The sequence below is a fragment of the Dryas octopetala genome, chromosome 3, assembly GCF_963921425.1.
Source record: "Dryas octopetala chromosome 3, drDryOcto1.1, whole genome shotgun sequence".
NCBI classification, from domain to species: domain Eukaryota; kingdom Viridiplantae; phylum Streptophyta; class Magnoliopsida; order Rosales; family Rosaceae; genus Dryas; species Dryas octopetala.
Window position 1 is genome coordinate 9,525,757 of NC_141368.1, and position 140,637 is coordinate 9,666,393.

A 140,637-nucleotide genomic window follows, 5' to 3' on the forward strand; every position below is an offset into this window, starting at 1 on the left:
AATGTGATCTTTGAATAATGCTCTAAAATATGGACGGTTCCGATCATTAAAATTCGTTGCTGGGTAGTTAGGTAAGCGGAGAATTTCTCGCTCTATAGTGAGTGGGTGATCATTACTGATATCATATTATGCACAAAAATTCTGTCTTAACAATCATTAGTACATTTTTATAGATTAGTCATTTCTCTCTCAATTCTATTTTTTTTTCCCTTTCAGATTCATAGATTTGCTAACCTGAGAAGATTGTTCAAAGCTAATAAAGTCCAATTCTGTTTTTTCTTTCTGACAGATTCTTAGTTTTGCTAACCTGAGATGATTGTTCAGAGCTAATAAAGTCCAAAGCATTTTGCGAATTGTTAAGAGGGGCAGATTTTAACAAGGGGAAGATCATACATATAACAGAACATGAAACATCTTCTGCAAAAGTTACACAAGGTCCAACATCATCGCATACACAGTTTCAAAAGAACAGTAAAACCAGTCTCAAACCCATGATGTTCCTATACAATGTTAACTGCCTATCAATCTAAGGATGTTCCTTTGCACGGTCAGGGCTCAGCTTCTCCCTTTCACTTTCTTTAGACTGACTCTTTGATCCAAAGATGAACCCTTTCTTTGCACTGTCAGGGCTCAGCTTCTCCCTTTCACTTTCTTTAGACGGACTCTTTGATCCAAAGATGAACCCTTTCATAGAACTCTCTGCAGACTGTATCGCCTTCTTAATCTGCCATCATAAATTTGTGCCATTAGACATTAGTCTTCAAAACAGTTACCATACAACCAATGACAATCACTAATTACCAATGAAGAAATAACAAAGTTTTTTAAACAATCAATGACAGTCTAGCAGGCAAGGTACTTATCCACAACCGGGTAAAAGTTCCCTCTGAAAATGCTTTCCATGATGTGTAAGACATGATAACACTTGTATACCTATCAAAAAGAACATTTTTCCAGCCCTGTTCTTGCTGTTGTTTCTTTTCTCTAACTTTAACCTTCTACAATCTTCTCACAACCTCGATCTTTCTGTGACCAAATAATTGACATTATATCCTAGCATTCTCACTAAGTAGTAAGAGGTGCCTCTTTTCTGCTTCTAGTTCTAACTCCACAAATTTGCCACTTTTCCTTCAGCATTATTTAGTTCTTCTAATTTCATGAACAAGTCATTCCTAACTGATTGATATTGATACTCTACATTCAAGGAGGGATAAAGTTGCTTGATATTCTAGAATACAGGGTCCAAGAGCACTCCTAATTCCTTCCTAAACCATATTTGTCTAGCTTTGAACCATAGTGCCTACCTCACGAACAATCAAATCTAGATGATCAAATACCAAAACATTTCTGAAAATCAATCTTCATTTTTCTTTATAAGCCCTTCAATGTAAGCATACTGCAATAAAATTAAAACATGTTTGCTATATAGTAGTAACTATACAACTATACAAGCGGCACATTGCACACACACACACAGTTACATTAACATTTTCTTGATGAGATATGACATCCTAAGAAAATACAAACTAGCCAGAAAAACAAACACACGAACAGCAACAAGAAGAAGAACAACATTGATTCAAAAACGAAAACCAGATACCCAATTAGTCCAATTGCATAACCCAGATTCACACCACTATTAGCAAGCAACTCAACATCGAATCCCCAATATTCTGAACTGGAAGAGGAAAAAATCTAAAAACAAACTAGAAATATTCAAGAGTAGGAACTCATAACAGATACAAAAGGCAATTACCACAAAACCCACAACAAAGATTAGGAACACATGGCATCTGAGAAATGAAATTGTTTGAATGCAAACAAAGAGAAAGGATTGTAAACCCAAGATTATTAATTATTCATTTTCCCCCTATCATTTCTCAACAAGATCCAATAGTAATTTTAGAAGAAGAAATACTGTGAAAAACACATACAGGGTCGAGAACATTGGGCTCAGAGCCATAATCAGCGGTTAAGAGAAAATAGGCAGCAGTAACAGTAGCCACCATAGTTGTCCTCCTCACCAACTTATCGATTTGTGGGTTCATGATGATTCTCTTCCTTTTTCACTTGGCTTCTCTAAAAAGAAAGGGTTTTTAGAATACGGACTTGGACAATTTGTTATTTTAGACAAAGAAAGGGTTTTTCATTTTTGGAAAGGGAAGCAACGAGAAAGAGAGTAGAAGGCATGGAAGCCGGAAGGAAATGGGTTTTATAATTTGTTTGTTTGCATAAGTTCGGAAGTTCCTTTAATAAATTAGTTAATTAGATATATATACCTCAACTATACATCACTTATCAACTGGGTACCTCTGGTTCAAAAACTTTCATTCGGGTACCTCAACTTCAATATTTTGTCAACTTAGTATCTCCGTTAGTCTGACCGTTAGGAAGACCGTTAAATGCCTACATGGCGCTGACGTGGCACACGCAGACCCACCACTAAATGTTGACTTGTCTTTAAAAAAAAAGCCACATATATAAAAATTAATAAAAAAATAAAAAAACCATTAAAATTATATAAAATTGAAAAAAAAATAAAAAGCCAACCCCCACCTAGCACCCTCCTTCCCCTTCATCCTCCACCCTTCCCCCACCCAGGCCACCCCCTCCACCTTCCCCGCCTCTCCCCCCCAAACCCAGGCCACCCCCCCACCTCCCCCGCCCTTCCCCCCCAAACCCAAGCCACCCCCTCCACCTCCCTCGCCCCTCCCCCCCAAACCTAACCCCCTGGCCCGTCGCACCCCCCTCCCACCTAACCCAACAACACCTCCAAAGCCATGAGTGAGCCAATTGAGCCCTCAACGTCGTCGTTTTTGTCTTCACCGAAAGACAAAGACCCACCCACCTTGCTGATTCACCCATGGCGCGAGCCCTTCGAGCATGGGCTGCTGCCCATCCCCAAGCTCATCTTCATTGACCCGACGCAAACCCTAATTCTGCTGAAGCAGAAGCTGATCGAGCAGTGCCCGAGTCACCGGGTCAGCTCGGCCGCGATCTCCGAGGCCTTCCAGATCTCCGCCGATCACGCCAGGCTCGTCCTCGACACCCTGTCCTCGGTCATTCATTCCGAGTCCGACCTGCTCGTCTGGACCAAGCCCGATGCGTTAGACGAGGTCGGAGCCGATGTGCATGATCTGGTTTTGTTCCTCTACATTCAGTCGTACAAGAAGTTGTTGCCCTGGACGCATAAGGACTCGGCTGCCGTCGCCGATGTTTGGCCTTCGACGTCTGCTTTCAATGGAGGAGAGTTTCTGGGTTCTAAGCTTCTTTCTGGCTGTACAGGGGAGGCGGAGGGAGGCGGTGGGGATGCTGAGTTCTGACTTTCTGGGCTATTTTTTTTTTTAAATCAAATTATTTTTTAATATTTTATATCATTTTCAAAGTTTTATTAATTTTTTTTTATTTTTGGTATACGTGGCTATTTTTTAATATTTAATGGTGGGGTCCGCGTGTGCCACGTCAGCGCCACGTATGCAGATAACGATCAGACTAACGGAGGTACTTAGTTGACGAAATATTGAAGTTGTTGTAGCCTAATAAAAGTTTTTAAACCAGAGGTACCCAATTGATAAGTGATGTATAGTTGAGGTATATATATGTAATTAACCCTTAATAAATCTATTTTTGTTCTTTTAAAAAAACAAAAAAAAAGAATTTCCCAAAATATTAGAAGATGATTGTTTTTATTTTTTTATTTTTTTCTTCAAAATGAGACTTTTACTAGATCAAAGTAAAATTACAAAAACAATACAAAGACCCAACAAAAGGCCCAATAGTACATAAGGCCCAAAATTAAACAATCAAAAAAACTCTAATCGTAAACCATAAGCATTAGCCACCGCTGCATGACTTACGCTGCTACTAATGAGCATGAAGGCAATAGCCGAATGCCGGTTGAAGGATCTAACAAGACAATCCCCACAAAACTTCAAAAGCAATCAAAACGGCCTAGAAAAGCAGAACCAAACATCAAAAAGAAAAACCCCAAAATCGAACACCACAACATCAAAGAGAAACTGCAGCCACCGCTCGAGGAACACAACCAAGAAGAACCGGATGGAGGAAGGTGGTGGTGCGCGCACCCGAGTTAAAACTCTACACACCTTCCAATTGATCCATGATAACACACGTTTAGGAGGAGTCTCTGTAGATGCCCAATCAAGATGCAGAGTCATAAAAGGAGGGAGTAAGAAAGCGGAGGAAGACATAGATGGAGAGAAGATAGAGCATGAGGGAAAATATGAGGCATATGAGAAGGGAACAAGAAGAGATCGGATGAGGAACAAAGCAGATCTAGGGTTAGGGCTTTGATGGGGTTTTGGAAAAGAATTGGAAGAACATTGGATGAGAAAGGAGAAACAAAGAAGGGGAAGTGGCACAAGCCCGGATATGAGATGTAGCTCAAGGAAGAAACACCTATTTCGGGTGGGATGGTGCCACCGACTCTCAAAAGGGAGGAGAGAGAATAGAGCACTCAAAAGGGGCATATAAATGACTCAAATAGAAGGTGACTGTTATATCCATTTTCTAGTTTCTTCTCACATTACTCTCTTTTATTTGAATTTATGAAATGACAAGTATAACGTAATACAAAAAGTCATAAAATTCACCCAAAAAAAAAAAAAAAAAACAAGAATGGACATAAACTCACCTTGATCCCAGCCCTTGCTTGCCACCTTGTCACCACCTTCGTCGTTGACGGTCAAACCCCACACAGCTAACGCCTCTCTCTCTCTCTCTCTCTCTTCCTCCCTCCGCACTCCCTCCCTGTCGAACAGAAAAGGAGACCAATTTTGGCCTCCATATCAAAGGTAGCTAAATTCTAATAAGTTCGACGACATCCCTTTTTGTTTGGTAAGGCCATCAACCTTCCTTTTCGATCGACAAGAAAGGAGTGCGAAAAGAGAGAGAGAGAGAGAGAGAGAGAGTATCATCTGTGTGGGGTTAGACCATCGGCAACAAGGGTGGTTACTGGCTGCAGAAGGGGTATGGTCGGGTTTTTGGGGTTTTAATTCTTTCATGGTGATGACCGTTGGCGTGTGTAGTGAGAAATTGTTTAAAAATTAAAGTGAAATGAAAGTATAGTTAGTAAGGGATATGAGATGAGAAGAAAATGAGTGTGTATATAGCAACCATCTATCATAAACTACCCTTTGGTTTGTAGTATATTACTAAGCTGCCTGAGAGACTATGCAATTGCACTTTTATCTCAATGATGGGTCTTGTGTTCAATCAAATTAAAGTGGGATGCAAGAGTAGTGAGTAAGAGGTGTTCATTGAAAAATTTGAGGGTGTGTAGAATTGAAGCACTCCAAGTTTAAATGAGACACATGTACAAAATAGTTTACAATTTAGAAAACATATATATATTTGTCTATTTTTAAGTGTTTGAGAAACAAATTTTGTCAAATGATCAAGTGCTTATAATGAGAAATGCGCAATCAATTATTTTTTTTTTTTTGATAAAGGAAGAGATGAAAGCAATAAAGCCCAAAATTGAGTAACCCTAACTAAATCGTCAAATAGAAGTTGCGCACAACATGAAGGAGGAGCGTCCAAATGATAGAAACCTAAATCAAATGAAGATGATTGTATGCCTTCGGGGACATCCGATAAAATTAGAATGTACGTTAAATGAATGTGGAAATACGTGCCATTACTATTTATACTACACCGAACAACAATTTACAAGAGTTAGGTATGTTACTATGTTTGGCAAGTGAAATAAATTTTATCAGGAAATTTTCCTATTAACGTCTTATTCGTTTTTGGCCCAAAAAAAAAAAAACGTCTTATTTGTTAACATGGGCAGTCATAACCCGGATTAAGGCTAAGGCTTAAGCTTACACTGACAACCAAACACACCCCAAAATCTCTCTTCTTTGTTCTTGGCTTCTTGCAATCCAATAGCAATAACTGTCTACTACGAAGCCAACAGTCCCTCAAATCACTCTGAACTTGAGGACTCTGACAAAGAGCATCAATGGAAGAACCAAAGCCAACCCAGTCCACACCCGCCCAAGTCCCAGACCCTCCAAGCTCAGTCGAAGCTCTCCCTCCACAACCTCCCTCTTCTCTTCCTCCTAAGACCAAGAAGAGACCCCTTGACAGTCATGTCCATATCTCCAACTCCACCTACTTCAAGATTCGTGCCGTCCTCAAAGATATTCGTCCTCATTTTCTGGAGGTACAATTCAGACCCATTTGCTAAAGTTTGCATCTTGATCTGAGTTTGTTGTAGCTTTTGAAGTACATCTTCGCCTGAATTTTGTTTTTTTGTTTTTTGTTTTTCATTTCACAATTTGCATTGTCACAAAGATTTCTTTTTAGATGGTAAATGTATAATCTTTGTCATCATGATTTCTTGTCTTTTGTTTTTTTGGGTGCACTTAGCATCTCTGCTTAGCAAAATTTGTCTAAATAATGATTTTGATGAAAATGGCTGGTCCAGAAACTTGGTAAAATAGTACCATTCTGTGCTGTTGTTTTTTTTCCTTTTCCTTTTCCTTTTTTTTTTTTTTTTGAGGTTTGTCTCTTTCTCAGTTCTTGGTTGCTGAACATTTATTGTTTGGACTAATAGTAGTCAATTAGTCATTCTTAGAATTATAAAGTGAAGAATGAAGACAAGAGATTTATGGTTTTAAGTGAATTGAGGTGTTTCTAATTTGCATTACATGAAACTCTCAATAGTAGTGTTTATTTGCTCTCAATTCCGATTGTGTTTGACTCTTTTAGGCTGCAGATGAAGTGTACGTCATGCATTTTGTGTAATCAATATGTCATGGGTAGAATTTAGGCCTTGTTTGATGCATAGGATTGGATTAGATAGATTAAATGGCTAGATTTATGTGTATTTAAGGAAGAAACTTCTAACTTGAAGGAAGAAGATGGGAAGAAGATGAATTAGTCATAAGGGGGAACTTATCCCTTCCAATCCCCACAAAAATGGTGGATTAGTGAGGATAAGTTCCCCCTTAGGCTAATCCATCTCCTCCCCATCTTCTTCCTTCAAGTTAGAAGAAAACCTCCATCTTCTTCCTTAAATATGCATGAATCTAGCCAATCCAATCTTATGCATCAAAGAAGACCTTAGGAGATTATGGCTACTGTAAAGTGCATTAGGTCTTCTAGAAACTACAGGGGATATGCCAATGGGTGGTAACTTGGTTTCTAAATTATGATCTATCAAGATTGTGGATGTACTGTCAATTAGTTTCTCTCCATATTGGTGCTTTGAACTGCTTCTTTTGTTTCGTAATTATATCAAGTATGGAGGGCTTGAAATATTTTTCTGTTATTTTGAAGGTTCTCCGGACCCCTGACTTTCGAAAGTGCAAAGCAGCCAACGAAATTCAAGAACGTAAGCTCATCAAGACTTTATTTTTTGGTTTTTATTAATTTTTCACACGGTGACATATAGTTATCCCTTGCTACAATAAAGCTTACCTGATTATTCATGTGATTACTTGATTTATTAATTCTTCATGTATATGAATCTGATTATATAGAGTTTGATCCTTGAAAGCCAGCTTGTCATAGTTTTCTTGTTGGCCACCCAAGTTTAGAATATCGCTAGCATAGCATTCAGATGGACTTTTGCTTCTTTACGAGGAGCCATCTGTCTTTCACATCTTCTTCAATTCACGCATGGTTTTTCCCTAAGATTCTTGAGCTCCATGTATGCTTTTGTCCCAGTTTTTAGATCCCTTGGACACTTTAGAATCCAAGGTTTTGCTGATGGAGCCAATTGTATGAGATGTTGCTTGTCACTTGTCATATGACAGACAAGGAGAATGTAACTTTTATGAATTCATGAGATGTGCTTATGATCTTGTTGTTGCAAATTGCAGAGGTGAAGCTTCTGATGGAACTGTACAAACAGATGGCAGCAGAAGCAGTTTCTGCACCGAGATGTAAAGATGTGCCAGAAGGCCAGGCTTTATCAAGTGAAAAGCCTCAAGATACTAGGGTATTTGCAAAACCGACAGAAAATAAGTTTCCATCAGGCATATCATCCGAGAAGCAGCGGGGTGAAGATGGTCAAATTGAAGGGACATATGTTGTTGGAGGATCAGCTTTTGGCTGGAATTTCATCACATTTTCAGGCAAGGAACCAGTCTACTCTGGAGTATCAAAGGAGTCATTTCGAGCACAAGCAGCAAAGTAACTATTCTATAATCCTACAGCACTATGGTATGGTTGAAATAGATTACCAAGGGCTATAAAATGCTTTCTCGGATACTTGCCATCTCATTGTTTCTTGAATGGTAGTTACACATTGACTGTTGGTGCTAGAAGAAATTCCTGAAGCCTACCCCTTGTATTAGGATAAAGGGGTTTTCATTGATTATTTGATCAATTGCAATGGGTATAATACTTCCATTAGAATGAGATGTTAGTACCCCCCTTGTTCTTCAAAACGGTTCAGTGAAGATGTTGTAATATTCCAATTAATCAGTTTGGTATGTCATAAATTCCAATTAATACCTCCCTTGCCTTTTACTGTATTCCTCTTGAGAATAAGAATGAAATTTGAGTTCAGTAATTCAGTCCCAGAAAAGAAGGGTTGTTTGAGAAAAAAGTGTCTTGCATCAGTATGCGGTACTGTCAATTATGGTACAGCACTAACACTATATTTTTTGATTTAAGAGAAAAAAGTGAGTGATAAAAAAGTTAGGATAATAGTGTTTCGTGATTACTTCACTTATAATCTGAGGGAAGCTTAGATACTTGGATTGTTTTGAGAGTGCCCTTTTCCCTGATAGGTAGCCTAATGCCTTGATGTGTGTATTCTAAAAACTTTCCCCCTAGTCTCTCCTCTAGTATATACTAGTGCCATTATGGGGTTGTGGTCTTCCTCTCTACCTTTTTCTACTATTTCAGGCATAAATTCTTCTCAATCTCTGGCTATTGTTGACATTTCTTACAATTATGATATTATCCATAAATTTAAAACTCATGGACAATAATTGATTAATAAAATAATATTTGTGGCCGATTAAACATGGATATAAAGGTATAAGGATATTTTTTTAAAGAGGGTTTCCTCATTAAGAATAAAATAAAAAATCAGAGAAACACATAACAACCAAACGCAACAAAAGCCTAACAAAACGGCAACACAGACATCAAACAAACTGGAAGAAGAGAACAAGAGCCCCAAAGAAGAGAACAAGAGCCCCAAAGAAACAGAGCCCAACCGAGCAAACCCAGGAGGGCAAGGGAGGCCCAATCAAGGAGTATGGGGGTTGAATGTTGATCTGCTGCTCTGTTTCCCTTAAAATCATTGGAGATTCTGCAGGTAAACATAAATTTCTCTCTCTCAGTCCCAAAATCCATTTCTTAATTTTCACAGATTTTGCATAAACATATAACACCACAGCCATTGAACTCAAATTGAACACAAAACCATAAAATATATATATTTGTGGAGTCCATAAAGTAATAGCCTTTGTGTAGTAAATGTATTAATGTTATCATTATAAATATTATACTGCAGAAATGTCTAAAATAAAGCTAGCTAGAATCTCACGGAAAACAGTTGATTGGATAAGTCCCCATCAATGATTCTTACAAGTAACAGTACAAATCGAGTTCCTAGTACTTGAATAATCTATTTATAATATATGTAGTCCAGCAGTCCAATACTCCAAAACTCCCAAGATGATTGGCCATGGCAACTCTGCACTCTTCAGCTTAAGATGGAGGAGCTACACATAAAACATACAAGTAAATTAACAAGCACCCGTAAGTTTGGAAAACACAATTAATTGTAGCTAGAAACATAGTGATCATGATGCTGATGATGATCATGAGCTACACATATATTGCATATATTGCATGCATGAATTTTGTAGAGAGAGAGAGAGAGAGAGAGAGAGAGAGATTACCACTAGCTCATCTATTAAGCATCCGTTAATTTCCGCCTGATCAAAGCTACCCTCACATAAATCCAATCATTTACAACATTCAAGAAGTTCAAGTAGGTGTACCTCCATGACCTGATGAATATCAAACTGCCACAAACCCCCCAAAATCCAACAACAAACCCAACCCCCATACTGATGTAAAATCCCCGCGTTATGAGCTCGTCCTCATCTTCTTGGTTGTGAAAGACAGTTTGATCTGGACCTGTTTGCTTTGGAGCACACATCTTTTGAAGTGGAAGTCCACAGAGTTGAGGATTTCCAGCATAAACAGAGGGGTCAAAGCCTTGGAGCTGAGTCCCTGTTGGAATTTCACCAGACAAGTTGTTATATGACAAATCCAAGGAACTAAGACGATCAATCCGAGAAAGGGTTGTAGGAATTGTGCCATCTATCTGGTTTCTTGACAAATCAAGAGAATCTAATGACTGCAACTTTCCAATCTCTAGAGGTATTTGACCTTTTAAATGGTTTCTCGACAGGTTTAAAGAAACCAACCCAACAAGATGAGTGATTTCACTTGGAACCTCCCCGGTTAATCTATTGCTTGAGAGATCGACTCTCTTCACAAGCCCCAGAGTATTTTTGTATGCGTACATTCTTCCTTTCCATATGAAGGTTGCGTCATCCTCGTAATTATCAAATGGACTTGTTGCATCATCCTCATTATTGTCAATTGGACTAATTGGGTACTTGTAGTTTCCATCAATAGATCTTGTATAAGAATGTGTGATGGTTGGAGTTGAATTTCCTTTTTGAGCCAAAGTGGTCAAATTGTTGAGGCATTTGGGTATACTTCCAGAGATGTTGTTCACAGACAAATCCAAGATTTGAATGCGTGTTAAATGGCATAACTGTGAAGGCAAGCTTCCACTGAAGTGATTCGATTGAAGCAGAAGGATAACCAAATTTGGTAGGCTTGCTCCTAACCATTCAGGTATTGCTCTTGAGAATTCATTTTCTCCAAGATCAATAACTTTCAAGCTTGTGCAACTCTTCAGTGATGATGGCAACTCCCCAACAAATCTGTTGCTTCTCAATTTCAATGTTTCAATCCGAATGAGTGAGCCTATTGTGGTAGGAATTTTTCCGGACAAATCATTGTTACTCAAATCAAGCATGACAAGGTTTTCCAAAGGTGTCCAGCAATCCGGAAGTTCTCCAGAAACATGGTTTCTTGAGAGATTAAGAAAGGTTAAACTCCCAGCTTCACTTGCACACAAGAATGAAATCGACCCTGAAATTTTATTATTGGAGAGATCCAAATATGATGTTTTTGACAGAATTGAGGGAATTGGACCTTCGAATTGGTTTGCACTCAAACGTACTTCAGGGAAATCATCAAACTCCAATGTTGTATTTGCAAGTGTTCCTCTAATTTGGTTGTGAGAGAGATTCATAAAGAACAGTTTACTACACAAACCCCAAAACCAACTTGGAAGGAAATCAGAAATTCCAGCATCAGAAATATCAAGGTAAAAAGAATTTTTCTGAGTTCGAAGCCATTTTGGGAAATATGGACCCATCTTGCAAGACCCCAATATTATGTAATTCAATTGAAAAGGAGGAACCCAATCAGAATGGACATTAAAAACCAGTGAGTTAGAGGATAAGTCCAAGACCTGTAGTTTGGAGAGTTTTGAGAAATGAGTTTCTGAAATAACTCCTTTCAAAGAATTCATACCAAGAGAGAGAGCCTCCAGCTTGGACAATTGTCCAATACTTTCAGGTACTATTCCGCTTAATTGATTTCCAGAGAGAATTAATTAATTGGGTCAAGGATGACATTTGCCCAATGCTTTCAGGTATTCTTCCGCTTAATCGATTTTCGGATAGATCTAATTGTTTCAGCGATGACATTTGCCCAATACTTTCAAGTATTCTTCCGCTTATTTGATTTCCAGAAAGAGATAACCCTTTCAAAGATGACATTTGCCCAATACATTTTGGTATTATCCCACTCAACTCATTTTTAGAGAGCGATAACACTTCCAACGATGACATTTGCTCAATGCTTTCTGGTATTCTTCCGGTTAATCGATTTCCAGAGAGAAATATTTGTTTCAACGATGAATTAGGACATGCAGACAATATTTGAACAAACTGGGAAAATTGTCCGCTCAGATTGCTGCTCAAAATTCTCAACGACTCCAAACTACATAACTTGGCAAAAGAAGGCGGGATGCCTCCTTCAAGTTTGTTGTTAGAGAGATCAAGATGTACAAGAGAGCTCATGTTTTGAAAAACATCTGGAATTGAACCACTTAATTTGGTGGATGAGAGGTCAAGACCAACAAGGCTGGTGTTGTAGTTGCACAACCATTTGAATATTGAACAAGTGACATGAGCGTAATTGTAAGAGAGATCAACATGAGCAAGATATTGAGAATAATTTATGTGATAAAGGGTGGAAAAGATTGGAGGAGGAAGATCACAAGCCCCTAATGTCAAGTTTGTAAGATTAGGGAGCTTGCTTATTGTTTGCAGCCAATCAGAAACATTAATCAGCTTGACAAAACTTAGGTCCAAGTATTTTAAAGAAGAAAGATGGGGGAGCCAATTGAGGTTTGGTACATTACTGAAGTCATTGTAGCTGAGATTGAGATATTGCAAGTGGTCAAGGTTTCCAAGCTGATATGGAATTTGACCACCAAAAATAGCATAAGAGAGATCCAGGTACCTTAAATTGCTGAGAGAACCAATGAGGTCTGGAATTTGGGTCCAATTGAAGTTATTATACCTGAGGTCCAAATATTTCAAATGCTGCAACTCAAACAGTTTAGGACTGATCATACCTTGCAAATATTGCTCTCCAAGATCAAGTTTGATAACATGGCCAGTTCGGTTGCTACAAAAGACTCCTTTCCATTTGCAACAATCTTGTTTCTGGGCTTCTGTTCCCCATGAAGAGAGTTGATTGTTGAAATCCAAGAGGCCTTGTTTGAATGCAAGTAGTGCTTGCCTTTCCCGCTCTCTGCACCCGATCAGGTTAGCGTCGCCATGGCCAACTCCTGAAGTGAATGAGAATTCAAGCTGGGATAGAGAAGGGTTGATTTGTAGGAGTAGCAAAACCACCATGATTAATATTGGATAAACAAGTTTGAGGCGCCTTTCGTCCATCTTAATAATTAAAATCAAGATTAAGACGATCGAAGGAGCAGAGTTAAGCACAGTAAACAATGTGATTAAGATGAAGGTAGATAGCTAGCTAGCACAACCAAAACATTCATGCAGCAGTGCAAGTATCTATGGTTGTTTGAGTTCTCAGAATGCAAGCATGCATTAGCTATTTATATGCATCACTTTGGTTATCATTAATTGGAACGTTTCCTAGCTAGGCATTTATCGAAGTATAATGTGGGGTGCTGACCTCCTGTTCCACTTTTCTTGAATTTTGGACTAGTACGTACTGAAAATTTCTAATGCACCAAACATATATGGTGTTAGTCTTTACCAAATGTACTTTTCATGCATGTCATACCTATTCTTTCTAATAGACCAAAAATGAACATGATTAGCCTTTTCCAAAGACATTAAGATACTCAAGTTTTGGATACCAAGTAATGTGCCAATGATATATATATCTACATGCTCATATTTGGTTTTGGTTTCACTTCTTTTCTCTTTTTTTTTGGCCAAGGGTTTCACTTCTTTTAATTTTTCATGTTACACCGTCCTTTTTGGGAAGTGATATATGTATCATGTACATCCACTTAGTATCTAAAGTTTGGAATTTATTGTGGTTATATTTTTCTTTATGATCAGTAGGTGCATTTATCTATATATACATTAAAATACTATTATTGATTAGGAAAACTCTTTTTCGTAACGTAAAAAATATCAATATACAGTAATATATGTTTATAATTCTCTAACATTTTCCACTAAAACAACATTTTTGACAAGGCAAATATCTAGCATTTGCTAGTGAACCTTGTAAACATAGGATGAAAGTTCCTTCAAAATTGTGATGCATGCATGTTTTGGTCGAAAGACGAATTGAAAAAGTCCTTGTCTGCCTTATGTGGAGGGCTCAATTATGATAAGTTGATGTTGAAAATTCTACTAAGAAAACTTACAAAAGTACGTACGTGATAGTCTGATAGATAGTGAGCCTACCTGTTTACAATTGATGCTGATGAAAACTAATTAACTTTTCATGTTTAATTCTTAACCAAACTTTACTTCACGACTTGAATTTTCATATCATGGTTCCATTATTCCATAACAGAATGTTTATCCGCCTACCCAATTGCTTCATATAATGCATTAAGCGACGACTTGACTTTAAAAAAAATACAAAAAAAAAAGTCTTACTCGTAATTAATGACGGTAATACTACCTCCAACAAAATAAATAGACAGGCCTGCTCTATTAATGCTCCGTTTTAGAGTACACGAAACAAAAGAGGAGTTCTCTTAATATTATCCAAAATAAATATTCAAATTTGTGGAAGCTAGGCACATTAAACTTTTAAAATGTATAATTGATTAAAAATCATATTTTTGAGAAGTCAAATATCTTGCACTTTTTAGTGAACCGCACTGGAAAGTTCCTTTTAAAGTTGAGACATATATATACACTCTTAACTTAAGTGAAGACCCAATTAACTCATGGTGGACGCTAACTATCACATATTTATAGTACGTGACTTTTGTGTTCAGATTTCCCATGGTGACCCTACCATAATGTTAGTCTCATTTCCCACCCAATATTTCATAATTTGAGTATTGACTTGACTAATTAATTATTCTCGGTAGTTTTATGGAGGAGTGCAAATTACACGTAATGACAGTTATTTGCACTACCGTATTCAAATGTAAGAAGCTTCAGTGCAGATAACGCTTTCTAATCTTGGAATCAATTTAGAAATTAACAAGATGTATTCATGCACCCAAAAAATCAGGACTTGTTAGACAATTAGGGTAGAGTGCAGTCTCACAATAGTCCAAGTGTCTATTGCTTAATTCTTTCTTGGGATTGAATTATTTTAGCTGAAATTTGGAAAATGATGACGAAAATGTAATGAACAAGACATGGACGTAAATAAAACGTTTCTACAATAAACATACACTTAGAGGAAAAATAGAGAAAAAAATAAATTGAACTGTTGAAGTGTTAGGCGATCGATTAGTTAGAGAACACAGCTCTCACAACTCACATAGTTCATTTGTTTAAGCATAAAATTGGAAGGAAGTATCTATTTAATATAAGTATACACTATACATATTGTCTCAAAGGTGCACAAGCTAAAAATCATGAAGGTAATTAAGCAACCCATATTAATTGTAAAATATAAATTACAAAAACCAAATTAACATCAGGAATATGATGTTCATAATACAAGAAAAAAAATGAATGCTAGCTAAATTACATTTCGAACAGAGTTGCCTTCCAGATGACATCAACATTCATGAATATGGGCATGGATTATTGTAGTAACTATTAATTAACTAATTAATTACCTTATGTCTATGAATTAGTATCCTTTAATTTTCGCCATATCAAAGCTACGTACCCTCACGTAAAACTAGTCATTTAAAACATGGGTTTTTTTAGATATAACACCTTTTGGATACCCCATTTTAGAGTAGGCTCAGTAGGTAAATAAATGTGTGTGAGATTTTTTTTTTTCACCTCATCTAATGGCTTAGGAATGAATTTGTGGATATTTAAAAAAGATGTCATTGCTCCAATTTGAGCAATATTTAAAGATCCATGATTTGAGGCATTTATTACTTCTAATTTTGAATATTTTTATTGATGAAATTTTATGATTCATGCATCCAATTCAAAAAAATTTGTTATCAATTATGAACATCAACATATAAACACTAAAATAAAATAAAAATAAACACCCAATATGCATATAATATACCTATAATATAGATAAAAAATGAATACAACAAGCCTCCACTTTGGGTAAAAAAAGAGAGAGAAATGTCTAATAAAAATATAACAAATCCAACACAATATAAACATAGCATTAAGATATATAAATACAAATACCAATATCTTGGACTCAGGTATATAAAACAAAAGAATAAAAAGAAAAAGATACATATCGCTCAGGTCAAGAAAAATGGAAGAACAAAATGGAAATAAATAATAATAAGAAGATACCTTTGGTTCAGAATTTTAGATAGTTAACACGACTATCTAAAAGTCAGACTTAAATCCCCCCAAATCCAACCTCTTTTTGAGGTATATATACCAATGGTTTCATCACTTCTTACTCAGGTAGAAACATGTGGAAGAAAAATAAAAACCATGCACAATCATGGAGGGCTTAGTGTTGAAAAAAGAGAAGCAAATTGAAGAAAAAGATGGGAGGAAAAAGAAGAAGATCGAAGATTGATGATGAAGAAGGATAGAAGATGAAGAAAAATCAAAGAAAAAGAAGATCAGAGAAGAAGAAAATAAAAGAAGAAAAAGAAGATCGAAGAAACCACAAACACAACCAAAACAAAATAACACGTTACTTACCTGTAAGTAAGGACGAATGAAAACTTGAAAAACATTGCAAAAAACGTCGTGTGAAACTTTTAAAATTGTTAACCTAAAGAACAGGTGAGGATGAAATCCATGTGGACAACGTAAATAATGTTTGTAAAGCTTCGAACGTTCATGCAAAACATAAATGGCAATTAATTACCATGTCTAATAAATAATAAAACCTTGAAATAAGGCATATTAAAACACACTAATTTGGAAAATGTATAGAACTTTGAAATTTGAAAACGAAAATCAGAAATAGAAAATCTTAATATTCAACTTCATAAATTAATAACAATTAATTACAAATTTTTTTGGCAAAAATTCAATATAGCCATTTCACTATATAGGCTATTTCAACTGGGTTCATGAACAAATTAATATTTCAAATTAATATTAATAATTAATATTCAGTTTTGTAGGTAATGTTAATCAATAATCAAATAAAAAAATGAAGCTTAGCAAGTATAAAGAATACACGTAAAAGTGATGAGAGCCCCACTTTAATTATTAAGTGGATTCAAGTCAATACGTTATGAAATATTTGGGTGGAAACAGTCAAACACCAACCATTGTGGAGGTAGCTAGGTCCCACCATGAATAGTCTAATTACAAAAATATGACACATTCCACCATGAGGCAATTGGATCTTCATGTCTTGCACATTAGGCTGTATGTCCCAATTAAGTTCAGTGTGGTTCACTAAAAAAATGCAAGTTATAGATTTCTCTTTTCAAAAATCTGGTTTTAATTGATAAGTTATATATTTTATAGTTTAATGTACTTTTCACAAATACACATAAATTTATTTTAGTATATTAACTTAGAGTTACATTCATTCATTTATAACTTTTGAGTTTATAATTAATAAATACGTGAAATAAGTAAAAACAAATACAAGAGAGAATCAAAGTCCCCTATATATCACCCAAATAGATGACTAATTAAAACTCCTTAAACAATAAGCAAGCGAAAAACTTGAATAATTGGCTAACATATTAACTATATATATTGCATGTATGCAAATGAATCAGGTACACTCGATCACCATATTTGCATGCTTTTGGTACAAGACTACATAGACACTGCAACATTAATGCTAGCTGCTGGTAACTAATTAGGGATACATAATGACATAGCTAGATGCATCATACATGCATGGTAACCTTACATAATATTGATGAAAGAGAAGTTCCAATCAAATTTAAGTACCGAATTAATTAAGATAATCAAAAGTCAAAGGCCTGAACACATGAGCAGCCTCTTTCTCCATGAACTCCATCTGCCGCTTCCAAATGTGCATGTACACAACCCAGTCCCTGTTCCCGGCCGGACTCGGCATTGGCATCACGTACCCGCAGTTGCCGCCCCACGGGAAATGGTACGACCCGAACACCGGTGGGCCCCACCCGAAATCCACCTCAGAGACTGGGAACCGTTGTCCGGACGACACCACGAAGGCAAGGCCCTCCTCGCAGTAAATCTTGGCCACCGCGGGCACCGGCCGGTGGGCCTCCACCCAATCTATCAACCCTAAGAAATGCTCCTTCGTCACCGCATCTTCCAAAAACTCATGCACCTCATCCGCCACCCAATTCAATGGCTTCTCAATTAAGTCTTCAATTTTTTTACTGCCAAATGGAATAGACAACACATTTCCAAAGTAATTTGCCATTAATGTCTCTTTTTGGTCCTTATTATTATTTTCACCATCGCTTAGTCTTTTGCGACCATCGACCACAATTCCCATTTTGCATTGTTTGTTCACATTGCTAGTGGTACCACATTTTGCAACCATTTTCCACAAAAAGGCACAAAATGACTCGAGCTTGGTCCTTTTGGTGGTATCACTGCACCCATTGGAGGCAAGTTGCTGGAGCTTGTGGAGTTGGTCGGATGCGACATGGTACATGCGGTTAATCATGTGATCATCATCATGATGGCCTTCATGATGATGATTGTGTTTGGGGGTTGGTGGCAGAGTTGTGATGGGGATGTACATGTCGTTGAGGGAGGGGTGGATGTGGCCGGGACGCCGAGGGTTGAGCAGAGAACGACGGAAAGATGGGAGGAGAGTGAGTGGTGTTTTCGAGTGGGCCAGCTTCGCCCATGAGACCAGAAACATGTTGGCCGAGTAGGCATCGGCTATGCGATGGTCGAACGTGCATGCCACCACCATGCCTCCACACTTGAACTCAGTTGCCTGCAGTTTAAGTTGTAAATTATAAATTTCATATTAGTGTTAAGATGATGACATGTTTCAAAAACTAGAGATCGAGACAATATAATTATGACTAACAAGTTATATATAATAATTGATGTAACATATAAATTTTATATGTTACATAATATATGTCATATTTTAATATGATAAAAAGATATGATGATGCTATTAATTAGTTTGGTTACTCTATAAAGTAAGTGGCCAAAAAAAAAAATTACTCTATAAAGTGTAAACTAAAGGCTCTGGAATGATCTCTACCTATCTTTTGTTAACCTAAATTTTGAAATAACATCATTATGAATATGAACATAAGATTAGCACAAAAAATTTAGGTATGAAAATGGGTCAAGTATATTTCTAGTCAACATTTTGTGCATTTTATATAATTTTTGTAGTAAATAAAGTTACTGAATGACATATAACCATATTTAACAGTGAAAAATCTATATCCGAAAATTAAGATGAATCCATTAACATCAAAGAGTCAAAAAGTATATAACTCTTAGATGTGAATGATGGACCTGTAATTGCATCTATATATGGCATGCAGTACTGAGAATATAGTACATGCATGATATATATGACATGGTGAGATGATGAGCTATATATAGAGATCGACAGACCTGGACGGCCAGCACCCCATGCTTCTTGTTGGGCACCAATTTTCCCTCTATGCTCTGATCAGGGTTGTAGAGGTTGAGGTCCTTGAGCTCAACATCTGCAAAGACCTCAACAAAATCAACCCCACGGTTGTTGCACAGAATCTCAGGCTCCCCAACAGAGTTCTGCACCACCTCACCCGAGAAGGCATAAAAGGACACAAGGGCTTGGGCCATGGCCTTCTTCAGAACCCCAACCTGGGCCCAAAAGCCCATGTTCGGCTGCTGCTGATCATTCTTGTAGCAAAAGAAGACCCCAACATCCAATGGAGGCAGAAGCAGGTCGAGGTTGGAGAGTGGCAGCCAATGCTGCTGCAGTGGCAGAGTTGCAGCCACCACCTCTTGCTTCCTTGTAGTCACCTTGAACTCTCCTGCAACCATCTTTGATTTAACTTATTTTTTTTCTTTAATTCTAATTAATATTCAGTTTAATTTTTACTACAACAACAAGATAGCCAAGAGGCAATAATTGTGAGTGATGAAATTAATGTGTGGTTGTTGCAGGTTTGTGAACGGAAGAGGCAGTGGATTTATAAGCAGAAGTTGGAGAGTGAAATGATGTAATACTCAACAACCCCCCAAATTTTACTAACTTTTTAGGAGGTAAAAAGAGGGAAAAGATTTGGTGCCAATGCTTGTGCCTTAATTTTTGTCTCAAATCTATGTGGCAAAATTAATTAGTAAACATCGCTACTTAATTTTTTAATGATTATACACATCTTATTTATTTACAAGATCAAATTAAAATTACTCTTATTAAAATACCATCTTACCCATCACAAATTTGATGTTAGTAATTCTTACTTTTATTAAGATTTATTATTTATATTATCGGTTTATTATCTATAACTACTCCATACAATTAATTTGTTGGTTGAAGAAAGTGAAACGTTGTTCATCTCTGTCAAAAAAAAAAAAAAAACTGCAAACATTGAAGTGAGGAGGCTATCTATTCAAGTCTGAGTCTTCATACTCCAACCTCCCTTTTCTCTCCAAGAGTCCAAAAAACATGCTTCTTCTATCAATCAATCAATTTTTTTTTTCTCTCCAAGAATTCCTAAGACAATGATCAACGTCTGAAGCACCAGCACACAGCACACCTTTACCAAGCCCAAATCTTCCAACCTTTGAATGATATCAAAACCATTAAAATTGCTTCTGCCAAATAAATTGCTCATATTAAACCTCTCTATAGTCTATTGGGTCGTTGTTCAATCAAATCAATCTATTGGGTTGTTCAATCAAATCAACCCCCATTGCTCATATTAAAACCATTACAATTGCTTCTGCCAAATAAATTGCTCATATTAAACCTCTCTATAGTCTATTGGGTTGTTCAATCAAATCATTCTATTGGGTTGTTCAATCAAATCAACCTCCATTGCTCATATTAAACCCCTCTACTGAAGTGATAATAAAGACTTACATTCCAAATAATGATGAGTTGTATTTAAGGCACAATTGAGGTAAATACCCTAGCACTTCTCAAAAAACAAAAGGGCAATGCTAGGATGCCTCAATTTTGTGCCTCAAATTTGTGCCTCAAATTTGTGCCTCAATTACATGGAATGCCATGTCAATTAAATTTTTTTTAAGTTAAATATATATCATTATTCATTTATTACATTAATTTTTATAAATACTATTTTAACCTTTCTTATAAATTTAAAAAATTTCAAATTTCAAATTATAAAATAAATATATAAATAAAATACACCATGTGTTCCCTCTTCATATCAACATAACCACCATCCACCATTCTTCCCCTTCCTCCACCATATATCATCATTCCTTCCTCCACACTCCCTCCCCCAGTTCTTACCAGCCCTTTTCTTCTCTTTCTTCCCAACCGGCCTTTTCTTCTCTTTCTTGTCTTCTCTCTCTCTCTCTCTCTCTCTCTCTCTCTCTCTCTCTCTCTCTCTCTCTCTCTCTCTCTCTCTCTCTCTCTCTCTCTCTCTCTCTCTCTCTCTCTCTCTCTCCCTCTCTATCTCTTGAATTCATTGTAATTTGATCAAGATTATCAGGTGGGCTCTCGAAGAATTCATTGTAATTTCTTATGATGAATGAAGTCATTATAATAATTGAGCAAATTAATAGAGTAATGGGTCTCTTGTGTTTGGATCCAGAAATTCATTCTCTTTCTCTCTCTAACCCAACACCTCACTTCTACCCAATCTTTTTTTCCCCTCCCTGCAATTACGTACATTCAAGATATGGTTAAATTGCAATTAACACGAAAACATCAACAAAACAAATGAAAAAATCAATTAAACAAAGTAAATAAGACATGATATAAAAATATGAAATAAGCAAAATGAAAAGTAAAAATCTAAGGAATTGAAAGAAAAGATAAAATTAGAAGGGTTGGGGAGAAGAAATTGAAAGAGAAAATTGGGTAAGAAAAATTTTGCCACATCAGATTGAGGTAGAGATTGAGGCACAAAAATTGAGGCCCCAAATCTTTTCCCAAAACAAAAAGGGCTGGAGGCTTTTGGTGAAGCAAGCTAGCTAGAAAAAATGGTACAGTAAAATCCCTATAAATTAATATTATGGAGAAAAAAAATAAATTGAAGTGTTAGGCGATCGATTAGGTGGAGAACACAACTTTCACAACTCACACAGTTCATTTGTTTAAGCATAAAATTGGAAGGAGTATCTATTTAATATAAGTATACACTATACATATTGTCTCAAGGTGCACAAGCTAGCTAAAAATCATGAAGGTAATTAAGCAACCCATATTCATTGAAAAATGTAAATTACAAAAACCAAATTAACATCAGGAATATGATGTTCATAATACAAGAAAAAAAATGAATGCTAGCTAGCATACATTTCGAACAGAGTTACCTTCCAGAAACATATGACATTAACATTCATGAATATGGACATGGATTATTGTAATTACTATTAATTAACTAATTACCTTTTGTTTAAGAAGTATCCTTTAATTTTCGCCAGATCAAAGCTACCCTCACATATGTAAAACCCGTCACTTAAAACATTCAAGAAGTTGAAGTATGTGTATCTGCATGAGCTGTTGAATATCAAAGTCCCACAAACCCCCCAAAATCCAAATGCAAAACCAACCCGCATACTGATCGATGTAAAAGCCTTTAGTTATAAGCTCATCCTTATTTTCTTGATTCCCTAACACACCTTGTTCTGGACATGCAATTTTCTCTTGATCGAGACACATGCTTTGAAGTGGAAGGACGATTTTTGTATAGAGACTTAATTAGAAATTAGACGACTTCAATTATCAAACTACAATAAGAAATGGATTCCACAAGTTATACTTAATTATATTTAAGATGAAATATACCTTAACGAAAGATGCCTATATATATATATATATACTACTTATGCATTAATTAATTGTTTGTTATATATATTCTCTATACTTGCGTTGGATGTTAAATGAATAAATCAATACATACGATTAGTGACAGTTTTGTAGGTAATGTTAATCAATAATCAAATAAAAAAATGAAGCTTAGTTACTTAATGCAAGTGTAAAGAATACACGTAAAAGTGATGAGTGTGAATCACTCATTCACTCCCCACTTTAATTATTAAGTGGATTCAAGTCAATACGTTATGAAATATTTGGGTGGAAGTTAACACCAACCATTGTGGAGATAGGTCCCACTTTAGGCTGCATGTCCCAATTAAGTTCAGTGCGGTTCACTAAAAAAATGCAAGATACTGTATAGATTTGTCTTTTCAAAAATATGGTTTTAAACTTTTAATTGATAAATTATATATTTTATAATTTAATGTACTTTTCCCAAATACACATAAATTTATTTTAGTTTAATTCGCAAACCAAAAATAAAATTACTTTAATAAATGTCCATAAAAAGTTCCAGTAATGCGTATACAGTAATATTAAATAGCTCGTGCATGCATATGCTTGTACATTCAGAGAAGTCAGACAACCATACTTGCAGTGCTGAATGCATCTATATATACTATATATATGTTTGGTTGTGCCAGCTTCTCCTTTAATTATCCCGACATTACTGCTATTAATTGTGCTTCTAGTTCTTCGATCGATCCATCTTAATCTTGAGTTCAATTAATTATTAATATGGGGGAAAGCTGCCTCAAACTTGTTTATGAAATATTAATTATGGTGCTTTTGCTACATATCAGCCCTTCCTTATGCATAATTGGATTCAACAAAGGGGATGCTGCTAATTAACATGAAGATGATGATGATGTAGGGCAGACGCTCAAATCACCTTAAATTTCCGCACAGGCAGATTTATGATTGATGATTTGCTATAATTAACTGCCTTCACCATATACATATGCGTGTAGTTGCAGACCGAAGCTGATTGTACCAAAATTTTTAAGTACTCTTGGCCATTTCTTTAAGAGCTATCCTAATTAAGCAGAGAAGAAGTTGAGTCTAATTAGCTAGCTATCATCTTATCATAGCAGTGCCGAGCTTATGAATGGGGAACCAGCTTTGCTGTAGACATAGCTTTGTTGTGGGTTCTCTGTGTTCATTAGTTTCTTAACTGATTAGTTATGTAGCAAACAAGCTTCGATTGAGTGATGCATGTTAGATTAATAAAAATAAGGTAACAGCAGGGCCGGTCTTCAGTATCTAAGCCCCTAACTTATGCAATCTTGGTTATCTATTGGGGAGTGTGAATAACACTACCCTATTTCTTAGTCTAATATATCTTTAAGCCTTACCAACTCACTAGCCTCTTGTCTAGTGGTGTTCCTTTCCACTTTGTTGGAAGACCAAGTTCGATTTTGTTCGTTGTTCAAACCAAACAATGGCAGGATGTACAAAAGGGGACAGAGTAGCTCTCCTACTGAGAATGATGGGAGCTAGGGTGATCCCCTTGCTGAAATGCTGATCGAGAATGATTGACTACACTCACCCAGTCATCGGACGTGATAGCAAGGACTCTAACATTGCCATTGGCCCTAGCAGACTCATGTGATGTGGGTAATTCAGCAAGAAAGGAGCTAGTTGATGACCAATCTAGAAGCTCTTGTCCACAGAACTCTCCCACGCGAACAGCAACACGAGGATAACTTTCAGTCACTACATATCCGGCCAGGACAAAGAACATCAGTTGAAGTGGTTCATCCTTTTTTATGATATACATGTCATCAGTATACGTTGCGGGCTTGAGACGCTCAGAGATTGCTTCCAACATTTTTTCATCCATACTTTGAAACCATGGCACCTAGGATTGAATACGATATTTAAGAAAAACAATGAAAAGATTAGAAATCCAATCAGTAGATTATTCATTATACTTATATACGTACTAGCTAGGATGGATGAGAATTCAAGTCTTAACTTTTATGGCAGACTACTAAATTAAAATGATACTAATTTCTTGATAGACAGAGGAACTTACTGTCTTTAGCATATTCAACTGGAAAGTAGTCAAAACTTCTGACTGAGAATTGGGTGGAAGGGTGATCTCCTTGCTGAAATGTGACCTGAACTTGGATGCTACACTCTTCAAGTCGTCAGCCATGAGAATAAGGAGGTAATCATTGTTGGTGACATAAGCAGAATCAATCGCTAAGGGTAATCTGGCGGGAAAGGAGGTATTTGATACAGATACCCACTCTAGAAGTTCTGCTCCATAGAATTCTCCGTGGTATAAAAGGTCACGACCTGGAATATTTCTTCTTTCAACGCCTAGATCTCCCTCAACAATGAATAACATCTTGTCAAGTGGTTCCCCATCTCTAGAAAGATATTCCCGCCCATTAGTCATATATCTTTTGGGTTTAAGATGCTGACAGATTGCTTTCAACACTTCTTCATCGATAGTTTGAAGCATTGGCACCTGTAAATGATGAAAAAAGGAAATCTAATAGGTACATATATCGAGATATATAACTTTGAAATTACAGTAGGATGGAACATGCATCAGAATAAATTCTTGTTATTATGGCCAGGCTACTAAGGTAACAATGGTTTTAAATTTGATATGTCATCCAGCTACTTTAACTTCTTGATAGACAGAGTAACTTACTTTCTTTAGCCGAGTCACCGGCAAATGACTTTTGATATAGCTTTGAAGTTCCTCAGGAAGAATAGAGAGGCTATTATCCACGTCAACATCCCTATTTTCTTCAAGTTCCTGACGTATCCTTTCCATGATCTCGTTTTTTCTTCCAGTTGGGATGCCAGATTTGAATAACCACAAGTCTAACTCTCTACCTTTCTTTTCCACCTCCTGTTTAATTCTCCTCTTGTGGCTGCCAAACGAGAATTTATTAACTACATTCACCCAGTCGATGGACGTGAGAACAAGGACTCTGACATCACCATTGGCCCTAGCAGACTCGAACGCTGTGGGTAATTCGGCAGGAAAGGAGGTAGTTGATGGCCAATCTAGAAGTTCTTGTCCACGGAATTCTCCTATACGAACAACAAAATGAGGATAACCTTCAGTGACTACATATCCGGCCAGGACGAAGAACATCAGTTGAAGTGGTTCGTCCTTTTTTATGATATACATCCCATCAGTATAGTTCACAGGCTTCAGACGCTCACAGATTGCTTTCAACAGTTCCTCATCCACAGCTTGAAACATTGACACCTAGGATTGAATACAAATTAAGAAAAGCAATGAGAAAATAATAATCCAATTAGAAACATCATTACACATACTAGCTATGAGGGATGGGAATTAATCATCATACGAGAAGAATTAATTGTTAAGGCCAGACTACTTAAAATGATAGGTTGGGATGTGTCCTCCAGATAGTAATTTCTTGATAGACAGAGGAACTTACTGTCTTTAGCATATTCAACTGGAAAGTAGTCAAAACTTCTGACTGAGAATCAGAAGGAAGGGTGATCTCCTTGCTGAAATGGGACCTGGATTTTGATACTACACTCTTCAAGTCCTCAGCCATGAGAAAAAGCATGAAATCATTGTTGGTGACATAAGAAGAATCAATCGCTAAGGGTAATGTGGCGGGAAATGAGGTATTTGATACTGATACCCACTCTAGAAGTTCTGTTCCATAGCAGTCTCCGTGGTATAAAAGGTCACGACCTGGAATATTTCTTCTTTCAACACCTAGATCTCCCTCAACGATGAATATCATCTTTTCAAGTGGTTCCCCATCTCTAGAAAGATATTCCCGCCCAGTAATCTCATATCTTATGGGTTTAAGATGCTCACAGATTGCTTTCAATACTTCTTCATCAATATTTTGAAGCATTGGCACCTGTAAATGACAAGAGAAAGGAAATCTAGTAGGTACACATTTCGATATATATAACTTTGAAGATGGAACATGAATGAAAAGGAAATTCTTCATATTATGGCCAGGCTATCAAAGTAATCATAGTCTTAAATTGGGTGTCTTCCAGTTACTTAAATATCTTGATAGACAGAGAAACTTACTTTCCTTAGCCGAGCCAACGGCATCCAACTTTTGATATAGCTTTGAAGTTCCTCGGGAAGAATAGAGAGGATATTCTCCACATCAACATTCCTCTTTTCTGCAAGTTCCTGCCGTACCCTTTCCATGATCTCGTCTTTTCTTCTACTAGGGATGCCATATTTAGATAACCACAAGTCTAACTCCCGACCTTTCTTGTCCACCGCCCTTTTAACTCTCCTCTTGTGTCTATTCGACTCTAATATTGCAGCATCCGTCTGCATATACATCTATTCCACAACAAGTAGAGCTTCAGTCGATGATTAATCCTAAAATATAGAAGGGTCTATAATTGTTATAATTTGAGAATTTATAGTTTTCGCATGTCTACATCCCATCTTATGTATTGAGCCAAATGTTTCAATCAACCTAATAACTGAGATTGATAATGCAATCTATGAATCTAATCACATCAAACAAATAAAAGACTATGAAAATCAGAAGGGGTTTCAAGATATTGACCATCAGGTATATATGACGACCAAGAGTTTAGTATACATTTGATGGTATTAAACACAGATTGAATATAGCATCAGGGCATTATTAACTCTAAATCTAATGTACTAAACATATTATGGGCAGGAATGCATGGTCAAGCTTTATGATATGATGGACAACAGAAAATGAATTTTCATGGAGATCAAAGTCTTCCCAGTTTTCCTTTTAAGCTGTGATTAGCAAGTAATGGTCGGTCCTAATCAGATGGAAACCAGCCACTAACATAAATACTACTCAACTTAGAGAAAAAATATATACTAGTCTCATCTTTAAGCTTGAAGAATATATATATATATATATATATATATATATATATATAAAGAATCAGTACCAACCTGCAAGTTTCCAATGAGATATAAGAATAGTAGCAAGCCTATTATAGAAATTAAAGTCGCAAAGAGGTTTTCCCATGTATTGGTACTAGTCTGGAGGTTTGAACCAAGAGAACTGCAAAAATGAAATGGAGAAATATATACTTTAAGATACAAATGTAAAATACTATAAATTCAATGTGCTCAAAATAAGAGAAACTAGAACCAATTTCTCTAGGTTAAAAGCATTAATAGGGCTTAGGAGTTAAAGACCATATCTACTTATAAAGTTATAAGTAGGCCTCAAGATAAGAAAACAGAGCCCACACAAACTTAATAAGATTAATATACTTATTGATGACTTTATTTGTGTAATATAAAGTATTTTATATGTTCATTTTTAACAAACCCTATTAGCTGTGGATTTGAATTTTTGTTTTCTTCTAACTGAGGTGCAAGATTGAAAGATCAATGGGTTATGGGGACAATATGTACAAACCTCAGATTTCGCAGGCCCCACCAAAAACAGTTCGAGAACTTTTTTGGATAATCAGTTGACCCCAGTATACCAGACTGAAGGACATCAAGAAAAATACCAAAATCGAACAGCTTTGCATCTGGTGGATCTATCGGGCACAAGTCATTTAGAAATGTTGTATTTCTCAATGTATTGGGATCATGACAGTCAAAAGTACTAGGTTTGCATCCATTTTCATTTTGACAGGCATGTTGCCAACAACTTGTGATTCTTTGGACAGCAAAAAAGTACCAACAGGCTCCAAGTATCTAAAGGACCAACAAATTAGTTAGACCGGATTTCTGAATGGTATGAGAAAAATGTAGCTTCACTTACGATTCCACAAAATTAAATAACATTATAGGTACTCATGAAAAGAAAGCTTCGAAATGTACTATTAGATGACATGGTAAAATTTTGGCAGATGTGAGATGATTTTCCTCACAACATTAGGTTCTCATGGTTACCAGGTAACTCCTACTGGCTCAGAGTACCTTAATCTATTAAACAGGCATGAGGAGAGAAAGAAATTCGGTGGCACACATTGTTTCTGCAAGCAGAAAGTCAAATTCAAGGATATAAAGTTTGCGCCTAGCTTCTATTCTTATTGTTGTCATGAATGATCATTTTTCATCATGTCTATGTTTGCCATTCATCAAGAGGTTGAGTCAGTTAAGAACCTAAACTTTTATTAAGAAATCCAACCAAACAGTGGTACCTCAACATTTATTAAAAGGAAAAATTACAGAGTATTGAAACTTACATGACTGGCAAGGATGTACATAAAGAAATTGAGTACACCTTTAACCCATGTTGCAATGTCTTCTTTGGAAGACTTTCTAGGTTCCTTACATAACAGGTAGATGCGAAGAACCCGTGGAACATATTGCACCAGAACAAGAAAGTTCAGAAGCTTCCTTGTATTCAAAGATCTTGTACCCCTCATTTTTGGAAAGAAAATGAGGATTACTACCTGGACACATTTCACAGTATTTATACCGACAGTTGAATCTAATCATATAACGTGAGACAAAATATAGAATAAGTAAGAAATCATCCTGTCCAAATTTCAAATATATCATATCACATTTCATTTAGACAATAGCATGCAACGGTATTGGCCAAGTGGCAACTTGCAGCCACTATATATATAGTTTTTTTATGCTTTTATGGTGAAATTCATATCCTAACCAGGAAAATTTCTCCTTCCATTAGATGTTGGCAAAATATAGAGATTGGAGAAAACAATTAACTACAGAAAAGGCTTCTCTTACCTGTGGAAGGGGAAGAACTGCTAAAACATCGATTAGGATGTATGACTTCCACATCTTCTTGGCTATGCTTGGCAAGATATTCCTTAAGTTAGATAATATGGAGGAGCAACTTCCGGAACGAAATGCGTTGATTAAAGTTGAAAATTTCTTAGTTTTATAAACTTGAAAAATAATATTCACTATGTAACAGATATCTGTGACTGATCGGAAGACAGGAGCTGCTATCTTCAAGTTTCTATCCAACCTCATGCACTTTTTATCATCATTGATCATAGGGATGTAGAGAAACAGAGGATCAAGTAGTACAGCAAACAGACATGATATTATAAATATCATATTCCATTTTGGGAGGAAAGGTCCCTTAGGATCAACAATTTCCTTCATCGTTGGCCATCTCTTACTTGAATTACTGGCCAACACATAACAAACATAAAATTGTTCCTAGCTGATGGATCATAGATACAAGACAACAGTTCAAGACTCATTGAAGATATGGCAAGACTAGTCACTAGTACTAATCCTATGTGACGCTAATGCAGCTGGTTTCACACCAAAACAGTACTCACTAGGAGACATATTAATTTAATAAAACTAAACTTCTAGAGGACATGGTGTGCCCGCATTTTTCTACTTGATACGTGTGCACTAATATATCATGTTCCTTGTTTTATATCATGGTGCAAAGAATGGAGTAATGAGCTTACAAAGGAGACGGAAGCATTAAGTTCGATAATGTAAATATTTTTCATTGCAAAACATGTGAAATTTGCATTAATGCAGTCTAAAATGGAGATAATTATAAATTTGGCTGTAGCTATATTGCAGGACCAATGATATTAAGGTTGTGTTTGGCTCGAGATTTCTCAAAGTGCCAAAGAACTTCAATGTGAAGGGAATTTTAAAAGATGATTCAGTTGGTTAATCTATCTGATAGACAAGATCAAATTTTGAGTTAGTACAAAGAAAATATACTAATTAAAGCCAAAATTGCAGTGTTACAGAGTGGAACTGCAGCAATGACACCTACTAAAACAAGGCAAATATTATACTGGAGTTGAAAATAGAATGCTCTAATCCGCATTGTTTCAAACGCCTGCTATGCACACAAGAGTTCAATAGATTGAATTCAGCTCCTGCTGAATTTCCAAACACAAGTGCTTAATTTACAGTATTGGAGTTGAAGAAACTAACTAACCTTGCAGCTTTCTCTTTCCAGTTCTCCACAACTACAGCTACTTGGGAGGTACTAGCCATAACTGAATCTTGCTGAATTCTGGAAATTTGCAAGGAAATGGCTTTGAAACACCAAATTTGAGACCTCAAGTTTAAGTTTTGGTTTTTTGGTCAGAAACTGAAGTCAAGTTTTAGTTTTAGATTCAGTAGGAAACCGAACTCAAAAGACAAGAATTAATAAAATTAAAGTGTTGTGGACCAATCAGCTGCAAAGAAAGGAGAAGTAGGCCACCACAACATGTGTTTCACTCACATACAGTCAATAAGGAAGTCAACAGGTTCTCACATCACTTCACTAGCTGTGGATAAAATTTCCGGAATCGGATTTTACTGCACAAGAACTTGAGAAAGAAACAAACAATTACCATGAACTTGAGAATGAAAAAATTTGATCCGATCTGATTCGATAATCTGACAGATTATTGATAATTCAATCCATTTTTGAGTGATTACTTTATCCATTAAATTTACAAATTGTAATTGATTAATTTCTCCTTCTTTTAAATTCTTTATTTCATTAGGCTCTCTAATATCTTCCATATATGTCTCTATTTGTATATTAAAATCTTCTTTTTCAGAAAGTTTATTATCTTTTATTTCTTCAAAATCAACCTTCTCTAATATTTTAACTCTCTGTTTAAGATCTTTTAACTCTGTTTTTACCTCATTAATTTCTGTTTTTAAATCATTAAAAGTTGGTTCTGTTGGGTGTTTAGAACTTTAGAATTATAAATTATATCTGTTGTTTTTTTAAAATCATAAAATTGTTGAGGTTGAGTTATTAAATTTTTAGGTTTATTATCTAATTTATTTAATTGAATTAATTTTTCTAGCTATTGCAATTCTTTTCTCATCTCTATCTTCAATTTTATCTATAAGTTCGATCTAGCTAACATTAAATTTTCTTCATTTGTTAAAGCACTTATTTTTAACTTATTAAAATTACATTCACAACTTTCATTCTCACTTTGCTCTTACGATCGATTCTTTTCTTTTCAGAAGAATATATATCATCTAGTTGTGCAGTTGTGCTATCATGTTTTCATTTTCCTCATAGATGCATCTGAACTAATCAATTCTTTATATAACTTATTTTTTATGTTTTCATCTATATTAAGTTCATTAATCTTTTACTTTAATTTGCATTTACTTTTATAATGCCCTGGTTTTCCACAATTATAACAAACAGGATTTTTTCCACTTTCATTACTGGGTTTATTTGATTTATAAGTTTTCCTAGAAGGTTTCTTTTCTTTATTTTTAGAATAAGATTTCTTCTCATAAGTTTTTTTATGAAAATTTCTTCTCATAGGTTGTATTGTATTTGGCCTAAAAAAAAAAAAGGTTGTAATGTATTATATAAGAAGTCAGACAACCATAACCTGTAGTGCATGCATATATTGATCACAGTACCTCAAGAAGAAAGAAATGAGTTGAGGAAAAGAAAAGCTCTGACTATATTGATAGACTGTGATTACAGAATGAAAAATATCTAAAAGATTATTACAAAGCTTTATAGCACAATCAGACGAAAAGGAAACCAACTTACTGATTATAATAGACTAATTACAATCTAACTAAAAGGTGCCACATGTCATCTTGCTACTGGCCATCAAGTAACTAAATTGTTTAACAAATAAGAACCACTAAGCTATTGACACCTGGACACCAACATCACTTAATATCCCCCCTCAACCTCAGCGAGGGGACCAAGCCTGAGGTTGCAACAATGCTTAAGATGCAAAGGACTGTGAAGACCTTTGGTAAGGATATCAGCAGTATTTTCTGCAGTAGAGACATATTCCAAATCCAAATATCTACACTGTACCCGTTCTCTAACATAATGAAAATCTGTATCAAGATGCTTAATCCGAGAATGAAAAACTGGATTTGACCCCAATGCAAGAGCAGACATATTATCACATCTAATAAGAGGAGGATAAGGAAGGACTATATGCATATCCTTAAGAACATTCCTGAGCCATGACAAATCAGACACTGTATTAGCCAAGGCTCTATATTCTGCTTCAGTAGAACTCCTAGCCACTGTGCCTTGCTTCTTAGATTGACAGGAAACAGGATTACCAGCAAGGTAGACTATATAGCCAATGGTAGATCGTTTGTCATTAATGTCACCTCCCCAATCAGAATCACTGTAGGCAGTCAAAGCCATGTGACCAGAGTGATAGTGAAGGCCATGAGTAAGGGTACCCTGCACATATCTTAAAATCTTTTTAACAGCTTCATAGTGAGTTTCTGTAGGTTTAGCCATGAATTGACACACAGTATTAGTGGCATAGGCAATGTCTGACCTGGTGAAAGTAAGGTATTGAAGTGCACCTACTAAACTCCTATAAAGAATAGGATCAGAAAGAGGATCCCCTTCATCTTTAGCCAGCTGCAGATGAGGCTTACAAGGAGAATTGCATGGTTTGCAATTGGCCAAACCAGCTTTGACAAGCAGATCTCGAGCATATTTTTCTTGACAAACAAAGATCCCACCATTCCCTTTATATTTAATCTGCAAACCAAGGAAATAAGTCAATTTACCAAGATCTTTCATATCAAAGGCTTTGCTCAACTCATCAATCACATGCTGAACTTCCTTAGAGTGTGAACCAGTGATGATAATATCATCAACATAAAGCAGCAAAAGAACTACACCAACAGCAGAATTCTTGACAAACAAGCTAGGATCTGAATGAGACGAAACAAAGCCAAGAGAAGGAAGAAAACCAGTGAACTTCTCATTCCATGCTCGAGGAGCCTGCTTTAACCCATAAAGAGATTTCTGAAGCAAACAAACATAATCTGAATGAATAGTATCCTCAAATCCCTGGGGCTGTTTCATATAAACCTCTTCTTTTAAGTCCCCATGAAGAAAAGCATTCTTCATATCAAGTTGTCTTAATTCCCACTGGAATTGACTGGCTAGGGCAAGAACCAATCTGACTGTAGAATGCCTGACCACAGGACTGAATGTTTCTTCATAGTCCAATCCTAACTCTTAACTAAATCCTTGTGCCACCAATCTAGCTTTATACCTAGAAAGAGTGCCATCTGCACTAAAACTTGTTGGTTCAGTCAACTGTTGGATATCCGACACACAAGTTAAACCAGAAAAGAAAGCAAATTCATCAAAGGTGTTGGTGTTCATAACTGCACTAAAACACTGAAATTCATTGAAGTCCTTTTTCTGAACCACTCCAGCTTTAGATCTTGTAAGCATACCATGCGCATTGGTGCCATTCAACTGAGCAGTAATGGAAAGAGGGACGACTGAAGAAGCTTCAAGAATATCTGCTGGAGCACTGTTATGGACATGCAACACTTCATGTGCTGTTTGTGGAGAAGTAGCAAGGGAACTATGAGAAGATGTATCAGACATAGGATGTGATTCAGATATCACAGGAGATGCAAGAGGAATATAAATATTAGGAGAAGATGCATCAGACATAGACTGTGTTGCAGAGAGCCTTGGAGATGCAATAGGAACATGAAGTGGAAGAATACAAGGACTGACATCATGGGAAGTAGAGGAAAAGGAAGAAGAAGGAAGATGAGACAACACTTCGGAGAAAGGAAATACAGATTCATCATGAATCACATGTCTAGACAGAAACAACCGACCACTTGAAATGTGAAAACACACTGCCCCTTTATAGCCTAATGCATATCCCAGAAATACACACTCATCACTTTTAGGCTGAAGCTTGTTGCTAGCATATGGTTTAAGAAAAGGATAACAAGCAGTACCAAAAATTTTAAAATGTTTAATATCTGGTAGATGATGAAATAATTTGGCATAAGGTGAAACCATATGAAGTGGTTGGCAAGGCATTCTATTAATAAGCAAAGCTGCGTGAGAACAAGCATGATACCAGAATTTTTGAGGAAGCTTAGCAGCATGTAAAAGTGTAATGGCTGTTTCAACAAGATGTCTATTCTTCCTTTCAGCTATCCCATTTTGTTGGGGTGTGTATGGACAAGAAAAATAATGAATAATACCCTTTGAGGCTAAAAAGGAAGAAAAAGATTTACTGGTAAATTCTCCCCCACCATCAGATTGAAAAATTTTAATACTGATATTGAACTGATTTGCAACGAATGATGTGAATTTGACAAAGATGGAAAACACATCTGATTTATTGACCATAGGGTACAACCACACAAAGCGAGTACATTCATCCACAAACAACACATAGTATCTATACCCCTCCAAAGATACAGTATGAGAAGGACCCCAGACATCACTGTGAATTTTCTGAAAAGGAATAACAAATTGATTAACATGAGGGCTGAAAGGCAACCTAGACATTTTTCCACCTAAGCATGACTTACACAAATGAGATGGACTATCTGGAACAACGGAAATGCAAGTGTCAGACAACATTTTATTGATTATCTCATTTGTAGCATGACCTAACCTATTATGCCAAACAGAAGTCTTAACAAGATGACCGACAAAAGCTACAGGAGAAGAGACTGGAGAAACATGTTGATGACTTGGAATTGTCTTTGGAATGGGATATAGACCTTTGCTACTCCTTCCTCTGAACAGCTCCTTTAGTGTTGCATTGTCCTGCATCCAAATAGCATGCTCATCAAATGAAACATTACAGTTATTGTCTTGGCACAATTTATGAACAGATAAAAGATTGGCAGCAATTCTAGGAACATGCAAAATAGTGCTGAGACTAAGGCAAGAAGATAAAGAGCCAAAACCAATATGCTTGACTCCCAAGCCTTCATCACTGCCAACTGTAATTTTCTCACCAGAATCAAATGGTTCAGCAACAGTGAGATTGTTGAGATCAGTTGTCATATGATGTGTAGCTCCAGTGTCAGCAACCCAAACATCTTCAGAGGCAAAACCAACATTGGCTTGAGCAGTGAGAGCATTTAGTGTCGGAGGTGGAGCTGAACCTTGATAAGCATAGTTAGATCTGTTATAACAGTCCAATGCCACATGTCCCTTTCGACCACAAATTTGACATTCCACTATAGAATTTTGATTCTGAGAAGTTTTATCTCTGTCAAAACAATTGACAGCAGTATGCTCTCTTTTAGAACATATCTGACATTCAGGAACTTGTCTACCCCCATTCCAGTTTCCTCCATAGAATTAGAGCATTCAACCCAAAACCAATTGGCAATGGGTGGAGATGCCCATGACTTATAAGCACATATACTAATTAAACTCTAGTTTTCCGATGTGGGACATTGCTCCACATTACTCTCAACACGTCCCCGCATGTGTGGCAAGATTTTTGAGCCTTACACGTGAACAAATTGTATTGGGTGACGTAGGAGCACGTGTGGCCGTTGGGCCTTACACGCGGATAACCAAGCTCTGATACCATGATCACAGTACCTCAAGAAGAAAGAAATGAGTTGAGGAAAAGAAAAGCTCTGATTATATTGATAGGCTGTGATTACATAATGAAAAATATCTAAAAGACTATTACAAAGCTTTATAGCACAACTAGACGAAAAGGAAACCAACTTACTGATTATAACAGACTAATTACAATCTAACTAAAAGGTGCCACATGTCATCTTGCTACTGGCCATCAAGTAACTAAATTGTTTAACAAATAAGAACCACTAAGCTATTGACACCTGGACACCAACATCACTTAATATATATAGCTTCATCTTAATTATTACATTACTACTGTGATTAATGGTCATCCGGCCTTTGATGTTTTGTCACCTAGGTCCAGTCGTGCGTCCAAGTCTTTTTGTAGGCATTGTGCCATTGGGAAGTCTCACAAACTCCCTTTTTTATCCAATAAAATTAATTGATGCTTCTGTGCATTCTGATGTAAGGATGTCTCCTACTCTCTATAAATATTATATGCTATTTATTGATAAATATAGTCGATTTAATTTCTTGGATATATCCTATGCGTGCTAAATATGAAGTTTTTACTCAGTTTTGGAATTTTTATTTTTAGTTCACAATTTATTTAATTGTTCTATTAAGTCTTTTCAAAGGAATGGTGGCTGGTACTGAGTTTGTTAATAAAGCTTTTATTGAGTTTGTGATAATCTTGGTATTCTACGTCGCTTGTCTTGTCCACACCCTAACCAATCTAATGTGTAAGAGTATTATTGGACGATGTGTTTATATTAGTAGGGTATAGTATAAATAATATTCACTCATATTATAATACATAGACTGGTTATACCACGTGTCAATATATCAGTTATACAGAATAATTTCTCCTGCTGTGCATGGGTATCTGCGGGGATGGGTTTGTGGGGCTATGGGTTTTTTAAGTAGTTTAATTTTTAGTTTTCAATATTTTAAAAATACTTTAATGAAATTTTTTATTGTTTTGTTTCCACGTGGCATACAAGTCATAAAAAAAATTCATGTCAGCAATGTCCATATAGCACTTAACACCAGCTTTGACGGATTTCTTGATGGAAGTCAATTTTGCAAAGTTTTCGGGAGTTCGTGGACGCGCTTGAAATTTTTAGGATTTCATAGACTCACCTGAAATTGACGTCATAGTTAGTAGCCAAATATATAATTGAGCCAAAAAAAAAAATGCTAGAGCATACATTTTGAACAGAGTTGCCTTCCAGAAACAAATGACATTAATATTCATGAATGGGCATGGATTTTTGTAGTAACTATTAATTAATTAAGTAATTACCATTTATCTATGAAGTATCCTTTAATTTTCGCCAGATCAAAGCTACCTTCACGTAAAACCAGTCATTTAGTTAATTAGAGATACCTCGATTTTAAAACATGCTTTCAGTACAAGACTACATATACACTGCAACAATGCTAGCTGCTGGTAACTAAAGGATACATAATGACATAGCTAGATGCATCATACATGCATGATAACCTTACCTAATTAATATTGATGAAAGAAAAGTTCAATCAAATTTAAGTAGCTAATTAATTAAGATAATCAAAAGTCAAAGGCCTGAACACATGAGCAGCCTCTTTCTCCAAGAACTCCATTTGCCGCTTCCAAATGTGCATGTACACAACCCAGTCCCCGTTCCCGTCCGGACTCGGCATTGGCATCACGTACCCGCAGTTGCCGCCCCACGGGAAATGGTACGAGCCGAACACCGGTGCGCCCCACCCGAAATCCACCTCGGAAACCGGGAACCGTTGTCCGGATGACACCACAAAGGCAAGGCCCTCCTCGACGTAAATCTTGGCCACCGCGGGCACCGGCCGGTGGGCCTCCACCCAATCTATCAACCCTAAGAAATGCTCTTTCGTCACTGCATCTTCCAAAAACTCATGCACCTCATCCGCCACCCAATTCAGAGGCTTCTCAATTAAGTCTTCGATTTTTTTCTCGCCAAATGGAATAGATAACACATTTCCAAAGTAATTCGCCATTAATGTCTCTTTTTGCATCTTATTATTATTTTCACCATCGGTTAGTCTTTTGCGACCATCGACCACAATTCCCATTTTGCATTGTTTGTTGACATTGCTAGTGGTACCACATTTGGCAACCATTTTCCACAAAAAGGCACAAAATGACTCTAGCTTGGTCCTTTTGGTGGTACCACTGCACCCATTGGAGGCAAGTTGCTGGAGCTTGTAGAGTTGGTCGGATGCGACATGGTATATGCGGCTGATCATGAGATCATCATCATCATGGTCTTCATGATGATGATTGTGTTTGAGTGGTGGTGGCAAAGCTGTGATGGGGATGTACATGTCGTTGAGGGAGGGGTGGATGTCGCCGGGACGCCGAGGGTTGAGCATAGAACGGCGGAAAGATGGGAGGAGAGTGAGTGGTGTTTTTGAGTGGGCCAGCTTCGCCCATGAGACTAGAAACATGTTGGCCGAGTAGGCATCAGCTATGCGATGGTCGAACGTGCATGCCACCACCATGCCTCCACACTTGAACTCAGTTGCCTGCAGTTTAATTTGTAAATTATAAATTTTATATTAGTATTAAGATGATGATATGTTTCAAGAACTAGAGATCGAGACAATATAATTATGACTAACGAGTTATAATAATTGATGTAACAAGTAAATTTTATCTGCTACATAATATGTCATATATATATATATATATTCTAATATAATAAGATATGATGATGTTGTTGGTTTAATTACTCTATAAAGTAAGTGGCCAAAAAAAAAATTACTCTATAAAGTATAAACTAAAGGCTCTGGAATATTCTCTAAGTACCTATCTTTTGTTAACCTAAATTTTGAAATAACATCATTATGAATATAAACATAAGATTAGCACAAAAAAATTATGTATGAAAATGGGTCAAGTACATTTCTAGTTAACATTTTGTGCATTCTATATATAGATAATTGGATAAAAACCCATGCTTGTTGATTTTGGATTCAACCACTGTTTTTTTTGTTATCAATTTAGGCCATCTTTTAATTTGTTACGTTGGATTTCTATTTTTGCTATATTTTATTTATTTATTTTGAATGCCCATTTTGCCTTTTAGTTGACAAATGACTAGTTTTAATATTGTGTCAATCAATTCCTTATATATATATTAAGCAATCTTTAATTATGATTTTCATACTAATTACCTTCCATTTTAAGTTGATTTCATATATAAACATAAATCATATATAATATGTACCAATATATGAAGAATAATAATAATATATCTCTAAAATAAGTCAGAAAATAAGAATATACCATAAAATGGAAGAAAAATGAAGAAGAATAAGTACATACATCTGGCTTAGGTTAAAAAGATCGATATATGTTTGACTTAGGTTGAAAAATGAAGAAGGAATAATATATTGATCTCTAACCTACTCCTAAGGTTTATAAACACAAACCATAATATGTACTAAGATAAGAAGAAGAAGAATAATAAGATACCTCTAACTCATGTATTTAAAAAAAAAAAACCTCTAGCTCATGTAAAAAAATTAAGAAAAATGATACCTTTGGCTCAGGTTGAAAAAATAAAAGCGATACCTTTGGCTCAGGTTGAAAAAATATGAAAAAATGATATATATCGATCTTTAACATACTCCTAAGGTTTATAAACACAAATCATAATATGTACTAAGATAAGATGAAGAATAATAAGATACCTCTAACTCATGTATTAAAAAAGAAAACCTCTAGTTAATGTAAAAAAAAGAAAAACGATACCTTTGGCTCAGGTTGAAAAAATTTCAAAAAATGATATATTTTCAAGTTAGGTTAAAAAAAGAAAAAGAAATAGAATGATGAAGAAAAATAAAGACAAGAAGCATATTATGAAGAATATAGAACAAGAGGAAGATGATGAAAATAATTTTATTTACCTTCTCCTCATAATATTATTGAAAGAAGAAGAATAAGAATATATGAAGAAGATCAATAAGAAGATTGAACAAGAAGATCGAACAAGAAGAACATTAAAGAAGAAGAAAATCGAAGAAAAAAAAAATATGAAAGAAGAAAAAAATCAAAGAAAAAAAAAACCAAAAGTTTATTTACCTTTCACCAATTAAGGAGCTTCGTAGTTCACCAAGAACACCCGAAAACGTGAGATAATGAAAACCCAACTCGAATGAAATGTAATCAATATTCATAATAACAAATTAATTACCAATTACATGATATACGAAATCAACTTAAAATGGAGTGTACTTATTAGCTAGGAAAATCATAATTAAAGATTGTTTAATATAAGGAATTAATTGACACAACATTAAAACTAGTTATTTGTCAATTAAAGGGCAAAATAGGCATTCAAATTTTTTTTAAAAAAATACAGTAAAAATAAAAAACCAACGTGTAAGGTAAAATATATAGGGCCTAATTTGATAACCCAAAAAAGATGAATTTAATCCAAAGTCAACCATTGTATTTAGGTTTTTGTCCAATTATCTCTTCTATATAACCTCTGTAGTCAATATATAGGGACATATACCTATATTTAATAGTAAAAAATCTATATCCGGCCATTTTTAGTAGTGGAAAGATGAATCCATGCATTAACATCAGTCAAAAAGTTACTCTTAGATGTGAATGATGGACCTGTAATTGCATCTATATATGGCATGCAGTACTGAGAAGATAGAACATGATATATATGACATGGTGAGATGATGAGCTATATATAGAGATCGACAGACCTGGACGGCAAGCACCCCATGCGTCTTGTTGGGCACCAATTTTCCCTCTATGCTCTGATCAGGGTTGTAGAGGTTGAGGTCCTTGAGCTCAACATCTGCAAAGGCCTCAACAAAATCAACCCCACGGTTGTTGCACAAAATCTCAGGCTCCCCAAGAGAGTTCTGCACCACCTCACCCGAGAAGGCATAAAAGGACACCAGGGCTTGGGCCATGGCCTTCTTCAGAACCCCAACCTGGGCCCAAAAGCCCATGTTCGGCTGCTGCTGATCATTCTTGTAGCAAAAGAAGACCCCAATATCCAATGGAGGCAGAAGCAGGTCGAGGTTGGAAAGTGGCAGCCAATGCTGCTGCAGTGGCAGAGCTGCAGCCACCACCTCTTGCTTCCTTGTAGTCACCGTGAACTCTCCTGCAACCATCTTTGATTAACTTTTTTGTTTTTCTTTAATTCTAATTAATATTCAGTTTAATTTTTACTACAACAAGAAGATAGCCAAGAGGCAATAGTTGTGAGTGATGAAATTAATGTGTGGTTGTTGCAGGTTTGTGAACAGAAGAGGCAGTGGATTTATAAGCAGAAGTTGGAGAGTGAAATGATGTAATACTCAACAACCCCCCAAATTTTACTAACTTTTTAGGAGGAGAAAAACAAAAAGGGCTGGAGGTTCAACATCAATATATATATGTATATATATACTGAACTATCATGAACATGTTATACATCCAATATAAATATAATATAATTAAATCTTGGTACTCCCTGTCCGGGAGTTGTAGTTGTTTAGGTTTTTCTTTTGGGTTTCGGCCTCCCTTGTACCAAAAAAAAAATATATATAATATAATTAAAAAGTATAAACATGGTAAGCCTCCACTTGAAGTAAAAACAAAAAGAGAGAGAGAGAATCCAATAAAAATGTAACAAAATTAACACAAACATTTACATAGAAAAACCTACTCCTAAGGTATATAATTAAACACAAGTCATATATAATATGTACCAATATATGAAGAATAATAATAATATATCTCTAAAATAGGTCAGAAAAAAAAATATATATATATATATATACCATAAAAATGGAAGAAAAATGAAGAAGAATAAGTACATACCTCTGGCTTAGGTTAAAAGAGATATATATATATATATGTTTGACTTAGGTTGAAAAATGAAGAAGGAATAATATATATATCGATCTCTAACCTACTCCTAAGGTTTATAAACACAAATCATAATATGTAATAAAACAAGAAGAAGAATAGTAAGATACCTCTAACTCATGTATTAAAAAAAAAAACCTCTAGCTCATGTAAAAAATAAAAAAAAAACGATACCTTTGGCTTAGGTTGAAAAATGATATATTTTCAACTTAGGTTAAAAAAAGGAAAACAAATTAAGACAAGAAGCATATTATGAAGAATATATATAGACGAAGTGGAAGATGATGAAAATAATTTTATTTACCTTGTCCTCAGAATATTATTGAAAGAAGAAGATTAAGAATATATGAAGAAGATCAATAAGAAGATTGAACAAGAAGAAGAAGAAGAAAATCGAAGAAAAAAAATCAAAGAAATAAAAACATAAATAACTAATTAAAAAGGCAAACTAGAATCATATATACTGTTTGCATAAATAACTAATTAAAAACATAATTACTGTTTGCATAATATAGAGAATTGACTTAAAAGGAAAGATAATTATTACGAAAATCATATATAATTAATAGGGAATTAACTTAAAAGAGAAGGTAATTGTTATCAAAATCATAATTAATGGTTGCTTAATATAAGAACATCAAAGAAGAAGAAGAAGAAGAAAATTGAAGAAAAAATATGGAAGAAGAAAAAAAATTAAAACATAAATAAGTAATAAAAAAGGCAAACTAGATTTTATTTACCTTAGAGAAAGGAGCTTCGTGGTTCACCAAGAACAGCTGCAAGAACACATCAAACTATGAGAATCACAAATGCACAACTAAAATACAGCTAAATCCATTCAATATAAGAAATTAATTATTGTTTGCATAATATAGGGAATTGACTTAAAAGGAAAGGTAATTATTACAAAAATCATATATAATTAATAATGAATTAACTTAAAAAGAGAAGGTAATTGTTATGAAAATCATAATTAATGGTTGCTTAATATAAGAAATTAATTGACACACTATTACATATTGTCATTTGTCAACTAAAGGGCAAAATAGGCATTCAAAATAAATAAATAAAAATATAGGAAAAAAAGAAATCCAACATGTCAATATAAAATATGGCCTAATTTGATAACAAAAAACCGGTGGGTTTAATCCAAAGTCAACGGCGGTATTTGGGTTTTTGTCCAATTTGCTCTAGAAAAAATGGTACTTTGTTTTCTTCTTTTGTTTTATATACCTGAGTCCAAAGTATTGGTATTTTAATTTATATATCTTAGTGCTATATATGTTTGTATTGTGTTAGATTTATTATATTTTTATTAGATATTTCTCTCTTCTTTTTTTTATCCAAAGTGGAGACTTACTGTGTTTATTTTTTAATCTATATTATAGGTATATTATATGATATTGGGTGTTTATATTTTTTGTATTTCAGTGTTTATATGTTGATGTTCATAATTGGTAACAAATTAATTTTTTTTTGAATTGGATGCATGAATCATGAAATTTGATCAATAAAAATATTCAAAATTAGGAGTAATAAATGCCTCAAATCATGCTTCTTTAAATGTTTTTTAAATTGGAGCAATAGCATTTTTTGTAAATATTCACAAATTTATGTCTAACCTATTATCTGACATGGAAAAAAAAAAAAAGGTCCATTGACTTTAGGTACCAAATTATAATGTTTTTTCATTTCAACTACTAAAACATTTATGTCATTTCACTTTAGGTACTAAATTTCAGTTTAGGTACCAACTTTAAAAAACATAGTTATATCAAACTGTGACTGTTTAACAGTCATAACTTTTTTATTGATTTGTTATTTTTTCAATATTTGTAAGGCTTAAACTTTAATATTAGTCTTTGGGTTATAGGACTTCATCCCCCAAACCTAAATCAAAAATATGAAACCCTTAAAAATTTGGATTTTTTATAAATTTTAAATAGTCACAACTGTGACCGTTCGACAATTACAATTATAATTGTTCGACAGTCACAACTGTATAACAAACTGATTTGTGACCTAATCCAAAATGTTTTACTCTTGGTTAGTACCTAAACTAAAAAAAATTAGTGTCTTGCTGCTTTATTAAAAAACTATTGATATTTGGTATTTAATCCTAATTTTCTAAAAAAAAAACTTCACACGTATTTATTTACTCACCGGAGTTACTCTAAATGTTTTAAAGATCCTCTGTCCCTAAAATGCATGTCCTTTATGTGTCCCCTAGCTCAATTTAATCATAAGCATTTTTATTTGCATCCCTGTACGTAGACCAAAACCCAAAAGTTGTTACTGATGCAAACACACAGAAATTAAGATTTAGAGAAGCACAGATTTAGTGATGTTTGAATCATGTTTCCTTTACGTGTGGGTTTTTTTCTAATTGATTAAATCATGGCTTGGATGAAGTCCTGGTTGAGCCGCCGGAGGGTATTGCATGCAGTAGGTGGTTTCTCACTTGAAGCCATGAAGGACATCATTTGATTAAAAGTGGGGGATTTCCATGGCGGTGGTGAGATGCGTAGGAAGAGGTATTGGGTCAAATGGGTTTGCATCGATGATATTGCTGGTGGTGGTGGCGGCGCCGATACTGCTAATAGCCTCATTAGATAGGAGTGGGATGGATTGATCGGTGGATTTTGCTGGCTGGGTTTATTCGAGTAATGTCGGAAAAGACAGAGAAGAAGATAGTCCAATCTATTTTATGAGCAGTAATTTAGAGTTTTTAATTGTATATATACTACTATGTAAGTTTTCAATATGTGGCAACAGATAAATGGGTTAGCAAACATGAAGTAACCAGTTAGGTAAAAAGGATCAAAAACTTAAAAAAAAAAAAAAAAAAAAAAAAAAAAAAAAAAAAAAAAAACAAACAAACAAACAAACAAACAAACAAACAAGAATAATAAAAAAGAGAAAAAAAAAATCACATAAATTTCATGGGAAATGATATCACCTTAGAAAGCCAAACTTGTGGTGGTAATTGTACTAGTTTCTATTGTACCCATGTTAGTTGTAGGAAAAGCCAATGAACCATCTTCACCGTTTGATCTCTCTCCTAATCCCTCTCATGATAACTCCCCCTCTAGACTTCCTCATAATCATAAGCATCTCCATTCCTAATCATCCCCCCAATATCAAATACAACTTAAGAAACACATGTTGCATTGGGACTTGCCTTGATCGATGAGTATTGTGAGGAGTGTTTGATCACCTATAGTATTTAATTTGTTTTAATAATAGTATTTGGGACTGGGTCTCAAACGCTTCCTCTTCCATTTCTATCCTGCTTTGTTGTCGTAGTTTATTTCCTTTCATTGCTGCTTTTTGGGTACAGGTTGTTCTTTCATTTTGTTTGTCACTCACTCCTTTATTATTTCAAACATCCTATCTGTCAAGAGTTAGTCGGGAATGTTTGATTCAAATTCAAATTCAAATTCCACCATCAAATGAACAAACATTGAGTAAAGACGTCAGAAAAAACATGTGGGCTTGAGAAAAGAAAGAAGGCGAAAGTCCTATAGTAATTTGGTTTCTTAATTTAAAATTTAAGTAAAGATAATAATACAATATCTATTTATAAATATGAGCAAAGCCCACTAATGATTGGCGGCTACAAAAGGGGTGGCAATTTGGAACTTTAGTGCATATTGCTCAATTGCCACCAATTTTTGTTAAAATAGAGGCATTTTAGTCCCTATTGCTAATTGCCACCCCTTTTATAGCCGCCAATCATTAGTGGGCTTTGGTCATATTTTTTGTAGTGTTAGAAAATTATGATTAAATATCAAATCTCAATAATTTTTTGGTATAGCATGAAGACCATATAATTTTTCAATTGAATTACCAAATTTAAATGTAGTTTTTTAGATTAGGTCACAAATATGTTGGCCCCTTTGATTTGAGCTTTTTCCATTTGACATTTTTATCCTTTGGCTCACATATGATGAGTGTTAGTTAAAATTTATAAGGTTTTGACAAAATTGCCCTTGAGACTTTTATATTATCTTGAAAATTTGCTAATGTAGTCTCAACTTCACATTTAGTTGTGACTGTACGACACTCACAACTTCAAATTTAGTTGTGACTGAATGACAATCACATCTAAGTTGTGAGACAGTCACAGTTAAGTTGTGACTTAATTGAATTTTTTTTAAATAAATTATACTACAATATAGTATAAATAGGGATCAAAAAAATGCTTTTACTCAAAATAATATATAATATAGTGGTGTGAGTTGTCTCTTTCAATTTACCAAGGCAGTCACAGTTAAGTTGTGACTGAATTGATTTTTTTTTTAATACAATATAGTATAAATTAATGTAATATTTGTGATGTAATATTATTTTTATTTTTTTTATTGTAGTGGCATGTGATGTAATATATGTAAATTCTAATACCTTTTACTTTATTAATTTGTTTGACTTTTCAATTAGTACCTAATCTAAAATGTTATTTAATTTTTGTATCTAAACTAAAAAGTTATTGAAATTTAGTAGTTAAAATCAATAGACCTATATCTATTTGGTTTGTGAAAAATAGGATAAAATTAGTACAAGGGCATATTGGGGTAATACAATATATTATTTAAATTAGAAATGTTAACATGTATTAGATTTTAGGTCCATTGATTTTAACTACTAAATTTCAATAATTTTTTAATTTAGGTATCAAAATTAAATATTATTTTAGATTAAGTACTAATTAAAAAGTCAAACAAAATAATAAAGTAAAAGGTATTAGAATTTACAAATATTACATCACATGCCACTATAATAAAAAAAATAAAAATAATATTACATCACAAATATTACATTAATTTATATTATATTATATTAAAATAAAATAAAATCAATCCAGTCACAACTTAACTGTGACTGTCTTGGTAAATTGAAGGAAACAACTCACATCACTATACTATGTATTATTTTGAGCAAAAGTATTGTTTTGACCTCTATTTATACTATATTGTAGTATAATTTCTCTAAAAAAAACTTCAATTAAGTCACAACTTAATTATGACTGTCTCACAACTTAGATGTGACTGTCGTTAAATCACAACTAAATTTGAAGTTATGAGTGTCGTACAGTCACAACTAAATGTGAAATTGAGACTATATTAGCAAATTTTCAAGATAATATAAAAGCCTCAAAGGCAATTTTGTCAAAACCTTATAAATTTTAACTAACACACATCATATGTGGGCCAAAAGACAAAAATGTCAAATAGAAAAGGTTCAAATCAAAGGGCCAACATGTTTGTGACATAATCTAAAAAACTACATTTAAATTTGGTAGTTCAATTGAAATATTATATGGTTTTCATGCTATACCAAAAAATTATTAAGATTTGATATTTAATCCTAATTTTATATTAGATTTTCTGACGTAGCAATTAATAAAAGGACCTTAATATGAATTAAAAAAAATTTCTTATGAATTTTAAAACACCTCCGGCCTATGCGTAAAAAATGTTGTCTAAAAAGTCCTAAGCCTAATTTTCTCTTAAAATAATCTATGTTTTTTTTTATTATTTTTTTAAGATAGTTAATGGTTTTCACTATTTGTTAAATGTGAGGACAGATGTCATAATATAAAGCAGGAAATAGGGAGGGGACACACAATTTGGGGATAGAGGATCCGAACTCCGAATATTTTACTATGATGGGCGCTATCTAGTACGTAACCTACCACATTGTTAGTCTTTACGTATAGTATTGACTTGACTTAATAATTAATGTATATAAATGCCAAAAGGAAAATAAGTTGCAATAATTGCGAGCATGATCATGCATTGCAATAATGTAATTTGCAAAGCGTTTTCCTAATGAGAGCAGTTTTGCTCACCCCCTTTAACTCAGGTGTATGCTCATCTTCCATCTAAAATGCTGCCATGTGTTTAAAAAACTAACCATGGGTTAATATATTATATTTAATTATTTTAAATATTATAATGATGAAAGAGAAAAATAATTTGACAGCTCTTTTCTACTTTTACCCTTATCTTTTATTACTCAACTTTTTTTCACTTTTTAATTACCCATTAACTTCTCTCTTCTCTTTTATTTAATTATTTCTAAATAAGTTTCTCTCTTCTCTTTTCTAAATATATATCGGTTGGAAAAGCTTGGAAGATTTGAAAGAGTTTTGTTGTTCCTTTGATTGAATGCCAAACCCAATGATTAATGATTATAGTCTTAAACTATAATTGCTTTTCGATTTTCATATGCATCCACCAAATATCAGTGGGTTTTTCGATTTTCATATATCTATAATATACATCAATTGTTCCTAGTGCTATTTCCAATAACATCATCGGCACAATATATATTATTAGAAATAATTAACTTCTCTCTTCTCTTTTATTTAATTTATTTCAAAAATTATTAGAAATAATTAAATAAAAGAGAAGAGAGAAATTAATGGGTAATAAAAAAGTGAAAAAAAGTTGAGTAATAAAAGATAAGAATAAAAGTAGAAAAGAGCTATCAAATTATTTTTCTCTCTCATCATTATAATATTTAAAATAATTAAATATAATATACTAACTCATGGTTAGTTTTTTAAACACATGGCAGTATTTTAGATGGGAGGTGAGCATACACCTGAGTTAAAGGGGGTGAGCAAAACTGCTCTCTTTCCTAATTATTCTCACAGGTTATGACTTATGAGTTATAACCAGTTGAATTTATAATTTAAGCTCTAGTTAATTGGTCATACATCGCTACACGTCGCACCCCAAGTAGGGATGGCAAAAATCCCCGCGGGGGCGAATCCCCGCGGGGACCCGATCCGATTAAAACCCTAATGGGGGAGATAAATGGGGCCGGGTTCGGATTCGGGGATTTAGGCGGGGACCCGAGTCGGGGGCGGGGCGGGTATGGTTTTGGCTCCCCCGACCCCGAACCCGCCCCGTTTACACCAAATATATATATAACTAAAATTTTAACATTGAAAGTGCTATGCTGGGAATCGAACTTGGCACCTCAAACTCTCTCCCTTAGCTCCTTACCATCAGACCACCAAGTTCTTATGAGTACACTATCCCAATTTATATATTTATACACAATTTAAATAATAAAACCCTAAACCCTAAACCCTAAACCCTAAACCCTACCCTAAACCCTAAACCCTAAACCCTAAACCCTATACCCTATACCCTATACCCTATACCCTATACCCTAAACCCTAAACCCTATACCCTATACCCTATACCCTATACCCTATACCCTATACCCTATACCCTAACCCTATACCCTATACTCCTAAACCAACCATAAACCCTAAACCTCAAACCTTAAATTCTATTAAATACCCTAAAAGCCTAAACCCTAAACCCTAAATTCTATTAATTACTCTATACACTAAATTTATATATAGTAGTATGTATGGTATATGGTATAGAGTATACTAGTATAGAATATATGGTATATGGTATATGGTTTAGAGTATAGGGTATAGGATATAGGATATAGGGTATAGGTTATAGAGTATAGGGTATAAGGTTTAGAGGGTTTAGGGTATTTTTAATTAGTTTTTATATATAATTAGGGTTTATTATAAGGATATATATATAATTATTTATTAAATTAGTATCAAACCTATTTGTATTAAAGTTATAACCAATTTGGGTTTAGGGTTTATTAGAAAAATTAGTTTATTAGTATGTTTACATGTTTATAAAATTACAAATACGTTTATATAGTATCAATATATGTTTATATATATATATATATATATTAAAAAAGCATGTAATTATAGTATATATTTATTGGTATATATATGTTTCATTAGTTTTATATATTATTTCTTTATTAGTTAAAACTTAAAAGAACCAAACCCTAAATCACAAATCAGAATTTTTCCTTTGTTCATACATGCCGCCTCTCTCTCTCTTCTCCCTCTTCTCAGCTCTCCCTCACTGCGATCTCTCTCTACCTCTTCTCCCTCTTCTCAGCTCTCCCTCACTGCGATCTCTCTCTACCTCTTCTCACTCTCCTCCAGTCCTCCTCTGCGATCTCTCACTCTCCTTCTCCGCGATCTCCTTCAACGACGGCGACGAGGAGAAGCAGCTGCGCAACAGAGCCATATTCAGCGGCGAGCAGCTCGGTATCGAGGCCCACTCCAGCCTCTGTCTCGCGGTCCTCTCGCCCCTCTGTCTCGCGGCCCTCTCGCCCACTCTCTCTTCTCTTAGAAACTCAGAAGTTAATTTTCATGTATTTGACCCCTTGCCATTCAAGTTCATTTTCATGTATTTGTCAATCCATGTTTACTCTGTATAATAAGAAAATTTTTTTGGAAATTGAGAATATTTGGTGATTGAGAAATGTTGTGTGTTCCGTTTGGTTGTTTTTTTATTTTTTGAGAAATATTTGGTCATTTTCATCTTTAGTTATTTTTTTATTTTTTGAGAAATATTTGGTCATTTTCATCTTTAGTTATTTTTTATCCGTTTGGTTGCTGGGAAAATTGAGGAAAGTAGCTAGAAAGGGAGAGAATTTAATTGTGATTGGATTCGTTAGAAAAACTTAGAATTCAACATGAAAACAGGTCGGGGATTCGGGGCGGGTTCGGGGAAGACACTCCCCGGCGGGGTCGGGGGCGGAGAATCCCCGTTTAAGTACTCGGGGATATGGGGCGGATTCGGGGATTAAAAACATTTCGGGGGCGGGGGATGGGGGTGGCACCCCCGGCCCCGACCCGCCCCGTTGCCATCCCTAACCCCAAGGTACTTTTCCGGCCCTTAGAGTTTGGACCCTCTCTCAGTCTCTCTTGACTTGGTTCTGTTTGATTTGAGCATTTCATTTTAATTTGTTAGTTTTCTTAATTATAAATATATTATTTGGTCTTTTCAATTTTCATTCTATTTAATTGATTTTTCTTAGTGAACTCATTGATTAGGTAGTTTAGTAATTTAATTAGTTGGGTTGGTGGTAAAAGACAGCTTTGGAAATGGAATTTTGTGGATTGTTTATTTGCTTCTGTCGGTGGAAGATAAAATATATGTGTTGGCTTGATTAGTTTATTTAGTAGTTTAATTGGGTTTGTTATAATGGTAGTAATCAATTCGGCTATAATGTGTTCTATATATAATGTGTAGTTAAATTGGGTTGATTAGTAATTTAATTGAGTTCTATATATAATATGTTTAGTTAGGGTTAATTGTTATGTATAGAATTATGTAACGATATTTTTAAAGAAAATCATCAACATGGAGTTCGATTAAATCAAGACAAAGTAAGTTAGATGAGGTTTTTGGCAAATCTTGGGATAAGAACTCAAATGGCAGATTATAATCCTAATATTTGAGATGCACTCAAAGGATTGGAGCGTGATCAACTTGGGAGAACTTCGAGCAGTTGCTTATTAATTGTTATTTGTCTACGGTTTTGGAGACTGATAATTATAAAATAGTTGCAACAAGTCATCAAGTCATCTCAATACTTGGATAATTATATAAATAGTTGGGGGTAGGAAGACGAATTAATAATCAAATTAATGACGTGGGAAATGATTATGAAGGTTGAAAGAGCTCTTACATAATTAAAGAGTGTACTCACAGCTGTCTCTTGCGTTACAATTTTGTATGACAATTATATATTACTCTCTTTCTCCTCTCGCTATTGCTAATTCCACCTTGCCGGCAAGAGATTGCAAATTCGAAGTGTTGCTCGGGGCTCTGATATCACTTGTGTGAACCGACCACACCTTCCTGACACACCACATATGTCAATATTCTCCTCACTTATAATGGGTGTATGAGATTTTATAAAAGAAATATATAATTACAAATAAACTCAAAAAGGGTTTTTTATTTTCAATTTAAACCCATTTTTATTAATGTCATGTTGGATTACTTGTCTTCTATAGGTTTTGATGAGTCACCTTATTACTCAACAACCCTATATTGTCCCTATATTTTTAAATAGTAACTTTTAATGTTGAATTAATGAATACCATATTTTAAGCAAATGTCAATTAACAATTATAATTATGACAATTAAATTTTTTCTTATTCAAGTTGTAATTTTAAATTTTGAATGTTCTTACATAATAGTAGTATGTCATCATTTTTCAAAGATATATGCAATTGCGTGTTTATATATTTTTCTCGGAAGTTCTAATAATAAGGTAAATAAAATTGTCATCATTCTTCTTCCATCGTCTTCTTGTTTCATCTTTCATCTTCTTTTTTATTTTATTTTTTGTCCTAATTTAGAGGTATAATTTTTCCTTCTTCTTGTTCTTACCTTTTTTAATTTTAACCTGAGCGAAATGTATCTTTTCCATCTTTCATCTTTTTCTTTACCTAAGTCACATGTATCTTTTTTTTTTTTTGGTAACTGATGGTGTCCTGGGTTAGCTTTCGCACACCAGACTAATCCCTTAAGTCGGTCAAAGGCAGACAATCCACGTCGGGCCTAAGTGATTCACAAGGGATTTAACCTCCCTCGCTGCCTGGCTTCAAGGGTCAAACTAGAGACTCGAACTCGGGTGCCTTATTATTCTATCTTTTTTCACCTGACTTAAAGGTGATGATACTTTGTACTTTTGAATTCATATATCTAGCTATTTTGGATGGGGATAACTTTGGTTTATACACCTCATGAGGAGGTTGAATTTTTAGTGGAATTCATTATAGAGTTTAGATGACTATTTGAAGTGTGTTAGGTAAAGCAAAACGAGCTAGTAAATGAGCAATCACATTATACGACTATGTAAAAAGATTGTGATTATATACCTTAAGAATAGGTTCGTATTTGTGTTGACTATATTACCTTTTTATTCTCTTAAATTTTGGAGGCTTACTTGTTCATTTTCCTCTATCTATATAGTAGGTAATTATATATACGTATATATTTGGTGTTTAACATGCATATGATAGTTGTGAATTTGTAATTAAATGTAGGTGCGTCATAAAATATTAGGGAATAAAAAATTTTAAAATTTAAAATTAAAAGTAATAAATGCCTAAATTTATGGATTCTTAATTGATTTCCATTACTTACCCTAAGGGGTACAATAGACATACAAAATTAAGAAATGGACCTAAATCGAAAACCAAAAACCCTTAGATTAAATTAAAGGTCCATTGACTTTAGGTACCAAATTATAATGTTTTTTCATTTCAACTACTAAAACATTTATGTCATTTCACTTTAGGTACTAAATTTCAGTTTAGGTACCAACTTTAAAAAACATGATTATATCGAACTGTGACTGTCTAACAGTCATAACTTTTTTATTGATTTATTATTTTTTCAATATTTGCAAGGCTTAAACTTTAATATTTAGTCTTTGGGTTATAGGACTTCATCCCCCAAACATAAATCAAAAGTATGAAACTCTTAAAAATTTTGATTTTTTATAAATTTTAAATAGTCACAACTGTGACTGTTCGACAATTACAACTGTAACTGTTCGACAGTCACAACTGTATAACAAATTGATTTGTGACCTAATCCAAAATGTTTTACTCTAGGTTAGTATCTAAACTAAAAAAAATTAGTGTCTTACTGCTTTATTAAAAAACTATTGATATTTGGTATTTAATCCTAATTTTCTATTAAATTAATAGTCATTCTACTGTTTGGGTTTAAGTCTAAAAATCCCAAAAAAATCTCGATATTAGTGTGTGGGTTATTTTCCTCATATATATGATTCCTCACTAGCTATCTAGTGTGAAATTACATACATAGCTCTAATCTAGTCACCTTCTCAAGTAGACGGTGTGTATTAGATGACATGTATACTTAATTACTTATAATAATCCTTACTCCTTCCACCATTTGTATACTTATAAAAGAAGAAATTAAGCTAAGCTAGCGAGACAGTTGAACAACTAAGTTGTATCCTTCCCCTATAGGACTCCTTTGTTTTTCGTCTGCCATTCAGGATGGAGTTTGAGAGGAAAACTATTGCTCTTTATATATACTTGTTCGGATGTTGAAGGAATAAATACCTATTCTTAGTTACAATTTTTGTAATGTTAATCAAATGAAATAAAAACAAATGAATCTCAGTTACTTAATGTGCAGAGACTTTTTGAGCTTAGGCATATGAATGATTAGAACTAAAATAACAAACAACACCAAAGGCAACAATTAAAATCAATAAGAAATTAACCATGAAAAGCAATTGTGATATTGTCTAACTCTATGCATATATTAATGGGCCGGGGGAATACAATATTTGGGTTCCAGAATACCAATTTCAAGGGTATCCTCCCTCTATTAAACAACTAAACATTAGTTGTTTAAGTTATTAGCCACCAACTAGCCTCTAATAAGCTGTTAGTTATACTGATTGAGGTGGCTAATACTCAATACATGCCAATCTCAAGGTTTTGGTGGCTGCAAAGATCAAATCTGACATTAATGTAGACAAGGGCTTAAGCAACTAACATGAACTTTTGTTGGTGGTTTAGTGAAACTAAATATATAATAAAAAACTGATTAGCCATGCCTTATTAAACCAAAGATGATTGGTTTGACAGTGATTCTCACCATTGCTGCAGTAGTTGGTTAAACATGTCAACTCTTTTACAAATGGTTTGAAATTTATTTCAATTTGGTGGCAACCTGGAGATTATGTGCTACCAATAATACCAACTAATTCCATATATGGTTTGAACATATTCCACTAATATTCATATGGTGACATGGAATTACTAATACAATTCAACCCCATCTGTTATGAAAAATTATTGGTTGATTAAATGGTTACACTAATGACAAACAGTTGATTCATTACTAGGATTAGCTGCATTGAAACTATTGTATTTGCTGAATTGATTTTGTGGCTAATAAAATCATCATAGAACATACATTCCAAAAAGACCAAATGGGAAGCTAATCAAATGGAACTGGTTTTCCAAACAAGAGGATAAACATATATTCATATTGATGAGTGCCAGAGGAATTACAAACATTGCTGCTGTAAATGCTATCTCTAAAGCATTTTTCTAATATGCACAACTACTTAAAAAGTCTGCATTCACCAACCATTAATTACAACCCGAAAATGCAAGTTTCATCCCTGCTGAAAGCAACACAGCAGACTTAACCAACCATACGCTAGGATGCCCAAAAGTACACTTGCTATTATATATTTGGCCAACAAGCTAAGATATATTAGCAAGTGCTACTATCCAAAATAAGTTTCAAAAACAAAAGTGTTGCAGAAGATATATTGAAGTCTAGCTATCACCTACACACCTCTCTGGCAGTATCACCAACTATTTCACTTCCGAGAGGCAAAGTTCCCCCCACTAGCAGCTGACAGCATTCCGTGCTGACTTGTGCCTTCATTTGGAGAGGAGGAAGCATTCTGAAAACTACCACAATAGGACATATTTGCAGCAAAAGGGTTATGAGCATCACGAACTGGAAGTGGTCGTTGAAGCTGTGGTTGGGAACACTCTGCTAAGACTTGTAGTGACGCACCCAAGCTTGCTTGCGTGCTTCCAGTAGGCGAAGCAGCATTCCTGAAGTAATTGTCAAGAGCACTTGTTACACGAGTCTCAAAGTGCATCTCCATGTACTGCTGCTGCCTTTGCAGATACATAATCTCCTCTTCATGCATGTTTCGAACTCGGTCTAACTTAGAACGGCATTGATCCATCGCATGTCTTCCTCTTTCAATCTCCTCTTTCTGTTGTTCAGATTCTCTGGCAACTCTCTCGATTTCTTGCTCATACTCAGCGCGCAGAGCATGCAATTCCGCTGACAAACCTCGCCTGAAAGCAACACAAGTTTCATCCTATTAATTACAAAAAATAGGCACTCATCAGACCATAATTAGACCACATGCAATTATTAAATGTTTTTCATGTAAAAAACAATCCCACTGATGCCATATAGGATTTAAAAATTTACCTTGTTCCTGCCATTTCTACCAAGTGCAGACACTAAATCGAAAATTAACTGCACAATCGAAAGATATTTAACTATGTTAGTCCTAAATTCCTTTCAACTGCCACCAACAAACAAATAATGTATTAACATTATGTACTGCTTATTGAGGTTATTTCAAACCATTAGACATTATGTATAACATCAAAATAATAGCATATATAAATGTCCTTCCATCCATATTCATAACCTTAGTGAGGTCCGGTTCTCAACTGGTGTGGTCCGGTCCTAAAGCCTTAAAAACAAACACGAGTTCACCGGAGGTCCGGTCCTCAAAGGAGAGAACCGGTTCTCAATCCCAGAAATGTCAAAGCGACTAACTGTAGGTCCGGTCCTCAACGCCTTAAAAACAAACATAGTTAAATATAGGTCCGGTCCTCGAAGGAGAGAACCGGTTCTGAAGCCCTGAAATTTCAAAGCGACTTACTGGAGGTCTGGTCCTCAACTGGTGAGGTCCGGTTCTTAAGCCTTAAAACAAACATTGTTGACTGGAGGTCCGGTTCTCAATGGAGAGAACCGGTTCTCAACCCAGAAATTTGAAAGGGACGTACTGGAAGTCCGGTCCTCAACTGGTGAGGATCGGTCCTCAAGCTGTTAAAACAAACAAAGTAAACTGTAGGTCCGGTTCTCAAAGGAGAGAACCGGTTCTCTGAAATGTACAATTGTAATGATGCCAAAGACTACAAAGCATTACAATTGACTAAGGGAGTGTGCTCTTAGTCTTCTAAAAGTAGTCCAATTCTAAAATACATGACATTATTCAACTTCTTTTTTAAAGAAACATTTCAGCATAAACTTCTATTTAAAACATTGTTGGTCCACATGTCATGAATAAACATTTCATCCAATACTTGTTACACCCCTTTCAGTGACATATATTTCTAATAATATTGTTTCATTACTTCTACTGAAGATTCAATCTCACTATTTTAATTTTGTGTTGTCATTTTTTTATATCAATGTGTATAGCATGTATGAATAGACCCTATTAGGATTTTCAATTTATTCTGTTAGAATAGGCCCTATTATTTCATCTAGGTTTTATGTAATAGACTTAGGCCTTGTGTGTGTGTGTGCAGGTTTATAAGAGCATAAAAATATTTGTATTTGGCAAAACACACTTTCACTAAATCCTCTTCTAGAGGAAGGCTACAACACAAATGTCCAAGAAATATGAAGTAGGTGCTGTGGAATCTTTAACATGCAGACTTAAAGTAACATACTGATACAACACAGTAAGGTGGACTGTTACATGTGAGGATTGCCTACAACACAGTAATGAATAAACTAAAATAATAGCATACATATATCACTACCAGCACCAATAGTATTTAATGTACTGAAGAGAATCTTGACTCTACAACCAAAAAAAACAAAAACTAGTTGTGTTTTAATTACTTGATGCTTGCTCAAACAAACTTTAACTCTCACCTTCACCTAACAGCCACTAGGTGCGCAGTTCTTAAAAGAAGACAGTAAAGGAGCAAATAAAGTTTTGTATCCCACTGAAGCAGCAGGTCTCTTATATAAAGCCTTCACGTATATGGCCAAATAATGGCTTAGGGATGTGGCCCAAAATAATCTCACTCCTCTTTTATTTTAGAAATCAATTTTTTTTGTTAAAGAAATAATATATTCCCATCACTTTTACAACATTCGGAGGTAAAACATTTGGGCAAATGGATTTGATTCACTTTGAACTTTCAGACATGGCGCCAAGTGGGTAAAAGTTTCCCTCCCACCACTATTGTTGCACATCCTTCCACACCAAAGAAACCAACATCTAGGTTAATTTGTATACAAGTACAACAATAGCTGTCTTCCACCTTATCACAATGCACTAAAACACTCTGCATACTTGCATGGCCAAGTTCCTTCTCAACAGTGGGTATGTATATGATGGCATTAGATGGAATTAATCTGGTTACTTTATGCCACTTCTTAAAGTACACCATCACAACCAAACTAATAAACAACATCATAATTAAGAAAAGTCATCATCTACCAATAATTTATATTAATTTAGTTTTTAGGCTAACTAGTTCTCTTAAGTATTAATAAAAGTAACAAAAGTAACAATTTAGTGTTTTTTTTTTCAGTTTTTAGGCTGGCCAGTTTTCTTAATTAATAATATAAGTCACAAAAATAATAATTTTTCTTTTTTCAGTTTTTAGGCTAACCAGTTTTCTTAAGTACAATAAGAAAGTTCAGGTAGTTTTTTAAAAGTATGCTTTACCTTCACATTCCAATTGAAGCATGTCATGGTTTTGCTATTGTGATGGTGTGGGTTTCACCTTTTGCAAGTTACCTTTTACCCATGAAATAGTTGCCAATCAAACCCATGCTGCCAGACACCTTAAGCCCAGAAATTTCAAAAAGTATCAAAGGAGAGAACCAGTTCTTAAGCCCAGAAATTTCAAAGCGAGTTACTAGAGGTCCGGTCCTCAACTAATGAGGTCCGGTCCTTAAACCTTAAACACAAACACGAGTTTACTGTAGGTCCGGTCCTCAAGAGTGAGGACCAGTCCTCAATCCTAGTTTTCTGAAACACCAATATTTTTTAATTTTTATAAAATGTAATTCAATCTTACCTCCTACAATATTTGTTTTCACATAAAAATAAATTTCAGCCAAAAACAAATTTCACAGGTCAATAATTAAATAAAAACATAATGACAATAGAGTTTGGGGAAAAACTGGGCAAGTCAGAGAAAGCAGTGTTCATTGGTTATATTGCACCGAACACAGTTACCCTCCCAGATAGTATGAGGAATTGCTGAAAACAACCAATTTACAATCCATAAATTCCATTAGTTGTAAAAAGATAAAGTTTCTGGTATGATAAAGCTACACACACAGTAAGCAACTAGTTTAGGAACCAATAATCATATGTTGATGCTATTAACAAACCTTACCCATGAAATAGTTGCCAATCAAACTCACGCTACCAGATGCCTGCAATTAGTTAATTCCTTCATCAATTACAAGGTGGGCGATGGCTCATATTGGTGGTAGCATAAGTTGCTATGGATTTATCTTCTCACTAACCATGTATTGGAATGAAATTTGGTTGTTTAACAGGGAAACAAAAGGGGGATCGGTCTGAAAATAATGGTGAGGAAGGATAGAGTTGTCAGAAAACATAAGGCTACCAATTCACCAACGGATAGATATTAGCTGGGCCAACATATCAATACCCAAAATAATGACATATTTACAACTTTAACCCTCACAGAAACCATTTTTCATTTTAGTTATAACTGTTGTAACTATGTTTTTAGTAGAATTAGGTGGCTCATGTCAGCCACAGTAAATAGTGCACTGTTTGGAGAATAACACAAACTAACTTAAACATTAGTTTATGATATTAGTTGGCTTTGATAGGTATTGTAGTAGTGATTGCTAAGTCAAGTCAATACATAATGTTCAAATTTTATAATTCCATCATTTGTAATTTGGTCTTTTATGACTCAGTTTTATTTTAGTAATTAAGAGTGGAGGTGAGCTATTAAACTCACATCGGAGTCCAACAAGTGCCAAAAGAATGTTACAATTAATAATTTATTTCAATTATATATTCATATGATTGTGAGTTGTGACAATGCTGATGCAAACACGTTTTTCTTTTAGAAAAGGTATTTCTGATTCTTAGGAAATAATTAGGCAAATGCTTTGAGGCATATAAATAATGTATGCAAAGCTTGTAATGTATTATGAGAAGTCAGGCAACCATACTTGTAGTTCATGCATATATAGCTTCATCTTGATTATTACATTGCTAGTGTGATTAGTAGTGCTTCTACGATTGTCTTAATTTTGCGTACAATTAATTATCGAGATGGAAGGAAGGTGCCTCAAACTAGTTTATGCAACATTGGTTATGTTGCTTTTGCTACATATCAACCCTTCATCATCATCTACGATGATAAGGTGCATAGAGAGGGAAAGGCAAGCACTCCTTGCAATCAAACAAGGCCTCGTGGACTACCACAACAGATCACTCTCTTCATGGGCCGAAACAGAAACCCAAAACAAAGATTGTTGCACATGGAAGGGAGTCTACTGTAGCAACCAAACAGGTCATGTTACTAAACTTGATCTTGGATGCCAACTTTTGGAAGGTAGTCCTAAACTCGTTGAGTTGCAACATTTGGAATATTTGAACCTCAGTAATAATTTCTTCAAATGGACCCAAATCCCGGAGTTCATTGGTTCTCTCACCAATTTAAGATACATCTTGACCTCTCATTCGCCAATTTAAGTGGTCCAATTCCAGATGTATTCGCAAACATGAGCTCTCTTGCACATCTTGACCTCTCTTATAACAATCTTGAAGGAGGGATCCCCCCTTCTTTTGCCAAGTTATGTAGTTTGCAACTGTTGAGGCTTTCGTACAATAATCTCAGTAGAAGAATACCTGAAAGTATTGGCCAAATGTTATCGTTGAAAAAATTATTTCTATATGGAAATCAATTAAGTGGAATACCAGAAAGCATTGGAAAATTGTCCAAGCTAGAGGATTTCTTCATGGAAGTCAATTTTGCAAGGTTTTTGGGAGTTCATGGATGCGCTTGAAATTTTTAGGATTTCGTGGACCCACTTGAAATTGGCGTCATAGTTAGTGGGCAAATATGTTATTGAGCCAAAAAAAAAAATGAATGTTAGAGCATACATTTCGAATAGAGTTGCCTTCCAGAAACAGATCACATTAATATTCATGAATGAGCATGAATTTCTATAATAACCCTTAATTAATTAAGTAATTACCATTTATCTATGAAGTATCCTTTAATTTTCGCTAGATCATATCAAAGCTACCTTCACGTAAAACCAGTCATTTAAAACATGGGTTAATTAGAGATACCTCCATTTTAAAACATGCTTTCGGTACAAGACTACATAGACACTGCAACATTAATGCTAGCTGCTGGTAATTAATTAGGGATACTTAATGACGTAGCTAGATGCATCATACATGCATGGTAACCTTACATAATATTGATGAAAGAGAAGTTCCAATCAAATTTAAGTACCGAATTAATTAAGATAATCAAAAGTCAAAGGCCTGAACACATGAGCAGCCTCTTTCTCCAAGAACTCTATCTGCCGCTTCCAAATGCGCATGTACACAACCCAATCCCCGTTCCCGGCCGGACTCGGCATTGTCACCACGTACCCGCAGTTGCCGTCCCACGGGATATGGCACGACCCGAACACCGGTGGACCCCACCCGAAATCCGCCTCGGAGACCGGGAACCGCTGTCCGGACGACACCATGAAGGCAGGGCCTTCCTCCAAGTTAAGCTTGGACACCGCGGGCACCGGCCGGTGGGCCTCCACCCAATCTATCAACCCTAAGAAATGCTCCTTCGTCACTGCATCTTCCAAAAACTCATGCACCTCATCCGCCACCCAATTCAGTGGCTTCTCAATTAAGTCTTCGATTTTTTTCCTGCCAAATGGAATGGACAACACATTTCCAAAGTAATTCACCATTAATGTCTCTTTTTGCATCTTATTATTATTTTCACCATCGCTTAGTCTTTTGCGACCATCAACCACAATTCCCATTTTGCATTGTTTGTTCACATTGCTAGTGGTACCACATTTGGCAACCATTTTCCACAAAAAGGCACAAAATGACTCGAGCTTGGTCCTTTTGGTGGTACCACTGCACCCATTGGAGGCAAGTTGTTGGAGCTTGTGAAGTTGGTCGAATGCGACATGGTATATGCGGCTGATCTTGAGATCATCATCATCATGGTCTTCATGATGATGATTGTGTTTGGGTGGTGATGGCAGAGCTGTGATGGGGATGTACATGTCGTTGAAGGAGGGGTGGATGTGGCCGGGACGCCGAGGGTTGAGCATAGAACGGCGGAAAGATGGGAGGAGAGTGAGTGGTGTTTTTGAGTGGGCCAGCTTCGCCCATGAGGCCAGAAACATGCTGGCCGAGTAGGCATCGGCTATGCGATGGTCGAACGTGCATGCCACCACCATGCCTCCACACTTGAACTCAGTTGCCTGCAGTTTAGTTTGTAAATTATAAATTTCATATTAGTATGACATGGTGAGATGATGAGCTATATATAGAGATCAATCGACAGACCTGGACGGCAAGCACCCCATGCTTCTTGTTGGGCACCAATTTTCCCTCTATGCTCTGATCAGGGTTGTAGAGGTTGAGGTCCTTGAGCTCAACATCTGCAAAGGCCTCAACAAAATCAACCCCACGGTTGTTGCACAAAATCTCAGGCTCCCCAACAGAGTTCTGCACCACCTCACCCGAGAAGGCATAAAAGGACACCAGGGCTTGGGCCATGGCCTTCTTCAGAACCCCAACCTGGGCCCAAAAGCCCATGTTCGGCTGCTGCTGATCATTCTTGTAGCAAAAGAAGACCCCAACATCCAATGGAGGCAGAAGCAGGTCGAGGTTGGAGAGTGGCAGCCAATGCTGCGGCAGTGGCAGAGCTGCAGCCACCACCTCTTGCTTCCTTGTAGTCACCTTGAACTCTCCTGCAACCATCTTTGATTAACTTATTTTTTTTTCTTTAATTCTAATTAATATTCAGTTTAATTTTTACTACAACAACAAGATAGCCAAGAGGCAATAATTGTGAGTGATGAAATTAATGTGTGGTTGTTGCAGGTTTGTGAACAGAAGAGGCAGTGGATTTATAAGCAGAAGTTGAAGGAGAAAAATTTTACTAACTTTTTAGGAGGAGAAAAACAAAAAGGGCTGGAGGCCGGCTTTTCGTCAACATCAATATATATATATATATACTGAACTATCATGAACATGTTATACATCCAATATAAATATAATATAATTAAATCTTGGTACTCCCTATCCTAGAGCTGTAGTTGTTTAAGTTTTTCTTTTGGGCTTCGGCTCCTCTTGTACCAAAAAAAAAAATATATGTAATATAATTAAAAAGTATATATAAACATGGTAAGCCTCCACTTGAGGTAGAAAAATACGATAAAATCAGTACAAGGGCATATTGGGGTTATACAATATATCATTTAAATTAGAAATGCTAACATGTATTAGGTTTTATGACGTAGCAATTAATTAATAAAATGATCTTAATATGAATTAAAAGGATTTTCTTATAAATTTTAAAACACCTCCGACCTATGCGTAAAAAATGTTGTCTAAAAGGTCCTAATCCTAATTTTCTCATAAAATAATCTATGTTTTTTATTTTTAGTGTTTTAAGATAATTACTGGTTTTCACTATTTATTAAGTGTGAGGACAGATGTCATAATATAAAGCAGGAAATAGGGAGGGGACACACAATTAACTCCGAATATTTGACTATGGTGGGCGCTATCATATATAGTACGTACGTGACCTACCACAATGTTAGTCTTTACGCATAGTATTGACTTGACTTAATAATTAATGTATATAAATGCCAAAAGGAAAATAAGTTGCAATAATTGCGAGCATGATCCATGCATTGTAATAACGTAATTTGCAGTTGCAATAATTGTGAGCATGATCCATGCATTGCAATAACGTAATTTGCAGTTGCAATATATAATTGTGAGCATGATCCATGCATTGCAATAACGTAATTTGCAGTTGCAATAACTGTGAGTATGATCCATGCATTGCAATAACGTAATTTGCAGTTGCAATAATTGTGAGCATGATCCATGCATTGCATGACTTTAGGTAAAAACTCTTGGATTTTACCTAAAGTCATGCAATAATTGCGAGTATGATCTATGCATTGCAATATTTTCCTTATATATATGTCAATGTATGATTCCTCACTAGCTAGCTATCTAGTGTGAAATTACATACATAGCTCTAATCTAGTCACCTTCTCAAATAGACGGTGTGTATTAGATGACATGTATACTTAATTACTTATTATAATAATCCTTACTCCTTCCTCCATTTGTATACTTATAAAAGAAATTAAGCTAAGCTAGCGAGACAGTTGAACAACTAATAAGTTGTATCCTTCATTCCTTCCCTATAGGACTCCTTTGTTTTTTCGTCTGCCATTGAGGATGGAGTTTGAGAGGAAAACTATTGCTCTTAATGCTCTTTATAGTTGTTCTGATGTTGAAGGAATAAATACCTATTCTTAGTTACAATTTTTGTAATGTTAATCAATAATGAAATAAAAACAAATGAATCTCAGTTACTTAATGTGCAGAGACTTTTTGAGCTTAGGCATATGAATGATTAGAACTAAAATAACAAACACAACCAAAGGCAACAATTAAAATCAATAAGAAATTAACCATGAAAAGCAATTGTGATATTGTCTAACTCTATGCATATATTAATGGGCCGGGGGAATACAATTTTTAGGTTCCAGAATTCCAAGATTTGAAAGATCGATTCAATTGCTAAGTCAAGTCAATACATAATGTTCAAATTTTATAATTCCATCATTTGTAATTTGGTCTTTTATGACTCAGTTTTATTTTAGTAATTAAGAGTGGAGGTGAGCTATTAAACCCACATTGGAGTCCAACAAGTGCCAAAAGAATGTTACAATTAATAATTAGATCTTATTTCAATTATATATTCATATGATTGTGAGTTGTGACAATGCTGATGCAAACACGTTTTTCTTTTAGAAAAGGTATTTCTTATTCTTAGGAAATAATTAGGCAAATGCTTTGAGGCATATAAATAATGTATGCTAAGCTTGTAATGTATTATGAGAAGTCAGGCAACCATACTTATAGTGCATGCATATATAGCTTCATCTTGATTATTACATTGCTAATGTGATTAATAGTGCTTCTACGATTGTGTTAATTTTGGGTACAATTAATTATCGAGATGGAAGGAAGGTGCCTCAAACTAGTTTATGCAACATTGGTTATGTTGCTTTTGCTACATATCAACCCTTCATCATCATCTACGATGATAAGGTGCATAGAGAGGGAAAGGCAAGCACTCCTTGCAATCAAACAAGGCCTCGTGGACTACCACAACAGATCACTCTCTTCATGGGCCGGAACAGAAACCCAAAACAAAGATTGTTGCACATGGAAGGGAGTCTACTGTAGCAACCAAACAGGTCATGTTACTAAACTTGATCTTAGATACCAACTTTTGGAAGGTACGATTAGTCCTAAACTCGTTGAGTTGCAACATTTGGAATATTTGAACCTCAGTAATAATTTCTTCAAATGGACCCAAATCTCGGAGTTCATTGGTTCTCTCACCAATTTAAGATACATCTTGACCTCTCCTTCGCCAATTCAAGTGGTCCAATTCCAGATGTATTCGCAAACATGAGCTTTCTTGCCAAGTTATGTAGTTTGCAACTGTTGAGGCTTTCGAACAATAGTCTCAGTGGAAAAATACCTGAAAGTATTGGGCAAATGTTATCGTTGAAAAAACTATTTCTATATGGAAATCAATTAAGTGGGATACCTGAAAGTATTGGAAAATTGTCCAAGCTGGAGGTTCTCTCTCTTAGTATGAATGCTTTAGAAGGAGTTATTTCAAAAACCCATTTCTCACAACTTTCCAAACTACGGGTTTTGGACTTATCCTTTAACTCACTAGTTTTTCAAATCCCTTCTGATTGGGTTCCTCCTTTTCAATTGAACTACATAATATTGCGGTCTTGCACGTTGGGTCCATATTTCCCAAAATGGCTTCAAACTCAGAAAAATTATTCATACCTGGATCTTTCTAATACTGGAATTTCTGATATCCTTCCAAGTTGGTTTTGGGGTTTGTGTAGTAAATTGATCTTTTTGAATCTATCTCACAACCAAATTAGAGGAACACTTGCAAATACAACTTTGGAGTTTGATAATTTAGCAGAAGTACATTTGAGTTCAAACCAATTCGAAGGCCCAATTCCCTCATTTCTGTCAAAAACACATTATCTTGATCTCTCCAATAATAAAATTTCAGGGTCCATTTCATTCTTGTGTGCAAGTGCAGCTGGGAATTTAACCTTTCTTAATCTGTCAAGTAACCATATTTCTGGAGAACTTCCGGATTGCTGGGCACCTTTGAAAAATCTTGTCATGCTTGATTTGAGTTACAATGTTTTGTCGGGGAAAATTCCCACCACAATAGGCTCCCTAGATCAACCGACCACAATAGACACCCTTGATCAATTGGAAACATTGAAATTAAGAAGCAACCGATTTGTGGGAGAATTGCCTTCATCCCTGAAGAATTGCACAGGCTTTAAAGTTATTGATCTTGGAGACAATGAATTGTCAGGATCAATACCTGAATGGTTAGGGGTTAGCCTTCCAAATTTGGTTATCCTGCTGCTTCAATCTAATCACTTCAGTGGAAGCTTGCCTTCACAATTATGCCATTTATCACACATCCAAATTTTGGATTTGTCTGTGAACAACATCTCTGGAAGTATACCCAAATGCCTCAATAATTTGACTACTTTGGCTCAAAGTGGAATTTCAACTCCAACGATCGAACATACTTATGTACCGTCATTTTTTTATATTTCGGATGACGTAGTAACAAGTAATTCTGATCATTATGAGGATGATGCAACCTTCATATGGAAAGGAAGAATGTCCGATTACAAAAATACTTTGGGGCTTGTAAAGAGAATTGATCTCTCAAGCAATAATTTAACCAGGGAGATTCCAAGTGAAATCACTCATCTGGTTGGGTTGGTTTCTTTAAACCTATCGAGAAACCAATTAACAGGTGAAATGCCTCCAGAGATTGGAAAGTTGCAGTCATTAGATCATCTTGATCTGTCAAGAAACCAGATAGATGGCAGAATTCCAACAAGTCTTTCTCGGATAGATCGTCTTGGTTTCTTGGACTTGTCATATAACAACTTGTCTGGTGAAATTCCAAAAGGAACTCAGCTCCAAGGCTATGATCCCTCTTTTTATGCTGGAAATCCTCAACTGTGTGGACTTCCACTTCAACTGTGTGCTGATCCTGAAAAAACAGGTACAGATCAAAGTACTGTGTTTGGCAATCAAGAAGATAAGGATGAGCTTATATCTCGAGGATTTTACATCAGTATTGGAGTTGCGTTTGTTATTGGATTTTGGGGAGCTTGTGGAAGTTTGATGTTCATCAGTTCATGGAGATACACCTACTTCAACTTCTTCAATGTTTTAAATGACTGGCTTTATGTGAGGGTAGCTTTGATCAGGCGGAAATTAAGGGATGCTAAATAGATAAGCTAGTGGTAATCTCTCCCTCTCTCTCTCATTTAAACATGCTCAAAGACAGAAAATGCATCTTCAAATTAAAAGAAGCATGCTGTTTTTATTAGTAAAAGCAACTCATGAAGTAGTGTTATTGTTAGCATCAGCATCGTGACTAATATGTTTTTTCATTTTTACAGTTAATTGTTTTTCCGAAGCTTATGGGTGCTTGGTTACTTTGTATGTTTTATTTTTAGCTCCTCCATCTTCAGCTGAAGAGAGCACAGTGTTAATATTAGTTAGTAATTAGTTAGTTGCCTTTATTAATAGACTGCCAGGTGTAATATTTTGGTTGGTTCTGTTAGTAAGTCTGTAAGAATCAGTTTGGTTAGCTCTGGTTATATACCCAGCTTATGTACAGTTCACGCTATCAATCATTCATTCATTACAGAAAATAGATCAATACACTTTCAGATTTTTCTCTAAATTTCTCAAGTCTTTACAAGCTTTTATGGTATCAGAGCCAGGTTATCCGCGTGTAAGGCCCAACGGCCACACGTGCTCCCACGTCACCCAATACAATTTGTTCACGTGTAAGGCTCAAAATCTCGCCACACGTGCGGGGGCGTGTTGAGAGTAATGTGGAGCAATGTCCCACATCGGAAAACTAGAGCTTCGTATATGTGCTTATAAGTCTTGGGCCTCTCCACCCATTGCCAATTGGTTTTGGGTTGGATGCTCTAATTGGTTTTGGTTTTGTGCTTATCACAGTTGCCATGGACAATTATCTAGAGGGTCTTAGAGTATTGGAGTGTTGGACTGCATAATAAAGAGATTATTGAAGTACTACTAGCTAGGAATTTGATTTGTACTGTTACAATTGTAAGAACCATTGATTGGGAGTTTTTGTACTCTGGATAAGTATCTGTATTAGTTTTCGAGTATTTGGAGTGCTTAAGTCCATAATAAAGACAGTATTGAAGAACAAGAAATTCTTCTCCACTGAACTGTTTGCCGTGGCATTCTAGCTATCTTTATTCTAGACATTTCTGCAGTATATATTTATATATATAGGAATTCGCCGCTAATCTAACCACCCAGCAACAAATTTCAATTATTGGAACCGTTCATATTTTAGAGCATCATTGAAAGATCACTCTTATAAAAAATTAACCAAATCGAAAATTATTTAGTCAGTATATTACTGTCAACATCATTTACCCTTTTATCTGACGGATTATATTTGTCTGCACAGTTTGGATGACCAAATAATTACGGATTTGGCTAACTTTTTATAGGGGTAACCCTTAAGAAGGGCCTAAGAAATGGACGGTCTCGGTCATTGAATTCCTCCGCTCTGTGGTTGTTGGGTGGTTAGGTGAGCTTGAAATTCTCCGCTTTATAGTGAGCGAGTGATTATTTCTGTATATATATATATACAAGAATGCTCTAAAATTAACTAACTAGCATTTTAATACAAAACTATCCACCATGTTGGGCCCACCACACAATATAATCTTAAAATCTGAACCGTCTATTTTTTAGGCTTTACTTCAAAGATCATCTCTATAAAAAATCTCCAAAATCAGAAGTCATTCCCATTTGAGTTTAATAACAACTATTTATATGCTTTTATCAAAAACAGTGATCGTCTGTTGGATTTTGGGGAGTTTGTGGGAGTTTGATATTCAATAGGTCATGGAGATACACATACTTCAAGTTCTTTAATGTTGTAAATGACTGCTTTTATAGTTTTATGTGAGGATAGCTTTGATCAGGCGAAAACTAAAAGATTCTTCATAGATAAATGGTAATTAACCTCTCTCTCTCATTCAGACACACACAAAGAAACATGAATGTATTCATTAATACGGTTACAGGATAGTCATCTGGAATACATAGCATGAGCCAATCCGGCCCTTCCTCTAACCAAACAAAATAAACCTCTTTCACGAATGATATGTTCATTCAGTAGTGTTATGTATCTTTATCATCATCTTGATTAATTTGGTTTTTAATTAAACTTAACTGTCTTTTCTAAACTTACGGGTGCTTGTGTACTTTTATGTTTTATGTTTAGCTCCTCTTCTGAGACAAGTACATGCATGCTTTTTTCAGTTGAAGAGGGCAAACTGCAAAGTGGCTATGGACAATTATGTGTAGGAGTTTTGGAGTGCTTATTAACTTCATAATAAAGACATTATTGAAGTACTAGGAATTTGATTTGTACCATTAATAGTAAACAGTTGAATGGAACTTTCCAATCAACTATTAACCATGAATATTCTAGCTAGTTTTACTTCAGACATTTTGCAGTTTATAGCTACAGGAAGATAATTAATTATGGACTGCATCTCATGGGTTTGTCTTCAATTCTTAGTTCAATTGTTGTGGTCTTATATATCCAAATCCTGTGAAACCAATTTTTATTTTAGTAAGTAGTAATTTACTTTTATATTCATGTATAATCAGACTCTCAGACATAAACATCTACAAACTAAAACATAACTGAGAAATCCTAAAGCAATGATCTTTTATCTTGCCCACCAGTTGTGTATGGTTCACTCTTAGAAGTCCTGAAAAGGAGAATCCGGCCAATCAATGTAAAATCTGAAATACATGAAAAGGACAATAAAAAGTTACTGAAGTAAAGCTATAGAAGTCAAACCAACTGTTTTTCATTATTAAGAATACACCAGGAATGGTATCTGTACACAAATTACAAGCTTCTGAACAATATTTTACCTCCCACAGTTTTCTACAATTTTTTTTCCTTTTTTTATTATGTAAATTCTTATAGGGGAATCATTTAACCCACAACAAATCAAATCAAATAAAAGAACTCAAATACAACCTATCCCACTGATCAACACCTAAATATGCTGAGAACCAAACTGAGAAGTGTCAGATTTAGTACCTGAGCTTTGCTTTTCACTTCTGTCCAGCTGCAGTGTTCCTTTTGGCTTCAAGCATGGTACCCTCCTTCAGTGCTACTTGTGCTTCATTCTCCATTCCAAGTGCAGAAAGCGCAGCAGCCTGAAGATAAGATGCAACGTGCCATATTGGGGAAATTACTTGAGCTTGCATTGCATCATTCAGAGCTTCTTGAGGCATGTCATTCATGAGATAAGACAAACTACGCCGTGCAAAAATTGTTGGAGAAACCATGGTTCCAACATCAATGAACTGCAAGTAGAAGAAACTGTCAGCGGGATAAAACATGCAAATAAAGCAGCAAGAAATGTCAACCCATTTGATATTGAATAATCCATCCACTAGTACAGATAGGATTACCCCAAAGAGCTAATTACAGAACACAGATATTCAAGGCTTTACTAGGTTCTTTTTTCTTTTTTGGTCATACAGATTTACTTGGTTCAAATCCACTAATACGGATTTACTAGATTCATACAAATTTCAATTCTCACAATCCAGACTTAGCAGGTATGATGTTACAATCATCTTTTGTCATTTCTGAAAGTGCGCCTAAGAGCCAGAGTGTGTAATTTTCTCCACAAGAAAAGAGAATGAAAAAAAAAAAAAAAAAAAAAACAAACCAACCAACCAACAATGCAGCACCAAATTTGGGAGTGGTATCAACCAAATTTCATAGGAAATTTTGTTGAGCAAATTATTTTTAAGTCATATAAAGAACATGCTACTGGAGGTCACTTTGGATATCTGCATGAACATGAAAGTAACTCTTCTCAAACTTCCTAGAGAATTTACCAAAATATAAGAACTTAACCTGCGAATAACACTCAATTGTGGATCTAAAGTCCTTCTTCTTAAAAGCAGAATCCCCCTTTTTCTTTGAATCTAGTGTTTCCTGCATTCGGTCAGTCCACATTTGGAACGAGAGCTGCAGTGGAACACAAGAAACGAAAATGTTTCAGTAACAGTACTAACTGGGTTCTTTGCAAACAATACAAAAGTTGCAGAGAAACAATGAACCAACAGAGAAGTGCAACAGAACAGATACAACAGAGAAGTTCAATGATGACCAGCACAGTACAAAAGAGGAATATTGAACAAAAATATATATAAAGGCTAAATATGTAGATTGTACACTTATTCAGTAATTCTCCATTATTTTAAACAAGTATAGAACCTCATTTGTCATTCCATCATCTTTATAGCCGATACTCTCTAGGATCTCATGTACAGCAGTCAAATCCCTTCTTGAGCAGGCTTCACCAAGTGGTGAAAGAGGAGAGCAGGAGGTACTGTGTGGGATACCCATCAAAACATGAGAAGGAACCTGCAGAGGTAAGAAAAAGGAAATTCATAGGAACTACAGCTACCATCATCATGTTAAGCCTCTATTTGATTAAACTATTAAGATGGTGTAGATAATGAATGACTTGAAATTTTGAATTGGCACGTGATAAGTGTGTGCACATTTTCAACTAGATATATTCTTATAGGAGGTGATTTTGTAACTCCCTGAAATCTGGGGTCGTTAATTATGGGTTCAAGGGATTTTAAATACAAAATCCTTAAAACCCTTATAATTAACGACCCTCGGTTTTGGGGCATTACAGATTCTCAAAAATATTTCTAGGTTATCGCTCACCCATGAAAGGGACTGAACAAAAGTGCAGCTCTCCTAAGTAGTATCAAATTAGAGTCATTTCCCTTCCTAAATTTTTCAAATATTTCCACTCGTCAGAAGGTTCTGTATTGAAGCTATCACTATCACTAAATATAATGGAGAATTTTTTTTGTGTGGTGGTACCACCACCGTGACATGCTGACATGGTGTTACAAATCCACCCAAATTATAACGTGTACAATAATTAATATCTATACCCTAAATGATAAACCTAGACCCAACATACTGTATTAATCATTAATTGTGTTATAATTTGGGTGGATTCATAACACACCATGACGTGGTGTCACCGTCACACAAAATAATTTTTCAAAATAATGAATTGGTAGATCCAAGCTTACAGTAATAGCTTGAATTGAATCCAGTGGAAAGCAAATTCCCATATAATATACTGCTTACAAGACTGGCCCAAAGTATAGATCTAGAAACTATTGTATCAGATTTTAAGACAGTCAAATGATGCTTCCCAAGTTAGTTGGGAATGAAATGACTTACAAGAGAAAAAGAAAACTGACCTCAGTTTCCTTCTGAAGAGGAGTCAAAGCAGCAACTAATGACTTTAGATTTGGTCGCTCTCGGGGTTCAGATTGTAAACATCGCGAAGCCAAGCGTACCAATTCAGTACCATCATTATCAGAAAGCTGTCCTTCCAAGCAAGAATCGGTCAGCATCTGAAGATTTCTGTCCCGAATCAGGTCTAGGGCCTGGGTACGAAATAATCAACCATTAGATGAACAAATTCACTTCAGTGCATGCATGACCCAAGAAGAAGAAATCATGATGCAGAATCCATAACAATTAAAAGTAAATAATATCGTGGCCAAAAAAAGGAAAAAAAAAAAGTAAACAATATTATATTGTAGGTAGAAAAGTTCAACATGTACAAACCATTAGATCTTTATAAGACTTTCACTAATCTTTCTTTTCATTTCAACCCTTTTTTTTTTCCCTTTTACCACTGGAGCAATCACTTACATGATTGGGGGGAATATGTTTTCCACTGACAAGATCAAGCAGAAGAGTCCCAAAGCTATATATTACACTTTCTGGTGTTACTCTCCCTGTTAAGCGAGACAAGAGACGTGAAGCAAAGTCATGGACTCATCTTGCAAACCAATTAGAAATGATAGTTACCTTGTGAGATGCCAAGACCAGTCAGACTTTAGATCATACAAGAACAAAATTAGAAATAAACATGGTAACTGCAATACTGTACGGAAAAATATGATCAACCAAATCATTATAGTAAGATCTTGAGAAGCATCATTAGGGCGACAATAGCTCACCCTATAATTCAGAAACATTATATACGATGAGGAGTATGCTTAGCAAGTATAAGAAGAGCCTGTGCAGTCTATAATAATTGATGAACTGCATCCACGACAAGAGTAATTATCTCAGCACTAAAATTTGCATAAAGAACTCTTTTTTGTTACATGTCAGGAGAAAATAATCTGAAGATCAGACAAATTTTCACCAAGACAGATCTGCCATTCTAACCAAATAAATTATTCTACAGAGTGAATTGTCAATCTATCTTGATAACTAAAGCTAGTTAGTCTAGCTAGCATGGTAGGATGATCGATTGCATCATACTTAAAGGATGCATGTTAACAAGGACATTCAGAATTAATATGAAATACCAAACATGATTTTGACTTTATTACCATTATTATTAATAGCTAAACCATGCAGCTGTCAGGTAAATCATAAATTTTAAGTAGTGTAGTTTGGAGTGAAAATATTGCTTGTTTCTAGGTGCACATACCAGTTCTAAGATATTCGGGAGGAGTAAATGCCAGATTTGTACTATAACTCTTTCCATCCCTACTATTTTTCATCAGGCCAAAAGTAGATATTCTAGGATTACCATCCTGCAAAATTATTTTACATTAAAAATGCAATCAGAATATACATAGAAAATGGTACCAAATAGATGGAGTCAAAAAATAGTTACCTCATCAAATAAAATTCTGTAAGCATTAAGGTCATGATAAAGGGAACGCCCTTTGCTTGTGCAGTATTCTAGAGCTTGTGCGAGATGTAAAACAACCCTTAATCGCATTGCCCATTTCATAGGCTGAATTTCCCCTGATTCAAGAAAGTAATCAAGTTATTCTCTTCACTGCACTAGCATAGTACTCATCAACAGATACATCCATGCAATTAACTAGACAACTTTGCAAAATGCAAGAAGATATTATAATTGAAACAAGACTGCATAGTTGTCGAATGTGAAACCTGTGCTATCAGGCTCCACATGATACTTCACAAAGTACAAGGGTATCTTTCCGTAACTTCTGTCTATGCATCATCCTAAATCACATTTCCGTTTAACAAAAAGCACATTGCAACTCAGTTACTATTAAATATTGATCATTATAAATTAGGAAATATTGGTGATAAAAAATGCAAATCACTAAAAATAGTTGTGATTGATCAACAAAAGTTTCTAACTCCCAAAAGGGGGAGGGGGATAACAATGAAGAACCGCCGAAAAAAGAAATGCATGCCAGCAACCATTGTCTCAATGTAGATACCCATACCTACACCTATCTCAAGCAATATTTGGGAACTACAAAAATCAGAGTGAAGAAGTGAGAAATTATACACGAAGACGGACAATAATATTTTTGAAGTTCTAACATGTGGTCATCATTGCTAAAATAAAATGTGATACCTAATATCCTAATATGTCCTATTCCAACTGCAACCCAAAGTCCAATCACCAGTGAAACAATGAAACTATTATCCAGAGAAAATTGCACGACCAAATAAATCAGATATCCAACAATTAAAACATGGGTGCAAGGTAGATGAGTAACCGAAAACCCATATACATAAGGAATCAGCCTTACAATGAAAAAGGTGTTTTGCAAGTGTTTCATTGGGCATATATTCCGCCACAAGCAACCTCTCATCACCTTCGCAACAGCAACCAAGCAAATTGACCAATCTGTGGTTGCGGAGCTGACCAACCAATCTTGCTTCCTCCTGCAATTGTGCAAAAGAAAAATGTCTCACAACAGTGCTCGTAAATGGAATAGAGAAAACAGAAAATGCCTTATTGCCTTCATTGGAGCTGATAAACAATATAGCCATGAGGTAATATATGGACCAGAAATAAATGGAAATTTCAGTCAAAAAAATACAGCACCGCATTTCATGTACACAATCTTCCAAAAATTGTCGATGAACCAAATTTCAAACCACATAAGTTCTCAACAGAAAAAATACATTAGATGAGAATATAAAGATAAAACCACTAGTTGTGCAGACAATGTAGACCAATTTTTGTCAACAAGTATCCAAACAAGAGTTTTATGAAATGGAAAAATATCCAAGTTATAGGATGTCTACCAAAAATTGCCGAGCAACAGGCCAAGCCATCCTATTGAAGCGCTTAACAGCAATTCTCTTCTGATTTTCCAGTTTCCCTTTATAAACAACATTTGGAGCCTTCTCTCCATGCTCAGACACAATGTACTCCACTGCAAAGCCAGATGTGGCATTTTTAAGTTGTTCAAATGTGAATTCACAAAATGTAGGCAAGTAATCAACCTCGCTCTTCTCCTCATTATCTGCAGTAAAGGCAACAATCCACAAGCATCAGATAAAATCTGCTCTCCACTAAAAAAAAACACATATACAATAACCCACCAATGTCAGGAGCTTCAAGAACCACTGCCTTGAAGTGTGAATCCCAGCAACATGGTATGAGTTTTGAGCATTGACAGCCCATGTCAATATCAGAGTATCAAGCTGAAAGTATAAATTCCTATTCAAGCTGTGCCTCTGAACAAAACCAACATCACTAAAATCCAATTCATTCGCTTCACGCTGACTAAATCAACTTGATTGTATAATGAAGGACTACTTCGAAACTCAGGCTTCCCAATTTGATTGATTAAAAGCTCCTGAAAATTTATTGAAATTGAAATTATTAGATGATTATCCTTCCTTGGAATCACAATTGCAAAAAATTTACTACTAATCAAGTGGGACAAGTGCTCCTATGAAGCTAGTTTGGTCCGAACAGAAATACCTGATTCAAAATATTTGGGAACAAGTGATTAGCGAAGAAAGTAAACACTCGATCAAACTCAAGTAGCATAAAAAGTAGAGAGAGAGAGTGGCTACTAGTAGATTTGTTAAGGATACATCCACAACTTTTTGGCTAAAACTTCTGTTTACACAGTCAGTAATCCAACGAGAATTGAATGCTGCAGCTAAAGACTAAACTAGATTTCTTTATTTTCCTTACTTCTTGTTAAAAAACATTTGCTTTGGCTATTAGCATTTTCTCTCTATCCTATTAATTATACTAACGAATATATAATTACATAAACTACAAATGCTAAAAGACAAATGAAATCAGATACCACTAACAACTCAACTGCTTGTATAGCTTTAAAAGCTCTTTTTTAGTACCTGAGCCAAGTTGGCGAAGCTGAAATCAGCAAAAACAGCAGGACCCAGTTTCCAAAACCCAGTAAACAAAAGCTTCCTAGCTGATCCAGAAAGCTATAAACACCAAAAACCGAGTAACCAAAAGCTTCCCAACTGACCCCAAAAAGTTCCAAAACCTTCAAGCTTCTTCTTTAATGATAAAATCAAACCCGTTACAAGATCCAAGCTTTGGCCTCAAAAACCCACAGAAACTAAATTTAAACAAAACCCAAATCTAGAAAAGAACAAAAACAAACGTGGTAGGTGAAAATTGAAATAGCTCAAGATCTGTGTAGTATGAAGAATGGAAGAAAAAGATCGGTGTTTCCTATGGTATTAGTTTGTGTTTTTATTCTTCATTCTCATTTATTTCCATAAATAAACAAATCAATTATTAAAATTTAATTCAAACATGTCACGAGTCACGGATATTTACTCACAGTCCAAGAATCGGCATATTATTTTAAGGGTCCATTAACATACAGGTATTAGCACCTAAATTTATTAACCAAAACCACCCAAAGCCCCTTTCTTTCTTTGCGGGCCAACTATCACAATTCTATTATTCCTTTGCGGACACCACATCCACTGGATAACAAAAATTAAAAATACCTGCCGTGTCCTCACCAGCTGCAACATGCCAAAATACTAATAAACTGAAACTGCAAGTCAGCAACTCCAATAAACTGCAGTTTCAACTCTAATAAATTGCAGTTTCTGCAGTTTCAGTTCACTTACAGTTCCAGAAACTGCAGTTTCAGTTCACTTGCAGTTTCAGAAACTGCAGAAAGTTCACTTGTAATTCCAGAAACTGCAGTTTCAATTCACTGTAAACTGCATAAACTGCAGTTTTGTATGCAGTTTCAGAAACTGCAGAAAGTTCACTTGTAATTCCAGAAACTGCAGTTTCAGTTCACTGTAAACTGCATAAACTACAGTTTTTTATGCAGTTTCAGAAACTGCAGTTCTAGAAACTGCAGAAAAATGCAAAAAACTGCAACTGCAGTTTCTGAAACTGCAAAAAACTGCAGTTTGACTTAAAATGGCATAAATGCATAAAGAGAGAAGATGAACGTGAAGAGAGAAGAAAGAGAAAGACAAAAATGAAATAAAATGGCAATTGACCAGATTTCAAGATAAGCCAGCTAGCTGCAACTTACCTTGTTATTAAAAAAAACTAATTGGTGCACTAGAGAGTAAAAACAATAAGTAAAAGGTACCTTAGAGTAATTAATTCTTATTTTAATTACCAATAAAATCTATTTTCTTCCTTTTGATTTGATTATGTGGGTTTTATTTATTTTTTACATTATTTAAATTGCACCGCGAATGGTGTTGGATTGAATTGAATTATGGTGTGTGGTGGTAATGTGGTACGAATGGGGGCCAACGGCCAACGCATGTCGGAGACTCTTTCATCATTCTTGTGCCCCATCGCTCCCGCCGTAATCATTCACCATTTGCCACCTTTAATTATTGTTTGAAACAAAGCAAACGGCGCTGTTTAAATATGACACTATATTAATGAGGCTACGCTGTCGTTTTGGAAAGCGCTATAAATACATTCTTGGAATGATATATTCGACGGTCTCATTATGTTATGTTATTTATGTAGAGCAATGATATTCACATTTTTTTATTTTTCTTTTCTACCGACTATTTTTTTATTATTTTTATTCCATAGTATATTTTTATTATTGGAATAGTTCATTTTTTAGATCATTTATTGAATATATTTCTACAAAAAATCAATTAAATCAGAAATTATTTAATCATATAATTGTTATCAAATAAACATACAATAAATCAAACTGTTACCAAAACTATATGTTTATTTGATTATAGTTATATAAGTAAATGATATCCGATTTGGTTAATTTTTTGTAGAAATTATCTTTGTATAATAATCTAAAAAATGAACATTTCTGATTATAAATTTATACTGCATAATGAGAATAATAAAAGGAAAAATCGGTGGAGAAGTTAGATTAGAAAAAGTGAATAACATACCCGTTTATGTATACCACTCTAAACTATGTCATGTTTGACACCCTTAACAAAAAGGCCACTCAGTGCCAATGTAGCGCTATAATGTGCAAAATCAACCGAGATTAATTTTTAACGGTTTTGGGACAAAATGTTCAACAAAATTGAGTCTGTGGAATAAAGTGTCACAAATTTTTGTCTGAGTAAAATGTCAAACAAGGCATGATGAGGGGTAGAGTCTATAATTAACCCTTTTTTTGGTCATGATCTGTTTGCCAGTATTTGAGCTAGAATTTCTTGCATATTCACCTCAACGGAAAGGTTCGCCCGCTGACCATAGAGAATTTCTTACTCAATTACTGTTATTAAATCTAATGGTTCAGAGAATCAACTGAATTAATAATTTTTTAAAGCAATTTTTCAAAAGAAACTAACATGGCGAAAGTCAACCTGCTGTATTTGAGAGGTAAGAGATTGGAGTCTCCATGAGTAAAATTTTATATTGTATTACTAAAGTCTATTCAAATCTAGATGGAGGCAAATGTTTGTTCATTCAAAATATATTCATCTTCTTTGTTTCTTTTTAAAGCTAACTCAACACAGAAGAAATAATCATACTTACAATAAACAAGAAAAAAGTTCCTGCAAAATTTGTATATAGGTTGTATCTATTTCTAGAAACAGATACCCAAGACAGAACCAGGAAAAACACAAATGACAGTACAAAGAACCACTGCTTTAGACACTTTTCTTTTTCTTGTTCTTTTGGTTTCTTAGGAATCTTGTTATAAACTCTTATATCTACAGTATAATTCCATGAAGTCAATCTTTCAGGCATCAACCACTTTGTGAAGAGCATAGACTAGTAGACAAAAAAAAGATAAGAATTGCTGTCTTATTCTATTGAATCCTGACTTTTTTCAATCTGTGCATTAGTGATTCGATAGATTTTTGTATTCTGGTGCCTTCTCTCTGCGTCGCTGCCTGAGATGCCTGGTGTAAACCTTCAATCCCACGACCCAAACTGGCGATTGATGGAGCTGCAGGAGCAGATTCTGCAGCACATTCAATCCCATCTCCGTATGCAATCAGCCCGGCACAAGTTGTAATACTACACCCAAATGTAGCCAACGGTAGGAAACCGATTGGCCGGACATGCCGTTTCCTCATTATTTCATAGAATGCTGTTCTCATGGCTGAAAGGCTGGTCTTCTCAGCAGCGGCTATAGCACTGTGGGCAGCTGCTCGGATCTTCTCGGCAGAAGCAGTTGCTTTCAATAATGATGTTGATTTGAGTCCAGAACTTGCAACACCAGGAGCTACCACTTTTGATGAGCCAAGAGTCTTACTAATAGGAGCTACCACTTTTGATGAGCCAAGAGTCTTACTAAGGACAAGTCCCAATGTCTTATGGGTTTGGCTTACGAACAGTTTCAGTGAAGCAGGAACTTTGAGTGTCACAACCTTCATAATTGTCGAAGCAGGAACTTTGAAAGTCACAACCTTCATAAGGGTCGAAGCAGGAACAACCTTAGAGAGTGAAGAGGCTCCTAAAACTGCTGTTGCCCCAGCCCCAACTGCCACCAAAGGTTTATCAGCTATCAACCGCTTCCTGTCAGCATGAATTGACATTTCTCCCTCACCTTCACAATCAGTAACAAGCTCTCCAACCAAATCCTTGACCTCTAGAGGGACAGCAGTGTTCCAGTGTTTTCTAAGACCTGCTAAGCCACTAGCATCCACTACTGCCACTATCGTCTTGAACTTCGTAGTCTGGCTCCGAAGGGCCTGTGCAAAGAGAGCATACGACTTTTCCTCAACTGGGAGTTCAGAAAACTCAATCTTATTTAAGTTGGGATTCCTTATTTTATTAATGGGAAGTCGACCAGCATTGTTCAGAGAAATTCTCAGCCCCTCGACTGCAATTCGGAAGGTATAGACTTCAGATATAACTTTGGTATCTACAGCTTCACCTCTGTTCACATCATAAAGCATCTTTTGAGCATGAGCTAGAGCCTTTCCCATTGATGGAATATCAAAAAATATATTATGTAGATCCTCAAGTAATGGATAAAATGATTGAGCAAATTGTGGGACCTCATAACTGGATTGTGGCTGAATTTCCTTTGACCCCACCTCAGAAACAGGACTCAATGGACTTGGCCTCAATATTGATAAATCCATATATGGAGATAACAACTTCACCATCTGTGACTGAACATCATTGGTTATGTAAAACCTCTTCGAACTCGATGAAGCAACTGAACCCACTTTCTGTGGAACCAAACTACTAGCTAAACCTTGGAACTTGCTCACTGCATCAAGTTGACCTGAGGTATTCTCCCCACCGGAACATCTTACAAATGGCAATTCAAGCACCAAGAATGATGAACCAACCTCTTGAGCCACCCTCTTGGCCGCTGAAAAATGTCCATGATAACCAACCCCAAAGATCTCTCGTAAAACCAAGTTTCCTGCAATATCCTCATACTTATCTTTATTAACCTTCTCCAGAAAACATCGTTTGAGAACTTCAAATGACGAAGTTGGAACTGAGTTGTCAAAACCATCTCTTAACACACTCTCTTCAGATTGAATTTCAGTCACAGTTGAAAGACCCACCTGGGCAATGACAGCATCAGGTCTGATCTCCCTAATTAAATACTCGGCATCCAATGCTGACCACTCTGATAAACTTTGAGCAGAAAGTATGTAAATTACAGACTGAGTTTCAGGCTCACGAACTGCATAAACAAAATGTTTCGTGTGTTCAGGTATTGGAAGTTTGCGTACCAATTCATTAGATACACTCAGGTCATCAGATTTGAGTACTGAAAAGGGCCAAAGATTTTGTAGGTTCCAGACAAATGCAAGTGCCATTACAAGAACATCAACGCCTTGTTTGGTTACGGAGGAAACCAACCAATTTATAACAATAATCTTAGACTATGTAATCCTTGTAAGTTGTAACTCAACTGTAATTCCTTTTTAGGCAAAAATGAGTAGAAAATCCACAAATTCATAACCGAGATAGAAAATAACTCCAAGTTCTGAGTTTTGGACTGAATTTCCAACTCCCGCCTATTTTTCTGAGCAACCAGAGCATAGCCAAAAAAACCCAATATCCTAGAATTCGATAGGAACCAGATGAGGCAATGAACATTAGAGGCACATTCCAATGCAATCCAAAGAACCCCAAATAGAAAAAAGCCAAAATATCTCAGCACCAACTAGAATCAGACCATAATTTTCCAGAGAACCAAAATTGGATAAATAAGATTGAAGCTGCAGAGAACAATCCGAAACTAAAAATTCGATTGGTTCTTCTAAGGTACCTGATTAATTGGCTGGTTTCTATGTCTTGAATGATCTTCTTCTCTTTGGAGGTAAAGTAAAGTACCTGAGCCAACTTGGCGAAGCTGGAACCAGCAAAAATGGGAGGACCCAGATTCCAAAACCTGAAACCCAGTACAAAAGCTTCCCAACTGACCCAGAAAGCTATAAACACCAATAAAATCCAGTAAGCATAGCTTCCCAATTGACCCAAAAACGATATAAAACCTTTAAGCTTCTTCTCCAGTGTTAAAAACGCTTTGTTGGTTGGTCTCTCTCACTCACTCTACGTCTTTAGCCAATCAAATATTTCATTTTCTCAATCAAATTAAACCCCTTTACAGGAGCAAGGGTTTGAAATAGCTCAAGATCCGTGTAGAATGAAAAGGGAGGAAAATCTGGTACGAGTAGCATTTTCCTTCCTATATTATTTGTGTTTTTTCTTTTTATTTATTTTCACAAATAAATACATCAGCCCAAAAGAAAAGTATTTATTCACGGCCCAAGAATCTGCACAATAGGCCCTTGGCCTGCAAACTCTACACTTATCCATCCTAGGCTCCTAGCGGCCTTCTAAAGGTACCGCCAATTTTCTTTCCCCACCCTCCTAAATTTTTTTACTTTTTTTTTTTGGCCAATGCTAAATTTTTTTCCTTTAATCTTACAGTTTTACCCTCAATTGTGAAGACAAAGAAAACAGTTTTACCCTCAAAACCATCCGACACCACCCTTCCCTCTCACATTGTTAGTGGCCCCACTATTGACAAAGGGGTAACAATTTTTAATACGACACGAAATTAGCAAGTTAGGGTTGATCATTTTTTGACAAAACACGACAAGTTAAAAATGAATAATAAATGGATCAGATTAGTATCAAAAATATATAACACGACTCATAAAAAAAAAATGTATAACAGTACTATATGAAGAAAATAAGTAACTTTTCTCTTTTTTTTTTTTTAAATATTTATTGTATAAGTCATTATATAATAGTAGAATATTTTTGTTTTTTAAGAGTTTGTTAGTATTATAATTAAATAATTTTTTTTTATAAGTGATAGTTTTGTTTAAAAATAAAGGAACTTATATTTAAGTTTTTTTGTCACAAGATATATGGCTCATCCCTAACACAATACAATTATAAACATGTTGGGTTAAGTTAAGTCATTTGACACGATGATAGACAGGTTGAGATAGCGTTGAGTCATTTGACACAATTAATTAAACGAGTTAAGTTAGAGTTGACTAGTATTTCATACGAACATGACCCACTACCACAAATTGCCACCTCAAATTACTGGTTGGGGACCCGTTCCTCCCTCCTTCTAATCCATCTTGTTTTCTCTCTTTCTCTCTCCATCTATTTTTCTTTTTTCCTCATTCTCTTTCCCTATCTCCCTCTCTTTCATCTTTCCCTTTCCCCCACTCTTCATTTCTCTGTCCAATGGAAGCAAACGGGGGGCAACCTTACTAGTCTCTTAGATCAATGAACTATACATTGTGTCTTATTTTATCCCCCGAAAGTCATTTTGACTCCTTAATTACAGTTTGTATTTTAAATAATTCTTTCTATAATTACATGGTAAAATTGTTTTGTGTGTCGGTGTTTGATTAATAAGAAAGATGACATATTTAAGTGAATAGGTAATTTAAAGCACGAAACATATTTTAAGAGGTAAAGTAAGTCAAAATAAGTTTTATCGGATAACCTGACATAATTAATGACATGCATGACATTATTCAAGGAATCAATGACAACTTGCATAATTAAGCCTTTTTCTTTTGGCAAGTAATTTCGAACTTGAGATCTATTCAACAAAGTTGAAAAAATTAAACTAGACCACGTTAAAATTTTGAGACAATGTGTTAATGACAATTTTAGCCTAGTGGTGATATTCGGTCTCTTCTTTACGAGATAGGATCTTTAATTCAAATCTCATACACCTACATTGTTAATAATAATAAGGATTAATTTCATTTCATTACCTCAAGCTTGTTTCAAATTTCAATTTAATATCTTATGTTTAAAATATTGCAATGTCATACATCATCTTTCCGATTTGTTGCAATGTTATATCTCCATTAGTATGATTGTTAAGAGATCTCTTCAATACTGATGTGGCATTTACATGGCACTCTCACAATACTGACTGGATACCACATGGTCTGACAACATGACACATTATGCCACATGGCATAAAAAATAATTTAAAATCTAAAAATTGAAAGGAAAAAATTAATAATTATGTGCCATATTTATAGATTTTTAATTATTTTTATGTCACGTGGCATGACGTAGCTTGTTATCAAACTACATAACATTCAGTCATTATTGTGGGAGTGTCATGTAAGTGCCACATCAGTATTTAAGTGATCTCTTAACAGCCATACAGAGGTATGACATTGCAACAAATTAGAAAGATAATGTATGACATTGCAAAATTTTAAACATGAGGTGCTAAATTAAAATTTGAAGTAAACTTGAGGTACTGAACTGAAATTATAATAAAAGACTTTGAGACAATTTTTAAATTCTTATTAAAAATGGAAAAAATTACGACATTTTTAAATATCTCCAGGTTAGGGTTTGGTTTAGCCATTTGTTTGCGAAGAAATTGAAGAAGAAAGTAAAACCAAAACCAGAGGGGTCCTGAGCGATTCAGAGCCGTGCGAGAAAAATGTCGAAGAAGAACGATCTTGCTCGTCGAAAAAGACAGCACGAATTCGAACTTCAAAGTAAGCCCTCCTCTCTCTCACCCTCTCTCTCTACCTATAAATGTTTGCTGTATACTATATAACATGTATTTTACAAGTTTCAATTTTTTTTTTTTGGTGGTTAATTAGGAGAGAAAGCAGAAAGAGAAAAGCAGGCAAAGAAGCTTCAAGCAAAGAAGAGCAAGATGAAAGTAAGTCTTTCCCTCTCTTCAGATGCACTTGGTTCTTTTTTATAAAAAGTAAATTTTTTGAGCTATTTTTAACTTTTGGGTGTTGGAGTACATGAAGAATACTCACTTTGAAATAGGGAATTTTTTTTATTTTATGCTATTTTTCTTTGATTTGTTAGAAGTGAAAAAGCTTAGCTCAACTGAAGTGAAAAGGTTGCCTATTTGTCTGAGTTGCCCATTTGGATCACAAGAGACTAATCAGAGTTGGGCTGTTTAAAAATTTAACGAATGTTAACTAATTTGATTTTATTATTACATGTTATATATCATTTAAGATTTATAATTGTTCTTAAAAGAAAAATGGTTGAGTTGAGTTTGTTTCTAACCAAATTATGTACAACAGGTTGATGGCAGTGACAAGAAAAAGAAGGGAAGTGGGTTTCAAGTAGGCAAGAAAAAATTGAAGACCAAGACCAAATTGACAGCACTGGCGAAAGCTAAAGCTGCTCAAGCAATGGAGGTTGACAAATGAGGTTCAATTGCAATGATTTTCTGTGTATGTTAAGAGGTACTGAAAAGAAATGGTTATGGGTTTGTCTTTTGATATGTAATCTAGATTTCGCTTATGTTGTTGGTCACTGTAACAGTTTTGCTCCAACCAATTTTCTAATGAAGATGATGTCCCATTTTAGTTGGAAACTTTTGGTTGTTAAAACAATACCAAAACGTTATGCTTACCCTGTGTCTAGTCTGTAGTGTGGCTTAATAGTTAATAATTAGAATGTGGAGGGTGAATGAGTGAGCAAGAGCAAGCACTGAGACAATCATCTTGAAAATGTCTTGGGGTGCATGGATTGTATATGTTAAAAGTGAAGATTGTGATTTTAATAGTTTATGCTTTTAGATCTTGTTAAGAACCCAGTTTAAGTTCACTGTCCTAAATTACAATGCTTTATGCATGCATGCATGCTTAACGCAAAGAATGAGTATTACTTGGAAGGTTATATTGATAGTTACCATACATACGGAAAGAAGTATAAGAAATTGTTGAGAAAATCATGAAAGGAAGAAAAGGAGGTTAAATCAGGACTTGTGGGGAAAGAGTGGGAAAGGAACGAAGGAGGTTAAACGAGAACATTGAGAAGCTTGGTGGAAGGTATGGGGAGATATTGGATATTTAACAATGCCATGGGTTCATCCTATATTGCACACCGTTAGTAAAATAGTCTTTGTTATGTTATATTGAAGCCTATGTCAGAATTGGGTAAGTTGTATACATTTTTTTACTCACTAGGATAAAACATATTTGGACTTTTAGGCAAAATTCTTTAGCTCAACATATTCTTTAGCCCTGGTTTTAAGTAATTTAGGTTCAGCTCTTGAGACAATCTTTATTCTATAGATGAAGTCCATATATGCTTGTCTAGCAAAAGCTTTAGGTTGTGAGGAAATTATATATTCACCAATTTTTCAGTTGTCAAGAATTAGTGTCAAATGTAAATTTTTGAATTACAAATGGTTAGATCAGCTAGGAGTATCAAGCGATCCCAAGAGTAATTCCAGTTGGTTGTAATTTAGATCGGATGATAGTGGAGATTGTAAAACCAAATATTGTTTTATAATTTTGACCTCATCTGAAACGTGTTTTGATGAGACAATCCTATTACAGTAAACCCAAAAATTGTAATTCCAGTTATAGGATTGTCTCATCAGAACAGTTATTCTGATGAGACAATCCTATAACTTGTTAATAGCCCATATGTGATGTTGAATGATGGAAAAAATGTTTGAAAGCATGGCAAACTTTTGAGTCAGCTACTGCATCACATTAATTTGCGCATGGTAACTGTTGATATCCCTGCTCTAGTTTATAGCCTGACTTTGATTAGATTGAACTGAGGAACAGTTATTCTGAAGGCTTCAGCCATCAACCAGCCAACCTTGTTGTCTGGATGGAAAATTAATCTTCTAGCAGAATTTTCTGTCTAACCTTTTTAGAGATAATTTTCTTCAAATGGTTCTTTTGGCCGAATGGATTTAGCATTTCCTGACTCCTAGAACTAAAGTGATATGGAATATATATAGTTCATGGAAATTCTCTGATAATTTAGGTAGATTTATCACAAGATCAATCATTCCTTTTATCTGGGACCAAAGAGTATTATGTATGATTTTGGCACTTCTTGATAAAAGAAATAGAACCCCCTTTCTTTCTCCATTTCCTTTGTTGCAGGAGCTGTGCCATGGCAATGATTATATCACAACCCTGATTGGAAGATTGGCACATCATCCATTTTGGCTAAGAGGTATTGATTATCAGGATTGTAGTGGAGAGCATGGGTTTCGATAAGTCTGAGTAATGGAGGAGGGTTTATTTTTAGGACACAAAGTAGTTTGTAAATGGATTCATACACCAATTATTTTCATCATTTTTCCGTTGAATTGAGTTTGGCTAAGACTAAGAGGTAATGGAGTCACAAAATATTTCAAAAGAGATGGGGGATTAGTCCGGTTGATTTGCAAATGGCAACCCAGTAGTCTGATCTTAGGAACAATTCTTATTGCTGGAAAGGCACTAATGGCTAAGTACTTGAAAAAAATTTGTTGTGTTGAGCTTCTGGCTTGAGTTGAATGGCCTGTTAAAAGTTCAAACTGAATTTTATGTTAAAGTGGGAAATGGCCTGTTCTCACTCATCCACAGCAAAAGATAAAATTTACTAAGCAAAAAAGAGGCCTAATTTCTACTTGTGTCTGGTATGCATATTTCCAATTGGCGAATTTGCTGCCAAGGACTACCATTTGCATTAAACAATTACAAAATGAAATTTAACTATAATTTCCTTTTCCTTTCTCATGCTTGCACTTACTAAATATGAGTTCGTTTTTTAAATTTACACTTGCCATATTTGAAAAATGAATTTCATTTCATATTCTCAAAGCCTCGTCCTGCACCGACGGACTACCAGCTTAGGTGACAGTCGACAAGGTGGTAAAGTGGTGTACACTTTCCCCATTGTATTCATGACATCTAGAAGTCTTTTGAATTCTTGATAGTGAAAACCCTCCATTCATTCCTTCATTTATTTGCCAATAAGATTAGGTAATGTGCCCATTTCATTTGACCATTGCCCAATAGATAGTAACTCTTCTACTGTTTAAATTAACAAATTAGGAAAGCAAAGGACATGGTTGCCAATAAATAGCAAGTATAGCTTCCTAGTCAAAACAACATTCATTTCCATTCTTTTAAAAATTCAAAAATTCACTAAATAGGTACATTGTACAAGTCATTCTTCAACAACTATAGGTTGGGGGTACCTCCACCAACCAACATAATCTTTGCTTTTTAACTCTTTGGTCTTTTATCTCTCTCAAATATTCCTTTCTCATTTTGGAGAATGAATTTTCAAGAAAGTGACTTATTTTAATAATTGGACCATCATATTAATGAAATTTATTCCATATTTTAAAGCATTTCTGCTTTTCTGGGGTATGAAATATGAACCTACAAGAGTTTTTAGCATTTGGGAAAACCAATCTAACTTGAATGGACGGTCCATTCTGAAAAAAATTGTGTACAATGTCAAATTCAAATAATTTTGTTTGACAATTTTTGGGTTCATGTATTCAAGTGCTAAGTAAATAATAAGGAAATGTTGACCTAATTATCATTTAAATATTGAGGTACTCAATTTTGAATTGAAAATGCAATTTTAGTGATAAAAAGCAAAACCTAGATTGCATGAAATAACCTAGCAATTTCTAAATATCGAAATTGATAATTGATACTGAAAATGACACCCAAATCCCACTGGGCCACTGACCCACTATAGATTGGCCAAAATCTTAATTATAGACCAGTACCAAAAACAAATGAAAAACTTGTGTTAAAATATTGGAATTTTTACTAAAGACAGAGTTCAAGGCATTCCACTTTTGGAGTTCAAGATCCCATGTTGGACCAAACAAAGAGACTTCCAAAATTCTATGCAACAATCCAATATGTATATAAAATTAGTCCTTGGCGATATTTTATTAGATGCATGATGCTTCAATCTCTTTTCCAACATTCTTTATTTGTAACATTATTCTAATATTAAGAGATATATATATATATATATATATATATAGAGGTTATTCCTAATTGACTTGAAGTGCATTCCTCCAATTGAATTTAATAAATGGTTTGACTTTCTCCTCACACTTTTGTGATGCTCCACATAGGTCTCATATGTGTTATTTGTTAACCCTGCATTGATTTTCAATTTTAGCTCATTAAACCTTAACTCAATTATATTGATGTAAAAATTGATTTTTTGATCCATGAAGGAATTAAATTTGTAAAGTTTATCTTATTATTGAACTATCCATGGATAGAAAATACTTTTTTGACTTACATAAAATCCTTGCAAATAACCAAAAATATATAAACTAATTTAGAATATCAAATACTCTTGTTTTGATAAAGGTAGAATTCGATCACAGACCTTCTATATTATGATAAATGACTTTACCAACTAAACCAACTAAAAGTCTCAAATTCAATTACAATCTTAAAACATGATTGTTGTATTTATATCTTTACATAATTTTTTTTTTAATATTATTGATTACGTTGATTTCATTGTGTAATTCAAACGACCAAATATCGTACAAAATTAGAGTTTTATAAGTGTGATATCTAAAAGAACATCTACAATGGCTTCTGAAAAAAGCTTAGATTAACATATACACACTCATATTATGACTAGTAAAACCTTAGATTAACATCTATACTCTAAATATTATGCTCAAACCTTAAACACGAATCCACGTGAAATGAGCAGAACCATGTCCTCTAGGTGACGGAGCTAGCTCCTACAAGTATGTGATGGTATCAATGCTCTTGTAGATATTTTTTAAAGTTTAATGGGCCCCCACAGGGCATGGAAAGTGGTAAGCTGAGAGTGATTATAAGTCACACATACTCACATGCAAAACAAAGTCACTCTCTACAGGGCTGGGCCAGTGGGCCCAAGCCCATTTGCAGTGAGGTCACCTTTGAACGACAACGGATGCTTGGTCTTTTAGTGCTTCTCACGCGCTCTACAGATGCGTGGACTTTTAGCCTGTTTCACTCTACATGATTTGATTTGATTTTAGATTAATTCTCATTTCTCATCACATGTAAACTCAACATTAAGCAAAATACAAACTTTTTTTATTTTGAGTATTTATCGTTTGGCAATTTTTTAATATATTATTTTGCTTGATGGGATGATATATACACGAAAATCATGAGTAAAACGTGTAGAAACTCAAAAATAGTTACAACATAAAAGAAACCAATTATCTAAACAAATTTGAAAGTGTAATATTTTTTTTAATTATTATATTTTAATGGGAAGACAATGAATAAATTTTACAAAAAATAATAAATAAGGTCACTTCATAAATTCAACCAATTTACCTAATGTTTGCAAAGTTAAAAAGTTCACTCTTTTTTTCAAAAATGAAAAAAAAATTCATATTTTAAAATAGAAATGCTGATTAAATAAAAATGAGTGATTGGTTTCTCTTGTCAAACATTTAAGTATTTAACGAGTCTTTATTATTTTTTTTTTTTGGCATTGAAACAGTTGCTTTATGTCATTGAATGGTAACAAAATTGTTATATTTTGATAATAACAATCCGTAACAATCGTTCTTGTTGTTATATTAGGAATTTAGGATGTACGTGACTTTATAAATTTGAATTTAATTTATTAATTTTTCACATACTTATGTAACAAAAAGAGAATGTGTATATAAAAAAATGTTATTGTCATGCCGTAATTGGGTTGTTAGTTTAGCTATTTTTGATTGTTTTATTAATTTAATTTGTTAAAAAATTCTTAACACGTGTGTCAAAAGCATAGTCTAAGGTCATGACCAAAAACAAAAGCATAGGCAAACTCTAAACCATACCATATTTGCGCGTTGGATTGACTTCCTCACATAGTTATACATATCTAAATTTTTTTCTTTGGAAAAGAAAAATCTATAAATGAACAGGAAAAATAAAAAAAATATCAGTATTATGATATTATCCAAAGAAGAAGTGCTTTTTCTGTCAAGTTTTTGTTTTCTTCTGAAACTCTATCCCATGAATAGTCCAACAAGGGAAAGGAAAGCTAAGCAAAGCAGAGGCAAAGGATCATCACCCACTTCAACTTGTGTCACAAACAGGAGAGAGAGCTTTTAAGAGAGAAAGATAAACAGCTTTTTAGAGAGAGAGAGAGAGAGAGAGCTGCATCCTAGAGAAATGCATTCAGATAAGGACTTGTGCTAAGCCCAGAAGTAAATACCGCTCTCTTTCACCCAACAGAGAGAGAGAGAGAGCTGCATCCTAGAGAAATGCATTCAGATAAGGACTTGTGCTAAGCCCAGAAGTAAATACCGCTCTCTTTCACCCAACAAATGACCTCCACCTTTGTGCATTTCCCAAAAAACTGTTCAACCTTTAATGCCCCTTCAAAAATCTCTCTTTTCCACTCTGCCTCTCTCCTAAACTTTGAAACTTCTTCCCCGTTTCTAAGTTTTCTTAGTCCTAGACCTAGAGAAACACATAGAGAGTCCATAACAGTCTGACCTTTAGCCTATTTCAAAAATGCCAGTTTGACTCTTTCCTTGCTTTTGTTTTGCATTCTCACATTTTGTGGTCTTAAACAAAACTGGGTTTGAGTGTGTTGTGGGCATTGACTTAAACTTGTGGGGTCATCTTTGTTTTTGGTGTTTTGGAGAGTTGGTGTTGAGATTTGAAGAGTTGAGCTCTGTTTGATATGGTTATGGGGTTGCCTTTGGAGATGCTTGGTGTCAAAGGCTTTATAATGGGTTGGTGACAGTGGACCTGTTTCAGTCTCTCTGTTCTTTGCCTTCAACAAGAAGCCTTTTTGTTGTTCCTCATAGTTTGGTAAGCTGTAAAACTAGCTTCCATCTTTGTCTTGTCTCTAACTTATTATTAGCTTTTGAACTTTGAACTTCTTTTTCTCTTGCTTTCTTGGTTGCTAAAAGCTTTGGCTTTTGTTTTAATTCTGTTCACTTTTACGCGTAGTATAATTTTATTTATTTCTATAGTTTCTTCTTTTGCATCTGAAAGTCTTGGAAGTTCATTCTCTTTCTCTTTTATCTTAGTTTTAATGCCACATCTAGTTTTGAGAAGCTTCATATGTGAATTTGAATATCAAGATATGAGTTTTTGTTATGCTCCATTCTTGAAAATATGTAAAATTTTGGAGTTTTCTAAACAATGTATGTGTGTGGAAGGAGAACTTTGATGTAGCATCTTCAGTTTCAAAATTCTTAGTAAGCTTTTTCATGTCAATTTTTTAGTTTACGAACAGAATCTACAGTCAATATCCTGAAGGAACCTTGTCTAGTATCTGCAAATTGGGTTCACATTCTTCTGCATTTGTGCTTCTCTGTAGGGTTTGTCCTGTACTGAATAGTGAATATTAGGACAGGAGAAAATTTGCATTGAATTGCAAAGTTGGGGTCAGAGTTGCTTTTGAAAGATAACCGAATAAATGCATGGATCGGAGGGACCCTATGGCATTGTCGGGGTCAGCCTCTTACTATACATCAAGAGGATTAACTGGGTCTGGAACACAGTCTGGGTTACATGGATCACCAGGCCTTCATCCATTGTCTAATCAAAATTTATCATTTCAATCCAATATTGGGGGCAGTACTATTGTATCAACATTACCAGTAGAGCCTTCTTCAGCTATTTCACCTCATGTTGTCAATGTGGGTGCTCCATCTGGGGTGCCGCCAGGTGAACCTGTGAAAAGGAAAAGAGGAAGACCTCGGAAATATGGACCTGATGGGACTGTTTCATTGGGATTGTCTCCTTCATCATCTGTCAATCCTGGGATGGTAGCATCAACACCAAAGCGGGGTAGAGGGCGTCCACCAGGGTCTGGGAAGAAGCAACAATTAGCATCTCTTGGTATGTTTCAATGGAAAATTCAATTTCTATATTGTGTTGAGATTGAAAATGATTAATGGGTTACTTGTAATTGGTTTTTCAAACTCTCAACCAACATGGGTGATATAGCTTGTTGAAGGAATTATTTTACGGTGTGGATTTTTTAAGAGAAATCCCAAAGACAAGTTAGGGTAGCCTAATTATTATAATGCATCTTTTTACATTGCTACATGATCTGCTTTCAATTGTTGACTATATGACAGTAGTTGCTACTTCAAATATGCCTATTGGAATTCATTATCAGAAGTAAATATACTGACCTTTCCAATACTTTATGTACACTATCTCAACATTCTTACAAAATTTAGTAGACAGGATGATTCAAAAGGTAGCTCTCAGTTTATTGGGTGAACAAAAATTTTGGGTAAACTATGAGGCATATGGTACCTTGAAGGTCACTAAAATGTGGAATATACATAGGGTGATAGATAAGAAAAATGTAGCTGCTTAGCTGCATTTTTTTAACAGGAGGAAATTACTGGGTTGATCAGAAATTATGGAAAACTTTGGGTCATACACAAAATAGTTGGAACCTCCCTGAAATACTGATTGCTTAGAAGTCCAGAGAGAAATTGAGGCAGCATTTGATGCCTCAAAAAAGATTCCAGGTTTATGTATTTGATAACTTAATCCTTAATGTGAACCACTCAAGATGCTAACTAATACAGCCTGAAGCCACTGACTCAAGTAGTTTTGTATTTACATATTTAATATAATTTTGAACCATGCTTCTGATGTTAGACCTTTTTTCAGATGTTCTTATGCATTTGATTTCAGTTTCACAAATTTGCAATCTGGATTGGCTAAGTAAAATGTAACAGCTGCAGTTCATTAATTTAGTTGTCTGTGAGAGCATCATCCTTTCATGTGGAGTAGATTCAATATAAGTGAATTCATATTACATACATGGTGTAGATATATGTTTCTTGTCCTGCATTGGCACTTTTTGGCGTGGAATGATGTTGCAATTCGTTGATTGTTTTGCTAGGTGAATTGCTGTCTGGTTCAGCTGGGATGGGTTTTACCCCGCATATTATTACCATTGCAGTTGGAGAAGTATGCCATATTATCTCATCACATCAATATATATTATTCACATATGCAAGAACCTACAATTCTTTTACCATGATGAGTTCTCTATTGATATATTAACGTGGCCAAGCTATGCCATCAGAGGCAGGCAGCTAATGCCATTTATATGCTAATTTTTTTGGCATATTTCTTTCACTTTGTGATGCAACCTTTCTTAACACCACGTGACATAGATTCTGATTAGGTCTGCAATCGAACTGAGTGCCTCACAAGTCATGTGAGCCGGCTCATTTGTATGTATATTTTTATATTTTTATATTTTTGTATTAGTAATTATGAAGATGTATTATTGTACATAATAATTATATATAAAAATAATAGTTACCTGAATGAGCCAAGCTCAAGTTTAGTAGTTTTGAGGTAGCCATGATTTTTATGTGGTTGGCTTACATATAGTAATATGACTAGCAAAGTTTAACTTTAAAAGAGCACAGAAACTGCCAAAGTACAATGACGCTTATAAATTATGTGAAATCAATGCTAAATCTGATGGGAAAATAATCAAACTTGAGGTTCGTCATTTTCACTAGTGTAATTATTGTTCTTCTATTACTGCATGTTGTCAATCCGATGAGAAAAACTAAGATTCTCGCATTCGATGTTATCATTTTGTATTTCTCACAGAAATAATTGATATTTCTTTTTTGAAGTTTGGCCTTTTCTTTTCTAGGAATAATTGGTGATGTATTTGAGAAGTTTCTTTTGTCTTGAAATCTGCTTATATTTTCTTGTAGGACATTGCAACGAAAATAATGTCATTTTCACAGCAGGGGCCAAGAGCTGTGTGCATCTTGTCAGCCAATGGTGCTGTCTCTACTGTGACTCTTCGTCAGCCCTCGACTTCTGGTGGTACAGTCACATATGAGGTAAGAACACTAAATAATATTCCATTTATCAGTCAGTTATGGGTGTGTCTAGTCTATGAGTAATAACAATGATAATCCTTTGCGAAGGTTCTACAGTCATTATAGGTTGAGGGCTATTAGCTTATGCCTGAAAAATGAGCTCAATTAATATCACCAACTCCGGAGCCTTGTCCAAAAGGATGTTCTAATGGTTGAGGCTTTTTTTAAATCTCAAGCAATTGCCCAAGGCATTTTCGTGTTCGTTCTTCTTAGCCATCATAAATTTGAGCTTAAAAAACTTGACAGAAAAAATAATTTGAATTCAACATCCATGTGTAATGGTTATGGTCTGAAATCCTACAATGCACAAACATGTGTGCGCGTATGCATACATACACACACTGACACATTTATGTATATTGCTTTGCTTATTATCCTTCCGTTTCTTTCTAAGCTTCTTTTTTCTATTTACTGATAATAAACAGTTTTCCTTTCCTTGTGGATTGTGACTTCTGTAGGGACGATTTGAGATAATATGTCTGTCAGGCTCCTACTTGCTCACTGAAACTGGTGGCTCCAGAAACCGAACTGGTGGTTTGAGTGTCTCCCTTGCTAATCCTGATGGTCGTGTCATCGGTGGTGGGGTTGGTGGAATGCTTATTGCAGCAAGCCCTGTTCAGGTAATAACTTCTTCATTGCTTTTTCTCTCAGTTACTCTGTTCAGTAAATCATTTCCACTCCCGAGTTTCTAGTTAATCTTTTCAATGGGGAAATAATTTATGGGGTTAGACTGCTGTTTGCTATACAAATATTGTAACCATGACCATGAATGGTTATCAGATAGCAAAATGCCGGGATAGTTATTTCAGCTATTTAGTTATGGCTAATCATATTAAACCATATTTCATTTCATCGTGCCACAAAATGAGCCAAAAGATCATGATTGTGGTCACCTAAATATCACAAAAGAAGATATGAGTTTTATTTTCTTCTTCCTTTGGTTCATGTTGAGGCTGAAATAAATGATGGATGATTCCAGGTGATAGTAGGTAGCTTCATATGGGGTGGTCCAAAGATAAAGAACAAGAAAAGGGAAGCTGTAGAAGGTGTCACAGACTTGGACCATCAGACAGTTGACAATTCAGTTGTGCTAAACAGCATTCCACCAGATCAAAATCTTACTCAAAGTCCTTCAATGGGCATGTGGTCAGCATCACGGTCATTGGATATTCGTAACACTCATGTTGACATTGATTTGATGCGGGGGTGACTATTTTATTTACACGGGTGTTGTATGTATATTTCAGTTTCATGACTAGTCAGACCTATTTTTCATTGAAGCACCAATGACGAAAAACAGAAGCCAGCTGATTTTGTTCTTCGATATGTCTAACTTCATTTGTCCACGGTAGACATCGGGGATCATTGTACTTCTATTTCTTTAGTTGAATCAAAATTTAGTTTGAAATTTAGCATTCATGATTTCAATTTACCATTCATGGTTTCAATTTGCTTTCATGAAAGGCTTCACCTGTAGGTATGGTAGAACTTTTTATCCGTTGAAGAAATAAAAAATGATATTGAAGTCTTTACTTGTTAACATCCATTCTTGATTAACACAGGGTGCTCATGCTTAAGTGGTGAAAGGGAATATACATTGAGGTGTTCTCAATTAGTGAGAGGCTGCTATGGGGTGTGGAATGTGCTTGTTGTTTATATGACTTGTGTATGAGTAAAATTGTTTTCATTTCTCAAACTCAAGTTTTATTTTTATGTTTCAATCAGGATTGTGTTACGAGTAATTTTTCTTGTTACGTAGTAGTCTGATATGTTATGTTATTAAGTAATGTGCTCACATTTCTTTCTATCTCACGATTCACCTTTCTACCTTTTGATTAGGGGTGCGCGCGGTGCGGTTCAACTCACTTTTCCCTCGGAACCGTGCACCGCGCCAGACATGAATAGACGGTGCGGTTCGGTGCTTAAAACCATGAAAAAAATAAAAAAACCAAACCAAGCCAAACCATCTTGAATGCGGTGCGGTGCGGTTCTCACCACGGTTCTGGGCCTAATGGGGCCTCACACTTGTTTTTTTAAGCCTAAGCCTAATTATTTAATGATGCAAACCCATCCTAATTAAAAAATATATAAAAATGTACAAAAATGTGTACAAAAAGTGTATAAAAAGTATATAAAAATGGTATAAATATATATAAAAAATATATAAAATGGTGTATATGACAATATATGTATAAAAATATAAAAAAAATATATTTTTTGCAAGTGTGCGGTTCGGTTCGGTGCGGTTAAATAAGGTGTAGAACCGAAACCGGAACCGGAGAGAAGCGGTGCGGTTCGGTTTTTTTGACGGTGTTGACTTTTTTTTGTCAACGCGGTTTTTTGCGGTTTTTTTGCGGTGCGGTTCGGCCGATTTTGGCAGTCCGCGGTTAATATGCCCACCCCTACTTTTGATGTCATTCTAAGAAAAACACACAACAAGAAGGTTGAAAAACAGAAACATGTGCGCCACACATTATATTATACTACTGTTAGAACACATTCCACATACATAGGAATAAGGCAATAAAACAACAAAAGCAACAAGCCAGACACACTAATTAATGTAACTAAGCGTCAGACCATGTGATGTCCAAGCCACCCCAATTGTCTTCGGGCACACCCAAAGCTTTCCAGACAGCCTTAGAGGCATCAACAATGTTGTTAGGACAGGGAGGTTGGTAGTCATGGTCTGCATCACATCCCTCAGTAGAGTCACACTCATCCACCACCATGGCCACCACACTGCGCCCATTAGCACTGATTGTGATGTTGTTATGGCACCTTCCTCCATTGTTGTACCATCCAGTGGATAGTGCCACAACTGGTGTGTTGTCATTATGGTATTTGTTGTCACATTCTGATGGACCCCCGCCATCGCCGCCTGCCTCAAAACTGTTGAGAGTGAGGTAGGCCTTGGTGCTCCAGGACAACGGGGGTGAGCATGTGTAGGTTGGGTACATTTTGCCAGCAACACAGCAGTCAGAGTCATTCTCTTGATTGCATTGTCCAGGAGGGGCCTTCCTTCCTCTGATTCTACCACTTGGACGACATTGCTGAGCTTCAGTAACCAAGAAAACTGCTAAAAGGAGAGTGACTAGTAGGAGACTGGACCCTTTTGAGAAAAAACTCTTCATTTTCTCTGTTTCTCTGTTTTTCTACTTGTGCTCTTGTGTTGAATGTTTGATGCATAAAAGCATTTGATGAGGGTGGTATATATAGCAAATTCCTAGTACCAAATTGAACATATCATTTGCTACGCAATTATGTATACAGTACTCCATGAACGTAACGCCACTCAGTTCCTATCTTTCTTGCAATACGACAAAGCAGCAGTTTATTTTGGAAAATTGAATTATCTGACCATCATCACTGTCAAATGCTCTACATGGCCTGATGAATACTGAAAATATGATATTACAATCACCATTATGAATCTGCTAATCCAAATCAATATTCTATTGAAAGTTTAAAATAGTTTACGAGAATTTGGTTGTGTTTCCTGACTTAGAAATTATAATAGACTATATTTTTAGCTTATTCATAATGAGGAAACTACTTTTGGTGTACATGGGAGAGAAGGAGTTGTTTCTTATATTGGTCATACGGCATAGCCATCAACATGTACATGGCCATTTTGTTTATAAAATTGTAAATAAGAGGGACCTGATGGTTTACAAAGAACAAAGAACACACAGAATGAAATTATCAAGGCCCAAAAGCCAACAGTAAGCTGCCAATTATATTATACATAAAATATGGTACTATCTGATGCTAAGACTACATTATTGTCCATATATAGTTACTGAACACTTTTATAATTATTCCTACCTGTTTAGTGAACTTCAGTCATCCAGAGAAGGCATTAAGATGGTGAGGTTTTAGGACTATTGCACATAATCATTTACTTGGGCTGATGCTTAAATTAATATGTAAGTTTTGGGGTTCAAAATGCAAGTAAATAATCTGTAATAGCTGCTACTCCTTGTTGTGATATTGGAAGGGGTGTATTTTAATACAATGAGAGGTATATGTTATTAGAAACATATTCATGAATGGCTGGTTTTAAGCCCAAAATGGCCCTAACTGGTTAATGAAGACAAAGGACACTGCCTACTGCCTAGTAAGTAGTATCATACGCTATTAGAAACATAAAAATTCTGTGAAGATCCGTGATTGGAATTTGGGTAGATTAAACACTCTCTGTTCAACAAGAAACTTTAATCCCCTTTTTTATTTCTTCAAAAGAAAAATGCTAGATGAAGTTAAATCCAAACCATGAATGATAAACTGAAATCATGAATGCTAAATTACAAACTAAATTTAGCATAGTGGCCTAGGCCTATGCCCGGAGTGGGGATCTTTGGACAAAGTCGAACTCTTACCATAGGTGTTGAGGCAAGTATATTTTCTACCAGTACCACTAAAGCTATACATCGACAACAGAATTGTCATCGTTGTGCCTCATTAACTGACAAACATAAGATTTCATTGAAATATTGTAACATTCTCTTTGCCTGTGAAAATCAAAAGACAAAAGTATACCCTAAACCCTTGCAGAAAAGCAACTTCTTCAGAAAAAGTGTTTCATTTTAGGCAAGCTGGTTGGATATGAGTATCCAACCTGATCTGTTAATCATCCAAACAATAACTTTTCTATCTTTTAATGATGTCAGGAGGTCCAATAATGCAAAATTGACTTGTATTAGTCCAAACATTTTAAGTATGATATAGTTTGATTAGGCTCATTTTGCACCATCTTAAGATTCTGAAGGATCTTTCTACTATTGGAATCAACCAAGATCATCTCACACAAATGAAAATAGGGAACTAAACAGTAAATACAAAAGTCTGCATAAGCAGAAGATTTAGTATGTTCCCATAACCAAAATATGATAATAGAAGCTTTAGTATGTTCACAAACACAGAAGTCAATTATCTATATTGACTTCTATAATATACATAACATATTACACAGCATATTCCACATACATAGACACAAGTCAACAAAACAACACAAAAGCAACAAGCTAGATAGACACTAATGTAATGTAACTAAGCATCGGACCATGTGATATCTAAGCCACCCCAATTGTCTTCAGGTACACCCAAGGCTTTCCACACAGCCTTGGAGGCATCAACGATGTTGTTAGGACAAGGAGGTTGGTAGTCATGGTCTGCATCACATCCCTCATTAGAGTCACACTCATCCACCACCATGGCCACCACACTGCGCCCATTAGCACTAATGGTGATGTTGTTATGGCACCTCCCTCCATTATTGTACCATCCAGTGGATAGTGCCACAACTGGGGTGTTGTCATTGTGGTATTTGTTGTCACATTCTGATGGACCCCCGCCATCGCCACCTGCCTCAAAACTGTTGAGAGTGAGGTAGGCCTTGGTGCTCCCGGACAATGGCGGTGAGCATGTGTAGGTTGGGTACATTTTTCCAGCAACACAGCAGTCAGAGTCATTCTCCTGATTACATTGTCCGGGAGGGGCCTTCCTTCCTCTAATCCTGCCACTTGGACGACATTGCTGAGCTTCAGCAACCAAGCAAATGGTTAAAAGGAGAGTGACTAGTACCACAAGGTCCACAATGGACCCTTTTGAGAAAAAGCTCTTCATTTTCTCTTTGTTTGTCTCTCTTTTTCTACTTGTGCTTTTGTGTGGAATGTTTGATGAGGGTGGTATATATAGCAGATTCCTATCCTTCTTGAACATATTATTTGGTACGTAATTATGTGTACACTCCATGAACATAATGCCACTCAGTTCCTATCCTTCTTGCAATGAGACAAAGTAGCAGTTTATTTTGCCAAATTGAATTATCTAACCATCATCACTGTCAAATGCTCTACATAGCCTAATGAATACTGCAAATATGATATTACAATCACCCTTATGCTTCTGGTAATCTAAATCAGTATTCTATTGGAAATTTAAAATCGTTTACGAGAATTTCATTGTGTTTAGTGACTTAGGAATTAGAATTGACTATACTTTTGGCTTATTCAAAACCAGAAAACTACTCTTGATTTATATGAGAAGAGAGGAATTGTTTCTTATATTGGCCATTTGTATATTAAATTGTAAATAAAAGGCCCCAATGGTTTACACAGAACAAAGATCATACACAGTGAAATTTTCAATGCTCGAAAGCCATCATCAAGCAGCCAGTTATATTATACATAGGATATGTTACTCTAGTTAAGATAAGGCCTTGAAAATACTATCTGCTGCTGAGACTACAATATTGTCCATTAGAATGTGACAACCAATACTGAACATTTTTTATAATTCTCAGTACCTGTTTAGTGAACCTCAGTCATCAAGAGAAAGCATTTAGATAGTGAGGTTTAGGACTATAGCACATAATCAATTAGAACCAAATTAGTCTAAGACAGTGTGACTAATTCAAATGTTTGCACTGAGCATGCCGTGACAGCAAAGTCTAGAAGGTTTGACATCAAGACTCTTAAAATGGTATCATCTTTTGAACATTTAGTACCAGCTATTGGAGAAATTATTGTGGTTTCCAAGCACTTATTGTTTTAGGAAATCCCTATATAAATGTATATCCCATCAGTCCTAATTGTGCATCAAAAATTGAAAAGGACCAAACTATTTAATTAGAAGAGAGAATGAAGAATACAATCTTAATAGTGTGTCTTTCTACATTACTAGTTTTTGTTGCAAATTTTTCAGATGTTGAAGCCCAAGTTTGCAGGCCAAGTGGCAAAATCATAGGGAAGAAATCCCCTTCTGGACAGTGCAACACAGAGGATGACTCTGTTTGTTGCATTAAAGGCAAACTCTACACAACCTACAAGTGCTCACCCTCAGTGTCTAGCCACACCAAGGCAGTTCTAACCCTCAACAGCTTCGAGAAGGGTGGGGATGGCGGCGGTCCATTGGAGTGTGACAAGAAATATCACTCTGATGACAAACCAATTGTGGCACTGTCAACTGGCTGGTTCAATAGAAAAGCCAGGTGCCTCAACAACATTACAATAAGTGCTAATGGGAGGATTGTGGTGGCAATGGTTGTTGATGAATGTGACTCCACAATGGGATGTGATAAAGACCATGATTATCAGCCTCCATGTGCTAACAACATTGTTGATGCCTCAATAGCAGTTTGGAAAGCCTTGGGAGTTCGTAAAGAAGACTGGGGAGAATTGGATATTACTTGGGCTGATGCTTAAATATATAAGTCTTGCAGGGTCCAATTGCAAGAAAATAATTTGTAATAGTTGCTACTCTTTTGTTGATATTGGAAAGGGGTGTATTTTAATACAATGAAAGGTATATGTTGAAGTCCAGACCAACATTTAGTGTGATCTTCAGGTCTTGAATCTCTAATGGATGGTTATAAGCCCAAAATTTTCCCAACTGGATTAAAGAAGATGAAGGACACTGTCTTTTAACTAGCATGCTATTCAAAACTTCCACATGCACTCTGTGAACATCCATGATTGGGTAGATTAAATAAACATATACACACTGTTCAAGAAGAATGTGTATACTATTTCACAAACATGGTGCATGGATGTGTTAGTTCTAGGTATTTAATTAGAAATTGGCTTCTCCTTGCCAAAAACATTGTAATCTTTCAACCATTGTCACATTCAACAAGCTCTAGGAATTTTATTTTCTTAAGGTTTGGTTTTTTGGGTTGAAGATATCAAGTTTGAAGTTCAAAGACCTCATGCACCAAGGTAAAATGCATCTCATGCAATGCATTTCATGCATCATATTTTTGCATGTTTGATGAGTCCTTAAAATGCCTTCAGGTCTTGTTTTCATAATTTAAAATGGCATGTGCTGAGCCCATGAGGTTGTGTGTGTTGGATTTTGGGCCTGTCATGTGGTTAACAATCTCAGCCCATTACATGTGTTAAATGGTGCTAGTATTGGACTAGTCACATAGTATTATTTTTGTAAGCCCATTCTTGTTTTAATAAGTCATGTGCAGTGCACACGTTTTCAGTCATATGTTTTAATACATTCTCATGTGCACTATTCATCATCACTTACACATACTCACGCACACAACAGTTAACATTCCCTTGCTAAAATCTTCATGCCCAATCTCTTACTTCAACCACATCATCATTCTCATCCTAATTCTTTCATGGCATGATACTTGGATATTTCTTTTGCGAGCTTTGTCTCTTTGTCTTCTAGCTAAACCAAGTAAGAAACTTTCAAGTGTCCAAATTAGGTGAGAATGGATTTGATCAAAAGATGGGTACGATTCACTTTTCTCTTTCAACTCTTATTTCATTATGCATTTTTACGCCTTGGGCATTTGAAAGAGAGAGTGCTAGTTATACCAATAAGGAAAAATATTTTTCTTATGAAAAATTGATTTCTAAAATTTGGGTTTTGTTTTCTAAAATCTGAGTGTGCTTTGTGTGTTCTTCATCATCATCAAACACTCATATAGATTTTCGATTTTGGATTCTCTATCGACTTTTTTAAGTTTTGTAACTTGAGGAAGCTGATTTTTATAGAATCCATACTTGCATCTCATAGCATTTTCGTTGGATCCACTACGCTTGGTTGTTGTCGGTGCCGTGCATTGAAGAGCTTAAGGAGTGAGCTACCAATGACATGATTGACTAATTGTTTTGCTCAAGATGTTTGCACAAGGGTAAGAAGCTGCCTCTTAGAGTTATGACTTAAATGATTGAGCTTGTTTGTTTGATTTCTTGTATTGAAACATTTGATAGTGGATTGCCCAGTCAGCTGAAAAAGACCCTCAGTTTTTTAACCCTTTAGTGGTTTTTCTGGGTGAACAATTTTGTGTCTTCTACCTTACTTGTTTATCTTGTGTTGCTTATTATTAAAATGAAAACATAAACACAAAAACACATACTTCACATTTGAGTATGACAACTTAAACTCTTGAATGTTAAATGAAATTTACAAATCTATCTACACACCACTTTAGTTGTTGATAGCACTTGAATGCCTACTGTGATGAGTCCTTTAAGTGTTTAGGTTGTCACTTGGTTGTTGAATGCATTTGTAATAAGTTGTTTGTGTCATTGGTGTGTTTGTTTGTAGTGTCAATATGAGGTTTAGATTTATGTCTGGTTGATAAGTCACTGACTCAACATTTAAACGAAAATTGGGGTTTTGTTACTAAGTGTGGTTTTGACTCAATAAATTAGGGTGATGTGCCACCTAATACCAAATTTCAGGATGTTAGCAAAGGAAAGAAACTTCAATCCCCATTTTTTATTTATTCAAAAGCTTTACCATACCTATAGATAAAAGTCAATTGAAACCATGCATGGTAAATTGAAAATCATGAATGCTAAATTTCAAACTGAATTTATAGTATTGGAATTGTCATCTTTTTGCCTTTTTGTTCAAATTGGCCTAACCGCCTAAGTCTTAAGGGGAAGGACAAAGTTGAATTCTCATCATAGGTACATATCCTATGATGTGAATTCAACTTTGTCCTTGTGCATTCCTCATTAAGTGACATACATAAGATTTCAGCACAGGGATAAGGAGATGTAATATTCTCTTTGCATGTGAAAATCAAAAGACCAAAGTATACCCTAAACCCTTACATAGAAGAACCTTCTTTAGGCAGGGTGCTTCATTTTGGACAAGCTGCTTGGATATTGTATATAACAACTGATCACTGCTAATCAACCAAACAATGACCCATCTGTGTAATAATGCAAAATTATTTTGTATTGACAATCTGAAATTCCTACATTTTTAAGTATCATATCAAGCTTGACTTCTGGTGGTACAGTCACATATGAGGTAAGAACACTAAATAATATTCCATTTATCAGTCAGTTATGGGCGTGTCTAGTTTATGAGTAACTTGACTAGACAATTTGCCTCATAATATGGTCAAACTGTGCTTTCGTTGCATCATAATTTGCTTGCATTGCATCATATTTTGCTTCATATCATGAAGTCACCTCATTCAATCTCTCTTCCATTTGTGCATTCATCTCTTCTCACATTTTTGCTCTTTCATCCTCTCCATTTCCTCTTTCTGAGTTGCTCTTCCAGTAGCACCATAGCGTTGTAAGCGCTGAAGCTTTATTGAACCTAAAACTTATGAAAAAACTTCATCATCATTGACAGATGTAGACCCATTGTCTGAAAGTTTACTAGTAGCCTCTTCGTACCTAGCCTTGAAAATACAAAAGAGATAAAATTTAAAATTCACATACTAGAAGAATTTGAAGTTAAATAATGAATCTGTGTTATATACTTATATACCATCACATCCTCTGTAGTAGAGTCAACCCAAGACCCATCCTTTCTCTTTGGGTCATGATAAAGAATTCTCTACCAGATGGCTCCTTACCAGTAAGTGCAATCTATCATCACAGAACATTCAATTTGTCAGCTGTTATAGTATCAGAACATTCTATTTATTGCATAATATATTCTAATTTTATTAGTGTAGGTTGTTTAATTAGAAGTTTATGAAAAATTCATATTTGAAATAAAAAAAGAAAAGTCCAAACAAAGAATTATGAGCATTAAAAACACCAAAGATTTAGGAAGTAATAACAACAGTTACCAATAATAAATAGTCGAATAATAGTCTGACATAGGGTTGAGGGCATAAAAGAGATTTACAATATCTGAATTTTAAAAAACGCTGACTAGGAAATATATATATAGAAAGTAGGTGAGTTGGCAACTAGTCAAAGGGGTTAAGGCATGAAAAAAAATATATATGGGTTTTAATGGAAGAAATATAAATTTGTAGGGGATTTCCCTATTTGTCTATTGTATTAAATCACAGAGAGAGATGAGGAAAAGAAAAGAGAAATTGGGAATGCTTTTGGAGTTAGATTCATGCATTTGTATGCAATTATACCTTAAACTTATTAGAAGACCAATGATCTACAAGCCATTTCCATTGTTCTGCAGGAACTGAATTTGGACGGTTTTCAAGGCGCTCTTCATAAGTCTCTTTCACAGCAAAGTATTTGTTTTTCAATTTGTCTACATCTTAAAGGTTTAAATGTGTCTACAATACTTTATGCCTATTTGTCTCTAGATTTTAAATTAGTGTGTGTGCCTACTAGGAGACTGTGGACTGGAGCTGTAGACACCAAGTCCATCCACTTGTCCGGAATCAAGAAGGGGATGACTGTTTGATCCATGTGGAAATAGACGGCGTGCAATCAGAGCACTATAGAAAAACGAGGGAGACGCTACTGCTCTCTTCTCTCCCCAGTATTTTTTGGATATTGTTTCAAAGAAGGAAGAACGATACAATGACTTTCTGAAAAGGGAAGGGGTGCCACTTGAACAAGACTACCCATACAAGAGGAGAGAAGAGGCACCCTTTCCCTTTTCATTAGTTAGTCTTGCCACTCAGCATGCTAAGGTGGCACGCTAATCCCCACACAAGTTTTTCTCTTTCGTGAGGTATTCTTCTACTCAAGTTGTTTTTTCTTAGAATATGTGTATATTGATTTTTTGTGTATTCTACAAGTAAGATATACATAAGAAAATTCATTTAGTTTAATATTTTTTTTATGTGATTGTCGTATGTCACTTATCAACAATGACATAAAGGATTCAAACATTGAATGAAAAACTTATATAATCACTTGTAAAAATATCGAAATGTTAAATTTTGGAGTATAAATTATTTCGTGGATGATCTCACTCATTTAATATTCTACAAGTTGGGAATGCTTTTGGAGTTAGATTCATGCATTTGTATGCAATTATACCTTAAACTTATCAGAAGACCAATGATCTACAAGCCATTTTCATTGTTCTGCAGGAATTGAATTTGGACGGTTTTCAAGGCGCTCTTCATAAGTCTCTTTCACAACAAAGTATTTGTTTTTCAATTTGTCTACATCTTAAAAGTTTAAATGTGTCTGCAATACTTTATGCCTATTTGTCTCTAGATTTTAAATTAGTGTGTATGCCTACTAGGAGACTGTGGACTGGAGCTGGAGACACCAAGTCTATCCACTCATCCGGAATCAAGAAGGGGATGACTGTTTGATCCATGTGGAAATAGAAGGCGTGCAATTAGAGCACTATAGAAAAACGGGGAAGATGCTACTGCTCTTTTCTCTCCCCAGTATTTTTTGGATATTGTTTCAAAGAAGAAGAACGATATAATAACTTTCCTAAAAGGGAAGGGGTGCCACTTGAACAAGACTACCCATACAAGAGGAGAGAAGGCACCCTTTCCCTTTTCATTAGTTAGTCTTGCCACTCAGCATGCTAAGGTGGCACGCTGATCCCCACACAAGTTTTTCTCTTTCGTGAGGTATTCTTCTACTCAAGTTGTTTTTTTCTTAGAATATGTGTGTATTGATTTTTTGTGTGTTCTACAAGTAAGATATACATAAGAAAATTCATTTAGTTTAATATTTTGTTTTTATATGATTGTCGTATGTCACTTATCCACAATGACATAGAGGATCCGAACATTGAATGAAAAACTTATATAATCACTTGTAAAAATATCAAAATGTTAAATTTTGGAATATAAATTATTTTGTGGATGATCTCACTCATTTAGACTTAGTTATCAACAACACTACAAGTTTTTCTCTTTCGCGAGGTATTCTTCTACTCAAGTTGTTTTTTCTTAGAATATGTGTGTATTGATTTTTTGTGCATTTTACAAGTAAGATATACATAAGAATATTCATTTAGTTTAATATTTTGTTTTTATGTGATTGTCGTATGTCACTTATCAACAATGACATAGAGGATCTGAACATAGAATGAAAAACTTATATAATCACTTGTAAAAATATCGAAATGTTAAATTTTAGAATATAAATTATTTTGTGGGTGAGTAGTTTTAACTATAACAAAAATCTCAAAACTTTCAAAACAGAAATGTTGTGAGGTCTTAGAACTAAGAATAATAAAATCCTAAAGAACTCAAGCCTCATTAGAAAATTGGGTAAGTAGCTCTCTGTTTGATGTCCATTACTCCTTAGGTTGGAGTCTGCCTTCCTTGATTAATGGATTGTTGCGTTCCCTCTTGTTACATTGCAATAGCAGTACCTATACAAGATGAGAGAATGCACCCTTTCCCTTTTCATTAGTTAGTCTTGCCACTCAGCATGCTAAGGTGGCACGCTGATCCCCACACAAGTTTTTCTCTTTCGTGAGGTATTCTTCTACTCAAGTTGTTTTTTTCTTAGAATATCTGTGTATTGATTTTTTGTGTGTTCTACAAGTAAGATATACATAAGAAAATTCATTTAGTTTAATATTTTGTTTTTATGTGATTGTCGTATGTCACTTATCAACAATGACATAGAGGATCCGAACATTGAATAAAAAACTTATATAATCACTTGTAAAAATATCAAAATGTTAAATTTTGGAATATAAATTATTTTGTGGATGAGCTTACTCATTTAGACTTAGTTATCAACAACACTACAAGTTTTTCTCTTTCGCGAGGTATTCTTCTACTCAAGTTGTTTTTTCTTAGAATATGTGTGTATTGATTTTTTGTGTATTTTACAAGTAAGATATACATAAGAATATTCATTTCGTTTAATATTTTGTTTTTATGTGATTGTCGTATGTCACTTATCGACAATGACATTGAGGATCCGAACATTGAATGAAAAACTTATATAATCACTTGTAAAAATATCAAAATGTTAAATTTTGGAATATAAATTATTTTGTGGATGATTTCACTCATTTAGACTTTGTTATCAACAACACTACAAGTTTTTCTCTTTCGAGAGGTATTCTTCTACTCAAGTTGTTTTTTCTTAGAATATGTGTGTATTGATTTTTTGTGTATTTTACAAGTAAGATATACATAAGAATATTCATTTAGTTTAATATTTTGTTTTTATGTGATTGTCGTATGTCACTTATCAACAATGACATAAAGAATCTGAACATAAAATGAAAAACTTATATAATCACTTGTAAAATATCGAAATGTTAAATTTTAGAATATAAATTATTTTGTGGGTGAGTAGTTTTAACTATAACAAAGATCTCAAAAGTTTCAAAATAGAAATGTTGTGAGGTCTTAGAACAAGGAATAATAAAATCCTAAAGAACTCAAGCCTCATTAGAAAATTGGGTAAGTAGCTCTCTGTTTGATGTCCATTACTCCCTAGGTTGGTGTCTGCCTTCCTTGATTAGTGGATTGTTGCGTTCCCTCTTGATACATTGCAATAGCAGTATTTTGTCTTTCCAAGTCAATATTTTTGCGTGTTCCTCAGGTTACTAAGTATCCTGGCAAAACCATTTTCACCCTAGATTATCCCCCACGAGTTTTTGCATAACCAATAATTTTTAGTGAAACCTACCATTAGCATCGCGTGCTTGTCTTGTTGATAACCACACTGCAAGCAAGTGGCCCACTGGGAATTATTGGTTATGCAAAAACTCGTGGGGGAAAATCTGGGGTGAAAATGGTTTTTGCAGGATACTTGAGGAACACGCAGAAATATTGATGTAGATTTGTTGCTCGAGAAGAAAAAAGTTCCAAGAAAGACAAATGAATTTTCTACTGGAGATGCGATACTATGCACTTTGCACATGTTGCCCTTCCAATACTAAATGTGATATTATTATATTACCTTCGTAATTTTGTTTTTGAATAGAATAAGATAAACTTGTTAAGATTGAGGCTCGTTATCTCCCCTTTAAGAAATACTCGATCAATTTGATGTGCTTCTTTATTGTTGCAAAGAGACATGACTATGGTGATATTTCTTCCTCACATTTTTTTTTTTCTGTCCATCTATGATAGAGGCAACAAAATTTAAGTTGCTATCGCACTGGTAAGATTTTTTTTCTTAAAGCGAGAGGAGTTAACAAGATGAAGAAGTGGAGAAACAAGAAATTTTACTTCCTAAGTAAAGTGAGGGTTTTAAAAATGTCGTATTAAGAATCTAAGATGTCATGAATCTTAGAGAGACTTTTAAATTGCGAGGTACCATTACAAATTCAATACATACGAATGTTAATTCCATGAAATAACTCGTAGATTAAACCATTCATTTGTTTAACTACTCATACTATGGATGTGGGAGTCTCACATCAAACCCTGTTTTCTGAGAAATTATTGTGTGTGACCGTAACACCATGTGGTATGATAACGTGGTATGACCAATCTACTCAAATTATAACACGCGTGTATAATAATTAATTTCTAAAACCCTAAAATTTAGGAAAAATCCTAAAAATCTAAGAAAAACCCTTAAAATCGTCCTCGTGTTATAATTTGAGTGGATTGGTAACACCACGTCATTATGTCACTTGGTGTTACGATCACATACAATAATTTTTCGTCATCCTGTCATTGGAAAGTTACCATATATCAACAATATAGCATCATTTTCACACAATTTGACATTAACAATATCCTTATTTTAGGTTACATGAGTCGGTCAAAACACAAAACTCAAAACCCACGTACCCATACTACTTCATGATCATTAAAACCAACCAACCAAGCCAAGCAAACTAAAAGAGAGGATGATTTGTTTCATAGAATTCCAATAATATCTCCCACTCCTTAGTAGCCCATGCGTGAGGATGTCAGAAAATGAGAAAAATTATTATATGTGACAGTAATATCACGTGGCATGATGACATGCTGTTACCAATCCACTAATTTCTCCAGGATGAAATTAGAACTCACAACAACCTTGATGACGTGGTCAAATTTGTTTACTTCTTAACAAAAGGAGGAATCTCATTAAGAAAAATTAGACATACATCAACATCAAACAAATCTTAATCAATTGCAAGTTCTATGAAATTTTCAACTTAGTTTTTCATGGATCCAAAACATGATATACATGATCTAGTTATACCCATATCACCTTCATTGATTTCCTTGATTGGTTATCTACTCATTCTCTCTTGTGATTTTCTCCCTTAATTAATTCACATGCACATACCTTACTTGACTATTGCATTTTTGTGTGAATTACAACATACACCATGTGAAAAACAATTACCATGTGAAAGACAATTACCATGTTTATGGATAAAGATATTAAACTCTGATATTTTCAAAGTCAAAATTAACTTAAAAAACGACAATTTCTTAATTTACTTATTCGATATCATGAAAAATGAAATTTCTAAATTATGACTTAAATTTTCACATAAAGATGTATTATTTTCAAAACTTCATGATCTTTTATGAAAAAAGACTCACAAATGTCATCGTCCCACCACCACTTCTACTTCCATCTATATCATCGCTATACTACTGTCTCTACCTCATTTCTACTTGTGCATGTCACATTTAAATTTCATCATACTTATAAAAGGCTTGGGAAAAAAGCTTTAATAGACAATTTGGGAAGTCTAGATAAAATGTCTCAATCCAAATGCAAGAGGCTGAGGGCATAAGAAGAAATCAAGCTAAATCCAGAGAATTTATGTGGTATATTCGTTATATCTAATAGTAGAAAATTATATCTTAATACAAATTAGGTAATTAAACCACTGAACCTTACCAATGCTCAAGAGAAAATGTATGAGTATCACATGTGCCAAGCCTTTACTACGTAGTACGTACCCGTTTAGATATGTTGGTATTAAAAGAGGCTTAGATGGGGATGGAATGTTTGGTTTGATTGCTTCAAGGGTGACAATGGAGATTTGTTTTTATAGTAAGGCTTACATGCAGTTAAGCTTACTGGAGGATCTTTCTAGTATTGGAACCAACCAAGATCATCTAGCACAAATGCAAATAGGGAACTAAACAGTAAATACAAAAGTATGCATAAGCAGAAGATTAAGTGTGTTTAAATAACTAAATTATGATAGTTATAATAGAAAATTTAGTATGTTCACATAACAGAAGTCAATGCTCTATATTGACTTCTATAATATACATAACATATTACACAACACATTCCACATACATAGACACAAGTCAACAAAAGCAACAAGGTAGACAAGCACAAAATAATGTAACTAAGCATCGGACCATGTGATATCTAAGCCACCCCAATTGTCTTCAGGCACACCCAAGGCTTTCCAGACAGCCTTAGAGGCATCAACAATGTTGTTAGGACAAGGAGGTTGGTAGTCATGGTCTGCATCACATCCCTCAGTAGAGTCACACTCATCCACCACCATGGCCACCACACTGCGCCCATTAGCACTGATTGTGATGTTGTTATGGCACCGTCCTCCATTGTTGTACCATCCGGTGGATAGTGCCACAACTGGGGTGTTGTCATTGTGGTATTTGTTGTCACATTCTGATGGACCACCGCCATCGCCGCCTGCCTCAAAACTGTTGAGAGTGAGGTAGGCCTTGGTGCTCCTGGACAATGGCGGTGAGCATGTGTAGGTTGGGTACATTTTGCCAGCAACACAGCAGTCAGAGTCATTTTCCTTGTTACATTGTCCGGGAGGGGCCTTCCTTCCTCTGATCCTGCCGCTTGGACGACATTGCTGAGCTTCAGCAACCAAGCAAATTGTTAGAAGGAGAGTGACTAATACCACAATGGACCCTTTTGAGAAAAAGCTTTTCATTTTGTCTCTGTTTTTCTCTGTCTCTCTCTCTGGTACTCGTGCTCTTGTGTAAGATGTTTGATGCATAAAAAGCATTTGATGTGAGTGGTACATATAGCAATTTCCCGGTACCAAATACAAATCAAAATTCAACATTTCTTTTGCTACGCAATCATATATCACACTCCATCAACGTAACGGCTATACCCTATTGGCTTGAATCATTTGTAAGATAAATCCTTCTCAAATCATTTTTAGACTCAGTTCCAACTTCCCATCTTTCTTGAAATGACAAAATAGCAGTTTATTAACTTTATTTTGCCAAATTGGATCCTCTAACCATCTCTGTCAGAAGAACTGAAAATAATGGCCTAAATATAATACTGAAATTATGATATTAGTATATATATTGCAATCACCCTTGACATTCTAATAATCGAAATCAGTATTCTGTTGACAGTTTAATATCGTTTATTGGAATTTCAATGTGTTTGCTGACTTAGAAATTAGAATTGACAACTATACTTTTGGCCTATTCAAAATGATGAGGAACTTGTTGTTTATATGGGAAGGACTAAATGAGTACTTGTTTCTTATATTGGGAAAAATGTATCATATGGATGATTTTTGACCCTTAGATAAATCTATCACGTGGATGATTTTTGACCCTTAGATGTTGACGGATTCACTTTTTCCCTATTATATAAATTCTCCACCCTTAAATTTGACTGCATCACATACAATGTCTGCACTTGTAGATGTTCTCATTATATTGGTCATATATATGACATCGCATCAGCCTTCCCATGACCATCATTGTTATCTATTTGTCTTGCCACAGTGGACTATTTTGTAAATAAATTGTGAGTAAGACACAGCACAATAAGAAATATTTTTCTGAAAGAAATAGGGACAGAGCAGCATCAACTTCAGATGACACTAAAATGTTAACAATGCTTTAATATTTAGTAAAGTCGAGTAGTACGTGTTTGGTGTTTATGATTGAAAGAATATGAATCCAAAGGATCTATTAGCATCATTAGTTTTATACTGAATCAGTACAATCAACCTGCACGTACTATAATTAATTTTGCGTTATTCTTGTGCGTCGTTTACTCAGTGAAATAATATTTTGATCCAACATATATAGGTCCATATATATCTTTGACCAAAAAAAAAAAAAAAAGGTCCATATACAGTTTGTTAAGGTTGGTTAATGGATTTTATCTCAAAACGACTCGTTGCAAGTTAAAAAGACATCTCACTTAATATATCCAACATTGGATAGATATGCACTTATTCAATATGACACAGTTGTATTTGATCCACAATTTATTAAAACAACATATAATTTCTCATATATTTCATGAAGTTGAAATATATAGTACATGCAGACTCACTACAGGGCATGAGCCTCACAAATTAAACCAAATTTTTTTGTGTGTATTTGTCACACCGCCATATGGTGTTACTTCTTTACGTGGTATAGCATGAGTTGATCGATGACGTTCTTTACATAATGTTTGTATAGATTATTAACCTAACAAACACTATGCAACCTTCTTCACTCGAATTTATATTACAACATGTAAGAAAGGAAATGACTTAATCAAGCATCAGACCAGAATATATCCAATTCACCCCAATCACTTTCTTTAACTCCCAAGGCCTTCCAAACAGCTTTAGAGGCATCCACAATGTTGTTAGGACATGGAGGCTGGTAATCATGGTCAGCATCACATCCCATTGTGGAGTCACACTCATCAACAACCATTGCTTTCACACTCCTCCCATTCCCATGGATGATAATGTGGTCCAAACACCTCTTCCGGTTGCTGAACCACCCTGTTGACAATGCCACAACGGGGTGATTATCAGGGTGGTACTTTTCGTCACACTCAGATGGCGCGCCGCCATCTCCACCCTTCTCAAAGCTGTTGATGGTCAACGTTGCTTTGGTGCGCTTAGACACCCGCGGTGAGCACTCGTAAGTGGTGTAAAGCTTTCCCTTTTTGCAGCATTCAGAGTCATTCTCTGTGTTGCATTGTCCTGGAGGAGGCTTTTTTCCTTTTATCTTGCCACTGGGATTGCAGGTTTGAGCTTCAATGCTCAACAAATTTGTGACAAAAATTATGATGATGAATAAAAAGGCACCTGAATAAATCTGGTTCTTCATTTTCTTCCTTCTCTTGCTTTTGGTTTTGTGTTGGTTTGAAGATGTTGGATCCTAAGTTGAGCTATAAATAGAGATCATGAACTGCTTCCTTGGAACAGAACAGCTGTTTTTTCACAAATTATGACATGTTTGTAGTATTGTCTGGAGAGTTTTGTTTACTGTTCCTCAAATATACGGTTCCCTAATACAATTGATGAGGGTATATCAATTAAAAATACCATAAAATTACAATCTGATTCTAAAGACTTTGGATTATATCCCCATATACAAGCATCATTTTTGTATTTACTGTTTAATTTGTTCTGTATTGCAACTGTGCTAGACTGCTAGATGGCATTGGTTGATCCAAATACTAGGAGATTCATCAATAAAAAAAAAATACTAAAAGATCCATCAATAAACAAATTTAGTGAAAAGATTCTTTAGAATATTATGACGGTACTCTCTATGACTGACAGAGATGCAAAATGAGCCTAACTTGATATGCAATTCATCATGATACTTAATTGATAAATGTTTGGAATTTCAGTTTGTCAATACAAACAAATTTTCAATACTGCACTTAAAAAGACAGAGAGGTTAATATTATTTGGTACCTTGTAACATATCAATTGGTAGTTAATATATATGTTGTTGAAATTTGATCAACAAAGCTCTGATACCATGTCGGAATTTAGGACCTGCAATCAATCTCTAATCACAAGTTTATGAAAGAAAAGAATTTGCAGAAATGTGTTGAGCTTTGAGTATAGGAAGATGAGAGAGTTTGCAAGAGAAGGACTGCTTGTATTAAGGCCTCTCTATTTTCTATAGATCGATTGTTATGTAAAGCTTAGGACAGGTCCCTAAGTCTACAACATAAAAGACCTCAACTCATGGGGGTGATGATCCATTTGTCATCTACAGCTCATGGGGATGATATTTATATCAAGTTGCATAAAGAACTTGACAACATAAAATATCTTGAGGAGGTTATCTCAGCCAATTATATGAGCTTATTCTTACTTAGATGTCTTAACAACTAAAGAAACATAAAGTGCTTTAATACAAAATATCTAAGGTAATGACCTCAGTCATCAATTTTGAGCTTGAGTGTCAAATCATCCAACTTAGAAGTCTTAACTACTAAGAAATAGCATAAAGCAAACATATCTGATAAAAGCAAAAATTTCAGCAAAATTCTGTCCAGTAAAGCTCGAGCTTCGCACAGTAGAGAATTAAGAAGCTTGACCTTTGTTTAGCAGAAACTTCCAGGGAAGTTTTGATTTCAACTTCCAGGAATTTTACCTTCGTGTTAATATCAGTTTAGACATTAACTTCAACATATGTTAGCTTGACATACATTGTTGGCATATATTTTCTCTAACAATTTAATTTTTGGAATTAAGTTTTTATTTAACATGGTATCAAAGTTGGTCTCAAGAGGTACTGAGTTTGGAACTTTAAGTCCCCATTCTTCACTTCTTTGTTGGCTAAGTGCAAGGTGGTGCTGAATCCTTAAGTTTTTCTGTCTGTCTTGATCGCCACGTTCAAGGGATGGAGCTACAAGTGAAGGAGCATGTTATCTTGATTTATATTCTTGGCTCATTCCCTAACCATTTAGTTTTCATGGTTTCGTGGTTGTCTAACAATATGCAGTATGCAACCCACTTTGTCTAACAAGAAGCACCCTATATAAAGAAGTAATTTGTATGCAAGGGTTCAAAGTATACCATTAATTCCTTTTCACTATGCTGAAGTCTTAATTCAGTCTGTAAATGAGGGACCAAGATGACAACTCCTCTACTCTAATTCTACTAATCAGTACAAAAATTTAGGCTATTTATCACCAATATAGTTGTTAACCTTGGCCCCAATTATCAACGTTCCCCTTAATCTTTCAATTCGATCAATGTGGTCCCCTTTATCTTTGCACATCAATATGATCTGTACGAACAATCCTATTAGGGATTTCAACAAAACTGGTCACGTGCAATAAACTTTATAAAGGAAAATTCATCAAACCCATCCCTTGATCGAAGAAAAGTTGGTCTTGTGAGCTATACATGACCATTTTTCACGAGCAAACTCCTTTCGTTGAGGTATATCTCAACTTAAACATGATCAGGTATGGCTTGTAAGACCCACTTCGCATTGTAATTCGATAATCGAAGCCGTTTATTTTCTAAGTCTTTATACAAGGATCATCCTTGCAAAAAATTAGGTATCATGTTTAAAATAAGATATACATCACGGAATGAGCTTCTTTTTATGAAATTTGTAATGATTTGGATGTTAGATATTGATGGGCGAAGATAAAGGTTGAGAATCACATTGATTGATTTGAAAGATTGGGGGCCACATTGATGATCAGGGCAAAGGTTAGAGGCATTGGTGATAAAAAGCCTAAAATTTACAACGGCCAATAGATCCTTTCTGACCCACCAACATACAAAAGATAAACAACTAAGACTACATGAGCAATATTGTTCTTGTTTTATTTTCATCTGAAGGTGACATCTGCTCTGTTCCTATTTCTAATGTGTCTTCTTATCCTCTGCCTCTTACTTACAATTTAGACAGATGACTATGGCAACTTTGATTGCGATGCCATATGGCCAATATATGAAACAATTCATTACCCCTTTAAACCAAAAGTTCTCTCATTATGAAATAAAGCAAAGGAGTAGTTAATTCTATACACAATGAAATTCCAACAAAGAATTTTAACTTTCAATAGAATATGAACTGGCGGTGGTGTTTATTTAGAGAACTCAGTTTGACAAAATAAACTGCTAATTTGTCATTGCAAGAATGATAGGAACTGAGAAAGTTGCTTGCATGGTATGAAGATGTGTTAACATCAACTTTCATAATGGCCAAAAGGAGGAGGGGTTCCAGTTTTCATGATTTTGAGAGTTTCTTAGAACAACTAATGCAAATAAACTTTCCTGCAGTGACTAATGAGAAATAGGAACTATAGAGGATGTGCCCTGGGGGTTAGACGAAGTATACTTCTGCATGGATATGCTAATTTAGTAAGTGGGACAAGATGTTGATGTGGATGCTAATACAATAATATGACATAATGATTGTTAATTAAAACCATGTAAGGATTGCCATGACCGTTAAGTTGATGGAGTGTATAATATGTTGAATTCAAACATAGTGTTTGATTGTTATCTTCTGGCAAAACCAAGTTGGGAAACCAACTAATTAGCTTTCTTCAGTTGTCAGAATGTAATTTTGTCATTTTGTGACCATCAGTAGGAATGTAGGATAGTTTGGTTAGCAAACTGCTCTATATACACCACTCTCAAATGACTTTAAGCATCAAACATTCCACAAAAGAACACAAGTAGCAGAGAGTGAGAGAGAGAGAGAGAGAGAGAGAGAGAGAGAGAGAGAGAGAGATAAACAGAGAAAATGAATAGCTTTATCTCAAAAGGGTCCATTGTGGTACTAGTCACTCTCCTTCTAACAATTTGCTTGGTTACGGAAGCTCAGCAATGTTGTCCAAGCGGCAGGATCAGAGGAAGGAAGGCCCCTCCTGGACAATGTAACCAGGAATGACTCTGACTGCTGTGTTGCTGGCAAAATGTACCCAACCTACACATGCTCACCGCCATTGTCCGGGAGCACCAAGGCCTACCTCACTCTCAACAGTTTTGAGGCAGGCGGTGATGAGGAGGTCCATCAGAATGTGACAACAAATACCACAATGACAACACCCCAGTAGTGGCACCATCCACTGGATGGTACAACAATGGAGGAAGGTGCCATAACAACATCACCATCAGTGCTAATGGGCGCAGTGTGGTGGCCATGGTGGTGGATGAGTGTGACTCTACTGAGGGATGTGATGCAGACCATGACTACCAACCACATTGTTGATGCCTCTAAGGCTGTCTGGAAAGCCTTGGGTGTGCCTGAAGACAATTGGGGTGGCTTAGTTATTACATGGTCCGATGCTTAGTTACATTACATTAGTGTCTAGCTAGCTTGTCACTTTTGCTCTTTATGAAGATGCAGATGCAGTAGTATAATACGAGAATGTATAAGCCAAGTTCGGAACACCAAGCCGTTACACAAATCTCTTTGTTTCAAATAGGTTATCCCGGCCAATCAACAAAGATCTGAAGAATGACCACTTTTTCAGCCATGAAAGGAAATTCTATTAGAGCATATAACAGAGGCGTGAATGGGGGAATACAATACCATAAGGAGGAATTCATAGAACTTCATATTCTACTACCCGAAGGAGGGGGTATATGGCAATAGCCAAGTTTAAGATTAAAAGAATAGGACAAGGGTATATACTAAAAGTCTGAAGTCAAGGTAGCAAGACGGTATGAAGTTGTTACACGAGCAAGCTAAGTCCATTAGAGTTCATTTAGTTGAGCCTTTAAGAGCCATTGTTTTATTTCTTTATGTCTATGTATGTGGAATGTGTTGTACAATATGTTATCTATATTTCACAAGTCAATTTAGAACATTGACTTCTGTTTATGTGAACATAGTAAATCTACTGTCATCTTATTTTGGTTATGTGAAATATAAAACAAAGTAAAACATGGACTTGTGTTTTGTTATAATTTATTATCTGTTTTTCATCTCACACCTTGTAACCTATTATAAAGACAGAATTCGATCCCATCTCTATAATACAGATATATGATGTAAAGATGAGCGTACTGCTTAAGACAGTCACTAAATCTTGGACCAAAAGAGATGCAAAATTAGCCTAACCAAGCTATATGATACTTAAAAATGTTTGGAATTTCACATAAGAGAGGTTATTATTTGGTTGATTGACAGATCAGTTGGTATACACAGCATCCAACCAGCTTGTCCAAAATGAAAATGAATCACCCTGTATAAAGAAGTTGCTTGTATGCAAGGGTTTAGAAATGAAAAAGGGGACTAAAGTTTCTTTCCTTTGTTAGGATCCATACACCATGCTAGTGAAATAGTAAACACATTCTTGATGCACAGATCTGTACTGTTTATGTTTAATCTGCTAAACCTTCGTTAGGTTTAACCTTGATAGAATTAATTGATTGATTATAATGAGCTTGTAGTTAGCTTGTAAATATCTTACAATTAGGATGTGACTGATTCTTTTAAATGCTATATATACCCCTGAGTGAAATGAATAAAATCACTCAATTCTAAAAGCCTCATGGTATTAGAGCAATTAGGTTTTTTAGTCTTTTCTACCCAATCATGGATGTCCTCGAAGTGTTTTATGTTATTAATCGCATAATAGTTAAAAGGTAGCTAGTGGGGTGATTCTCGCATCCAAATTTAGGTCATTTATACGTAGTCCAGACCAGATCCTATAAGGAAATCTTTTATGCCAATCCTACACAAGAAATTTTTCATGCACTAAGGTTTCCCATAAAAAACTAGATAAATCTCTTATCTTATGGTTACTAGTCAAAAGGGATTTGTTTTGGATGACTTTATTTGTTTTTTGAATATGTCGTTGGTTTGTTTAGATGGCTGTAGTATTTGAAATTCAAACTTATGGGTGAAGCTTTTGTTATCAGCTTCTTGCTATAAATTCTGATGTAATTCACTCAATTGGAATAAGAGAAAAACACATATTTTCTATATCTCATATAGGATTCCGTTCGTACAAACTTCTTTTATAGAATTGGCATTAAGAATTCTTGTATAAGATCTCGTCCAACCAGATGTGGATGACTTGAGTGTGGATGTGAGAATCCCTATTTGTCTACATTAATCTAGCTAGGGCTATCTTGGGCTTACAACTAACCATTCATGAATCAAGATAAACGGTGATCTGAACTTAGGGTCCTTAATTGTATTAAAATACACCACTTCCAATATCAAGTTATCAACGTAAGAGTAGCAGCTATTATAGACTACTTTTGTAGAAAATAATTGGCTGCTCTCTGTTGGCTTTTGGGGCCTCTTATTTACAATTTAGGCTTAATTGTGTTTTTACCACCCAAAGTTTACATTGATTCCCACTTTACCACCCAGAACTTTATTTGTCTCACTTTACCACCCAAAGTTTACATTGATTCCCACTTTACCACCCAGAACTTTATTTGTCCCACTTTACCACCCAAAGTTTACATTGATTCCCACTTTACCACCCAAAACTATTTTTCGTGTCCCAGTTAACCTTTTTCCGTCTATTCTGTCACTCTAGATTCAGGGGGTAAAGTAGGAATCAATGTAAACTTTGGGTGGTAAAGTGGGAATCAATGTAAACTTTGGGTGGTAAAGTGGGACAGATAAAGTTCTGGGTGGTAAAGTGAGAATCAATGTAAACTTTGGGTGGTAAAGTGGGACAAATAAAGTTCTGAGTGGTAAAGTGGGAATCACCCCAAACTTTGGGTGGTAAAAACACAATTAAGCCTTGTAATATCATAATGTGCAGTTTCATTAGGCAATTCATTAGGCAATGTAGAAGAGTGTTCTGACAGTGATGATGGTTAAAGAATTCAGTTTGGCAAAATAAACTGCTGCTTTGTCATACTGCAAGAAGGATGGGAGCTGAGTGGCGTTACGTTGATGGAGTGTACACATAATTGCGTAGCAAACGGTGTGTTGAACTTGGATATGTGGTACTAGTAAATTGCTATAAATACCACTCTCATCCAATGCTTTTATGCATCAAACATTCCACACAAAAAGCACAAGTAGAAAAAGAAAAACACAGAAAATGAAGAGCTTCTTCTCGAGAGAGTCCATTGTCGTACTAGTCACTCTCCTTTTAACTATTTGCTTGGTAGCTGAAGCTCAGCAATGTCGTCCAAGCGGCAGGATTAGAGGAAGGAAGGCCCCTCCTGGACAATGTAACCAGGAAAATGATTCTGACTGCTGTGTTGCTGGCAAAATGTACCCAACCTACACATGCTCACCGCCGTTGTCCGGAAGCACCAAGGCCTACCTCACTCTCAACAGTTTTGAGGCAGGCGGTGATGGCGGCAGTCCATCAGAATGTGACAACAAATACCACAATGACAACACCCCAGTAGTGGCACTATCCACTGGATGGTACAACAATGGAGGAAGGTGCCATAACAACATCACAATCAGTGCTAATGGGCGCAGTGTGGTGGCCATGGTGGTGGATGAGTGTGACTCTACTGAGGGATGTGATGCAGACCATGACTACCAACCTCCTTGTCCTAACAACATTGTTGATGCCTCCAAGGCTGTCTGGAAAGCCTTGGGTGTGCCTGAAGACAATTGGGGTGGCTTAGATATCAAATGGTCCGATGCTTAGTTACATTATATTAGCGTCTGTCTAGCTTGTTGCTTTTGTTTGTTTTATTGCTTTATGTCTATGTAGTATGTATGTTGAATGTGTTCTATACTATGTTATGTATATTAATATATTATAGAAGTCAATATAGAACATTGACTTCTGTTTATGTGAACAATGACTTTTGTTTATGTGAAATATAAAACAATACGAGGCATAGACTCTGTTTTGTTTTAATTTTATGGACAAAGTGGCTTGGATACTGTATATGCCCAACTGATTTGTTCATCAACCAATTATCACCTCTATGTCTTTTAAGTGCAACATTGAAAAAGTGGTTTTTATCGACAATCTGAAATTCTGAACAGTAATGAAGTACAATGCATACGCATACCAAGCATGACCTGTGGCAAATAATGGTGGCAAAGGCTTTGCAAACCCATAAAATGGTATCCGATTTATAGAGACATGAAAATGCAGAACACAAAGTCAATAACACTAACCTTGATTGCAACAGTTTGCATACATCTATATAAAACTTCAATGATTCAGATAGACAATAAACAAAACAGCAGCAGGCACCAAAAGATTTACAAGCACTGCCATGCAAATCCTAAATCAATACACTGGCAGGCCAAACTTTACCACATCTAAAGCATACTATCTGTCCTCGCTGGCAGCCTTCGGAAGAAGTTAACCGGGGCTGATGGCATCTTACCCCTGAACCTGGGGTGCCTCATGAAGTAAATCCCAGCAAGAAGAAGGAGTACCTGGAAAGGTGTCACGTACAGCACAAAGGCAGCCCCAAGACAAAATGTAATAAATAAAGTAGTGGCACGAGGATCCCTCCAGCTGAGAAGTGCCTGAACCCGCTCCCCTTGTGTTGCTACATCACCTACCACAGTTTGAATCCTTCCGGCAACACTCCTCAAGCGATCATACCTCATCCTAACTATTTCTGAACTCCGTGATGTTGGAAATGTGTCAAATTCTTCGTCGAGCTCATCAGAGTGCACAGCATCTGCATATGAGACCCTTGTGTTCATGTGAGGAGGGTATCTTGGGCGATACCGAAAATTCCAAATCCCTATCAGAAACATGTACAGGAAAACAGTTGGCAGAATCAGTTCGGGAAAGCACACGAGCATCACATACAGAACATGTACTAGCACTGTTGTAATGGGGTTTTTCCACATGCATACTTCTCCAAACCATTTTCCAACAGCAAACAACCCTGAAAAAACTGTCATCAGTCTGAAAAAGTTAGCCTTGCTGCGTCTCATGCTCCAAAGATGAGAGTCTGCATCAGACATGTACTCAACTACTTCCTTCCTAAGAGGTGGTTCTGCTCGACTAAGCCGAGCTGCCACTATGATGACAGCTTGGTGACGTAACATGTCTTGCTGCATCACTGTCAATGGCCTTACATAATGCATCTTTGGCAAAAGGGGTCGAGAGTATTTAAACATCATGTTAACCAATGATGTGCATGAAAACCTTATTGCAAGATGCAATTCACCCATCTTCTTGACACCTGAAGGATGAAGGACTAGTAATGGGTAAGAGTGCGTGTAGACACGGCCAGCCTCAAGGGTAGAAATCCGAATCCGGACCTTGCCAACTTTCACATCTCTGTTTCCATTTGAATCACCAATCTGACTGTTATCGAAAACCCCCACTGTGAGAACTGTGGCAGGATCATAAACCTCCCAAGTGTACTGCTCATTGTACTTTGGGCTTAGGCTGTTAATTACAGTTCGAGTACGAATCCATTTGTGTCCATACTTGGCTACACAATATGTGTCTGATGTACCCTTTCCGTCCCTTGTTTTCATTGGGTGTAGCCCTTGGGCACCTAGAACTCCGAGCTCTAAGACACCAATATATGGCTTCCAGAGCTGCTTAGCTGTGGGTCGAAGGTCGCTACTGTAGTGAGTTGACTCATCAAGCACATGGTACCCTCCATCAAGACAAATACGGAGATGGATTCTACTGGAAAACTTATCTTTATCTTTCTTCCGCTGCTCCCCCTCCATGGCATCTGACATGTGCTTTTCAAGGTTATACCACCGGCTATGGATATTTCGATCATCAGCACGCTTCTCAACAGAGTTCAATGGTATGACAACCTTTCCTAAAGTCTCATCTTTGTTTGGACCTACACGATCTTCAACTGAAATGACCAGATGATCGTCAAAGGGTTCAGCAGCAACAAACATCAGATCCTCATTCCACATTGGGTTCAAAATTCGAGATTGAGCTGTCTTTGTCCTTAAAATCTGATTACCAATCTGTACTTTTGCATATGCATCCGGGAAGTGGGACCTGTCATGTACAACCAAGTCCTGTGCCTCGATCACATTTACTCGTACATACCATAATCTTGGTGAATGGTAAACTTTTGAGCGGAAATGTGGAAAAGCAGATGAAGAACCATCAGCATGACCAACTGCATCAGAATGCCAGGCATCTGGAAAAGCCTCATCAGCTTGTGTGCCATACCATACAGCAAGCATCAGTTCCCCTCTCTTCTTATCCCCATTCTTGTCTGCTATCCGATACCATTCTGCAGCCAATGGACTATCAGGTGGAACTCGTGTAGGAACTTCATGGAGATCAAACCGCACAATCCCAACAAAGTCATCTTTTACAAGATCCTTGTCTTTGACCACAACATCCAATACAGATGACTGCAGATTTTCCTTTGCAAAGGCAAAAACCTCATTCCATTCGGGGTTCTGCTTTTTCTCAAAATGTTTTGTAGTTCCTTTGAAGTTCCCAATTCTTACTTCTACATATGGGTCAAGGCTCCCTGTTATATCCATGTTTGGAAGGTCACGGGCTTTCACAACTCGTACAAACAGGTATTGCATCTTCTCAACAAGGTCATAGGTGCCGGAATGCCTGTTTCCACGTATAACTCGCCCTCCAACAATTTGCCCTCCTCCAAGGTAAGGACTTGTCTCTTTAAGAGAATAATCAGGCGGTTGAGATGATGAACCAGATAACATGCGGACAACTTTAGAAGCCTGTGGTTCAGACCTCATTTCCTGCATCCCATAGTTCACTGATGGCTGGGCTGCTGCTGAAGGAATAGGCTGCTGCTGTGCTAGGTTGGGGTTTGGAAGGTGATGAAATGTGTGTCTCGACTCAGCTTTGTCCTTGGAGAATGGATTTGGGACAACATTTGGAACTTGATGCGATGGTGCTTGAACATTTGTAGAGCGTGAATCTCTATCCAGAGAGGAATCCATTGCAGGCAGTGGATTTGAGGACCTTATAGACGGGTCATCAGTAACAAAAACTTTTAGACCAAGCTCTCCTTTCACACGCGAGAACATGCCTTTTTTTTCAAGAGGGTAGTGCAAAACAACAGCATCAGAGTATGGGACAAATGATGTCCCAGTCAGACAAACCTTTCCGAGGAAAGATTTGGAGTTGCCTTTACCATGGTGGTAAACACAAGCATCAAGAGTAAGGTTAGATAGGTCATTTGGATCAGAGATGTTGAAGTAGAAGCTTTCGTTCCAAACAGGACTGAGGTCTCTTTCTTTTGTGGTGGTTCGGAATCTCTGATGATCAAAGTGGAGCTCCACAAAAGCATTGGCTCCACCTTCCCCATCTCTGGGCATGAGGTCATGGGCAGCCACAACCTCCACCCCTAGCTTGAGGTGACTCATAATTGAAGCAATACTGGTGAAGGAAATATATCCAGTTGCTTGTAGGGATTGGCAATAAAGAAAGAAGTACCTGAGAATGAACAAAAAAGTAGCTCAAAATTTATAGATGACGTGCTAAAACCAAAGTAGTAGGAAAAAGAGAAGAACCATAAGATCCACATATACAGAATGAATAATGATTAAGAAAAAAAAAAGTGTTTAAATTGAGCTTCACAAAATAATGAATGATACTCCCAATCTATTCAGCATATTTCAATTACAACTAATGGCTTGTGCTGAGCAGATTTCTTTAATAATATCAAATTTTGGTTTTCTTCATTCAGAATCTAATATCATAAAACTTTGTTTCCATATTTACATTCGCCTATTCCCCTCAGATTTTTCAGCAACCAAACAGAACATAAATGTGTTATAAAGGAAAAAGGGGGTAATACATATTATTTTTAATATGTCACGAGAAAAATTGATATTAAAGAAAGTCAGATAAATCTTCAATGCTTTAGCTTCTTACCAAGTCTTTCTACACAAATATACAATGAAAGGCAGATTCTGGCAAAAAATCTTCAATGCTTTAGCTTCTTACTAAGCATTATGATATATAATAGAACGGCGTAACAAAAAAAAAAAAAAAAAAGGAGGAAGAAACAGCAAAAAGCCCTTGACTTTTATAAGATTCCACAGAGTATCAAACAACCAAATTCTCATGCCAGATTCTGGCAAAAAAGCTTCAATGCTTTAGCTTTTTATTAAGCATATGATCTATATTAGAGCGATGTAATGAAAACCAAAGAAGGAACAACTAGCAAAAAGCACTTGACTTTTATAAGATTCCGCAGTATCAAACAATTAAATTCTCATGCCGTTTTCTAAGTGACAAAAAAGAAGAAGGGCAAGAACATACAGAATCTCCGAACTTCCCTCTTTTTTTTTCTTTTTCTTTTTTTCACTCTTCCAGGAGCAAATGCTAATTCTAGCATAAAGTTCTTACTCTATCTTTTTAGATTATTGAAGATCATTATTAGAAAATTAATGTCTAGAAAAAAAAATGGTGTATACCATGTCTCTTTGTTCAACTAAAGGGAAAAAAAAAAAATCTAGAAGCAACTTCTGTCAAAGCACACAAAAAACATATACTTTATATGACTCAAAAGTTGGAAAAGAAAATTACTGGAGACCATTACAGATACATGAAAGATATACTTTGGAAAAGCTTTATATTCAAGAACCAATTATCCAGGTAAAAAAGGAAAAACTTTGTTTAAAACAAACAGACAAATATCAATTTATGTTATCTGATTATTCTTAAATTTCAAGAAGCTATTGGAAAACCCAGAGGAGAATACCTCCCATTTTGACCAAATTTCTCAAATTTATTCAATGATCAAGAACCCATTAGCTCCTTAAACCACCATATACCATCCAGCACACACAGACAGACACGCAGAGAACAGCAAAATACCCAAGAAAGCACATGAAGAAGTACATAAGAAATTAAGCTCACCTTGTTTTGAGCTGGACAGGTTGAGTTGAGAAGCTCACGGCCTTTGAGATTGAACCCAAAAACAGAGAGACCAAAAAGAAACTTATAAGCGCAGGGACACCAACAGAAAAACCAAAATGAAAAAAGGGCTGAGAATGTTTCTGGGATGGTTCCAATAGAAAGAGAGTCGTCGATAACGAGTTAAATAAATGGTTTTGATTGGTGGAGAGAGAGAGAGAGAGGGTGTTTGGGGGGTCCCCTCTTCTGCTCTTATGTGAAATGATATTACGACTCTTGACTCTCTCTGAGTCGTTGTGTTTTGTATTTTAGCTGAGAGGCGCGTTTATGAAAAGAAAGACCAACAGACATGTACGTTACTTGGAAATGGGTTCTGCTGAGTCATTGAGTTTTGAGTGAGTGGGTTCTGTTCAGCGTACGTACTTGGAAATGGGGAGAGACTCTTCGTCATGCTCCAATGGGACATCTTTCACATACATGAGGTGGGATCCACATAGTTTGTGGAATCCACTTTATGTGAGAGAGGCCTATTGGGCATGCCCTACGGAAGATTTAGTCGGAAATGGGTGCTTTACTTGTGCGTTTGAAGGACCGTGTACTCGCTGCCTGTGTGGGACACGTGGCCTTTCACCTACAGTTTTTACTTGACCAACAACTCATGCCTTGGTTGTTGACTTGTTTCTTAATTTTTAAGTTTAAAAGAAAAAGAAAATCTTTGTCTTTAATTATCATATCTAGGCATCTAGCTTGTTGGTTAAGTAGGCTTAGGGGTTAATTAAATATTGACAGTTCGGATAAGAGCATTACTAGGGAGCCAAATCTGTATACCAAATACTGTTAACTAAAATAATGTGTCAAGTATTTCGTTAATTCATATCTTAGTTCAATTTATTTATTTCCAAAAATAAATATAAGTTCATGAAAAATTGGAATGTAACAAATAACACCTACATTAATAAAAAGAGGAAATTATAGATTTAGTCTACTTATTTTATACCAAGTTCAATTTTAGTTCACGATCTTTTTTAAATTTAATTTTGGTCCACTAATTGTTTCACTTGTTCAATAAATATCCAGATTTGTTTTTTCAAATTTGTCTCGCATTTTACTCTATCAAATCTCAGCCAAATTCAGCAAATATATACTTGTTTTAAAAATATGCATCTCCTCTTTATAATCATATAAAGATTATTCAAATCGAAGTTCTAAAACTCAAGATAATTGACCTTAAAATAGGGTATCCGAAACTACCAATTTTTCCTATAAAATTTTCAGATTTTTCAAACTTCACCAAACTTCAATTCTATTTTATTCTAATACTTCAAATTGGTTCCTATAATTAAGAAATTATGAAATATAACTTATATTTTAATTATAATTAAATAAAACATTAAATTTAAGAAAAAAAAAATGAAGCTTACCAAATTGACTTGACCCATAGCAATTGTTTTTGCTGCAAAATGAAGCTTACAATTCTTGTCAGTGTTCCCATAAACAGGGGGTAAGATCTACCCACCTTTCATGCCTTGGCTCATCCTTGAGCTCCCAAAGTATTCATTGAATTTGTGGGGCTTAAAGTTTTCATAATAGAGCATTTGATGCTCACCCAACTCTTTCTGCAAGTAAAAGAAAATGTTATTACTAACTTTGTCAAAGAAACAATAAAAAAGAAAAAACAATTCTTATGTATGTATGACATACAATTATTTGTTGACTCTTTAATATTTACAGATTCATTTTTTTAACTATTTAATATTGATAGATTCACTTTCTCATTACTAGATTATACATGATTATATAACATTCAACCACTGTACCAAAGACAAATTAACTTCAAGCTTCATGTTTTACAAGTAACAGTTGCGGCCTTGGTAGAGCCTTTTCAAAGAAATGTAGGGAGTAATTGGAATATTAGTTTGTTTGGAGGATCACGAGGAGACAATTATACTTTATAGTCAAATTGTCCATCATTTTTTAATAGAAAAAATATTGAAGTGTATCGAACAAACACCAAAATTGAAGATTACAATTGGATCCAATTGGACGTGCCAACAGCACAAGATTGTTGGCGTCAAGTCATCTCTTGGTATATTTCGAACTATGAACTATCGCAGGACCTAATGAGTATTAGACTTTTTTAATGGGAAGAGAAAAGAAAAGTAAATGAAACAAAAAAATACTGTTACACCGAAAGAAATCAAATCCGTGACTTATCCTAAAAAAATCAAATTCGCTGACTTATCCTAAAATTCCAACTTATTACGGTACCCTCCTTCACAAGGTTACTTACCCAAGCGGCCAAGAGCTTGAAAAAATAAAAATAATAATAATAAATTACTCGGCAAGAACAAAAAATATAAGGTTCTTAATTAGAAATACACTTAAAAAAATTTAGGTTAAAAGATATTGTGTGCGCGTACGCATCTCCGTCAATGTAAAAAATGTTGTCGAGCGCTCAGTATTCTTGCTGAAGATTCAGCAGATGCAGATGTCTTTTGAAATGTATATGCATTTTGAGCTAATTTTGAAGTTGCATTTACAATTTTTATGATATTTTGAGCTAATTTTAGAGTTGCGGATGCATGTTTTAAATTATAGATACAAGTTGCATATGCAGTTTTTAAGTTGCAGATGCAAGCAGTTATTAGCGGTTGGCATAAATTGCCAATCAACGGTAATTTTATCTTGTGAGGTAAGTTTTGGGTTCGATGGACTTTAAATGATATTTCTTTCTCATTTTGTCGTACACTCGTACAAAGTAAAAAAACTCATAAAAAGAATTAAATTAATTTGAGCAATTGAAGCCATATCCCATAACATCACTCCAAATATTTTTCTATTCCTTTCTCTTCAATATTGTGTAAGTAAGAAGTTAAATTTGGGGGAAGAACATTACAATGGGATTCCTTTTCTATTCCTTAACTCTCATTCCTCTCCTCTATTAAACGAAACGAAGAAGAAACTAAAATAAAATTTAGGAGATGATTGGAGATGCCCATTCAACCAAAAACCTCTAATTACCTTTACATTATGCTAAGCCTATTATTTTTCCACATAAAACAAGAGAAAGGTAAAAGTCGAACTTTAGTAATTTAGGTGTGGGTAAATGCTTTATCAGTACTAGAATTATAAACTCCATGATGTAATGTGAAATAATTGATTAATTAATTATAATGAGGATTTTGGGGAACATTCCCCTCGTTACTTTTTTCCTCCGGCGGCATATCCATTCGTCCCAAAAGAATCCAATCCACACACAGTGGACGGTTTGTAAGGTGAAGTCGGCTCCTTATGTTGTTGACGTGCAGCAGAAATTAGATTTTTTTTTTCTTTATAACAAAAATTTGGCCCCTTTAGCTTACACAAATGGGATGTTTGGGATTTTTTTTTTTTTTTTGAGAGAGAGGATGTTTGGGATTTGAGCAAACATGTAAAATAGGATTGCAATCAATGGCAGCATATCATAAACCCATTATTGTGTTTGTCATTTTATTTATGTGTTAAAGTTACAAAATAAAAGAAATAGACAAATAGTTCAATAAAATACCTCCGTAATAGGAAAGTTTTCTTCCATAACGGACTCTATTTTCTTATTATTGGAAAGTGAAAACCTCCTCTAGGAAATTGTATTTTGCTTTCAGATGTTCTGATATGCAGGTGGAATATCTTGTCAAGCTTTTAAAAGATTCCAATAACACACTATTTGATCCACAATTTCCAATAAATATTTGTAAATAAAAATGAATTCTCTGATGTGTTTGGTTTTTTGTATATTATATAGTTGCGAGTTATAACTTAAAAAATGTAATGTCACATATAACTAAAAAGTGTTATAAATCTACTATTCTTTTGTTTAAGTACTTTTAATTTATATCGTGTAGAATGGGAATTCTTACGGGCGCTAATGGAAAAACTGGGTTTTCATGAGAAATGGATCTCTCTGATTATGGATTGCTTGACAACGGTGAGTTTCTCAGTCCTTTGGCGGGGTGCCCCGCTGGGGAATATTTTACCTCAAAGGGGGCTACGGCAGGGATGCCCTCTATCCCCATATCTTTTCCTCTTGTGCGCTGAAGGCTTTACCACCCTGCTTAATAATGCAGACCGCCAGGGAATGATAAAAGGAGTGAAAGTTGCCCCCAATGCCCCTGAACTGACACATTTATTCTATGCAGATGATAGCTTACTCTTTCTTGAGGCCACACCAGGAAGTGCCTGGGCGATAAAATCCATGCTCAATATCTATGCCGAAGTGTCTGGCCAATTGGTGAATTTCTCTAAATCAGCGGTGTGTTTCAGCAAAAATACTGACCATTTAATTTCCACTATTATCTCACAGGTTCTGGGGGTGCCGAAAGTGGAATGTCATGAAAAATATCTTGGCCTCCCCAGTGTGGCGGGGCGAGAGCGAAAGATCATTTTCCAATCAGTAAAGGAGCGTATCTGGAGGAAATTAAGTGGCTGGAAAGAAAAGTTTCTCTCTAAGGCGGGGAAGGAAGTTTTACTGAAGGCAGTGGTTCAGGCTATTCCTACTTATTATATGAGTGTTTTTCGCATGCCCAAGGGTGTCTGTAAGGAGATTCGTGCGATGTTCTTTCGGTTTTGGTGGAGTAGTGGTGTAAAGGGGAATGGTATACATTGGCTACGATGGGAGAATTTGTGCACCTCCAAATTGGATGGGGGTTTGGGCTTCCGAAACTTTGAGTATTTTAACAAAGCCCTTATTGCCAAGCAGGGCTGGCGTCTCGTGCACTCCCCTGATTCTCTGGCCAGCCGGGTTTTGAGAAGCAGATATTTCCCTCACGGCTCTTTTATGAATGCCACCATTGGCCAGCGACCCTCACTTATTTGGAGGTCTCTCATTTGGGCTCGTGGTCTGTTAAAGGATGGCATCAGGTGGCGTGTTGGTAATGGGTGCAACATCAAGGTATATCATGACAAATGGCTTCCAACACCTGTCACTCTTTCGGTGCAATCTCCACGGCTCCTTCCCACTGATTGTTTGGTCAGCGACCTCATCACTCCGTCAGGTGCCTGGAATAATGAGCTGCTTTACAACTATTTTTCGATGGAGGAAGCCGACATAATTGCTAGTATTCCCCTTGGCAGTTTGCATCACCCTGACCGACAAATCTGGCATTATACTAAAAATGGGCTTTACAACGTTAAGAGTGGGTACTGGCTTGCCATGAATTCGGCGACCATTTCGACCTTCCCCAGCTGCTCCTCTCATCGGCCCAATCAGCAACTCTGGCGCACATTATGGAATTTGAGAATCCCGGGCAAGATCAAACTCTTCCTCTGGCGCTGCTGCCAAGAAATCCTTCCATGTAATGTCAATCTCTTCAACCGCAAGATCATCCCTCGGCCTGTCTGTCCTCGGTGTTGGAAAAAACCAGAGACGGTCCTTCATGCTGTTTGGGGATGCAGTGCTGCAAAAAATGTTTGGCACTGCTCTGTTCTTGGTGAGCTGGTGCGATGGTACAGGGGGGGAACCTTCACTGATTTTTTCCACTCAATTCTACTTGTTCTCTCCAAAGCCGAGCAGGAGGAATTTGCGTTTATTTGTTGGGGCGTTTGGAATATGCGGAATGATTTTGTGCATACTGGCGTGGTTGGAGATGGATTGCATCAGTATACCCGCATGATTACTTTTGCTACTGAATACAAAGAGGCTTGGCTTCGCCTCTAACCGAGCCCCATGATGAACAGACCTGTGGAAAAATGGCAGAAGCCTGCGGAGGGTGTTTTTAAGATCAATGTGGATGCAGGTGTTTCTACACAAACTCGGGCGTGTGGTCTGGGGGTGGTGGTTCGGGACAGCTGTGGGGAGGCCCTTCTCGCTGCTTCCAAGCATATCCCTGGCACCCATTCGCCACGAGAAGCTGAACTCATGGCAGCTATCATGGGGCTGCAACTTGCTTCAGATCTTGGTCTTCACCATATTGTTTTGGAAATGGATGCACTGGATGCAGTGAATTGCATCAATGAACCTTCTAGCTGCCTGGCAACTGATGGGGTCCTTGTTGAGGATGTCAAACTCCTTTTACTGGGCTTCGCATCGACAACCTGTTGCCACTATCGACGAACCAGCAACAATGCAGCACATCACCTTGCCAAGTATGCTGTCTCTCATGTTGGCTCTCTTATTAGTCTTAATAACTGGCCAAATTGGCTTGCTGTAATTCTGCATAATGATGCAATTTGAATAAAAATTACAGCCTTCTTCTCTCAAAAAAAAAAAAGTACTTTTAATTTATAATATATAACTAATATTAAAATTTAAACAAAAACAAGTATAGAAAAATTCGACAATGAATGTGTATAACCAAATTACATCTATCAATTTGGCAATACTTTCGCCAGTCTCAAAACACCTCCACATGCTCTAACATCGCATATGCCATATCCACATGGAAAAGGCAACCAACCACCGAAATAATAACAAGAAAAGAGAGAAATTAATAGCAATTATATATATTATATATATGAAGCTTTAATATTCAAAAGCATCATAAGCTTTCTTCTTTAACCTTCATTAATTAATTCACATGCACTTATACATGAAATCATTATGAAGGGCATATATATTTGGTTTCTGTCAATCAAAGTGGGTCAGCACTCTGCAGAAAGATATCACAGCAAGCTTTTTAACGTTTCATGCTTTGCTTTGAACTTTTGATCACAAAAAGCATCACAACTTTTTCATGCAATCAAATGAGCACATTATCCACAAGTAAAAAGATAATAATATTGATCCTAATTTAGCAGAAGTATTTGGAAGTTTTAGAATGATTCTGACTCAGAAGACAGCATTAACGTACTACCATAAAAAAATAGCTCTTAACCTTAAGGTCCTTAACATATACAACACGTATATGGCTATATGGATGCATCTGAATTTAATAATTAATAAAGATTAGGCATACATCTTATGCGTGTACCAAAAAAGATGGGTTTCTTATCTTATTAATTGTATGAAAGGTGACTTTAACTTTAATAATCCTATATACCCACAAAGGCCATTGATACCTACAAAGTGATAATCATGTATTAATAAATAAATAAAAAAGATAATCATGTATACGGTATACCACAGGCTTCACGTTCTAAATTTGGTTGGTCACTTCATTTGCCAATGACCCATGTCGGTGATTTCGGCTTTGCTAGATGGGTCGACACTCTCGAGATATTTTAAGCTAGCTTCCGCGCTTGTACATGGATATTATATGCATTGTTTTCTTATATTTCATATCCTTATAATTTGTCTCTTAAACGGTTAATCATATTAAAAATACTCGTACTTACTGATAATGAGGAATGTAGATCGATTAAACTTGAGAGTTAAAATCTAAAATTAATTTATAAATGAGGATTCTACATTCTAAAGAAAGCCATCTTGATCAAAATGAGATAAAATAGAAAAATAGTTGTTGATCAAATCATAGGAGCCTTTGATAGTTGAAATACTACCTTATTGATCAATCCACAAGGGATGTGGATTTCTATATGATAGCATGAGTAATCTTTTATTGTTCATTAGATTATGTTATAGACTATCAATCAACATTGTTGATCATGTAAAAATATGTCTAAACGTGTAGTTCTGATTAATTATTTGATAACATAATATGTTAGACTATTTGACCAAAGAACTCATTAACATTGGACCAAAGGGTATTTGCCCTTCTCTTCTTCAGTTATATGATTAATCATATGCTTTTTTAATTGAAATATGATCCTCAACTGATTTTGTGTTTATGTCTAAAATTGCATGGATCTAAATTTAAGGGCTAAGAGTATCTCCAAGAGACTCTTTAAATTTTCAGTAGTGCTAGATATACCACATTTTTATACCATAATTTCATACCACCTTATGTGGCAACTTACATGGCATTCATACATTGGATACTAAAAAATAAAAAGAAAAACTCAAAAAGAAAAAGAAAAACTGTGTCCAATAAAACAATGACACGTGAGATGGTATAAGAATGTGGTATAAGAAATGTGGTAAGTATAGCATTATTCTTAAATTTTACTTTTCAAATCTCACTTTGCTGACCTATGTGGCATTTTGAAGAATTAAAATTATTCACTTAAATAGACTTTTCAAATTTAAACAAAATTTTATTTTTATTATGATTATGATTATATTAAATTTTAAACGTTAAACAACTTTTAAATTAATAATAAATTTGATTTGAAGAGTCTAATTCACTCTTCAAATTTGACTAATTGATCTTGGGTGTCTATTTTGAAGAGCCTGTTAGAGATGCTCTAAACATTTTAAGTGTAAAATTTAAAATTTAAGATTTATATTGAGAAATATTTAAATGAAAGTCGACAATGATATAATTTTAGATATAAACACAAAATCAGTACCAAAAGATTAAAAGAGGATATGGATAAGCTTTGACCCAATTAAGCCCACATCAAAATGACTATCATCCATACGCAAGAGGGTGCACATATGCAGCTTCAAAAGTTGAAACCCAATTAAGTTCCCCAACTTGGGCATACCTCTAAAGTCTAAACAGCAAAACGGAATTCCGAAGCATATGGAAGACCAAAATATTGAGAAATCTTAATATGGAAGAAGAAAACATGGTCAAAATACCCCCTAGGCATGATGCAATGTACCCCATTGATTGCAAATCTCAAATCACATTAATTTATTGGCCCCAAAAAAAAGCACCCAAATGCACCTTTTAACGTGGCAACATGAATTGAAGTTGGTTGACGTGATCAGCCTATCTAATTAAGATCATAAACCCCAAAAAGAGAAAATTAATACCAACCCCCATTTTCTCCCTCAAAAATCTCTCCTCCCCTCCCTTCCTTTCCTTCCAAACTCACAGTTTCTCTCATGCACTTTTCAAAATCAGACTACATTTTTGCAGATCTGTCACAATATCTCTCTCTTGATTTTCCTGCATTTTCTCTCCTCATTGCACAAGGTTCAGTCTCATATAGTACAGAACAACATGGTAAGCTACCTGAGGCTCTGAGTTCTCTAGCTAGCTACAAATTTTGTATATATTTTATGTGAAAATTATATATATGATGATCAGAGAGATCTTTAATTAGCATAATTGTGAAAATGCATACATATATGCCAAATTATGAATCTGTAGATCTCTGTACGTTTATCATTTTGTTTTCTTAATTTTATGTTCATATCACATAATTCACATGCCATGGTATATCTATATATATATATATATATATTTGAACGATTTCTATCTTCGAATGTGATGCTTGATTATTTCCATTTTCTTAGGACATAAATAAATGTTAAGTTGTTAAACTGTCCATTTAAACAATATATTCATAGATAATTTTCATTTTACCAATATTAAAATCTAACATGTATGTAACACAACGACACATTCTCTATTGTGGGATACTGAATGTGGGAATATTGCGAGATGTGAGTCAAGCATACAAACAATTGTCATTCCGTCAGTCACATCCCTTATTTTTGTCCCACTTTAGAGTAAAATTCGTGACATAACATGTCAGCCTCGTGGGTAACTCTTTCACTTCCTTGTGCCTTGTATGCTTATAATTTACAAATGTTTTTGGGTAAAATTGATGATGGGTAGGCGAACTCGGCATCTGGAATGGCTGTGCATGATGATTGCAAGCTCAAGTTCTTGGAACTAAAAGCGAAGAGGAACCATCGATTTATTGTGTTCAAGATTGATGAAAAGATACAACAGGTGATCGTAGAGAAGGTTGGAAGTCCTGATGAATCCTATGATGACTTCACTGCCTCCTTGCCTGCTGATGAGTGCCGCTATGCTGTCTATGATTTTGATTTCACAACTGATGAGAACTGCCAGAAAAGCAAAATCTTTTTCATTGCATGGTTAGTATATATGAACCCAATGTGTCTATCTCTTTCTCATCAAGGGACTTGTTCGATGAAAGTTTTTCTCCTTATAACTTAGTTGCTTAACAAATGACATGTTATATATGTATTTCATTTACATTCATTATATGTATATATCGTGCATAGTATGATGTTTGATGATACGAGGCAACATACCACATCATTGAGAAAAATAATTTTGTAAAAAGAAAATTGTATAGCTTACATCACACTGATATACAAATATACAATAAAAATTCTACTATCAAACAGTTTAACATGTTATGTTTTAAAATTATAAAAAAACAAGGAGAATCATGTCAGAATGTAAGATCCTAACTGACCAGGTATGCGATTATAGGTTGGCTAGGTTGGACTATTGCCCACCAAAAAAGGGATCCTAACCCCTAAGTATATTTTGTAGTCCACAAGTCCAAATTAACCCATCTCAACTGTACCTTCAGCTCACCTCCAAGGCCCAAATCTCAACCTGGACCCCACTTTTCCCATTTAGGCCTAGTATCCCAGTCGATATCAATTTTGTAGTCTAGTTCATTTGACAGTTGGATATATAATAAGAAAATGTTATTCCTCATATGTAATGTAATGTAAATAGTTCATCCCCAAAAGTTTACTCTTCATAAACTTGTGCATTGTTTGCAACTTGCTGGCCTGAGAAATTTAGTTCTGTTTTTGGCCAAATTTTCGAAGTCACTCAAGGTAAAGAAACACTACCAAATTGATTAAATCTATGATTTTTAGCACAGATTAACACATATATATTGATCAACTCTAATTAATAAGAGGTAGATCACTATGTAATTGGGTTGTGTTTAATTGTAAACAGGGCACCGGATACATCAAGGGTGAGAAGTAAGATGCTTTATGCAAGCTCCAAGGATAGATTCAAGAGGGAATTGGATGGCATTCAATTGGAGTTGCAGGCAACAGATCCCAGTGAGATGAGCTTGGATATCATAAAAGCCCGAGCAATCTAAAATTCTGTACACACCATTCATCCCCATCACTGTCTCCTGTCACATGATCATCATCATCATCTTCTTCGAATTCATTTTTCGTACGTAGTTACTTGTGTGAGCTATTTTCTTTTATATTAATTACTTTATTTTTCAGATCAGCTGTGGAATATTCAGACCTAAGACCATATTGATGTTTACCTCCTTAATTTGCTAGCTCTATTGGCTTATGTCAGATTTTCTTGTGTTCTATATATTCTCTTACCAAATGAAAATATATATCTCTTTGTATTTGAGACTTCATCAAGAAAGTATTTCATTCAATTGTTTTGTAGGAAAAACAAGAATAATTGTTTTCAAGTGTGTATTCCCTTATAACTGCTTGTTATTAAGTTCTCCCAATATTTGAGTTTCCCACATGCATGTCCACTTTCTTCATAATACCTCTTTCCTCTCAACAAAAGATTGAAGGGAAAAAGGGTCATAAACAAGGAAGAGGAGGAGAAGTACATGGAAGTGTATCACTAGCTATAGGAGACTACACCATATATGTACTCTCTTCCATAAACTTCCTCCATATATAAACTTCTTCCATAAACTTCCATAAACTTCCTATATATATATATATATATTTGTTTCTGATGGTAAAGAAATCAAACAATATTGAGGCTTTATTGGCAAGGTCATATAGTCACATGCTATGTATATTTCTCATTTCTCACTACAGACCATGCTCATCCTTCTAAAAAGATTTTGTATCTTCATGTGGAACCTCTTCATCCCAGTCTTGGACATAAAATTTTAAATCATGGCCTATGGGAGCTTTTGATTAAAACTCTGCCAATATTCATTTTCCCAAGTTTCAACTTGCCTTGTTGAATTAGCCTTTCTCTCACGAAAATCGCGAAGAGCCAGAGGATCATACGGCGGAGGCAAAGTGCATGGGAGTTCATCACTGGGATGCTTCACCATGGACTCCTCCATGAAACTCTTCCATGTACCATTTGCAGGGCATGCCATTGTTTCTGAACATAGTTCCACTGCATTGGGAGGTATAGTTGGCTTGAATTTCAAAAGCTTTGCATATTCATTTAGTACATGAAACATGTAGTCATACACATAGTCCATCTTTAGATCTTCTTGTATGAAGTTGCTTGCTGCCTCCCCAATGGCCTGTGCCTGCCGTGTTTATGAGATGCCAAGGTTAAAATTCAGACTTTGGATGGCAAAAGTGCATAAACAAAATAAAAAATTGTAACAAATAAGAAAACAAAATTGAGTGTAAAACTTTCGGGTCACGAGTATATAAGTAATACAAAATTGGGTGTAAACTTTTGTCACAAATGTATACACACCCCTTGTGTTTGTCTAAAGTTTGTCACAAATGATACATATACGTGTGACAGAAGTTTCGGTTACTAAAATTTGGAAAAAGTTTTAGTGATTCTAGTATTATTTTGTAGTGCATATGTATTTTGGGAGGAAAGATTTTAACCTTTTCTGTGTGATTATTGCCCCACTCCACAGCAAACTTAAGAGAAGTGCACTTGGTGTTGTCCCTAATAGGCCAATAGTGCTGCAATGGTACCATGCCTCTCATGAAGAAATCGTAGTAACGTGGGGTTACATACAAAGCCATAGCATCACATGCCATGATGTATTTGTCACTTACAGACCATGCCCATCCTTCTATATAAATTTTGTACCTGTACAGACCAAAGTTCTATGTATATCAGCCAAAAAATGAGGAACAAAGTAAACAAAGAAAATTTTAAATCTGTAAAATTAAATTTCAAATTAAATTTCGAAAATACCTGTGCTTGCATTGGTCTTCTAAGTTGGATTGCTTGTACCCTTGTTTAGATTCTTGCTCCCAATTCTAAAATTAAAGTAAAAAAAACAGACATAACCCATTAGTTGCTACATTATTGAAACTTAACTTGAAACTCAATTAATATGAGTGAATAGGCTCAAAAAAACATTATATATTTGTAATGTAAAATTTTGATATTCCAAATTATATGGGATATGATCTCAACATAAATTAAATACATATTATTGTTTTTAATATCAATGATTAGTACATAAAGAAATTGAATGTATATAGAATAATAGTTGGAAACTATTGTACCTGTATGTATAGGCGTGTATTCCAGTCATTTTTGTCAGAGACATTGCATTTGAGAAGGTCTTTCCTGGTTGGAGCCACATATGGGTTACCTTTCCAGTAAGCATAGGGTACCCTGTCCTTCCACTTTGTTCTTTTATTCCCTTCTCTTAAGCTTGGCAGTATACTTCTCCATGGTTTTATATTGGTCTCAGGCCTACCAAAATTAAAATTTAGCCCACATTTAACTTACATTAGAAAATCTTAAATGTCCTCTAAAATCCCATTTCCTTTAACTTTTTTACGTTAAGGCTTTTTTTTTTCCTTTTTTTTGAAAGGATTTTAAATTGAGGCTTATGGGCCAGAATTGAGAATTGAGAGGATTCAAATCTAACACAATGTTTCCCTAATAAAAACAGAAAAACAAAAACAAAGGGCACTTCACATGCAACAAAGTAAGATGCATAAGCAAACATGTATAAGAGTAAGACACAAGTAATTAATAATTACCAGCCCCAAAAAGACCAATCCGGGAACACAATATCCAAGCTCTCCTCATCCGCACAGTATTGAAACAAAGGCGGCGGGCCTGCATTCGGACCCCGAAAGTCCTTTGATAGGACGACCGGCAGATCATCACAGGCAAACATGAGCTCCAAGTCAGGCAATCTACCAGGGTACACCCTTAGAAGTTGCAAAATGCCCCATAATGTAAACATGTCCCTAGTTTGAAAGGACTGCCTATACTTGTCTAGGTAGGCCTTGCCGTCCACGATCACGAGCCTAAAATGCGCGGTCTTACGGGCCCGCTCCACCATGTCCCTCGTGATTCCCGTCTCCTTCCACGGCCGTAGATCTTCGTGGATCCATCGGAAGTATGAAGGGCATGTGAGATTTGATGGATGGCTAGAATTACTTGTGGGATTGTACATGGTAGGGTAGGCTCTTGGACAAGTTTGTGTAACATTAATTCCTTTGGTACATTGTAGTGGGAATTCAGGGCTTTTGGGTGTTTTTGTTGTTGGTATGATTGATTTCTTAGAAGAAGCACCTAAAAATTTAAACTGAGGGATAGAAAGCATGAACATATATGTTAGTATTAAACGAAATTTTGATACAAAATATTTATATGCAATGAAAAGCTATGGATAGGGGGCACTAGCTTCAATAAGTTTCCTAAGGATATGATCCAAATAGTTTACTCAAAGAAAAATAAAAAGCACACTATGACACAAAGCATTGAAACTTCATGTATCTATAGCAAGCACTATATATTGGAGTTGAATGAACTTACAGTGTCAAACCAACCTGCAAATACCAACGCAGCCACAAAGAAAAACGAGAATAACAACAAGACTAGAGTAGTTGCTTCCTTTGATCTCATCTTCTTCAATGGCCGCCAACTTGTTCCA

The 140,637-nt window shown here is 35.4% G+C and overlaps 21 protein-coding genes and 2 pseudogenes across 31 annotated transcripts in view; 9 read left to right on the forward strand and 14 right to left on the reverse strand.

Moving 5' to 3' along the window:
- Window positions 1-332: 332 nt before the first annotated feature.
- Window positions 333-2,210, reverse strand: LOC147290616 (UvrABC system protein A). Of its 2 annotated transcripts, XM_086237864.1 has the most exons (3): window positions 1,935-2,210; window positions 661-724; window positions 333-585 (listed from the first exon to the last, which is right to left on the reverse strand). In XM_086237864.1, exons 1-3 carry the CDS (start codon window positions 2,046-2,048, stop codon window positions 527-529), a joined length of 237 nt encoding a protein of 78 aa, XP_086093990.1. In that variant the 5' UTR covers window positions 2,049-2,210; the 3' UTR covers window positions 333-526. The 2 variants fall into 2 exon arrangements, with proteins under 2 accessions (XP_086093990.1, XP_086093989.1); XM_086237863.1 differs by having other exon boundaries at window positions 333-724; window positions 1,935-2,209.
- Window positions 2,211-5,905: 3,695 nt separating this feature from the next.
- On the forward strand, window positions 5,906-8,553 carry LOC147290617 (uncharacterized). Its single transcript, XM_086237997.1, has 3 exons — window positions 5,906-6,190; window positions 7,309-7,363; window positions 7,854-8,553. Exons 1-3 carry the CDS (start codon window positions 5,987-5,989, stop codon window positions 8,168-8,170), a joined length of 576 nt encoding a protein of 191 aa, XP_086094123.1. The 5' UTR covers window positions 5,906-5,986; the 3' UTR covers window positions 8,171-8,553.
- A 1,354-nt stretch (window positions 8,554-9,907) lies between these two features.
- On the reverse strand, window positions 9,908-12,920 carry LOC147290618 (receptor-like protein EIX2). Of its 3 annotated transcripts, none has more exons than XM_086237946.1 (2): window positions 11,945-12,920; window positions 9,908-11,745 (listed from the first exon to the last, which is right to left on the reverse strand). In XM_086237946.1, the coding sequence occupies exon 2, from the start codon at window positions 11,609-11,611 to the stop codon at window positions 9,908-9,910; it is 1,704 nt and encodes a 567-aa protein (XP_086094072.1). In that variant the 5' UTR covers window positions 11,612-11,745; window positions 11,945-12,920. The 3 variants fall into 3 exon arrangements, with proteins under 3 accessions (XP_086094072.1, XP_086094070.1, XP_086094073.1); XM_086237944.1 differs by having other exon boundaries at window positions 9,908-11,592; window positions 12,116-12,722; XM_086237947.1 differs by lacking the exon at window positions 11,945-12,920 and adding an exon at window positions 11,801-11,924 and having other exon boundaries at window positions 9,908-11,661.
- A 4,720-nt stretch (window positions 12,921-17,640) lies between these two features.
- LOC147290619 (coniferyl alcohol acyltransferase-like) lies at window positions 17,641-19,688 on the reverse strand. The gene is made up of 2 exons (XM_086238172.1): window positions 19,272-19,688; window positions 17,641-18,627 (listed from the first exon to the last, which is right to left on the reverse strand). The coding sequence occupies exons 1-2, from the start codon at window positions 19,686-19,688 to the stop codon at window positions 17,641-17,643; spliced, it is 1,404 nt and encodes a 467-aa protein (XP_086094298.1).
- Window positions 19,689-23,881: 4,193 nt separating this feature from the next.
- Window positions 23,882-30,679, reverse strand: LOC147290620 (protein CNGC15b-like). Its single transcript, XM_086236749.1, has 10 exons — window positions 30,549-30,679; window positions 29,354-29,762; window positions 28,843-29,052; window positions 28,062-28,348; window positions 27,587-27,698; window positions 26,717-26,983; window positions 26,097-26,537; window positions 25,331-25,900; window positions 24,701-25,141; window positions 23,882-24,523 (listed from the first exon to the last, which is right to left on the reverse strand). Exons 1-10 carry the CDS (start codon window positions 30,605-30,607, stop codon window positions 24,140-24,142), a joined length of 3,180 nt encoding a protein of 1,059 aa, XP_086092875.1. The 5' UTR covers window positions 30,608-30,679; the 3' UTR covers window positions 23,882-24,139.
- Window positions 30,680-37,508: 6,829 nt separating this feature from the next.
- On the reverse strand, window positions 37,509-41,114 carry LOC147290621 (coniferyl alcohol acyltransferase-like). The gene is made up of 2 exons (XM_086238171.1): window positions 40,698-41,114; window positions 37,509-38,495 (listed from the first exon to the last, which is right to left on the reverse strand). Exons 1-2 carry the CDS (start codon window positions 41,112-41,114, stop codon window positions 37,509-37,511), a joined length of 1,404 nt encoding a protein of 467 aa, XP_086094297.1.
- An 18,494-nt stretch (window positions 41,115-59,608) lies between these two features.
- Window positions 59,609-66,945, forward strand: LOC147290622 (receptor-like protein EIX2; annotated as a pseudogene).
- On the reverse strand, window positions 60,808-62,296 carry LOC147290623 (coniferyl alcohol acyltransferase-like). Its single transcript, XM_086236406.1, has 2 exons — window positions 61,880-62,296; window positions 60,808-61,794 (listed from the first exon to the last, which is right to left on the reverse strand). The coding sequence occupies exons 1-2, from the start codon at window positions 62,294-62,296 to the stop codon at window positions 60,808-60,810; spliced, it is 1,404 nt and encodes a 467-aa protein (XP_086092532.1).
- Window positions 66,946-69,274: 2,329 nt separating the features above from the next.
- On the reverse strand, window positions 69,275-76,313 carry LOC147290624 (serine/threonine-protein kinase BSK3-like). 2 transcript variants are annotated; one of them, XM_086234674.1, is made up of 12 exons: window positions 75,957-76,313; window positions 75,186-75,442; window positions 74,886-75,106; window positions 74,384-74,519; window positions 73,483-73,616; window positions 73,294-73,399; window positions 72,501-72,586; window positions 72,041-72,229; window positions 71,022-71,171; window positions 70,659-70,772; window positions 69,828-70,096; window positions 69,275-69,486 (listed from the first exon to the last, which is right to left on the reverse strand). In XM_086234674.1, the coding sequence occupies exons 2-11, from the start codon at window positions 75,265-75,267 to the stop codon at window positions 69,842-69,844; spliced, it is 1,473 nt and encodes a 490-aa protein (XP_086090800.1). In that variant the 5' UTR covers window positions 75,268-75,442; window positions 75,957-76,313; the 3' UTR covers window positions 69,275-69,486; window positions 69,828-69,841. The 2 variants fall into 2 exon arrangements, with proteins under 2 accessions (XP_086090800.1, XP_086090801.1); XM_086234675.1 differs by having other exon boundaries at window positions 69,275-69,520.
- Window positions 76,314-78,504: 2,191 nt separating this feature from the next.
- Window positions 78,505-81,705, reverse strand: LOC147290625 (uncharacterized). The gene has a single exon (XM_086234672.1). It carries the CDS (start codon window positions 80,838-80,840, stop codon window positions 78,861-78,863), a length of 1,980 nt encoding a protein of 659 aa, XP_086090798.1. The 5' UTR covers window positions 80,841-81,705; the 3' UTR covers window positions 78,505-78,860.
- Window positions 81,706-83,865: 2,160 nt separating this feature from the next.
- On the forward strand, window positions 83,866-85,077 carry LOC147290626 (uncharacterized). The gene is made up of 3 exons (XM_086238358.1): window positions 83,866-84,029; window positions 84,138-84,199; window positions 84,582-85,077. The coding sequence occupies exons 1-3, from the start codon at window positions 83,972-83,974 to the stop codon at window positions 84,708-84,710; spliced, it is 249 nt and encodes an 82-aa protein (XP_086094484.1). The 5' UTR covers window positions 83,866-83,971; the 3' UTR covers window positions 84,711-85,077.
- Window positions 85,078-90,540: 5,463 nt separating this feature from the next.
- LOC147290627 (AT hook motif DNA-binding family protein) lies at window positions 90,541-95,723 on the forward strand. 2 transcript variants are annotated; one of them, XM_086238637.1, is made up of 6 exons: window positions 90,541-91,109; window positions 91,624-92,147; window positions 93,175-93,242; window positions 94,049-94,144; window positions 94,642-94,803; window positions 95,163-95,723. In XM_086238637.1, the coding sequence occupies exons 2-6, from the start codon at window positions 91,727-91,729 to the stop codon at window positions 95,391-95,393; spliced, it is 978 nt and encodes a 325-aa protein (XP_086094763.1). In that variant the 5' UTR covers window positions 90,541-91,109; window positions 91,624-91,726; the 3' UTR covers window positions 95,394-95,723. The 2 variants fall into 2 exon arrangements, with proteins under 2 accessions (XP_086094763.1, XP_086094762.1); XM_086238636.1 differs by having other exon boundaries at window positions 90,544-91,109; window positions 94,013-94,144.
- A 1,015-nt stretch (window positions 95,724-96,738) lies between these two features.
- On the reverse strand, window positions 96,739-97,347 carry LOC147290628 (putative ripening-related protein 1). The gene has a single exon (XM_086238641.1). It carries the CDS (start codon window positions 97,315-97,317, stop codon window positions 96,751-96,753), a length of 567 nt encoding a protein of 188 aa, XP_086094767.1. The 5' UTR covers window positions 97,318-97,347; the 3' UTR covers window positions 96,739-96,750.
- A 1,888-nt stretch (window positions 97,348-99,235) lies between these two features.
- LOC147290629 (putative ripening-related protein 1) lies at window positions 99,236-99,811 on the reverse strand. Of its 2 annotated transcripts, XM_086238639.1 has the most exons (2): window positions 99,685-99,811; window positions 99,236-99,603 (listed from the first exon to the last, which is right to left on the reverse strand). In XM_086238639.1, exons 1-2 carry the CDS (start codon window positions 99,809-99,811, stop codon window positions 99,236-99,238), a joined length of 495 nt encoding a protein of 164 aa, XP_086094765.1. The 2 variants fall into 2 exon arrangements, with proteins under 2 accessions (XP_086094765.1, XP_086094764.1); XM_086238638.1 differs by having other exon boundaries at window positions 99,236-99,811.
- A 1,016-nt stretch (window positions 99,812-100,827) lies between these two features.
- Window positions 100,828-101,391, forward strand: LOC147290630 (kiwellin-1-like). Its single transcript, XM_086238642.1, has one exon. The coding sequence runs from the start codon at window positions 100,828-100,830 to the stop codon at window positions 101,389-101,391; it is 564 nt and encodes a 187-aa protein (XP_086094768.1).
- A 9,751-nt stretch (window positions 101,392-111,142) lies between these two features.
- LOC147290631 (putative ripening-related protein 1) lies at window positions 111,143-111,709 on the reverse strand. Of its 2 annotated transcripts, XM_086238539.1 has the most exons (2): window positions 111,596-111,709; window positions 111,143-111,514 (listed from the first exon to the last, which is right to left on the reverse strand). In XM_086238539.1, exons 1-2 carry the CDS (start codon window positions 111,707-111,709, stop codon window positions 111,143-111,145), a joined length of 486 nt encoding a protein of 161 aa, XP_086094665.1. The 2 variants fall into 2 exon arrangements, with proteins under 2 accessions (XP_086094665.1, XP_086094663.1); XM_086238537.1 differs by having other exon boundaries at window positions 111,143-111,709.
- Window positions 111,710-113,297: 1,588 nt separating this feature from the next.
- Window positions 113,298-113,864, reverse strand: LOC147290632 (kiwellin-1-like). 2 transcript variants are annotated; one of them, XM_086238536.1, is made up of 2 exons: window positions 113,741-113,864; window positions 113,298-113,659 (listed from the first exon to the last, which is right to left on the reverse strand). In XM_086238536.1, exons 1-2 carry the CDS (start codon window positions 113,862-113,864, stop codon window positions 113,298-113,300), a joined length of 486 nt encoding a protein of 161 aa, XP_086094662.1. The 2 variants fall into 2 exon arrangements, with proteins under 2 accessions (XP_086094662.1, XP_086094661.1); XM_086238535.1 differs by having other exon boundaries at window positions 113,298-113,864.
- Window positions 113,865-117,269: 3,405 nt separating this feature from the next.
- Window positions 117,270-117,819, forward strand: LOC147290633 (putative ripening-related protein 2; annotated as a pseudogene).
- A 2,616-nt stretch (window positions 117,820-120,435) lies between these two features.
- Window positions 120,436-121,110, forward strand: LOC147290634 (putative ripening-related protein 1). 3 transcript variants are annotated; one of them, XM_086238534.1, is made up of 2 exons: window positions 120,436-120,661; window positions 120,743-121,110. In XM_086238534.1, exons 1-2 carry the CDS (start codon window positions 120,490-120,492, stop codon window positions 121,108-121,110), a joined length of 540 nt encoding a protein of 179 aa, XP_086094660.1. In that variant the 5' UTR covers window positions 120,436-120,489. The 3 variants fall into 3 exon arrangements, with proteins under 3 accessions (XP_086094660.1, XP_086094659.1, XP_086094658.1); XM_086238533.1 differs by having other exon boundaries at window positions 120,436-120,657; window positions 120,739-121,110; XM_086238532.1 differs by having other exon boundaries at window positions 120,436-121,110.
- A 409-nt stretch (window positions 121,111-121,519) lies between these two features.
- On the reverse strand, window positions 121,520-126,425 carry LOC147290635 (multiple C2 domain and transmembrane region protein 5-like). Its single transcript, XM_086235110.1, has 2 exons — window positions 126,271-126,425; window positions 121,520-124,839 (listed from the first exon to the last, which is right to left on the reverse strand). The coding sequence occupies exon 2, from the start codon at window positions 124,767-124,769 to the stop codon at window positions 121,740-121,742; it is 3,030 nt and encodes a 1,009-aa protein (XP_086091236.1). The 5' UTR covers window positions 124,770-124,839; window positions 126,271-126,425; the 3' UTR covers window positions 121,520-121,739.
- A 5,546-nt stretch (window positions 126,426-131,971) lies between these two features.
- LOC147290636 (uncharacterized) lies at window positions 131,972-132,475 on the forward strand. The gene has a single exon (XM_086235822.1). It carries the CDS (start codon window positions 131,972-131,974, stop codon window positions 132,473-132,475), a length of 504 nt encoding a protein of 167 aa, XP_086091948.1.
- A 2,612-nt stretch (window positions 132,476-135,087) lies between these two features.
- Window positions 135,088-137,453, forward strand: ADF11 (actin depolymerizing factor 11). Its single transcript, XM_086238838.1, has 3 exons — window positions 135,088-135,254; window positions 135,873-136,138; window positions 136,989-137,453. The coding sequence occupies exons 1-3, from the start codon at window positions 135,252-135,254 to the stop codon at window positions 137,137-137,139; spliced, it is 420 nt and encodes a 139-aa protein (XP_086094964.1). The 5' UTR covers window positions 135,088-135,251; the 3' UTR covers window positions 137,140-137,453.
- A 478-nt stretch (window positions 137,454-137,931) lies between these two features.
- LOC147290638 (uncharacterized) overlaps window positions 137,932-140,637 on the reverse strand; it is a 2,774-nt gene continuing 68 nt past the window's right edge. The window contains exons 1-6 of the mRNA XM_086236817.1: window positions 140,520-140,637; window positions 139,736-140,289; window positions 139,250-139,442; window positions 138,933-138,997; window positions 138,614-138,824; window positions 137,932-138,297 (exon numbers count right to left, since the gene is read on the reverse strand). The exon at window positions 140,520-140,637 is cut by the window's right edge and continues 68 nt beyond it. Coding sequence (XP_086092943.1) covers window positions 137,932-138,297; window positions 138,614-138,824; window positions 138,933-138,997; window positions 139,250-139,442; window positions 139,736-140,289; window positions 140,520-140,637 — 1,507 coding nt within the window. The remainder of the gene's footprint in view (window positions 138,298-138,613; window positions 138,825-138,932; window positions 138,998-139,249; window positions 139,443-139,735; window positions 140,290-140,519) is intronic.

Excerpts from the sequence above, each read along its gene's own strand:
- LOC147290616 (XM_086237863.1), bottom strand. The coding sequence starts at position 2,048 with ATGAACCCACAAATCGATAAGTTGGTGAGGAGGACAACTATGGTGGCT. Across the intron at positions 725-1,934 it reads AGCCCAATGTTCTCGACCCT|ATTAAGAAGGCGATACAGTC; the intron begins GTATGTGTTTTT and ends TTATGATGGCAG.
- LOC147290617 (XM_086237997.1), top strand. The coding sequence starts at position 5,987 with ATGGAAGAACCAAAGCCAACCCAGTCCACACCCGCCCAAGTCCCAGAC. Across the intron at positions 6,191-7,308 it reads TTCGTCCTCATTTTCTGGAG|GTTCTCCGGACCCCTGACTT; the intron begins GTACAATTCAGA and ends GTTATTTTGAAG. Across the intron at positions 7,364-7,853 it reads AGCCAACGAAATTCAAGAAC|AGGTGAAGCTTCTGATGGAA; the intron begins GTAAGCTCATCA and ends TGCAAATTGCAG.
- LOC147290618 (XM_086237944.1), bottom strand. The coding sequence starts at position 12,722 with ATGATCAGTCCTAAACTGTTTGAGTTGCAGCATTTGAAATATTTGGAC. Across the intron at positions 11,593-12,115 it reads TAACAACAAACTTGAAGGAG|TTATTTCAGAAACTCATTTC; the intron begins GCATCCCGCCTT and ends CTTTGAAAGGAG.
- LOC147290619 (XM_086238172.1), bottom strand. The coding sequence starts at position 19,688 with ATGGTTGCAGGAGAGTTCAAGGTGACTACAAGGAAGCAAGAGGTGGTG. Across the intron at positions 18,628-19,271 it reads ATGGGGTGCTGGCCGTCCAG|GCAACTGAGTTCAAGTGTGG; the intron begins GTCTGTCGATCT and ends CTTAAACTGCAG.
- LOC147290620 (XM_086236749.1), bottom strand. The coding sequence starts at position 30,607 with ATGGCTAGTACCTCCCAAGTAGCTGTAGTTGTGGAGAACTGGAAAGAG. Across the intron at positions 29,053-29,353 it reads CAGTTCTTCCCCTTCCACAG|GTAGTAATCCTCATTTTCTT; the intron begins GTAAGAGAAGCC and ends AAATGTGTCCAG. Across the intron at positions 28,349-28,842 it reads TGTACATCCTTGCCAGTCAT|ATACTTGGAGCCTGTTGGTA; the intron begins GTAAGTTTCAAT and ends TTGGTCCTTTAG.
- LOC147290621 (XM_086238171.1), bottom strand. The coding sequence starts at position 41,114 with ATGGTTGCAGGAGAGTTCACGGTGACTACAAGGAAGCAAGAGGTGGTG. Across the intron at positions 38,496-40,697 it reads ATGGGGTGCTTGCCGTCCAG|GCAACTGAGTTCAAGTGTGG; the intron begins GTCTGTCGATCT and ends ATTAAACTGCAG.
- LOC147290623 (XM_086236406.1), bottom strand. The coding sequence starts at position 62,296 with ATGGTTGCAGGAGAGTTCAAGGTGACTACAAGGAAGCAAGAGGTGGTG. Across the intron at positions 61,795-61,879 it reads ATGGGGTGCTTGCCGTCCAG|GCAACTGAGTTCAAGTGTGG; the intron begins GTCTGTCGATTG and ends ACTAAACTGCAG.
- LOC147290624 (XM_086234674.1), bottom strand. The coding sequence starts at position 75,267 with ATGGGCTGTCAATGCTCAAAACTCATACCATGTTGCTGGGATTCACAC. Across the intron at positions 74,520-74,885 it reads CTGTTGCTCGGCAATTTTTG|GAGGAAGCAAGATTGGTTGG; the intron begins GTAGACATCCTA and ends GCACAATTGCAG. Across the intron at positions 70,097-70,658 it reads CAATTGAGTGTTATTCGCAG|TTCATTGATGTTGGAACCAT; the intron begins GTTAAGTTCTTA and ends TTCTACTTGCAG.
- LOC147290625 (XM_086234672.1), bottom strand. The coding sequence starts at position 80,840 with ATGGCACTTGCATTTGTCTGGAACCTACAAAATCTTTGGCCCTTTTCA.
- LOC147290626 (XM_086238358.1), top strand. The coding sequence starts at position 83,972 with ATGTCGAAGAAGAACGATCTTGCTCGTCGAAAAAGACAGCACGAATTC. Across the intron at positions 84,030-84,137 it reads GCACGAATTCGAACTTCAAA|GAGAGAAAGCAGAAAGAGAA; the intron begins GTAAGCCCTCCT and ends GTGGTTAATTAG. Across the intron at positions 84,200-84,581 it reads CAAAGAAGAGCAAGATGAAA|GTTGATGGCAGTGACAAGAA; the intron begins GTAAGTCTTTCC and ends TATGTACAACAG.
- LOC147290627 (XM_086238636.1), top strand. The coding sequence starts at position 91,727 with ATGGATCGGAGGGACCCTATGGCATTGTCGGGGTCAGCCTCTTACTAT. Across the intron at positions 92,148-93,174 it reads GCAACAATTAGCATCTCTTG|GTGAATTGCTGTCTGGTTCA; the intron begins GTATGTTTCAAT and ends TTGTTTTGCTAG. Across the intron at positions 94,145-94,641 it reads GTGGTACAGTCACATATGAG|GGACGATTTGAGATAATATG; the intron begins GTAAGAACACTA and ends TGACTTCTGTAG.
- LOC147290628 (XM_086238641.1), bottom strand. The coding sequence starts at position 97,317 with ATGAAGAGTTTTTTCTCAAAAGGGTCCAGTCTCCTACTAGTCACTCTC.
- LOC147290629 (XM_086238638.1), bottom strand. The coding sequence starts at position 99,811 with ATGAAGAGCTTTTTCTCAAAAGGGTCCATTGTGGACCTTGTGGTACTA.
- LOC147290630 (XM_086238642.1), top strand. The coding sequence starts at position 100,828 with ATGAAGAATACAATCTTAATAGTGTGTCTTTCTACATTACTAGTTTTT.
- LOC147290631 (XM_086238537.1), bottom strand. The coding sequence starts at position 111,709 with ATGAAAAGCTTTTTCTCAAAAGGGTCCATTGTGGTATTAGTCACTCTC.
- LOC147290632 (XM_086238535.1), bottom strand. The coding sequence starts at position 113,864 with ATGAAGAACCAGATTTATTCAGGTGCCTTTTTATTCATCATCATAATT.
- LOC147290634 (XM_086238532.1), top strand. The coding sequence starts at position 120,490 with ATGCATCAAACATTCCACACAAAAAGCACAAGTAGAAAAAGAAAAACA.
- LOC147290635 (XM_086235110.1), bottom strand. The coding sequence starts at position 124,769 with ATGAGTCACCTCAAGCTAGGGGTGGAGGTTGTGGCTGCCCATGACCTC.
- LOC147290636 (XM_086235822.1), top strand. The coding sequence starts at position 131,972 with ATGAACAGACCTGTGGAAAAATGGCAGAAGCCTGCGGAGGGTGTTTTT.
- ADF11 (XM_086238838.1), top strand. Across the intron at positions 136,139-136,988 it reads AAAATCTTTTTCATTGCATG|GGCACCGGATACATCAAGGG; the intron begins GTTAGTATATAT and ends AATTGTAAACAG.